General features: G+C 42.3%; 1 protein-coding gene and 1 long non-coding RNA gene across 3 annotated transcripts; one reads left to right on the forward strand and one right to left on the reverse strand.

Moving 5' to 3' along the window:
- Nucleotides 1-26118: 26118 nt before the first annotated feature.
- Nucleotides 26119-36018, reverse strand: LOC115100377. The gene is made up of 3 exons (XR_003859045.1): nucleotides 35907-36018; nucleotides 28074-28272; nucleotides 26119-26840 (listed from the first exon to the last, which is right to left on the reverse strand). It is a non-coding gene; the product is annotated as an uncharacterized LOC115100377 (long non-coding RNA).
- Nucleotides 36019-36129: 111 nt separating this feature from the next.
- Nucleotides 36130-113153, forward strand: SYDE2 (synapse defective Rho GTPase homolog 2). 2 transcript variants are annotated; one of them, XM_029618813.1, is made up of 8 exons: nucleotides 36130-36278; nucleotides 36642-38710; nucleotides 55786-56484; nucleotides 78397-79496; nucleotides 91434-91560; nucleotides 99121-99302; nucleotides 100055-100286; nucleotides 110726-113153. In XM_029618813.1, the coding sequence occupies exons 2-8, from the start codon at nucleotides 36799-36801 to the stop codon at nucleotides 111226-111228; spliced, it is 4755 nt and encodes a 1584-aa protein (XP_029474673.1). In that variant the 5' UTR covers nucleotides 36130-36278; nucleotides 36642-36798; the 3' UTR covers nucleotides 111229-113153. The 2 variants fall into 2 exon arrangements, with proteins under 2 accessions (XP_029474673.1, XP_029474672.1); XM_029618812.1 differs by lacking the exon at nucleotides 36130-36278 and adding an exon at nucleotides 36318-36434 and having other exon boundaries at nucleotides 110726-111228.
- The last annotated feature ends 25809 nt before the right edge of the window (nucleotides 113154-138962 follow it).

Consider the following 138962-nt stretch of genomic DNA (forward strand, 5'->3'; position numbering starts at 1 on the left):
TCAGCAGGGCTTAAAAATTGTCCTCCGCTGGGCACCCTGGAAACAGAAGGTGGGCTTACCTTGTTCCTGCTCCAGTAGCAAGATCCAAATGTTGCAGGTATATTCGAGCTTTGCCACTTTACACATTATTCCCCTTTCCCAGGTCCTTCATGAGTACATTGAACATCACTGGTGCCTGCACAGATCCTTGTGGGATGACAACATTGTAAAGATTTACTGAAAGCACCGTAGCCAAGCTTTGCCCCATACCCCATCTTCTGTGGTACAGTGACCAGGAATTTGGGCATTGTGGAGAACCTCACTTTCAATTAGTAGAAAAGAAAAGTATGTACATTTGGATGTGCCTCCTTCTGACTCTGTGGTTAACAAACACTGAACATCACGTTCCCATATGTAGCTTAATCACTATTTGCCAGGAAACAGCACAGTACGGAAAACGTATTCCGACGGCAACAAATGTATTTTGTATAATACCATATTTCTCATCAAAACGGCGATTGTGGGGGCCCCTTTAGATGAACGGAATTATAAAAATTAAAAAAAAAAAGTGTTTAATCACGTTTGCAATCTTGAATTCTCTCCTCTCGTTTTCTGCAGTGTGGGCCTGCGTATTGATCTCTAATGCGGCCTTTATCTACCTACTGCGGCACTCCCAGAGACAGCCGCCAAACGGCTTCAATGGAGTTGTAGCGGGGCCTAAGGGCTGAAAGCCATCTCCTGGCAAGACCTGCAGGCTGTGACCTGTGAGCAGACGCCCAGGCAGGGCCTATGTCACGCAAGCATGCAGGGGTGTCATGTCAGGTACAGCTGCAAAGTAATAACAGCCCTCTTATCTCTTGCCTTCTGACAGCTGATAATCCATACCATGCAAAGGCTGCTGGAATTCACTAGTGATGCTGTTTTGTCATGTTTGTGGCGGGGGACAGAGCCGCAGGAAAGGCGGGAAGCTGCCGGCAGCAGGACTACTCTCCGGGCTGTCCACGGAGAAACAGGCAGTCATTAGAAACAGAGATTAGGATAAGCCCCTACTTCTACTTACTAAGAAACGTAAATATTTTGAATACCTTGGGCAGCTAGCACTTTGCAGCACCACCACATCTTATCAGAAGGGCACTTAAGTTTGTGGATTTCGCAAGCAGAATGAAGGAACCTTAGGAATAATTTGTTTTATAAAAACCTCGCCCTAGCAGGCAGGAGACCCCCATGCAGGTACATTTTCCTTTTCTGTGTCTTTCCCAAAGAGAAGTCTGCAGCCTCTGTTTCAGGTATTTTACTTAGATGGAAAGGGAGGTATCCATGTCATAAGAATGCCGGAGGTCTGCATTCCGTCCCTGCAGTCCCTGGGATGCTGCATCCCTTCCATGCCGTTGGTTTTCTCGTTTTCAAGCGCCTTCTCACGTTTTTTGGTTAAACAAACGCATCTGGAGTTGTCCAGTGGATACTGCATCGCAAAACTTATGATGTTTAATATGCCTCCTGTCTTTTCTTGCCCTCTTTCATCGGCTCGCCCGCCCCTGCGTGCACCCTCCGTGCAGCTCATTGGTCAGCAGGGGCTGGCAGAGTGGCAGCAGTTGCTCGCGCTCTCTCCCCCCGTTCGGAGGGCACCATTTTAATGGTGGTGCCCAGTCCTAATGGGCAGGGGTTCCAAACGTGGATCGTCCATGTCACAGCTCCAACGCTTTTTCCCCGAATCATGGGGACAGCCCAACATGTGCAGCTTTTTTTAAAATAATTTTTTTTTTTTTTTTTGCTTCTCCACTAGAGATTGGACATTGAAAACGTAAGACCAGGTGATGGAACAAATAAAAGTGAAAGCACTAAAGCCCACAAATTTTCTTTTCTAAGATAAATTTTCCAAGTCTATCTACCCCTTGGGATCCTGCCAGGTACTTGTGCCCTGGATTGGCCACTGTTGGAAACAGGATACTGGGCTTAATGAACCCTTAAGAATATAAGAGCTTGCCATACTGGGTCACACCAAGGGTCCATCAAGCCCAGCATCCTGTCTCCAACAGTGGCCAATCCAGGCCATAAGAACCTGGCAAGTACCCAAAAACTAAGTCTCTTCCATGTTACTGCTGCTAGTAATAGCAGTGACTATTTTCTAAGTTAACTTAATTAATAGCAGGTAATGGACTTCTCCTCCAAGAACTTATCCAATCCTTTTTTAAACACAGCTATACTAACTGCACTAACCACATCCTCTGGCAACAAATTCCAGAGTTTAATTGTGCGTTGAGTAAAAAAGAACTTTCTCCGATTAGTTTTAAATGTGCCATATGCTAACTTCATGGAGTGCCCCCTAGTCTTTCTATTATCCGAAAGAGGAAATAACCGATTCACATCTACCTGTTCTAGACCTCTCAAGATTTTAAACATCTCTATCGTATCCCTCCTCAGCTGTCTCTTCTCCAAGCTGAACAGCCCTAACCTCTTCAGCCTTTCCTCATAGGGGAGCTGTTCCATCCCCTTTATCATTTTGGTTGCCCTTCTCTGTACCTTCTCCATTGCAATTATATATTTTTTGAGATGCGGCGACCAGAATTGTACACAGTATTCAAGGTGCGGTCTCACCATGGAGCGATACAGAGCCATTATGACATTTTCCATTTTATTCACCATTCCCTTTCTAATAATTCCCAACTTTCTGTTTGCTTTTTTGACTGCCGCAGCACACTGAACCGACGATTTCAATGTGTTATCCACTATGACACCTAGATCTCTTTCTTGGGTTGTAGCACCTAATATGGAACCCAACATTGTGTAATTATAGCATGGGTTATTTTTCCCTATATGCATCACCTTGCACTTATCCACATTAAATTTCATCTGCCATTTTGATGCCCAATTTTCCAGTCCCACAAGGTCTTCCTGCAATTTATCACAATCTGCTTGTGATTTAACTACTTGAACAATTTTGTATTATCTGCAAATTTGATTATCTCACTCATCGTATTTCTTTCCAGATCATTTATAAATATATTGAAAAATAAGGGTCCTAATACAGATCCCTGAGGCACTCCACTGCCCACTCCCTTCCACTGAGAAAATTGTCCATTTAATCCTACTCTGTTTCCTGTCTTTTAGCCAGTTTGCAATCCACAAAAGGACATCGCCACCTATCCCATGACTTTTTACTTTTCCTAGAAGCCTCTTATGAGGAACTTTGTCAAATGTCTTCTGAAAATCCAAGTACACTACATCTATTGGTTCACCTTTATCCACATGTTTATTAACTCCTTCAAAAAAGTGAAGCAGATTTATGAGGCAAGACTTGCCTTGGGTAAAGCCATGCTGACTTTGTTCCATTAAACCATGTCTTTCTATATGTTCTGTGATTTTGATGTTTAGAACACTTTCCACTATTTTTCCTGGCACTGAAGTCAGGCTAACCGGTCTGTAGTTTCCCGGATCGCCCCTGGAGCCCTTTTTAAATATTGGGGTTATATTAGCTATCCTCCAGTCTTCAGGTACACTGGATGATTTTATTGATCAATTTGATGCCAAGGCTCTCTTCTCTTACGTTTCCACAAATCACAAAATCAGCCCCCCCGACGATACCAGATGAACAGGCACAAAGCAAGGCTAGCGAGCTCACACTATTCTTTCAGAAGAAGATTTCGAACACCCTGGCACTCCTCCCAACTAACACAACCCCCCCCCCCCCCCTCTACATTCTCCAATATCCCCAACCATTCCGGAGCCAATCTCGACACTTTCGAATTAATCTCTCCCAGTGAGATTGAGTCCCTACTTAAGAGACACAAACCATCCAGCCACCCGGCAGACAACATCCCAACTAAACTTCTGCGACTTGTCCCTGACACCATCTCCGGACCGTTGGCAAACATTATAAACTGCACGCTAACACAAGGTATCTACCCTGACAGATTAAAAACCGCTTCTCTCAAAACCCTCCTCAAGAAACCTAATTTAGATCCTACAGAACTTTCCAATTTCCATCCCATCTCTAATCTCCCATTTTTAGCCAAACTCACAGAGAAACTGGTCAATACCTAGCTCTCAGAATATTTGGAAGAACACAAAATCCTATATCCTTCCCAATATGGCTTTCGCAAATCACGCAACACGGAAACCCTCCTCATCTCCCTAACAGACCATATCGTCATGGGACTTGACAAAGGCCACTCTTCTCTTCTAGCCCTTCTAGATATCTCGGCAGCATTCGACACCGTCAACCACTCCATCCTTCTTAATCGCCTTTCAGACATAGGTCTATCAGGAGCAGTTCACAGATGGTTCAACTCCTTCCTCAGCAACAGAAGCTTTAAAGTCAAAATTAACAATAAAGAATCACCTACTACAATATCTTCGCTAGGTGTACCTCAAGGATCATCCTCATCACCTACCCTTTTCAATATTTACCTCCTCCCCCTTTGCCAGCTGTTTTAACAGATCTAAATCTAATACACTACCTCTACGCAGATGACGTGCAGATTCTGATTCCTATAACAGAATCCATCTCAAAATCGCTCACTTTCTGGAACAACTGCCTCCAATCTGTCACCAACCTTCTCAACAGTTTGAACCTGGTCCTTAATGCCGCCAAGACCGAACTCCTTATTATCTCCGCCAACCAAGATACCCCCCCCCCCCCCACAGACCCACCCCAACACCCAGATCACACATGTAAGAGACCTCTGTGTTATCCTCGACAACCACCTAAACCTAAAGAAAACTATCAACAACACAACTAAAGACTGTTTCTATAAACTCCAGGTCTTAAAAAGACTCAAACCTCTCCTGTATTTCCACGACTTCAGGACAGTCCTGCTCCTTGCCAAAATAGACTATTGCAACGCTCTCCTCCTCGGACTCCCGAGCTCTACCACCAAACCTCTTCAGATGCTACAGAATGCCGCGGCCAGAATTTTGATTAACACCAACCGCGGAGAACACATCTCACCCATCCTCCGGCACTTACACTGGTTGCCAGTTAACTACAGAATTCTACACAAATCTCTCACCATAATTCACAAAACCATCCACAATTAACTTCAACTTGACCTCGAAATCCCCTTCAGACTCCACTCCTCCACCCGACCAATATTAGAGAAGCATACAAAGGAACCCTGCAAGCACCCCCATCCAAAGTCACACGTCTTACGATGACGAAAGACCGGGCTTTCTCGACAGCAGGCCCAACCATCTGGAATAACATCCCCACAGATCTCAGACTGGAGCCCTGCCATCTAACATTTAGGAAAAAACTCAAGATTTGGCTTTTCCGTCACGCCTTCCCGTATGCCTCTGAAACATATTAATGGCCCTTAGCCATACTTCACGAGCCATGGAACTAGGAACCTAGTCTAAGTACCCAACAAGTACTATCGCATAATTCCTAATCTTACTATGTTCTTAGTTAACTATCTCCTCCAACTCTATTTCCAGCTACTTAAGCCTCCAAGTTTATCCACCTTGTTGATTGTAACTGTGCTCCTTTTTGTTAAATGTTTGTTTATTGTTAAAGTTTAACCCCCGTTCTGTGTAAACCAATTTGATATGGTTTCCACCATGAAGGTTGGTATAGAAAAGAGTTAAATAAAAATAAATAAAAATGACAGGTTACAAATTTTTACTAATAGGTCTGAAATTTCATTTTGAGTTCCTTCAGAACTCTGGGGTGTATACCATCCAGTCCAGGTGATTTACTACTCTTCAGTTTGTCAATCATGCCTACCACATCTTCTAGGTTCATCGTGATTTGGTTCAGTCCACCTGAATCATTACCCATGAAAATCTTCTCCAGTATGGGTACTTCCTCATCATCCGCTTCAGTAAACACCGAAGCAAAGAAATCATTTAATCTTTCCGCAATGGCCTTATCTTCTCTAAGTGCCCTTTAACCCCTTCATCATCTAACGATCCAACTGCCTCCCTCACTGGCTTTCTGTTTCGGATATATTTAAAAACGTTTTTTCTGTGAGTTTTTGCCTCTACGGCCAACTTCTTTTCAAATTCTCTCTTAGCCTGTCTTATCAATGTCTTTCATTTAACTTGCCAATGCTTATGCATTATCCTATTTTCTTCTGTTGGATCCTTCTTCCAATTTTTGAATGAAGATCTTTTGGCTAAAATAGCCTCTTTCACCTCCCCTTTTAACCATGCTGGTAATAGTTTTGCCTTCTTTCCACCTTTTTTAATGGGTGGAATACATCTGGACTGTTTGGAGAGCTGGGACTCAGACACTGATCAGGGATTTGGGGGAGGGGCAGGGCAGTTTTTAACCCATCAGTAGGAGCAATCTCCAGTTGATCCAGCCTCACACTGGCCACTGGTCAACTCAAGACTAGTGCCATTATGTTGTATGGCAAAATCTGCCACAGAACATGACAACAGCCTTGGGTTGACTGGTGGCCATTTAAAAAACCTGGAGTTGGGGGGCAGACATAAGTGGCAAACACCTCTGCTCCTAGAAAACCCACAGATAGAGTGAGAAGTGGACTGGAGGAGTAGAGAGGTTAGAAGGATCATGGAAGCCTTTGATGTAAGCATGTCTGGTGAGTAGGAGGGGGGACTCTGAGGCTCTATTTTTTTTTATATGGCAGCAGTGGGCTGAAAACAAACATCCCTCCCTCCAAGCCTATCCCTACAGCAGAACCACTTGCATGAGCACAGCTGTGGTGGAGGGGGAGCCATGTCTTGCGTGGAGTCCTATCCAGTAAATGGGCAGAGGTGGAGCCTTCTCTCTCTGTTCACTTCAAATCATGCAAGAATTTTAAGTGGCAATTCTATACGTGAATACATTACTCCCTTGCTTAGCTCTTGTCACTGGCTGCCAGTCCAGTGGTGAATTAAATATAAGATTGGAATAGCAATTCATAAACTGTTGAACCAGGATTCTTCCCCATGGGTTAATTCTATATTATCTATCTTTACACCTACTCAATCTCTTAGGTCCTCGCACCATGGTTTACTTGATGTTCCATCTATACGACCTGCCCTTCTTCAAGAGACCCTTGAAAAGGCCTTCTCTATTGCTAGCCCTATTTTTTGGAATAGCCTCCCAGTGGCTATACAACAATCTGAGGGTAGGCAGTCTTTCAAGAAAGCCCTAAAGACTTTTATTTCAAGAGGTTTTTTTGTTCTTAATTATCAGATATTAGAGGCTGCATAATTTCCTAAGGTATTAATTGAAGGTTATGATTTATCTATCCTTAGATGAGTTTGTTTTTGTGTTTATTATTGTGTGTGTTTTATTGTTCCTCACTTTCAACATTGGAATGTGTGGGCTACAACCATCACAAATAAATAAATACATGTGCGATTTAAGAGGCTCTATTTTCCTACCACGCCCTACTCTTGTTGGCCTGTGTTGATGTATTTAATTCTGTTGTGAGATCTCAGGCAATGAACGCATTGTAGACATTGACTATTAAATGTTGTAAATAAATTAAATATTTATTTTATTTATTTAGATTTATATTCTGCTTTTTGCACTTTTTTCAGCACGTCAAAATTAAAGGTGGACTTTACCATCTGAAGAATCAGTGTTATACCTTTTTGAGCAGGAAAGATGTTCAACTACGGAGAAAGCAGAATGCAGGCCTGGAAACAATATGGGAAGATATGGATTACATTTGGGCCTTTAGGGTTGCAGTTTTTCTTGCTTTGCCCCTTCCAAAGCCTTTTTTTTTTTTTTTTTTTTAATATTCCACCTTTTTTGATACTTTAAAGCAGGTAAGAGATTTTCTTTGTATTTATGCTGCTTTTTCCCTCATTGTTTCCGTGGAGCCAGGCTGTGTAGGTGTTTCACAGCATGCTTAAATGAGGCAGCAATTTTCGCTTTTGGTGCTTACAATGCACTTTCACACCACGAGCATGCTCTGTGTGCTTTCTCTACCTTATTCCAGATGTTGCTGACTTCAGCAGAGTGACTTTGATTATAAGGAAAGGAATGAGCCTCATAGGTGTTGCACCGATACTGATAATTTATTATATGCTGAAGAATAGGGGCATACTTAAAAACCTGTCTAAAATGGAGTTATTCATGGTTATCAAGATGCATGTGGCAGTCTTGGATGCATTTTTAAGCTCAGGCTATGCTTACATTTATTTAATCAAGATGGCAAAATACATTTTTTACAGAACCAGTTCTAATTCCTGAGTGTAGGAATCTGACTCCACCTGTCTCTATTCCAGGTTGTTTTAGTTTGACTTACAATTGTCACAGTGCCTTTGTGATCTCATCAACTTCCCTGAAAGAATGAGCTGAGCCATCATGCATATGGCTTGGTGGGGAGCATTTAATGAATATATCAGTTATTGCAAAACTGTAGCTATAATAATTTTCAGGATGCATTCACCCTTCAGAAGCTCCATATTAGGTCATGTTCAAGACAGCTCAGGTCACAATAGTGCCTATTTATTTCATTATGCAACTGCAGGATGCTGTTTCTAAACATCCAAATAACCCAATCAAATACAGATAATACAAGGATTTGCAACCACCACTTGGAAACAATTTTCTTAGATTACAGCTCAAACTGTTTACAGACATGATTATGAGCAGCTCTATGCTTATTTCCTGTTGGTGTATTTCTTGGGGATTTATTCTGAGTGCATAAACTACTCATTATAGGGAGCGGAACCCATAATGAAAACACTATGGGATACAGGCATCCAAGCAAAATTACAAGCTGGAGGTTCTTTCATGGTCAGCCATATGAACGAGCTGGAGTCCCAGTGGTCATTTTCCTGGTTAATTAAAATTTGAACACTTTTGTATAAATTTGGACTGCTTTTCAAAAAGCTGTGCTTTGTTCTTTGTTTGCTGCAGTAAGGATATTTGTGTCCTACATCACAACAGAATGATTGTTTTTGTTAAAATGAAAACATTTTAATTATGGATGTTCCATTTGTAAGCCGCCTAGATCATTGGATAGGGTGGTAAATAAATCATTTAAAATAAATAAATTAATACATTCTGAGATAAGAAAACAGCAATGTTCCTTCAAAACGGCCCTCTAAGGGGCTGATGCAATATTAACTGCGGAAAGCAGGTGCAGACTTTTCAGTGCCCGCTTTCTTAACGCATGCATGGCGCCCGCAAGGGGGGGTGCCATGCAATAAACAACTTAGGGAGTCGCACTAGCAAGGAGGCGCTAGGGTCGCTTGCGCATCCTTAACGCCTCCTTGCTAACGCGACCCCGCGGTTACTGGCAGTCTGCCGGTTATGAACACCGACACCAAGCATATCGGCGTCAGTCTTCAATGCAGCTGGCTGAGGTTATTATTTTTTTTTACTTTTAAAGAAGTACAGGAAAGCAGTTTTTTCTGCTTTTCTGTACTTTTTTTCAACGCGCATTTATTTTTGTGCATTTGGAGTGAATGAGTAATAGCCTCATTCACATGCATCTGCATGTGATGAGCGCTATCTCATTCACTCCGTGTCGGACGCGCGTTAAATAGGCGCTAATCCCCCTATTGCATTAGGGATGGATTAGCGCCTATTTAACCCGCATCCGACTGCGGCTGAGCGCACTGCATTGCATCAGCCCCTAAAAGAAGCTTGCAGACCGAACAAGGAATAGCTGACATCCCTGGTCTGTGTATGGTCTCATTCCTACTTGGGCAGGGCTTGTTCCTCTAGTCTCAGTAACTCCAGCTCTGTATCAACTATTTTCAGAGATTTGTCTCTGGCAGCATCTTAAAGCATTAACGAGTGCAACATTTGTGCACTTGAGTTTTTTGTATCTAAATGCCCTAAAAAGGCAGGGAACACATAGATGTATCAAGTAGAATTTGTATTGTTCTTGCCCAATCCAGAATCAGATGCAATGTTTCAGAAAAACAGATGTATGTCTATTTAAAAAAACTTTCCTTCAGCTAACCCTTTCCCGCCCCCTTCCCCCATCCTATTCTGCCTTCTAAGATGATGCAAAAGAAAGTCTGCACAGTTATTTTGCTCCTTTGCGTCTGGAAAGCAATCTTAGAAAGTCTGTTTTAGTTTGATTTTCCAATAACATGCTCATCGGCGGATGGGGGGGAAGGAGGATTTACAAATAAATAACCCCATCAGTTTATTTATATTGTACTCTTAAAAGTATCGGAAAAAATTCTTGGTGTGAAAACCTTAAAGGTGAATTTCAAAAGCCAGGCGGGTGCCAAAATCAGGAGATGCGTGTGCAGGTGGGGCTTACGCGCACCTGCCCTAGTTAAAAAGCTGCCTAGATGTGCGGGCATCTCCCGCAGTGTAGACATTTCACTTAGTTTCAATAAACACATGTGGTTTGAGTGTGGTCTGGGCAGGGCGAGGCATCCAGGGCAGAGCCAAGAGATGAGTGTGTAAATACTTAAGTGCCTGGGTGAATGCCTAGGTCCAGTGCCGCCTAAGTTTACTTCTGCTTTGGAGAAGGTGTAATTTAACCTCCCCCCCCCCCCCCCCAGCCATTTCAGAAGGGCTTAAGGGTCTGGATTAACTAGGGGGAGTGCAGGCTATTAAACCAGGGGGGGTTTCAAGGATCTAACTTTAGACGGGGGCATCTTGGTGGATGAACTGGTGAAACTGGTCATGGTGTGGATGCGTAGACACCCGGGCATGCATGCACTTAAAATTGTGCACACGTGCATAAGACCAGGCTCTTTTAGAACATGCGTGCAAATTATAAAATGGCTGCGTCCCTGTGAGTGCACATGAGGAGCCGTATGCTGGCTTGAAGGTTGCTGACCCTGGGTGGAAGGCATGTCCAAGAAGCACGGTAGCACTGTGCAGCAGTATCATGGCATGATAATATTTATGGAACCAGTCAAAGTCCAGGAACAGGACAAAGCGAATCACCAAAAAAAGGGTGTATATTTGTAATAAATGACCTTTTCTGTTGCTATAGGGCAGTATACACATACTTTACTGTCTGCAATAAAGTGTGCCTCACTTACATCTCATTACAATTGTCCATTATTAAAGTGCGATAGACACAGTTACAAATGCTAACAGCTGCTGTTAATGTTGTTTCGTAAAGCAGCCCCTTGAAGCATTAAAAGTCACTTTGAGTGTTTGGAGCGCTTAAGGGTGGTCTGACAATACTCCCCAGAGAAAGTGCCTAGGATTGTGCTCACCTGCTGCATTCAGGTGCACCGAGATCACAGGTAGGAATTTCCTGTTCTAGCCAAGGAAAGTGCTTTCGGGGTGAAAACAAAGGGGGCCTTGCAGCCCTTTAGCACAGGCCTGTATAGGAAAACAGCTCAGAGAATGCCAGGGAACCCTTTCCATGGGCTTTTGGATCCCGATCTCCACACCTGTTCTTCTGCTAGAACTCCATTTTCTTGGCTTCTTTTCGGAAAAGGGACACCAACACAGCATCTAAGCTAGCAAAAAAACCCAAAAAAACCCCCCAAACCCACTTATTTACAAAACAGGCAACCTCCCCCCCCCCCCAAATCCACATTTACACTACTAAAACATACTTTCCAAACAAATGTTCACATATTACATTTATTTATAAACAATAAGGGTCATACTCAAAGCCATTTCAACAGGAAAAACAGAGTTTTACCATAAAAATGGAGTGTTTGAAAGTTAGCCAACCTCACTGCGGGTAAAAGTCCCCACACTGGCTAGACACGGATACTTTTACCTGTGGCAAAAAAAGGGGCAGGGTTAGTTAAGGGGTTTAACATAGAATCTAAAGTACCTGCAGGTAATCCACCTGCACTGTCTGAAAAGCGGAATATAAATAAATAATTAGTACATGATGGCAAATAAAAGCCCCACCTGATCCATCCAGACTGCCCAGCAAGTCGTTTAGGGTAGTAACTGCCACTCAGAGCAAGTTACCCCCCTGCAGAAATGTTACTCCTAAAGTTACAAAATCCAAAGATAGAAAATTCACTCATACGGTTACGGCTATTTTGTGTAGCAACCACACGCTATCCAGTGTGCACATGCGTGTGAACATGAAAGGGCAATTTTCAACACCTTTTACCCAAGTAAATGGCAATTTACCCAGGTAAAATGACTTGTCTGAAAATTGCCCTCCTGTGTCAGCTAAAAAGTGGGACAGTAACTTTTAAACCAGTGCACACATCATTGTCCCATACCCAGGCACACATACATTTTATAACATGCACACGTGTGCGCAATTTTAAGTGGACGTGCACCTATGGCCTTCTTCCATGTAAAGTGGTGGGATTTTAAAAGCCCCCCGCCCCACCATTACCAGGTTTCCAATAGTCTCCCTTCTCCCCTGACCTTTAAATCTCCCTAGAATCTTTTGCTTTACAACTTACACGGCATCCATAGCAGAAGTAAAGTTACGGTGGCAGGGACCCCGGCACGCGCCAGTGCATGTGAACAGGTAGATTTTAAAAGCCCCACCTGCACCAATGCTGGCAAGGACACAAATATCTCGGGCCAGTGCACGCCCTGTGGGTTTTAAGAGGCGCCCGAGTACGCGCTTATCTTTCAGTATGCGCACAAGTTGGGAAGTCAAAAAAAAAGGGGTGGACATGGGCATTCCGGGAGCACAATGCACGCCGGGGTTCCCTACTGCATAACTTTACTTCTGCTATGAATGGCTTTTAAGTCAGAAAACTAACTAACTAAATAAATAAAGAGGTGAGTGGGGTTTAAAAGGATGGGGTGAAAAGGATACAAGGGAGGCTACTTAACTAGGGGGGTTAGGAAGTCCTCGCTCTTACCTGGGTGAACTGGGAAGCGAACAGGTAAAACTGATACTTCCGTTGCTGCACGTGTCTGCTAAAATCCTCCCACTTAGGCAGTAGAAGCAGCATTTGCACACATAGGAGCGCACCCTACTTAAAATTGTGCGCACACGTATGTGCGTACAGCCTATTTTATACCATGCGGGAATATTATAAAATGGTCCCATCCCTTGGTGCGAACTGGCAAACGTGCGCCCACGTGCCTGTTTAAAAGTTACCTTCCCTGGGAGGGGTGCAGTATTGGAGGTGAAATTCTTCTAAGCACAAAGGAAGGCGGAGTCTGGGGGCAATTGCATGTGATGATCTTAAGGTGGCCAAACAGGTGGATAAAGCCATTGCAATCACCAGAAAGCTGCTTGGCTGCATAGGCAGAGGAATGGTCTGCAGAAAAAGGGAGGTGATATTGCCCCTGTATAGGTCCCTGGTGAGACCTCACCTTAGAATACAGTGTACAGCTCTGGAGACTGCACCTTCAAAAGGATATAAACAGGATGGAGTCTGTCCAGAGGGTGGCTACTAAAATGGTCTTCGTTCTAAAGCATATAGGGATAGATTAAAAGATCTAAACATGTATACCCTAGAGGAAAGGTGAAATATCTGAATGTCTCATATTTCCCCTATCTCAAAGGTTTCCCTGCCCAGGTGGTTAGCCTCTTTCAATGGAAAGGGGGTAGACAAGAGTAATCTTAGGAAATATTTCTTTACAGACGGTCATGGATGCATGGAACAGCCTCCCAGTAGAGGTGGAGGAAACAGAAAAAAACAGTATCTGAATTCAAGAAAGCATACGATAAATTAAATACAAGGGATTGCTGTAGAAGTGATGGGAATTATAAAGCTAAATTAATTGGGTGGATGGTCAGACTAGATGGGCCATACGGCCTTTTCCTGTTGTCATGTTTGTGTTTCTACTATTGATCACCAGAGGAAGAATGAATCACATTGAGTAATGGGTTGGTGCTGGGAGACGAAAAGGAAGAACACTTGAACTGTGGTGGTAGGAGTTACACACTTTGTATATTTGATAAACGTTTACACAAATAAAATAGAAGAGAAAGGAAAAAAAAAGCAAAACCAAGGCAATGTATGCAGACCTGTATCAAGTCAAAGAGAGAGAACATCTTTCATTTATCAGCTTTTGATATTCCTCTGGTAGAGCTTTCAAGGAAGATTTGAGAGAACGTATAATCCTTAAAAAGATTTCAAGAGGGCTGAACGATATTCCATGAAGATAAAATCAGCAATATAATTCAGCCATTCCCATAAAGTAGGAGCAGCGTTTTTAACCAACTGAAAAGAGTTCATCTGCAATTAAATGGCCAAAAATAGTCCATGATATTTACCCACCACAATATGGGACTCCACATAGTTCAATATACAGAATTCAGGTGATAATAGCTTTCCCCTGAATGATGATGCAAGCCCATAAACAATGACATAAGGTACCTTGGGCACCACATTTTAAGCAGGCATCCGATTCAGTCATAGCCATTTGTTTAAGCTCTCAGTGTTGCAACTGTTATTCTCTGAAATATGCAAAACTGTAATGCATGAAGAGTCACACTATGAGATATCTTTGCATAAAAACAAACAAACCACATTTAGACATAACTGTAGGCTGAAAATTAGTTACAATCCCTACTCCCTACATCCATCAAAGCTAGTATTAGGAGATTTCATATTAATCAAAAATATAATATATACAAAATGGATAGAAATAGTACCGTGATCAAAAAGACAAAAAAGGAAGGCAGCTGGGAAGAGATGAAGTTTCCATTTCTTTGCTGAAAGAACTTTACCCGTGTAAGTGGGCTTTTGAATATTGCTACAATATAGGTCATTGAATTATCAATAGGGTTTACCCAGTAAGTGCACTTTAAGGGCGTAAATGGCTTAAAAAATTGCTATGATAGTGCGATACATTTACATAGTAACACCTTTGAAAAGGACTTCCTTAGGGCACAGCTGGTTTAGAAATATTACATCTTTTATCTTTAAGAGAACAGGCAACATGTAAAGTACCTATAACAGCTTAGAAAAAAAGCATCATTTTAATTAAGGCTATTCTATCTGTAATGGATAAGGGAGAAAAATCTAATAGGGGAACAGTTAAAGGCACATATTTTAGCAACATATTTTGTAATCCAACCACCTAGATACTTAATTGCACCATCAACTTACTTCAATGGAAAATCACCCAAGCTCTGCATTAAAATGACCTCTCAGGCTCGGCACGACCGGGTATCCATCCCGTGCAGTTGCATGAGGTGGCACACCCGGGGGGGGGGGGGGGGGGGGGGGGGGGGGAGGGCAGCAGGCTGGTGGTAGCAAGAGAGGCGGCACAAGGAGAGAGGCTGCTGGCTGCTGGCGCTCAACCCTCCTGCAGCCGAATAGTGAGAAACACTGCAGGCGACTGGCACTCAACTCGCCAGTGGCTGAAAGTGAGAGGCCCAGGTCTTCTGTTGTGTGCGCACTCCCCACGAATCAGGAAGGTCAGTAGGCTGTGGGGGAGCTCACCCCACCACAGCACGATGACAACAGGAGGCCATGTATGTATGTCAGCTTGTATATGTGAGTGAGAGCCAGTGTGTGTCTGAGAGCTCCTGTGTCACATATAGGCTCTCATATGCACGCACATTGTATCTGTGAGGGAGAGGGAGTGTGTGAGAGAATGAGAGTGTTATTGTGGGTGTGTGTGAAGATAAAATATGAGCAGCCCTACCTCCCCCAATCCACGACAATCTCAGGGTGATTAGAAATCAGAAGATCACAGTTAGGGAGAGCAGAAGATGTTTTAATCCTTATTAGTTGTAATTTGATGATTCTACTCTTTCAAAATATTTTTTTTTTGGGGGGGGGGAATAGAACAGTTTTTAATTATTGGATTTTTTATTCATCAGATGTTTTGAAATATTTTATTGGTGTTTGGAAAATTTTGGATATTCTATTCATTAACTGGTTTGCAATATTTATTCTTTTTATTAATATGATTTTACTATTATGATTGATGTTTTATATTTCTTGATTGTATTTAATGTTTTTTTTATGAAGAATAGTAATGTTTCTATGTTTCCCATTGTTACTCTGCATGTAGAGGCTGGCTTGTTGTTGTGGGTTCCAGTTCAGTTCTTCTCAGCACGTTTTTGTTTATACATTCTGATCTCTTTATTCTGTATTTGGCGAGTGTCTGTTTTCTGCATTTGTGACAGAGATGAGGTATTTTGCTAGCATGTAATTTCTGTGTAGGGATCCTGGTTTCCTAATATGGGTTTTATTAGATTTAGGGCCTGCTGTAATATGTGAGGTGTTGCCTTTTCATAGATAAGATTCTTATGTTAATGGTAATTCTGTTTATTCATGACTTTCTGAAAGCCAAGCTCACACTCATAGAAACATAGAAATGACGGCAGAAGAAAACCAACGGTCCCTCTAGTCTGCCCAGCAAGCTTTTGCACTCTCTTTTTTTTTTTTTCTCATACATATCCGTTACTCTTGGCCCTTAGTAACCTTTTGGTTCTGTTTCTCTCCCCCCCCCCCCATTAATGTAGAGAGCATGTTGGAACTGCATCTAAGTGAAATATCTAGCTTAATTAGTTAGGGATAGTAACCGCCTCAATAAGCAAGCTACACCCATGCTTGTTTACCCTGACTATGTAATTCAGTCCTTGTTGGTTGTTGTCTGTATATAGATCCACTTTTCTTCATTCCCCCTGCCATTGAAGCAGATAGTTATGCTGGATATGCATTGAAAGTGAAGTATCAGACTTTCTCCCCTGCCATTGAAGCAGAGAGCCATTGAAGCAGAGAGTAGTATCCGCTGTAACAAGCAAGCTACGCCCTGCTTTTTTGTGAATGGAAATTGGTTTTTTTTTTGTCCCCACATTACCTCTGCATTACAAAAATACTAATTCCGTAGTAGTTCCAAGTGTCTTTTTTTGCAGTTTTCTGGTTTGCACCACAGGAGTGCATGTAAATATAATATGAATGTTGTGTTATCATTGCCTCAGAAGACTTTACTTTTGAATGTTCTTTTTCATGTAAAATATGTTATAAATGCATAATTTGTGTGTGTCTGCAAAGGATGTGTGTGGGGAGGTGGTATGTGTGCAAGGCTGTAAGGTTTGCCTAGGGTACCTCATACCCTTCCCTATCCATAGGCTCTGGGGTGAGGGGGGGGAGCATGTCAGTTTTTAAAAATAGAGATTGCAGGATGGAGCTGGGCTTTGATTTCTGCAAGCTGATTGGCCCAAGACAGGTACTGAATTGGGGGAGGGGCAGAAAAAAGCTAGCACTGGCCCTGTTACCTCTAACACCTAAAACCTCAGAATTGTCCAAGTTAAATTTTAAAACCTAAGAATTAGCCACAAGTATTCAAAAGTTGTAAGGCCACAGGATAAGAATAGAATGTTTTGCATCTGAAGCAATACAAAAATTATCAGCAAATAACACAATTTTAAATGAGTTAGTTCCCAAAAGAAATCCCATGAATTTGTCTTTCACTTTCTAACTTATGACTATGGGTTCCAAAGAGAACATCCCGGCCTCATACCCACTGTGCAAGGAAAATCCTGAAAATAAACATCCATTTATTGAGACTCTAGCAGTTGGGTTGGAATATAAACAGGTTCTTATGGCCTGGATTGGCCACTGTTGGAAACAGGATGCTGGGCTTGACGGACCCTTGGTCTGACCCAGTATGGCAGTTTCTTATATCTATAATCCACTCTCTCTCCCTGAAAGTCCATTTTACATAAAGTAAAAGCAAAAAAGGCCAGGAAAAGCCTTTTCAACATCAAGACTAGCAATCAAAGGATTAACTACTCTTGCAACTTTCTGCAAGCTGATCTCCGGGCTGCTAGCAATTGACACCCATTGACAGCAGAAAACCTGCCCATCATGAACCCCCACCTGAGATTCTGTGACTAAGGATGGTTTCAACCTATTGGCTAAAATTTTAAATATTTTAGTATCTTGATTCAACAATGAAGTAGGCCTGTATAACATTGCATCCTGGTTTCAGTATCGGAGTGATTACTGCTTGTCGAAGTGAATTTGGCATTTTTTTTTTTGTCATATCTAAGTAGGGGCAGCGCAAGAGCTCCGAAACATGCAAGGATAGAATTTTATACAAATCTTAATTCAAACCATCTGGACCTGAAAGTTTTAAAGGAGGAAGTGATCGAATCACTTGTGTAATTTCTGAGATGTAACAGGGGCATTTAAAAGTTTGCAATTGAGAGGGAGATAAGTGCAGCAATTGTAATCCTTCCATGAAAGCATCTCACAAATGTATCCTCTGGAGCAACTGAATACAAAATGCCTATAGATGGTTTGAAAAGCCTCCCAAATGTGTTTAGGGGCAGGGCTGAAAACTCCTCGCTGGTCTTTAATAGTTGGAATAAATCATGAACCACTTTGCATTTTATCAAAAATCAGTGCTTTAAGGTTTGTAAAGAAAACTCTCTCTGTTGAATTAAATTATCCAATAAGCATTGTGCCTCGATAAAGCATTTCCTTATGGGACCTGAATTATCTTTAAGCAGATCTTCTTTACCTACTTTCAATTGAGTCTTCAATTGTATGCAGAGTCCGTGCAAGGGGATTAGGTGCCCTGGCCACCACCTGCCCCCCTCCCCCCTTATCGCACCGTCCTCACCCGGTCACGCTGCCACCCCCCATTAGGGGGCGCGAGCCATGTGGGGAGGCAAAGGGGTGTGGAGATCACCTGCCAAACCCCTGCGCTCCTGGACAGCAGCAGCAAGACCAGAGGGAGGGCAGGGACCACGCGGCAGCCCGAGACCGTCACAATTCGGCAGCTTCTCCTCTACCTATGCCCGGAGCCCCTCTCACCTTGGCTGCGCTTTATGCAAGCAACGGTGGCTCCAAGGCCTCCCGCACCCCCTTCCCAGGGCGCAAACCTTTCGCAGCAAATCACCAGGCAGCCCCGGCTGCAGGGAAAAGTTTGGCTGGCACCCCCTGGAGGAGAGACAGAGAGAAAGAGACACACCATGCCCTCTGCGCAGGGAGGGAGATGAGCGGTGGATGGCATCAGGCAAGGGCGTGCAGCAGCGCGGAGCTCCACACCAAGCCCATGACACATCCCCGGATCCAGGGGGTGCAGCTACCCCTGGGGTGGCTCCAGCCAGGTACATGCTTAGTGCTGAGGGCGGGCCGGCACCGCATGCTCACGGCACCCAGGCAGCCTTTTGCATTCCTCTTTGGCGCTGCCACTCGCGCCCCCTCATGGTCAGTGCCCTAGGCCCAGGCCGGCCCTGATTGCATGATAAGATAATGTTTTTTCTTTTTCACAACAAAACCAAATGATGATTTTTCCCTCCAAGGGCTGCCTTCGCTGTTTCCCAGTATAGAATGGGGCTCTTCACATATTGAGAATTATAGCACACATACAATTCCCTCTTTGTTTATAAACTTTTTCAAATCTTCACTATGTTAACCAGGGAGGCATTCTCTATAATTGAGGACCTTCACCAGAGAGGCCCGTCTCCGGATTTCATGTTGCAGAGGTACGATCCGGAATGACAAGAGCCTCAGTTTTCCCTTGGCTGACTTTAGGAAACAGACAGGCCTGGATCTGTCAGCAGGCGCACTAGGCCTGGCCCATCAATAATCTGGGGGACAGCAGGCTGGCTGAAGATTTGCTGCCTTTCAGCGGTGCTGAATCCCATTTAGCAGAAAACAGCCCTCTGCTTCCTGCTCCAGCCCCTCCTCTCCCAGGCAGCTGCAGGGAACAGGAAGTAGAGGCGCGAGCATGGAGCAGAGCAAAGGAGCATCTTTTGGGGGAGATTAGAAGAGACTGGGTGGAGGATTGTTGGGGGATGAGAGGGGATCAGTTGGGGGCCATTTGTCTGTGAGAGAGAGAGGGGAATGGGGATGCTGGTGGTGTTTTTGTGTGTAAGAGAGAAGGGATTGGTGCTGGGTGTATGTCTATGCCAGATTAGGTAAGAGGTTAGAGAAGGGATGCAAAGGAGAGCAGGTCCAGAGCACGACAGACTCCTACCCCCATCCCCCCACTATAATTCACATCCTCTCACCTTTGATCTTGGATGCTGTCCCTCAGATGCAGGAACCTGTGATCCTTCCTAAGACTCCCTTCTCCCCACACTCAACCCCTCCCTCTTCCTTCTCGTCTCCCATCCCGGATTCTGGCTCCCTCCACCACCTTCCCATCCCTGGTCCTCTCACCCCATCTCTCCAACCTTGCGATCTCCTTTCTGTATTGATACTGAGATCCAAATAAAAGGAAAATAAATAAATACAAACAGAACCAAGAACATAAAAGACAGAAATGTCTGTCCATGTTCTTCAGAATTTTCATATTTTTGGCACATGAACTATCCTGAGCTGAAAATCTGAGCCTGGGTTAGAACTACTCCTTATTGCGTGACCTTATTGCGGGGAGGGGGGTGGTAACAGACCCTCCAAAACCAAAATATAATCAAATTGTGATCCATGCGCTCTAGCAATGTGTAAAATCTTTGGCTGTGGGGTTTTGCAGTCTCCAACCATCAATGACTTTCAGCTATGTGCACAAAAATGGCAGCCCCCTGTCTGCTCTTACGACCTTGGGAGGGGGTAGGAAGCCTGTCCAGCTGGGGCTAAGTACACAAGTAAAATTGCCTCCAATCACCATGGGTGTTTGACTAAGAAGGTGCAAGGACAGAAAGAAAATCAGCAGGAAAGGAATGAGAATAATTAGCAGGAGCATAAACAGAGGCTAGAATGATTTGTTTGCCGTGTACATTCCCAAGAATTACAACAAACCTGCCTGCTGGGTCAGAAATAAATAGTTTTCTCCAATTGAAAAGCCAGGTTTCTGTGAAATAAAATTGCAACCCCATTAGTTTTGGTAGAGGCAGAAGAACAGCTGAAAAACCACTTTTGTTGGAATTTGGAATTTTCTAAATCATTAACCGCATTTCTTGAAGAAAAGCAATTTTACTTTTGCCAAAAGGGATAATACCTTTTCTCGCTTAATTGGTGAATTCAGGCCTGCCTCGTTGCACGTAACATTTAAGATGGGTCACCATTTTTAACAAGCCCATGTAAAAATATGACTACATGGGTGCTTTTGTTGTGCAAAGTTTGAAAATTGTCCTAAAGAGAAGCAACATGGGTAGTTTTTCTTTGAAAATTTACATAAAGTACAGGCATTAAAAGCACTCACATACTATTCAAAAATTGCTCTTGGTTTTTTTTCAGTATTACTGTGTACACATGGGGGTAATTTTCTAAAGGATTTACACATGTAAATGTAACTACTGTTGTAGTAATTTTCAAAAGTCATTTACCTGCATAAAGTGCACTTACACTAGTAAATCCTATGGACAATTCAATAGCATCTATTGTAACAATTTTCAAAAGCCCACTTACATGGATAAAGTGCATTTACATGTGTAAAACCCATTTTAAGCATATAAATGCTTTTGAAAATCAGGCCCTAATAGCGTGCACATGCTAGTGTGATCATTCTTCAACACATGCATGAAAAAAAATTGTGCATTGCATATTGAGTAGCATTTTAGCATGTGCACTAAAATTTGTCACATGCATACATTAAAATCTTTTTGCATAGATTTTAGTGCATAGACCAATATGCTGGAAGATGTCTCTGTTTTGCAACTCTACCCTGGAAATGAATGTTTTATCTAGACATTACAATTAGTTTTATAACAATTGCAGCAAGCAGGATGAATTTTTCAGTCTGGCCCATCTCCACTAATTAGCAAAAATGACTGCCGTTTTGATAGTTTTGAATGACCTGCAAGTGAGCGTCATACAGACCTGCAATGAGCGTCATACAGAAATATGTGGATAAATTACAGTACTAGGTTCTATGGCATGAGACAGAATGAATATACTACAATTTTAAAATACAGCTGTGATGGAGGAGGCTCTGAGGAGCCCCTTGTTTAATTATCTTTATAAGAAAGTGTCTCTCACCTTAGTGGAGCAGAGCTGGCAAGAGCTTCTTGATTAAAAAAAAAAAAATGCTACAAGTGCCTTGATAAAAAAAACTGGCAGCACTTCACTGAAGTAGTCTACCCAGAATGACTTTTCTTCTTGGTGATATATCAGAACATAAACACTATTCAAGCTGCTTGAAATGGTCCTAAAGTCACTGCAGCACCCTTGCAAACTGAACAGCTACAGCAAGCACATGCGGGAGCCAGATGGTCATAAAGGATCTGGGGTCACTAAATCTGGAAGGCTCTGCATGTTTACTGGGTGCTGACAGCTGTATTTCTTGCAGGACAAGGGGATGCAAGACTTTCAAGGAACAAAGATCATCAATCATTTCAGCTTGCTGGAAAGATAGTAAATATTGAGTATGAATTGCCTGCAGATGCAAATTTAAGATTTAGTTCTACCTCCTCTTGTCAGATTAGCAGTGCATTCCCAGCTGCTCCCAAATAAAAAAGCTTGATGCAGGATAAGGAAAGAAGTCAGAGAATGTAGTTTTGGACAATAGTCTGAACCATATTGCAAACTAAGGGTCAGGTTTAAAATTCATGCAGCAGGGCAAAAAGCCTGCAGGTTGATTTTTCTTGCACAATACTGAAATGATGTACCTTCCACTCAAGGAACTGCCTTCTGGGGGGAAAATCACACCAAGAATTTGGGCAAGCAAGACGTTCCGCAGAAAGCTCTGCGAGACATTTTGCTTGAATGTGCTACATTAAGAACTGACCAAGTCTCACAGCACTTTCTACAAATATTATGGTTTACATGGTTTTTTTTCCCTGTCATTTTCCCCTTTGCAGAAGTAGCAGGAAATTAATTCCTGGGGCAAAAGATTCACTAGTTCATGATTGGGATACAGCCATCCCGGGCTATAACTTGTTAAGGAAGGACAGAAAAAGGGGGAGGAGTAGCTCTTTATATCAAAAGTAATATCCAAGCAACTGAATTGCAAGGGACATGCGGTAAGGAAGCAACATTATGGACCGTCCTAAAAAGAGAAGATGGTGCTTCCATTTTTGTTGGTGTCATCTACAGGCCTCCAACCCAAACTGATGAACTGGATGGAGACCTGATCGAGGATATCCAAAAGTTGGGAATTTCTCGTTGGATGTTTTAATCTTCTGGGTGTTCATTGGAGCATCCCTTCTGCGGAATCTACAAGAAGTAGAGAGATAGTGGATGCCCTTCAAGGGACTCTGCTCAAACAAATGGTAATGGAGCCCACGAGGGAGGGTGTGATCCTCAATCTAGTGCTCACTAATGGGGATAATGTCTCTGATGGGCGGGTAGGGGCTCACTGGAGCAGTAGTGATCAGACGGTATGGTTCAGTATTGCAAATAGGATACAGAGAAGTCACACCAAGACCCAAAGTTTTGAATTTCACAAATACAGACTTTGTCAAAATGGGGATGTACCTGGAGGAAGAACATGGGTGAGGTGGAACACTAGTGGGCCAAAATGAAAAAGGAGCTACTACAAAGGCAAGAATTCTAGGTTAGGAAATAAAGGAGCTGGCTGAAAGAATTAAAGCAAAAAGAACAACATTTGAGAAATATAAAGGATCTCAAAAAAAAAGGGAACACAAGAAGAATATCTGTTAAAAAATGAGGGAGTTGAAGAAAGAAATCAGGAAAGCAAAAAAATCAAGTGGAGGAAAGAATTGCCAAAGAAGTAAAGAAAGGAGACAAAACATTTTTCAGATATGTCAGAAAAAGAAGGGAGGCCAGACGTGGTACAGTGAAATTGAAAGGTGACGAGGTGCACTGTGTGGCGAGAGCTGAAAAATGGCAGAAATATTAAACAAATACTTCAGTTTGGTGTTCACCAATGAAGACCCTGGAGGACCGTTGCTGGTTGGCAAGACCATAGATGGAGATGGGGTAAGTGAAACTCCATTTACAGAAAAGAATGTATGGGAAAAACTAGAAAAACTGAAAGTGGACAAAGCTATGGGGCTGGAAGTTGAGGGAGCTCAGAGATGTGCTGGAGTGTCCACTACATGACCTGTTGAATAGATCCCTGGAAACGGGATCTATTCACAAGAGTGGAAACAGAGAGGAGGCTGGAAACTACAGGCCGGTTAGCCTAACCTCTGCTGAAGGAAAGGATAAATCCTCAGTCAGCATTGCTGGACCCGAGGTAGCATGGATTCACCAGAGGAAAGTCCTGTCAGACAAATCTGATTGAATTTTTTTATTGGGTGACTAAAGAATTGGGTCGAGGAACAGACCTCAATATGATCTACTTGGATTTCAGCAAAGCTTTTGATACAGGCAAACATAGGAGGCTTGTGAATAAAATGAGAAGCTTGGGAGCAAGCGCCAAGGTGGTGGCGTGGATTACAAACCGGCTGACGGATAGAAGACAGATAGGAGGATTAGCCTAGTGGTTAGAGCAGTGGGCTACGAACCAGCAGACCAGGGATCAAGTCCTGCTGTTGCTCCTTGTGACCTTGGGCAAGTCACTTTACCCTCCATTGCCTCAGGTACAAAAGCTTAGATTGTAAGCCCTCTGGGGACAGGGAAATACCTACAGTACCTGAATGTAAACCGATGTGATATCTCAGATCGAATGTCAGTATATAAAAATAACAAATAAAAGACAGAATGTAGTGGTAAATGGAACCTACTCTGAAGAGAGAACAGTGTTAAGCGGAGTGTCACAAGGATTGATGTTGGGACCGGTTCTGTTCAATATCATTTGTGAGCGACGTTGCGGAAGGGTTAGAAGGTAGTTTGTCTGTTTGCGGATGATACCAAGATCTGCAACAGAGTGGACATGCCTGAAGGAGTAGAGAGAATGAGATGTGATTTAAGGAAGCTTGAACAGTGGTCAAAGACTTGGCAGCTGGGATTCGATGCCAAGAAGTGGAGTCAGAATGCTTCACTGCATAGAGAGGAATAACCAGTAAGAAAAAGGTGACAATTCCCTTTGGAGAGGCCTCACCTGGAGTACTGAGTTCATTTCTGGAGACCGTATCTCAAAAGGAACAGAGACAGGATGGAGGCGGTCCAGAGAAGGGCGACAGAGATGGTGGGGGGTTTCCATCAAATGACTTATGAGAGGTTGAAGGACCTAAATATGTATACCCTGGAGGAGAGGAGGTACAGGGGAGATATGATACAAGCCTTCAGATACCGGAAAGATTTTAATGCTGCACAATTGACCAGACTTTTCAGTTGGAAAGAAATCAGTAGAACTAGGGGTCACGTAATAAAACAGCAAGGAGGATGACTCAGAACCAACATCAGGAAATATTTCTTCACGGAAAGGGAGGTGGATGCTTGGCATGCCCTTCCGGAAGAGGTAGTGAAGGCTCATCCCAGCCAGATGGAGGAGCTCTCCCTATTGCCTGCAACGGCAGGAACCCCCCTGGGTTTGGTACAGGGTGAGGTGATGCCTAGGCCTAGCAACGGAGAAAGACCCTGGAGAACAACACGGGACTTCGGAGAGAACCACAATTGCCTTTTACTATAGCCTCTAAAACAGGAATGGCTTCTATGAAAGAGTAACAACAACTGGTGACATTTATTTCAGCACAAGGTATGGGACTGAGTCCAGGAATGAAGGTGGAAGCAGGAGGTGCACAAACAGAGGTTGGGACTTTGAAGCAAACAGTTAATTCTGATAAAATCTCTCTAGAGGGGATTTGGTCAGTGTTAAAATCTATAGAGTCTTCTATAATTTCCTTAACACAAACAACTATGGAAACAAAAAAATCAGACTGTCATAAATGTAAATCTGATATCTACTTTCAAAGAGAAGGTGGAAAAGTTGGAAAAAAAGGTTTCTGATATGGATAAAGTACACTTGAAGTTGTTTCAGTCGGATTTAACAAGCAATAGGAGAATAGAGAATATCTTGAGGACCCATAACCTCAGAGTTTTAACTTTTCCGGTTATTAATATGATTTTCCCTCTGGAGTTAAATATATTCAGCAAATCTTAAATTCCTCTGCAAGCAATGCCAGTAATTACTAAGGCCTATTACCTTCAACAGGCAGAACGGGTGGAAGGAGAAATGAATAGTCAGACGTCAACGTTGGATATTTCTCAGATTTTAGAGATGTCGCAAGAAATGGAAATTACCCACAGAAGAACACTTCTGATATCATTCGCATTTTTGTCTGACCATAGTAACGTATTGAAATTTTTCTTCAGAAATCGGCAAATTCCTTTTTACAGCCAGCAGATTTGGATGTATCCAGATGTGATTAAAATAACACAAATGTGTAGAAAACGTTTTTCTTGCTATGCATGCTGAAATACTCCAATTAGGCGCTAGATTTGTTATTAGATATCCATGCAAATGGTGTATAAGATACTTAAATACTATGTATTCTTTGAACCCGAACAGCTCAAAGCCTTCCTCACTGCGCATCCCCGTACAGATTCCACCGGGGCATCAGCATAGATATAAGTTCGGTAACTCGGCATAACCATTACCATATATTATGTGATTTCTTCTGTATACGCTTTTATTTTTTGCCCCCACTACTTTTCTTATAATTTTGGTGCAATATGTATAGTTTGCATGGAATGATTTCTTTATATGATATGTTTTGATATGCACAACTTTTCCAATACAAGTGTATTCTTGTGTAAAAATATTGAAAATTAAAAATAAAAAAACCCAAACCAAAAAACAGGTGAGGGTACAGAGGGGGCCACCCCTCTTTGGCCCTGCTGGGAAGAACTTTTGCCACAGCTTGCATCTCCCTCCTTCTGTCATCAGAAGGTGCAGGGACTCCTTTCAATGCCACAGTCTGGAGCGCAGCCCTGCTGATGCACCAAAGGGTCGCACCTCTTGGGCCGATTTTGTGAGTGTGGCCTCCTTCACAGATCCGAGACCTGAGGGTGTCATGGGTAAGAAAAAGAAAAGGTTCAGTGCACGCTTTCAGACCCGAGTCGTGACTTCTCTTTCCTCCCAGGCTAATCTTTGAGACCTTTTTTCAATGTCAAGCAACTACAGGACAAGCTGAACTTGGAGCTTCTAGCTCTGCTCTTAATGAGGCTGGGGTCTCATTGAGTCTTCACGTTGCCATTACGCTGCAGGCAGGTTTGGTGTCTCAAAATTAAGCTGTGACTGGTTCAGGTTTGACCCACTCCTGTTGTGGTGCTCCTGTTAACTGGGGGTTAGCCACTTGTGTTGAACATTTTCAGTCAATTAGAGACTGGGGAAGAAAGATAAAAAAAATTAGTGATGTATGCTAGTTTCAATGTCTCTCTGATTAAAGATAATCATTTCTTATAATCCGAACTTGGAGAACTTTGGGGAATCATGCAAGAAGGCTAAATCAGATTCCTTAAATTTTCCCCGCTGTCCATTCACTTCCCCTACAGAGATGTTAATGAAGTTTTATTTGGACACCCTTAAACTTTCTAAAGAGGCTCTACTAGCAATTTCCAAGATATCTTATTTACCTGTTATCAAGATTGCCTCTCAGAATAAGTCTGATATCTGTTCTGGTAAATTTGATCTTACTGATTTCTTGGAGCAGTCTTCTTGAAAATATGGGAAGAGCCACTTTAACTTTTGTTCAGGAATCCGACTTACAGTTGGCAATGAGATTCCTTTAGCCTCAAAAGATGGATTTTTTTGGAGCAAAGGCTTTCAATTTTCTCCGATCTAGTCAAAGAAACCCAATATAGGGGTTTTTATTTATTTATTTATTTATTTTTAGAAAGAAAAAGCAAGCCGTCTAGGAAGTAATTTTGTCTTTAAATTTGCTTGGAAAAATGTGTGGGTTTTTTTTTTTACCTTTCTCAATTAGATGACTTTCTTCAAAATCAGACTTTTTCAGTTTATTCTGTCCCTCAGCTTAGGGTGGATGTATAGATAATTGCTTGTATTTCTAATTTTCTTTTTGCTTTGTATATTCTATTTCCTCTTTTGTGGTCTAATTGTGGGGTATGTTTGCTTGGTTTTGTTTTTTTTTATTACTTTGGTTTTTGCCTACTCTTAAGACATTCTCGATTATATATTATTTGAAAATTTAATCTTTTTTAATTTAACAGTTATCAGCTGAATAAATACAATTAAGAATAATTGTGAGTGTAGGTCTTTAAAACATACAAACCCTTATTATATAAAAGCTAAATTTTAGCAGCACCATACTTCTGAAAAACTATTAATCAGTATTTTAATTTATTTGCAGCAATTTGTACACATCCATTACCAGAATCCTGTTCTGGGCAGCTTACACAAAAGACACAGTATTACAAATAAACAGCAGCACCGATTAGTTAAAATTAGTTATGGTTATTTATTGTTTACCTGAATTGTTCCTTCAGTTATACCCTATGTTAAATGTAAACTGATCCGATATGGTTATTTACTATGAAGGTCGGTATAAAAATCTGTTAAATAAATAAATAAATAAATAAATAAAATAAGTTCAAGCAACCTCAGGCAAATTCAAAAGCTTCATGAAAAAGGAAAGAGTTAACTTGCTTCCTAAAAAGTAGCAGAATCTTGCAAACAGCAGAAAGCCGCTGGCAGACTATTCCACAGGAGTGGAGCAGCCCAGAAGGCGACCCGATTCCTGGTTTCCTGCAGATCTCATTTTTTCTCTTTTCTTTAGGAGTTGCTTCTGGATCCAGACCCTAAAGAAAAAGAACAGATTATTCCTATTACATTCCCTAACTTCTATTGTTAATATCCTCAATATTATGAAAATTGATTCTTTATGGTTTTCTTTTTTTTATTTGTTACAACATTGCAAACAGAAACTTGTTCAGATAAGTATGAATTGTTCCAATTGCTTCGGTTTATTCCTGGGGGGCAGTTTCTTTGAGTTTTTGGTCGGTTGGTCAGGAGATAGTGGCGACACGCACACTTCTCTCTCCTGAAGTCTTTATTGCAGTGGGCACCAATTTCCAGCTATTTTTCCTGTGTTCTTGGATCTCTAGCAGTTCTCTTCTTTACGTCTATTTCCTAGTACTTTATATTGTGCCCTTCTTCTGAGTTATTCATTGAGAATAACTTTTAAAACGTGTATACGCAGAACACAGATCTAGGTTAGTATTTTAGAACCCGTACACTGTATGATACCCATAGTATACACATGTACGTATGCTTATGGGCAAATACATGCAATGCGTTGAGTGTATTTCAAATGCATTAAATACATATACTTTTCCTATTTAAATATATGCATGTATAAATAGGACCTTACTCACATAAAACCCAATTTGTGTACGAGAAAGCATATTTTAAAACATGTACACATAATTGAAATTAATCAGTTTACCAATTATGCCAACAGTTTGGCTAGACCTTTGCCAAGTCACAGAGATCCTCCTGGTTCTTCAGCCTGAACTCTCTCCCAGCTCAAACAGACCTTCCACCCAGCCAAGATTTTACATAAAAAAAAAAAGAGGAAATTCAAGCATAAGGGGTCATGCTTTGACACTGCAGGGAGGAAACTTCTTTACTAAGAGGGTGACAAATTCTTGGACTAGGTTGGCTAATAGGGGTAGTGGCACCCAAATCCATGACAGAATTCTAAGATACAGAAGACAGTGTTAAGAACAAGCAGGTCGCGTAAGAAAAAGTGCGGCAGTGCCAGGCGCACCCTCGTTTGCCGCACGCACAGTCCGGATCACATACCGCTCGATACAGTATTTAAATGGCATGCAAATGCAAGCCGCGTCCAAGAAACTTCCATGAAGTGCAATCCATTTTACTGTATAGGCGTCAAATGACGTTTGAAATGACAGGTACCAGGAAGTGTATGGTTCTCCTACAGACCCTGCTGCCTTGAGCGCCTGGTGCCAGCAAGCCCCAGCAGCCGGTGATTGGAGGCAGGAAGCGCAACAAAGCACCCTCCTTCGGACGGGCAAGAGAGACGAAATTTCACAGTCCCAAACCAAACCAACCCAATCCAAGCCCCAGCAGAGAGAGACGAAATTTCACAGTCCCGGGCAAACTTTCCCCCAGCCCCCGCTCACCTGCCCTGGCTGCGGCCACACAAGCCCCCAGCAGCAGTAGTAGAAGGGCGGCGAGAGAGAGCGGCTTCAGCAGCCCGGGGCGGATCGGGCGCTCCCCATGCGAGGCGGCTTCCAGCAGCCCCGCCGGCGAAGGTGAATACGTGCACGCCTGTACGTCCAATATGGGCGCTCAAGGCAGCAGGCGCATAAACGCACGCCGTGACCTGAGCGCCCGGCTGGACGTCGGAGGTCACGGCGTGCACGTATTCACCTTCGCCGGCGGGGCTGCTGGAAGCCGCCTCGCATGGGGAGCGCCCGATCCGCTGAAGCCGCTCTCTCTCGCCGCCCTTTTACTGCTGCTGCTGGGGGCTTGCGTGGCCGTGGCCAGGGCAGGTGAGCGGGGGCTGGGGGAAAGTTTGCCCGGGACTGTGAAATTTCGCCTCTCTCTGCTGGGGCTTGGATTGGGTTGGTTTGGGACTGTGAATTTGTGTGAAATTTCGTAATTTACCGCCTACCCTGACCCTGGCGTTAGTGCACACTAACGCCAGGGTCAGCATAGGCGGTAAATTAGCAGGTAAAAGACGCGGCAAGATAGCAGGTTAAAAAGGCGATAGTTGGGGCACACTTTACTGTATGGGAGGGAATAGCTAATCGGATCGTTTACTTACATATACATGCCGCGGGCGGAAAGGGATACGCGTCGAGTTAAAGAAGTGGTAAGGATCGGTAAAAACAGATAGTGAATCGCGGGTTAGACTTATGCGGCGAAATTGTGAGTACACAGCGGGTTAAAAACGGGGTAAATATGGCCGCGCTTTACTGTGCTGCAGTATTGCAAACCACCAATCCTTCACACCCTCAAGAGCAGAAGCTAAGGGAGAAATGAGAGGGAGAAAACAAGGTGCTGATAAAGGAAGAATGAGCTAGCAAATCTGCAGAGCACATAGTAGCTTGGTGAGAACCAGCCCGCTAGAACTCCCCAGAAACCAACTAGGTTGATGTCAGCAGGGGGCTTAGATACCATCTAATAATGCCAAAAGGGGCATAGGTAGCCAAGTGTTAGCACAACCTTGCTAACCTGTGTTTACATTAGAATGTTTTGTGGGAAAAAAAGCATAAGGGATGGGAGGAGCTGGGGGTTAGTTTGGGAACCCATATGCTTCCTTGCCCAGAATGTTAGACAACAAAAACCAACTTAGGCAAATAATATCTTACAAGCAATGAAGCTTCTAAGGCTTGCAGTTAGAATCTCTCTTTAGCAGTGTAGAACAGAAAACAGGGCAGACTGGATGGGTCCATTAGTCTCTCTGCTATCACCTTCTATGTTTTGTTTCTAAAGAGACAGTACTGCCATATCCACCACAGCTATGCCAGTATGAGTCTTGGAAGACCAGCTGAAGGCATTGAAGGGGGCTTGGTTACGTGGCATAGCTGAAAGGCACCCTGTTCCCATTATTAACAGCATGCTATGTAAGACGGGATATACAAACACTGCTGCTTTCCTTTAATCCTGGTTTTTTGTTTTTTTTTTTTGGCACAGCCTCAAATTGGGTGAATTGATTCCTTTGATTTTATTTGATGCATTTTACATTCCTATTGAATTTTTTTTTCTAATGTATGTGTTTTGAGTTAATCTGACCATGGTTATGCCTGTCTGCATTCCAATGATATCTTGGCACAATCAGAGCCTGTGCTCTTCACTGTATACACCCCCATGGACTTGGCCCAGGCACATTTAACTGTTTTCAGCACATTGTAAAGAGCAAATAGCAACACCCACTTACCTTCAGTTTCTAAGCTGGTGGTTTTAGTAAAAGCAACGAGCAAAAACCCAGTACACCGTGATATGGCAGGCAAGCATTACTACTGGGTAACTAATACAGATTCAACAAGACAGGGCTTTTTTCCTCTTTGTGGCTACAGCGGAAATCTTTTAGGGAGCAGGTCATTTATCCTTCACATCATTTTTCCAATTAGACATAAATAGAAGAAACACTACACATCAGCCTTGATTTACTTGTCAGATTTTATTCTTGTGTATGTATCTGAGCAGTGATACATTCTGAAAAATCACAATAAGTTTTCAATCATTAAAGGACATTACACATACATCATACTGGATAAAGTCACTCTGTGTGACAGTATGAAACCTGGCAGAGCTGTGATAATTGCAGCACCAATAAGCAAACCTGGAGTCCTTATTTGGTTTCCGAAGGTAAGGAGGTCATGTACATTCCCTGTGCTCTGAGAGCCTGTGAATGAGCTTGCACTATATGATACACTAGTAATCTATTATGTGGCAGGATAGATCATATGGAGAAGCTGGTATTTCAAGACATTGAATTAAAATATATGTATTGCTGTGCTGGGACAAGGAAAGATATGATATTTTGCAGAATAATATTTTTTCTTGGACCAGCAAAAAGAAAAAGTTATACTTGGAGTGTTTACTTACTCTTAGGGCCTCATAAGTCCTTTCTGATCCATGAACAAGTGTAAAAAACCATCCATCTTGTCCAACATTTTGCATACTCTATTTGCTTACAGTGAAAAAATGTAATTTTTCTATTAGCACAAATCAGGTGTCTTTCAACTGCTATGATTATCTACAGAAGCAAGGAAAGTTCTTTGATTGTGAATTCTGTAATTTCAGTACTTAGATTTACATTATAGGTAGTTAAGCAACACTGCTAGCCTGAGGATGTGTTCCTGATCAAGAAATGTAAAACCTAGTCAGAGTAGTTGGTGGGAAATTCATATGTAGATGAGTATGGTTATGAACACTCCTATCCAACATACCTTTGCATTTTTAGTGGTAAACCAGCACCATTTGTGGAAATGAATTGCTGACTACAGCAGCAAATGCTTTCAGAGGAGTAGGGACCTTTCAGTTTTCATTTTTTCTGGGAATTTATCAGTGTTTATTATAATAAAAATGGTTGAAAAACCAGTGGAAGAAAAACAGCATGTTCCACTGATTTTCTCCCACTTTTGATCAGAATACTAAAAAACTAGAAAAGTTAAAATTGAAATTGAAAGTCCCTAAAGGGCAGTTAGTTATGAGGGTCGGCTTTTCTCCCTAGATTTACAGATGTTAACAAGACTTATGAAGTGCAGATATATATGATCAAGTGCAGAAGCATTGCACAAGGTCAATGCTTCTGCACTCTCTCTTGCAGCTTTGGCCAAACAGGTAAATAGGCAATGGAAAAAGAATGCTTTGGTGCAGGAGTGGAACAACAAGCAGGAAAGGAGAGGGGATATTACCTCATTTAGAATGCTATGTCCAATGCTGCAGACCACACTCCTCAAAAAGATATAAACCAATTAGATGCAGTCTGAAGGGCCACTACTAAAATGGCCAATCATAAAGCTTATGAGACAAACTTCAAGACCTAAACACTTATATCCTGGAGGACAGAAGAGATATGAAATATTTAACTACCTAAAAGTACTAAATGCACAGAAGGCAGGTCTCTCAACAGAAAGGAGGCATCATTGTAGGATTGTGAAATGGGGTTTAAAAAAAATAAAGTAGTCAGACAGGCCTAATCTAAAGGAACTATTTCTTTGTGGTGGATGCATGGCCTCCGAATGGGGTGCTGGAGATAGGGCCAGTGTCAGCATTCAAGAGGGCATGGGATAGGTACAGAGAATCTAAGGGAGAGGAAAAGATTGTAAAACTAAGTGGGATATGTGGATGGGTCATATGGTCTTTATCTGCCATCCTGGTGTAGGTGAGCTGCTGCTGCCACTTTTCTTCCGTGTAGCTTCAAATGTGGCTCTAGTGGCAAGGAGGCAGTAGCAGTTGAGGTAATGGCAGTGAGAAGTTGGATAGATAGAGGAGGAGCAGAGTAAAACTGGAAGAGGAGAGAAGAAACTGAGGAGGAGGGAAAAGGCAGAACAATACAGAGCAGGAAGGAAAATGAGATTTGTTCAGGAGAGTTGGGGATGCAGGAGAAAGAGGAAATTTACAAGATTAAATTTTTCTAAATCCTCTAGACCAAAACAAGTGGGTTTACTCCACCTTACAGTTAATGGAGAGGACATACCTTCTTCCTGTGACATTAGTCACAAGGGAGATGCAGTCCAAGCACTTGCAGCTAAACTCTCTCTCAAACCATGAAGAGAAACTCCCACCCCAATAATACTTAAACTAAAAGAAAAGGGAGGAGGAGTTCTGTTGTAAGCTCCCAGTATTTTGTTCTCCCTCTTGCATCCCTCCTTCTGAACAAATCTCATTTTTTCTTCCCTCCCTGTATTGTTCTGCCTTTTCCCTCCTAACAGATATCCTCTCTGGAGCCATTGCAAAAGATTCTGGCCGATTCTATTACTCCTTCTGCTAGGCCCTCTCTCTTCCTCATATCGTTTTGGGAAGGAGGAATAGCCTAGTGGTTAGAGCAGTGGACTACGAACCCTGTCCCACAGTTGCTCCTTGTGATCTTGGGCAAGTCACTTTACTCTCCATTGCCTCAGTTATAAAAACTTAGATTGTAAGCTCTCTGTGGATAGAGAAATGCCTACAGTACCTGAATGTAAACAGATGTGATATTTTAGATTAATGTCAGTATATAAAAATAAATATCACAAGAAGACAGTCTTTGTAGAATTAGTGGGGTTTTTTTTTTTTTTTTTTATTAGGAACTTATCAGTTACAGCACACATTTACAGAAATAAAGGCTAGGTGCACAAGCAGAGATACAGAAAAGCATGGTAAACAAACTTTCTCATAGCTGTTCTGCCACACATATTTTTGAGTTGCAGGCTCTGTGTTGCAAGGACCCTTACATGCTTTTTTCTGCTGAACTGGTTACCTTTCTTCCAGTTCCATCCTTTTTTCCAAAGGTAATGTTGCCTTTTTATTTGAATGGGTTTAGCTCACTTCAAACTTTCCAGGTGAGCAAATGCTACAGTAAGGATAGTAGATGCCATCTTTTAGAAGCAGTCACATTCTTATTATGTATTTCAGAAAATGGATAGGTTGTTCATGCCTTTTGATGGCCATTGTAACGGCAAAGCAACTTCTAAGGCTAACCTGGCTAAATGGATTAAACCTAATTTAGACTTCCATGTTGTGTTTTTAATTGCTGATCTTAGCTCAAGCAGGCCACTTTGAATCAATGATTAAATACCCTTTTCAGCATAAAGAAGTTTCTCCCTGCATCAATAGCTACCCTTCAAGAACTTTTTCCCTTCAAAGCTGCAGCACCATTATAAGTCTACCTGCCAAACTTGGAGGCCTTTATACCTTTCATAATCCTTAAAATACTAAATTATTGAAGTCCAGCATGCACCTGCTTATTTTAAGTTAGGGTCAGCAAATAAAATCAGCTTTACTGAAACTCTGATTCTGTGACTATCATGCAAGCTTCAGCACATAGGTGTAGTTTGCCTACTTAACTGGGGGGGGGGGAGGCGGCAGCAACACACAGAAGGGCAATTCAGTTCTAGCATGTATAGCATTTGGGGGTCACCACCCCTCCAACTAGCCCTATGCTTCAGTGCCTCTGGACTCTCAGAGCCACAGTGGCATGCTCAGGCTTCACATTCCCATGGCAACCGCAGGCCAGTTTATAGAGATGTGTTCGTTCCATCATTATAAGCACAAAAACTGAACATGGGCTCATCCCAAGGCCTGCTGCTCTCGCATCTTCTACCCCTGCCCTAGTCCTTTGCCAGCACTTCGGGCCTGCCATTTCTGAACGACTGTGAGTCAACTGGCCCAAGGCCCCCCTTCCCAGCAGCGTCCCGGCAGCGCAGTGCACATATTCACACCATGACACAATATATAACCATGAAATAAAAAAAAATACTATCTGCAACAAAAATAGTTAAACATTTCTTACCACCCTCAAGTTATTTTATCTGAACCAAATGCTGCTTCTAAACACAAACTTTGCTTCCTCATTACAGTCAGGAAAGGCTGCAATGCACTACATCTACATAGGAACATCAGCAGCCAGAAACTAGCACGCACAGTATTTGCCACCTCAGGGCCGGAAACGGCAGCAACAACAGACGACCGGGCGCATGCGCAGTAGTACTAATCACTGCGAGCCCGGAAGTGGCCATTACATTCCAAAAGGCTCTCACAGTCGGGCAGCTTGTGACGTCTGCCTGTTGATACGCATGCACTGATCACCTTCACCGCCCCCCCCACTCGACGGTGTCGACCAAAGCTAAATGTGGACTCAAGGAGAGAAAGAATCATTGCTCGATGCACGGTGAAAATCCTTCTGCAGAAAAACAAACATACTTTTATAAAGCAGCCCAATTTGGCGTGAAAGGCGCTACTTGGCAACACTGACCTGTCGTCCCCCTGGCTGTCTTCCTGTTCCACTTTCTGGTTTGCCTGCAACCAATCTGGGGCGCCTGAGTCAGTCCACTGGCCCGCCTCCTGCAGTCCTGCTGTGCCAGCATGGGTGCGAAGGAGCAGAGGCGGAGCTTACTGTCCTTGGCCCGTCTCCTTCTGGTGCCTGTTACTGCTTTCAACCAATCAGCTGAATCGTAATGCCTATGGTCTGCCTCGGGGGTGCTGGGGGAGTGAGGAGTGAGCTTTGCTCTGTTTGCCTGTCCTGCTTGTGGTGTCCGGGCTGCCTTTTAGTTTCTTCCTGCTTCTGCTTGCAGTGCAGCTGATCAGCTGAGTCCTTCCTCTGCTGCGGCCACCTGCCTGCCCGGAGGTACTGAGGAGGGTGATGTGGATCTGTGCTGTTTGAATTTGATCAACGTGCCTACCTTTGCTGCTGCCGGAGACCCCTGCCTTAAAGTACAGGGGAGGGGGAGCGGAGCAGATCTTATTGCTTGAATTTAATCTGAATGCCTCTAGGAACGGGAAGGTGGGCACTGCGAGGTGGTGTGCGTGCTAATCTGCTGTTTAACTGCTGCTAACTAAAATCGAACTCAGTTTCAGACTTGTTTACGAAACATTGGATTTTTTAGCATACTGTGTTTTGCCAATGTACATTTTTCCAGTTTAGCGACATATACTTTTTATGAAAAATATGTTCATTGTAAGGTTTACATGTAATCATTTTGTATTTCAGAGCTGGTAACACACTGGTGAGAGGTACCTGGAGGAGACATGGAGCCCCATTGTAAGATGGGCATAGGCTCTGCACATAGGACACTGGGCCAGGATAGCTCTTGCCCTCATCCTCTGGAGAGCTCCTGCTGAAGCCGCAACGGCACTAGGGGAAAGGCATGGCCGATCCTCTGCGGAGGACTTTATCAAAACTTCGGGACAAGAGGTCCAAACGTGTGGCAGCAGCAGGAGCTGGGGGGCTTGCAGTCCACGTTGCGTCTGGCCGCAGCTGCCAGGAAGGTAAAGAGCCTGTGGAAGATCAGAGGTTGCAAGCAGAAGCCATTGGCCCAGAGGAGACTGCTACTGCAGCTGTGTGGGCTCAGAGCACCAAGAGTCTGGTTCATCACATGAAAAGTCCCCTTGGGGAGGATGCAGGTGTCCTGCCTGGCCCTCACACTGGGGTGTGCACCGAGGAAGAGGCAATGGGGGGCTGCAGCAGAAACAGAGGCTTACTGAGTGAGGGGCCTGGGAAGGGTGGTGCATCACCAGGCTCCTACAAGCAGCAGCAGGAGACTGTGGGAGGCTGGGCTGGCAGTGAACCCTGGAACTCCAGAGTCCCAAAGGCAGATGAATATCACTTTTCCTCTGATAGGGTGCCACTTTCCCCCAGGTTGAGAACTCCTGGTTTTTCTAGAGGGATGGCATCTGCTCAGGACCCACAGAGCACCAGGCACATACCCCTGGCTGACCCTGAGCTGACCCCGAGCCAGACCTGGGTGCAGCGGTCCAAGGGGGAAGTGCTACCTGCATCACGCTGCTCAGGCTCATACCCAAATGGCCTGACCTTCTTGCAGCATTGTCCTGTGGGGAAGTGGGAGAGTGCCAAGGCTTTGGTGTCTGAGTTGGCCACAGTTCATCCTGACCATGCCCGCCACATCTGTGCCACGCTGAAGCAAACATTCAGGGAAAGCCTCCACAGCCATCATTCTGTGGAGAGTGAGGAGGATGATTACTACGATAATGAAAACCTTCACTGCAATGAGCACAAGTTTTCTGCCTTCCAGCTTCAGCAACTGAGGGGAAGCCAGGAACCGGCAGGTATCCACTCAGTACCCTTGGGTGGCAGCACAAGGAAATCTGAGTGTGAGAGCAATAGGAAGGGCATTAATGATAGTTATCAGGACACTGACCGGTTGAGGACTCAGTTACAGGAGGCCTATTATTTGCTTATTCATGCCATGCATGATATGCCCATTGATAATGAACCAACAAACAAGAGCAGTGGCTTTGTACAAATCAGCCCTTCCAGCTGCCAGTCGCAGGATAGTGTTTGTACCCAGTCATCTGTTAGAGCTATAGAAAGCGATGTTTGGTCAACTGGTGAAGCCAGTCCACAGCAGATGTCCGATACAGATTCAGTGGCTGTGAAGAGATTGAAAGGCACCAACAGTTTGCCTGGGATGAAGATTCATAGCAAAAGCCTGGACATCCTCTCTAGCAGATCTGCAAATGCGTCTCTGCGTAGGTCGCTTAGTGATAGCCTGATAAAGTATTATAGGCTGCAAAGCCAAGACCTCTCAGAGCCGGAGCTGCAGCCCAGCTGGGGTTTTGCATGTCAGCCTTGTGAGGGTGGTTTGGACAGTCAGCAGGAAGGCAGTGCTCAAGCTGCCGAGCAGTTAGTCAGCTGGCAACATTCAGACTGCAGTAATGTGAATCAATCATATGGGAACAATGAAGTGTTAAGTGACTTTGGCTCCACAGTCAACAGTTTTCAGGATTCAGCAGACATTGTCATAGTAATGTGCAACAAAGCAGATGACTTTAGCAAGGATCAGGGAGGTTTATTGAAGCCACCAGGAGTGACAGTCAAGAAGATGCAGAAATGGATGTACAAAGGACGCATGCTGTCTTTGGAAATGAAGGAACGCATTATTGGATCTTCGCAGAAAGACAATGGGACCTACTGTTCACTGGCATCTCAGGCTCATAGCGGAGAAGAGGATTTAGCAACAACTTCAGCTGCTTCTGAGAAGGTACAAGGAGGGAACAAAGCTTTGTGGTCTGGATCCAGCGACAGAGTTTTGCTGACAGGTAGGCTGCTTGGGAGGGCAGACAGCAGTCCTTGAATCCTGTTATTTTCCATCAAAGTAATCCAGTGCCTGGTGATCTCTTATTGTCAAAAGTTTGGAGGCACAATAACACCATCTTTTTTCTTTGTTTTACTAATGGGTGACTTCATGGTGGAGGGTATTCTCATCTTTTTCAAATAAGGACATGTAAAGAATTCAAGGTTGGCATGTGTGTGACAACCAGAATGTTATTGATCCACTTGTAGGCTGTGTGATGTCTTCTTTATTTTATATGCTTTAAGATAGCGATTTGATCTAACTTTAATTTAAAAACATTGTTACTGCTTTTTGCGAAGGGGGTGTTGCCTAGATTATTATTATAGAGAAGAAACCTGAAACGTTTGCAAAGCATTGCTTTTAAGGAGTAGCATGGAAAAAAACCCCTTTGCTAATATTAAAAGTGCTTTCTTGATATTGGTATATTCAATAACCTGTTTGAAATGTTAGCCCTTTTTTAAAACCTATTTGAAAAACTGGAGAAAAACATAATGTTTTAAACTGAATCCTCCCCCACCTCTAGTTAGCAATAAACTAGAAAAAAAATTTCTGGAATAAACAGATCAATCCATGAGACTGCTGATCAGATGTTTAACAATTTTGAAACAGTCATAGGTTTACTTAATGTTTGATTTACCACTGGCACATCACATCACTAGAACAGAAGATTTGCCGTCCTGTTAGCAAGTGCCTAAATGTTCTGTATTTACAAAGGACAGAAAATACCTGCTTGCTATCATGCTATATGCTTATTTGATTGCCAAATGGAAGCTATTTATTTACTTTATAGCTTCAGTACCCAATGGGTATTAGAGCAAACTAGAAAAGCAGAAGACCGACACCATTTGTCAGTCTCTTTGAGCTGCACAATTCTGAGCAGCAGTTTGATTGTTGAAAACACCATGTGTGGTAACAAAACATACAATTTAAGTTAAGCCTGCATATTAATTGCTTGAGTATTCAGTCTCAAAAGCATACATCAGAAGATGAAAACGTTCTCTGCATTTGGCTCACTAACTGTTCATTTACGATCATAGTTGAGTTTAATGCGTTGTTTCCTCTGTTGACTGCTAAACCTGATTTGGTTCACTTACACTTCTGCCGTCAGTGTAGTGATCTTTGAAAGATTGTACAAAACATCAACAAATTTGTTTTCACCCTAGTTGCTTTTATTGGTCTGTTAAAAGTTCATTTAGACTCTCCATCTTGGTACGTTTTGAGTTTTGTGCAGAGAGACGGTGTTCCTTAGTAGCTCTTGAGATTGTAGTTACAGCAGCAGAACTGCAGATTTTGAGCAGAGTGTATGCTTTGTTTTTTTATTCTTATTGATTTGAAAGAAATTTTTAGCAGATATACTTGTTAATGGTTTCCTAAATCTGCAATGATCTGCTGCATATAAGTAGTTGATTTTAATTGCATGAAGACTTGGGGATATAGTATTTTTTATCAAGAAACACACATGGTTTCACCTATAAAACATGCCAAGGTATGTGCGTTTTGTTACTACCGTATGCACAGAATAAGTTCAGATGAACTTGTCTGGTTTTTTCTGTTTTTGACTTGTCGTACAGATCATATCATATGTGTGTTCCTATGCTTGATTTAAATCATTGGTATTACATTTTAAAATAAAAAGTGAATTACTGCTGGTTGAGAAGCTATGTATGAAAATTGTAAATGCTTAATCAGGTACACAAGCTCCAAGACTGGCTTTTCCTGGTGTTTCAATTGTTGCCTAGACAAATAACATAAGATATGCCATACTGGGTCAGACCAAGGGTCCATCAAGCCCAGTATCCTGTTTCCAACAGTGGACAATCCAAGTCACTGGCAAGTACTCAAACATTAGATAAATGACAAGTTACTATTGCTTATTAATTACAGTAATAGCAGTTTATGGATTTTTCCTCTAGGAACTTATCCAAACTTTTTTTAAACACAGTTATACTAGCTGCTATAACCACATCCTCTGGCAATGAATTCCAGAGCTTAACTATGCACTGAGTGAAAAAGAATTTTCTTCAATTTGTTTTAAATGAGCTACTTGCTAACTTCATGGAGTGCCTCCTGGTTCTTCTGTTATCTGACAGAGTAAATAACCAATTTACATTAACTTGTTCAAGTCCTTTCATGATTTTGTAGACTTCTATCATATTCTCCCTCAGTCGTCTCTTCTCCAAGCTGAACAACCCTAACTTCTTTAGCCTTTCCTTATAGGGCAGCTGTTCCAGGCTCCTTATCATTTTGGTCACCCTTCTCTGCACTTTCTCCAGTGCAGCTATATCCTTTTTGAAATGCGGGGACCAGAATTGCACTCAGTATTCAAGGTGCAGTCTCACCATGGAGTGATACAGAGGCATTAGGACATCCTCCGTTTTATTTGCCATTCCCTTCCTAATGAAAAAGAATGTCATATATTAGCTTTGATTACATTTTAAGAACCAAATGTATCATATTGAATATGGAAATTTACATACTTTGGATGAAACCTTGCATTATTTTGCTGCACAGTTCAAAACTGTTTCAATAGTTCAAGTTGCTCAATTACTTACATTGCATAAATATTTTATGTGATTTACATTTAATCCTGGCTGATGCAACCTATATTCTTGATAGTGTAATCTAGAAGTGGTTAACTCCAGTCCTCAAGAGCCACAAATAGGCCTGGTTTTCAGGATATCCACAGTGAATATGCATGAGAGAGATTTGCATATGTTGCCTCCACTGCATATTCTTTGTGGATATCCTGAAAACCAGGTCTTTGTGTGGCTCTTGAGAACCAGAGATGGCCACCCCTGGTGTAACAATAAACTAATTTTTAGAAAGCCAAAAGTACTGATTCTATGTCCGATTTGTGTGGGGATGGCTAGAGACCCTTTTAGAAGGAACTCAGTAGCTTGACAGCCCTTGGTAAATTGTCATTGTAAGGGAGTATTGCTAATCTGTTTTCATTGTTTGGTTTTTTTTAACCCGACAGTTTCCTGCTGCTTCTTTGGGCTTCCACTTTCAGTCAGAACTAGAGCTGGGATCTGGCACCATGAGCCCTTTATTCACAGCTATCCCAAGATTTCCCCCCTGTTTTATATCCGCACCCAGCTTACTTTAGTCCAGTCATTGTAGTGACCGTCCTTAACCGGAGGGGCGCACCTTGCACCAGGGCTCCTTCCAGACCCCCGCAGTCATGGATCCTAAATCCAGCCACTAAGAGTGGAGGGGTAGCTTAGTGGTTAGAGCAGCGCACTGCGAACCAGAGAATCCAGGGTTCAAATTCTGCTGCCACTCCGTGTGACCTTGGGCAAGTCATTTCACTCCATTGCCTCCGATATAAACTGAGCCCTCTGGGGACAAGAAAATGCTTACAGTAGCTGACTGTGATCTGCTTTGAACTACCTGAAAGGTGGAATTTAAGTTAAATGAATAATAATTAAAATTAATAATAACCATTGCATGCTGACTGACTCCCCACCCCACAGGATGTCAATGCTACATTCACAGCCTAGATTGACTGGGGGATTGGAAGAACTGAGCCAGGACCCTCTGCATGGCAGTGCCCAGCATTGCCACCCAACCACCAGGCCAATCATAAATCAGTATTTTTAGTATCGCTAATAATAAGCAATAGCTAAAAAGCTTTGCAAAAAAGGAGGCCTAGACCATAATGGCAATCCAAGAACCTATTGCACTTTTTGATGAGTATTGATTAGGTCTAGAGGTTCTGCCGCAGTGTGCACGCTTTGTGTAAGACATGGGTTTAATTTCCGGCCTCAGCTTGTGCTGTCTGTGCTGATTGTGGCTGGAAATGGTGTTTCAGCCATTCTTCAACTGTCTGGACTTAGGGAGCACGTGGACAAGCTCCTGGAGGGAGCCACACTTTCCAAGATGCTTTCTATAATGGTTTGGGGGGGGAGGGGTTTGCCCTATAATAAAATAGGGTTAAACCACCTCCAATTGCAATTGAAGGCTCATGAAACCTCAGTCCAAAACAAACCGGCTCTGGTTGAGCTGGAAGGCTGAGTGGAAGAAAACTGCCAGGACCACCAAAACAACTCAAAATCTGTTGATGAGACTTTTAAGCTGTGCTATAATTCTCCCACCAGTTGTTATGATTCAGAGCAGTATTGAGGTGCCTTTTTCTTTAACGTTGATAGATAGGTTATTTTTGTCCCGTAGCCTGCTGAAATATCATTGTGGAATACCGGCGCTCTCATTTGCCGTGCTTCTTGTATCAGTATAAGATGAGAAGGTGCGCATTTCTGCAGTCTGAAGTTGTTTCACATTGTGAGAGCGGCAGTAAATATTGTCAGGTTTCTGCAAAGCCCCAAGGTTATTTTAGAAACTAGAGGAGATTTATCAGCTGGGTTGCGTACTAAGCCTTTTTCAAATAAGTTGTAATTGGTGTCCTCTGAGGAATGCTGTAGTGGTATGTGTTGTCACGTTTACCTTGTGATTTTAAGCTGTTGTCTCAAGAGCAAGAAGCTGCCTGGGGCCTAGATTCCAGACGTAGGCATGGTCTGCGGGCTGGGGGCACGGGGATCATTTCTGCAAGCCTGCTTCAAAGAGCTGCAAACTCTCCCACTGTAGCGCTTCAGGCTCTTGTCTTTGCTTTCAGTCTGACCCCATTAGATTCCTTTCTGTAATTTGTACTTGCACCTTGTTTTGCTGAATTCTTACAAGCGGTGGTAATCAGTTTTATGCCATCAGATGGACGGCTGTGCATGCTGGACTACGTTTGGTTTCTGTGATTGTGTGTTCGGGTGGGTTCTTTTTAGTTTATGAAGTCGTTCCGTTACGTGAAACAGTAACAAAACCCTAAAAAGTCTAAAAATGCAACTGCTACTGTAATAATAAATGTAAAAAAAAAAAAAGTGCAGCTGTGCGGTGGTTGGTTGTGAATGAGATTTATTTGACAAGGCACAGCAAAATAATTGCCCCTGGGCCATTTTGAGCCCTTGAGTCTTTGCTGGCTACTTCAGAATTCATATGCAGTGCAGACGGCACTGATGTTCATGACAGTCCGCTAATGATGAGCGCCCAAAGGGTTTGTTATGGCTGGTTTTAACTGTTGCATATAGAAAAAGGAAAGATAAGTTTGCATCCAGATAACCAACTTTTCTTGTCCCTGAGATATTTTTGAATCCACATAATATGTTGTAAATGTTTTTGGTTTTTTTTTTAGCACTTGGATTTAGAGCAGGAACAAAAGAAGGGGTTTTTGGTTGGGTGTTTGTTTTTTTTTGGTGTTTTTTTTTGCAGTTGTGATTATTCAGGTTTTGTGGTGACAGATTTATTTTTAAAATGTGCAAAGGTGCAGCTGCAAGAGAGCCTTCGGTGTTCTGGTAAAACCCAGTATTTTCCCTGCAAACATGACTGTTCTAGTAGCTCTTAAACCAATATTTAGAATTGTTGCTGCTTGTATACATTTGATAATAGAAATTCAAAGAATTTATTTTAATGGCAGGGATTACGTTAATCATACCATAGCAAACTGAATGCGCTGCTGTGCATGGAGAAAAGGAAAAGGCAATTGTGTTTCGAGGTCCTGTTTTTTTGTTTTATATTGGCACACAGATTGCTCTTCAGTTGAGCAGAACCTTTACTGCGCTGAACTCTGAGTGAGCAGTGTTTTTTGTTATTTTATTCCTTTATTTATAATTTTCAACATACAAAAACAAAAGAAATTCTTTTGTTTAGAAAACACATGGATTACAGTATTGAAACAAAAAAAAATTAAAGAATAAAAATACAAGGAAACCAATTATATATGCTGTCATCCAAAATATAATAATGCAAAATGGGAAGGGGGAAGGAAGAGGACCTAGGAAAACTAAAGAAAAAAAAATGATATAGCAAAAATGGCACCTAGCATAGATCAAAACTAGCAGAAAAATAAATCATATAACTCCATTAAGAACTGGTAGACCTTGAAAGGGAAGTGGAGGGATTTCGGGAATCAAGAGCAGCCTTCAATTATTCAGGAAGAAAAAAAAAATAAAACATTCACTACTACTTTTAATAATGTACTTACAGGGGTATCTCAAAATGAAAGAAAAGCCTAAAGAAACGGTTTCCTGTCTAAACGCAAGGACATCTTTCCTTCTCAATTGAGAACATGTGCCAAATCAGGAAATATTTTCACAGCTTGACCGTGAAACAAGGCAGAAGAATGTCTAAAGTAACTTCGCATCACATTACTTACATCAAAAGAAGAAATGAAAGATACCCACAAGAGTACATCGATCAATTATTTCCATGGAGGAAGTTTCCAAAAAATTAGTCAGATTCAAAACGAGTATCAATACTCAAAGGCAGAGTAGTAGGCTTCTTGGGAAGAAAATAGCAGGTATTCACAGAAGGCAACTAACTGGTCAGGTGGAAAACCCAGAATTTCTTGAAAATACCTCTTTAAGGTGGAATAAGGAATTTCCCCCAACATTTTGGGAAAATTCAATAAACGAAGATTAAGATGCCTTGCATTATTTTCTAGATATTCAAGACGTCTGGAAAGCATATTGCAATCTTTCACAGTTGCCACATTTAACTCTTGGAACTCCTTCACAGAGATGCCAAGACCAGAAATCTTGGTATCAAGCCCTAATATCTGGTCCTGGAGTTCCTGAACTTTTTGTTGAGTGGATTGAGAAGAAAAGTCAATCTTCACATGGACCATATTAAGAGTTTTCCTGAATCCTACCACCAAATCCCAGATGGACTCAAGGGTTACAGACTCCAGGCGAGATGGAATCGGAAAGAGCTCACCAGCGGTACTAATGCTAGCTCCCTTTAGGCCCTCAGTCAGTGGGGAAGATCCTCAGATACCTCGATACTTCCCCTGTTATCCACCGAAGAGGAAGGAGAAGTAACCACAGACCCAACTCCGGTCACATCTGAGGGGATCAGGGGAGTTCTGCCAGAAAGGCGCTGAACTAATTGGAGGCCTCTCCAACACCGAGCTGAGGCTCCCATCATCTTTTCACGCAGTCAAGCAGTCTGAGACACCTCCCCCGCAGGCAGCCGTAGACTCTCCCATGCTGTTCTGCACGTCGGGCTCCTCGGCTGTCTGTTCTTCCACTACGGAGGTCAGGTACGAGGTGATAATTTGCTGTCCCATGGAAGCAGAGAGGGTTCAGGAGGGAAATCTTTGACTTTCCACTTCCGTTTAGAAGGCATCCTAAAGTAAATTTTTAATGTCGAAACAAGAATGCAGGGAGAGCAAGCGAACAAGACCTCAGCTATGCCGCCATCTTGGCCCTGACCCATCCGAGTGAGCAGTTTTATAGTTTCATCTTTATTGAACTGATTTTGCTTGGATGGTGAGTGGGATCATCTCCCACCTGGGGCAAAATCAGCCATAATACTTTAGCATTTTTATAGTGCTATGGGGCATAGGGAGTGGTGTACAGTGGGTGGGAACTGAGACAGCTGGAGATAAAGTGTCAGTGGGATTTGAACCCTGATCTCCCATCCCAATGTTCTAACCACAAGGCCACTCCTCAAATAGGAATTATGCTCATAGCTGGGTATTTTGTTTGCCAAGCATCCTTTCTCCATTTTTTTTCCAGCTCAATTTGATCCAGGGCTGGAATTCTGGCACCAGGAGCCTTCATTCATAACTTTTGGTGATTTTCTCCTCATTTTAATAGACCCTGTCTCCCACTGTTCCTAGTCTGGTCATTGCAACAAAGGTACTGAGGTTGAGTTAGGGTTACATTAACCAGTTTGCAATCCACAGTAGGATATTGTCTCTTATCCCATAACTTTTTAGTTTTCTGAAAAGCCTTTTATCAGGGACTTTCTGAAACATCTTCTGAAAATGCAAATACACTACATCCACTGGTTCACCTTTATCCACATGTTTATAAACCCTTGCAAAAAACCGTAGCAAATTTATGAGGCAAGACATCCTTGGGTAAATCCAAGCTGGCTGTGTCCCATTAAACCATGTCTATCTATATATTCTGTGATTTTGATCTTTAAAATAGTTTCCATGATTTTTCCCAGCACCAAAGACAGGCACACTGGTCTATAGTTTCCTGGATCACATCTGGAGCCCTTTTTAAATATCTGAGTTACACTGGCCACCTTCCAGTCCTCAGGTACAATGGATAACGTTAATGACAGGTTAAAGATAATTAGTAATAGGTCTAAAATTTCATTTTTTAGTTCTTTCAGACCCTGGGATGTATACCATCTGGTCCAGGTGATTTGCTATTTTTCAGTTTATCAATCATGGGGGTGTTGTCCATAAACTGCTATTAATCATGTTGACTGCTTATTACTTGCATCAGTAGCATGGGATCTATTGTTATACTCACTGGCAGCAGGGCTCTGACCACGCCTCCCGGCTCCTTTCCATGCGGCCGGCGGGCTCTTCATGCTGCCAGTGCGGGCCCAGGCAGTCCCCTTCTGGTCTTCCTGTTAGGCGTGCGTGCCACCAGAGGAAATTTAAAGGGCCCACAGCAGGAAAATGCCGCCGGCCCCTTTTGATAACATCAGGCCCTTTATAACCCGGCAGCAGACATCCTCCCAACAACATGGCAACCAGTTCTTGATAGCGTGCCTCTTCAAGCGTTCCTGTTCTGCGTTTTTGGACCTCCCTGTTCCAGCCTTCCTGCTCCTGTTCCAGCCTGCCTGTCCCTTCCTCTGTACCTTCTTGCCCTCGGATGGATCTCCTGGCTTCTTGACCCCGGACTGGACCTCTTCTCGCTCCTCGCTGCCAGCCCCTGACCTTGGAACGGATTCTCTCTGCTTCTCCCCACATTTTTTGGAACTGGACTGTGGTATACTCTGGACTCCTTCCTTTGGTCTTGGCCAGACTCTACAAGACTCTGCCTCCACTCGTCATCACAGGGGTCCACCTAAGACCAGCCAGCCCTGGCACCCAAGGGCTCAACCCGCGGGGAATGTGGGTTGGTAGTGGTAAAGCTCCTGTTGGCCCCTGCGTCACTCCGGCCTCACCTCCTGACGGTGGAGACCTGCAGGGGTTTGTCCCTTCAGGTAGCGCCAACACTGCTTCAGGCGAAGGGTTCACAATCCTATCTGGATTCACAACATCTATGTTTATTATTACTTGATTATTTGCAGTTAATTACATTTGTAAAGCAAAGCGATGTACAAACAAAATCAAATAAGGCTAACAAGTTATAGCTAAGTCAGAAAAGCATAAAAAAGATCAAAGCAAATAAAATTACAGTATAATATACAACAAACAAATTAGGATAATTAAAATAGGGAAATACAGCAATTGACAATATGAGGTAAAAATAAAATAATAAAAACCATAAAATAACAAAAACGGTACATTATGTAATCAATTGAGAAAAAGCCAGTAAAAACAGGTGTGACTTGAGTGCTAATGTTTGGGCACTTGCCAGGAACTTGTAACCTGGATTGGTCACTGTTGGAAACAGGTTGCTGGGCTTGATGGACTCTTGGTCTGACTCAGTAAGGCAACTTCTTATGTTCTTATTTCAAATGAAAGCACATCTCTATTTCTAATTGGCTCCTGCTGCCATAGGCTTCTCTTCCTTCAGTACCAGTCATACAGCTGATCTGATGTGTATGGGAGAGAGAGGAGCCAGTGGGCAGGAAGAATGGCTGGAGGCTGCTGGTCCCAGCTCTTCTGCAGACCAGGTTATTGGGGGGAGGGAGAGAGGTCCCTGGGAGACTGGAAGAGCAGCTTTCTAGTTGGGGACTCAGGTGATGGGGGGAGAGGGGAAGTAAAAACTCAGGGATGAGGTGGGACCTGAGAATGGGGGGAAGAGAGAGTGGGGACTGAGGCATGAAGTTGAGACAGATCCAACCTTGGTGTGGTGGGGGGCAGTTTGGGGACAGGGGGCATAGCCACCACAATGCCTAGGGCAGTGGTTCTCAACCATGTTATGCAAATTTTCTCTCATGCATATTCATTGTGGATATCCTGAAAGCCCGACTGGCTGGGGGGGGTCCCCAGGACAGGGTTGAGAACCACTGACCTAGGGGATGACAAAACCCTAAATCTGTCCCTGTGGTAGGCAAAACAGTTGTGCTGCTGTGAAAGTAATTTCTTCCTACCTTAAACTCTATTAGTGCCTAATAGTTTTTTGTATTTTTTTTTACAAACTAGTTGTTGAAATTGTTCTGCATTTTACCCATGAGTCTCTTTATTGGAAAATTATTCCACAACTTCACCATGCTTTACTTAAAATATCCCTTCCTATGAAAGTGTTTTGATTCCCTGCCCCTTTCTGTTTCCTGCTCTTTGAATGAAAAATCTCCCGCAAGATCCCTTTAGGGTTCATTGGTAGGGCTGATGTGAGGGAATGGCTCATCAAATGTTTTCTGGAACTTGAGTAGTCTGAGTTTGGAAATCTTCCAGCATACCTAAGCCCATGTGTCCCTCTTTGTTAACTTATTGTATGAATATTAAGCCGGTATAGCTGAGTAACACTTTTTTTTTTTTTAAACCTTTTGGGTTTTGATAAGATAATACATTTTTCCTTTAAAATAAAATTGAGCGGAGTAGTGGCAAAAATTTGGCATTTCAGTTGACTTTAGGAACAAACAGAAATACCGTCTTTTAATGTTTCTTGGAAGATATTCATGTTTAATGCTTTTGTAAGCCTTGGTTTAGGCGGCATTTGCTTCACTTCTCCATATTAGAACAATCATATGCTGGGAAATTCAAAAAACATTTGGCCAGGTTCTCACAAACATCTCCTTGTATCAGCCAATACATATTCTTATGAGGCTGTTGATGAAATCAGGTTATTCCATTCTCTAGAGCAGTGGTTCTCAATCTTTTTTGGCCGGGACACACCTGACAGATGGTTCTCACATGCATGACACACTGAACATGTGACCATCACGGGGCTAAATGTAAACATGCACTCTGCATCCACAGGAATCCCATCAACCCCAGCAATGAGTGCAGAGCAGATCTAGGGCATTACCCTGTACAACTCTGGTTCTGATGACATCCCTGTAAAAGCAAAAAAAACTCCTTTTACTACCAGGCAAAATAGCCTTCCTTATGAAAAGACAGTAATTTACCACTAATGCATATCCTGTTGAGAAAACACAACAAATAAGATTGATACAAATGCCTACATGCTAGTAAAATACCTCACCTCGGTCACACACTCTTCACCAAGTACAGAAAAACCACAAATTATAAATATGGAGACAGAAACTGGAATGGAAAACCAAAAAAGCCACTCTGCATGCAGTGCGAACCTGGAGAAATGGAAAGAGAAATATAGCACCTAACAAACTCTCAGGATTTGCAATAATGCACACAAACTAACCCGCACAAAGTTACACCTGTTTTATGGAACACACTAAAACAGTAACAACCCTATCTAAGAAACACAACTATTAAACCAGGCCCTAAACACTAATACATTTCCTATTGGGAAAACAGAATAAGCCAACCTCATGAATAAATGAAATTCATCACGTCTATATTTTCATAAATAAGAAATGAAACAAAAAACTGAACTAAATCCTTACATATGTTATCCCCTATGCTTAATAACAGTTTGTACTTTGCAACCCTTGTTTAACCCCCCTTATCCCTGTAACCTTACTTTGTAAACCGTTATGATGGTGTTATTTTGACATTTCCGAATGACGGTATATAAAACTCATTAAATAAATAAATAAAATAAAAAGCCAAGTTGCTATAGAGCCCCACACAGAAATAATTGTAAAGCTATACTAAAAATGTTACAAAACAGCTGCTGAACAGAATAATATCCAACAATTAAAAATTATTAAAACATGTCCAAATATGAATAAAATATTTCAAAACAGCAGACATCACATAATGCCCAATAATTAAAATGGCAGTCAATCAAGAAAATAAATTTTAGAAGCCACCTTTACTTACCCTATCCAGCAACTCTCCTACTCCTTTCCCTTCCAGGCCAATAGCACTCACCAGAAGCAGCAAGGGCTGCTGAAGCTCTGTCCTCACAGTCCTCTTCCTTAGCGCCCACAACCAATCACTCACACACACCCCCAATTAGACCCCACGACCAGTCTCTCTCTCTCTCTCACACAAATGCTCTCGCACCCATTCACACCAGCTCTTACCCAGGCTTCCATTCACACCCACACACACAAGCTCTCACCCAAGCACCCATTCACACCAACTCTCACCCAGGCTTCCATTCACACCCACAAGCTCTCATCCAAGCACCCATTCACACCAGCTCTCACCCAGGCACTCATTCACACGCAGACACACAAGCTCTTACCCATGCATTCATTCACACCCACAGACACAAGCTCTCACCCAGGCTTCCATTCACACCCACAGACACAAGCTGTCACCCAGGCATCCATTCACATCTACAGACACAAGCTCTCACCCAGGCTTCCATTCACACCCACAAGCTCTCACCCAGGCTTCCATTCACACCCACACCCACAAGCTCTCACCCAAGCACCCATTCACACCAGCTCTCACTCAGGCTTCCATTCACACCCACAAGCTCTCATCCAAGCACCCATTCACACCAGCTCTCACCCAGGCACTCATTCACACGCAGACACACAAGCTCTCACCCTGGCACTCATTCACACGCAGACACACAAGCTCTCATCCTGGCACTCATTCACACGCAAACACACAAGCTCTCAACCAGGCACTCATTCACACGCAGACACACCAGCTCTCACCAAAAACTTATTCTTCTTTCACTGCAAGGATGGGCTACAGTTCCGCTGTGGCTTTACTCCGGTAGGCCTTCTTTTTTCACCACCATGGGAATGGGCTCCCGTGGTGGCCTCGGTCGGGGTCGGGTTTCCTCTTCACCGCCACGGGCTGAGGCAGCCTTGCTTGGTCGGGTAACCTCTTCGCCACCACGGGCTGTGGCGGCCTTGCTTGGTCGGGGTTTGGTTTCCTCTTCGCCGCCGCCATGGGCTGTGGCGGCCTTGCTTGATTGGGGTCGGGTTTTCCTCTTCGCCGCCATGATTCCCATGGAGGCCTTGCTTGGTCGGGGTCGGGTTTCCTCTTCGCTGCCACGGTCCCATGGCAGCCTTGCTTCATCAGAGTTTAACACTTCTATTCCTCCCACCCCACCCCCGGGCATTCTGATGCCTGCCTCACCGGCCAATCAAAGGCTTCCTCCCTTTTTGCTACTCCCACTGGCAGGTAGAAGGAAGGAGGCTTCCGATTGGCCTGCGCAGGGGCAGGCAGAATGAAGGAGGCTTCCCATTGGGCAATGGGGGTAGGAAGAAAGAAGGCTTCCAATTGGCCCGCGGGGGCTGGAAAAAGGGAGAAGGAAAGTACAACGGGGCAGTGGGACACCGGGAGACGGGACACACCGGTTGAGAAGCGCTGCTCTAGAAAGATCGACTTCTGCAGTTTTCCATTGTCGTAAAATAATTCTTTGGGCCACCCTATAGAGAGAGAAACCCTGTAACCTCAAAGGTGCATTTTTAGAGGCAGGCCCAATAAAGTTAACCATAACTGGTGAAATAAAGTTACATTTTTTTTCCCCAAATCTTTCAGCCAATGAACAATGCCAGAGCAAATGGATATAGTTACTCTCCACCTGGAATTCCCCCAACACTTACTGGGTAATACTTGCCAAACAGATAGATCAGCATAGGATCTCAAGGCCCTGGGTATAATTTTAAAAAGGATCCCCCCCAAGTCGCTATCTGTCACTGAACTCCTCCATAACTTCAGAGTCTCTTGCCACTGTTTACTCCCAAACCGCTCTCCCATTCCATAGTCTTTCTGCTCCTATTCTTAGAACTCCTTTGATACAGTTCATGGCTTTAATTTTACATGTATTTGAATTTAAAAAAAAAGTGTGCCTTTTAGTGCGACTTTACTCCAATTCAAAGTTGCATGGTAGAATTATTTATGTATTTATTTTTGCTTATTAAAAAACGGAGTTGGGTAATTTGGTAATGATTATAAGAGGTAGGGACTAGGAAATACTTTTGAAGAGTTAATCTAAAAAATGAGAAATGTTTAACTTGTATGATCTTAGTGGGAACCTTCATTTTCAATTTTTATTTTATTTTGCCTGGGAATTTCAATGCTATAACAAACAAAAAAAATCAGTGGAAAAATGACGTTGTTATAACAAAGAGGAGAATATTCGGTGGAAAAGTACTTTTTCCTCTGATTTTTTTGTTGTTGAAACATTGAAATTCCCAGGATAAATAGAATGAAAAACTGAAAATGAAGGTCCCTATTAGTTAACAACTTTATATATGAACCTCTTTTTTTTTCTCTTACTCTCCTCATTGTTCTTGTTTATTTTGATCTCAATAAAAATTGTAAATATCAGCTGGAAGAGTAGAGGAGAAGAAGGAAACGTCTGGGTCAAAAAGAAGCGTGAAAGATTCCAGAAACCTAAGAGTTTGCAGTTTGTTTGTTTTTTTGGCGCCACTGTAAGTAGTTGCGTCGTCCCATCCAGGTATCCGTCTGTTAGCGCCGAACAGGAAGGCAGTCTCGTTCTCCTTGCGAGCGAAGAGGCGGGAAAAGACCCCGTGTTGCTGCACTCTTCTCGGAATGTGGTGCAAGTGTAAACGTGCCCGCGGTAGCGCTTCCAGCGCCGCCTCAAAAGGCCCTTTCACCGAGGACTTCAAATAGCTGCTCTGGCCAGAAGAGGTTTTGGCACTGCTTCGACTTCCTGGAAAAAAAAAATGTAAGGCGAGCCAGAGATGCTGTGAGCGGGCCGGGCTCCTTTCTCCTCCCCCCCCACAGCACACTGCACTTCTTTTTGACCGCACCGACTCAGCTGCGCGAGACAAAGAAGCCTCAGAAGACCCCGGCAGCGCTCGCGCGCCTTTGCATCACAGGCTGCTCGTTGTAAAACGGTTTGGGGAGGCTCGGCGTGCTCTTTCTGTTAACGGCGCTGTCAGAAACCCGTTACTAACGTTAGCAGAACTAACGCGCTCTCTCGATGCAGTTTTACAACGAGGAAGCTACAGTGCGTCAGCATCCATCCTTTTGATTAGCTTTGGAGAGGGAAGCCGAAACCTGCCCACTCCAAGTATGATTTTCTTTTGCATCAGAAGAGAAAGGTGGTGTTGGCGGCAATAGAAAAGCCAGAGCAAAACCCTTACTCCTGTGGGCTGATTTAAAGAATAAAACAGTGTTTTGATACTCAAACAAATGCTCTGTGCTTAGCACGTGCTGCTTTTGGTGAGATCGGCAGGGTCGAAAACTAAATCTATGTAACAGTCTAAGGAGAATTATGTTGATTACCTACGTAATATAAGCTGAATATTGAATATCCATCTCAAAACGTTTCAGAAAAATCCTTTGGAGCCATGCATTTGAGTGCTGAAACATGGTATCGAAGTGGGGTTTAGGACAGTTTTATGAAGTTATCGGAGGACTTTGAGGAAAAACAAAAACCCTCACTAAAGTAACTTTGATCTTTGCCCTTAATTTGATACAGGATATAAAGTTGAATGCTCACTGAGGTGTAGTTCATGGTTTTGTTTTGTTTTTTTTGCAAAAGATAGTTTTCAAAGATGTCTTGGTGTGGCCAGCCTTGGCAGAGTCCTGAGATAATGAGCCGCTCTGCCTGATACTGCATCGCAGCAGCTCATTATCTCAGAACGGTAGTAAACCTTCCCGCCTGAGGGGACCATTTTGCAGTTTTGTTTTGCAAATGGTCCCTTCGTGCATTACAATGTGCAAAAGCCTGAAACTGCAGGCTTTCTTCACATTTGAACATGGTAGAGAACCCTCTGAATGAAATTGCGCTTTAGCACCAGAGACATGAAATGACTTGTTGAAAGGGGAAGGGGGAGGAGGAGAAGGAGGTTGAGTCTTGCCCTCCAAGTTGCCCATCTGTGTTGTTGCAGCTGGCTGTATTGGTCATCCAGGAAGAGAAAGTGTGGCATATTTTGATTTTTTTTTGTTAATCCTTAGCATCAGTAACAAGTTCTTGGCCCATCTGTTCTGTAATGTTTGTTGTGGGTGACTTTTGGTTTTACTTTTTTATTTTTTTTTGGGGGGGGGAGTCAATTTTCCAAAGAAATAATTTGTGCGCTGGAGAGCACAGGAAGTCTGTGCTGAGGCTGGGAGGCATTTGTGCATTGAATTGCTGCATGAAGAAGATTTGGGTCTTATTAAAGTACAAGGAATTTGGCGTAACTAGTTTTCGGTACAGGGGCATTTTAAGATGGTGCTCCAGGTGGAATGGAGAACTGTTTGGTTTGTTTCAGGAGCTGACAGTGACGACGGGATGGTGCTTGTGGTCTTGGAAGATTTTGCAAGTGCGCAGTCACCCGAACACTCGAAGAAAAAATCCTGACCTGGGAGGCGAGTAGAAAGGAGTTGGAATTCCTAGAAAAGTGTTCTGAAGGGCAGGGCTGCGGTCACCTGGGTCTCTGGAGGCTGCTGTGAAAAAGGAAACCTGGTGCCTCACGAATGCTTAACCACCCATGATTTATGCAGCTTTAATTTCAAAACAGTCTTGTCGAAAATAGACCGTGGTGTTAGCCGGAGCAGCTTTCTGAATGCGGTGATTGTGGCCTGCATGTTGATGACAGAGCTGTGCTCCTAGCTTTCTTGAAATCCTTTAAGCAGTCTTTGCGTAAACCTGCCTCTGTTTTTTTTTAAAGTTTAGAAGTGCACACACGCTTTTCAAGCAAATGCTTAGAGCTGGAATGTTTCCTTCTCCCGTCAAGAAGAGAACTATTTTTTTTTCTTACTGCTGGTGCTCTTAAAAGGTGTGATTGTCCTGCATAAGTGATGTGAGAAAAATGTGATATAGTTATACCAGGTATATAGGATCAGTGTAGGTAATGCACACATGGCACTTTGGACGCCAAAAATTCAGTGTTCACTCTATTTTAGAATGTATTTGTGTTTATTACCTGCCTTTTTGAAAAAGGAATTTTCCCATGGTGAAATCATCATCAGCCGTCACTGGAGTGGTGGGATTAACAACAATATTTAACACAAAAAAAATTATAAATACACAAGATTCAACAACTTTATAAAGGGTTTTGTACAGTTATTTGCATTTTTACTGTCAGCGTTGTCTTTGGTATTAATAACTTTTTTTTTTCTTGCAACAGATTTCATTGAAAATGTTTATGCCTCCTCTGTGATTAGACGAGAGCTTAAAGTTTCTGAGGCTAATGAAGTTAATGAGAAGAGGCTGCAGAATAACAGCATCACGGTGTCAAAAAAGCGCAACTGGCTTCAGCAGAGTACCCAGAAATCCCCCTTTCGGGAAGAAAACCGGGTTTGCATGAAGAATCCAGGAGAGGTTTCCTGGGTGCCCAAGTCATCCTGCCCAGGGCTCAGAAAGCTGCCAGTCCCCAGGAGGCTGCCTGTTGGACCCCAGAACCCCGTCGGAGCACCGCACAGCACTAAGAACATTCATTCTGCTCCTGCAAGCTTTGCCCCCTTAGGCAAAACGTGTGCGTTAGGTGAAGAAAATGATGCAGATGATGAAGGAGAAATCTGGTACAATCCTATTCCTGAAGATGATGAACCTGTTCATCCCATGAGTTCTGACTCCCAAGCCATCACTTTGCAGAAGAAGCTGTCCGACAGTGATCTGACTAAAGTGCTAGGGCCTACTGGAGGCCTTCCATGTTCTTCAGAATGTGTGGGGGGCGTGCAGACGGCTCCTTCCAGCGAGATTAATTGTGCAGATTCCTTACATTCCACAGAGAGCTCCGTGCAGCTGCACAAGCAGAGGTTTGCGTGCAAGACTCAAACAGGGAAGACTGTGGAGGAGAAGTCTTTGTATAAATCTTTTGAAGCAGGTAAGCAGCATGTAGTTTTCTTAAGAGTATCTTGCTGTTTAACAGTTGAAACAGGTCAACCTTACCCAGACTATTTTCTTGGTGGGTTTTTTTTTTTCCCCTCCCTTTTCACCAAATGAATTCATGGGCATATATTTTTAGTAGCTGAAGGGATGCAGTGGAGATACAGTCTATTTTTTGGAGCAAACTAATTTTCAGTAGTAGAGTGCAAGGAAAGAAAACAGGGCATCCAAAAAGATGTTACACAAAGAGGCTCCTAGTGTAAGCTGAATGGAAAGCAAAAGAATGAGCGAAGTTTTAAGTACAATTTTAAGTTTTGGTTTTTTTTTTGAAAGTTGTAAGAGATAATGACTTTCGGATACCAGGAGTAGACGGGTTCCCTATAAAGGCACTAATAGCACAAAAAAATGAGATCTGAGAATCCTGAGAAGTATTTAGCATGACCCTGCACGCTGAAAGTAACTGGACTGAACTCGTGAATAGAGATGTGAATCGGAACCAGAATCGGTTCGGATTTCAGTTCCGATTCACATCTCTACTCGTGAACGGCTTTATATATAAGGACCACAGCTGGAAAACCGATTCTTGTAGAAATAGGAGGCCAGTAAAATCTTAATTAGGAGGCTAAGATTAATGTTGCATGGATCTAGATTGATTGATACCTGGTTTAATCATGCATGCTTTAAATACTGCCAGAACTGAATTTAAAAATAACTTCTATTACTTGGATTTGGATTGAAAATTTGCATATTTTGAAAAATAAACCTGCTCCTTTCCCTTAAGAAGCAGTTTTTTTTTCCTGAAAGGAAATGCTTTGAAGGACCTATTCATCCCAGGCAGTAGATCTCAAGGCCTCATTTTCATGACCAAAGAAGCTCCAAGTCCCATACTGCCACCCAATCAAAGGCAGGGTTAGGATTTTGACTGGATCTAGAGGAGACAGACAAAATCCCAGTATCTATTCTAGTGGACCTCCCTGTTGGAGGTGGATTGAAATGTACTGTAAACCATTGTCAATTGCAACTCATTGTAATCTTTAACAGTTGGGTCCTCCAGATCAAGAAAGGAGGCTATAGATTACATCAATAGGGAATCGCTCACCCTAAAGATCACTAAAGTTCACTCAACATCAGGACTTGCTCCAATTGGAAGTCTCTTTCTTCTTGCAGACCAGAAAGGTCAAATCTGTCCCACTAGAAAAAAGAAAGTGGGGATTTTACTCTAGATCTTCCTGGGTCCCAAATGATAGGAGGAGTCTGGCTCATCTTAGATTTAAGGGCCTTGAACAAATCCAGAAGAGGGAAAAAAGTCAAGATGATTACCCAGGGCTCTGTATTTCTCTCCTAATAAAAGGAGACTGGATACATTCGCTGGATCTGAAAACGCCATGTGCTGTTGTAGAGATACATCCCAGCCGGAGGAAATATCACAGGCTTACTACATCCCCTATACTTACTTTGTGCCCAACTTTAGCACTGCAGGTATTCACAAAATGTCTTGTACTTGTGTCATTTCTACACAAATTGGAGGGTCATGTGCTTCTATACTTTTACTCTTGACCAGTCAGTCATCCATCTTGGGCAGGAGTGGATGGATCCATGCAGAACACCGTCTGCAGTCACTACAGTTTGTCATTGGCTACTCCAAATCCAATCTGAACCTGACACATCAATTGGAGTTTATAAGGGCTGTTCTAGACAATAACTTGTGACTTAACCTCCTCACCAACAGGACCAGTGATTATAGTGACCACCAATGGAAGGAGTAATGCCAGATTCAGCAGGCATCTGTTGGATCCACGTTGAGTATGCTTTATGGTTTACACAGTTCATGTAACTTACATGGTATGAATATTTCCATGAGGCTAGGCTACTGGGTCCTAAAGTCGCAATGTTGTCGCTTCGGGATTTCAGGGAAGCATCTGTTATGGTACAGCTCAGAGACTCCGTTTTGATGACTTTCCCATTCCAATCTGATAGGGTTTTTTTTTCCATTCCAAATCTCTCCTTACTAACTTGTTTCAACCATAGATGCGTCCAGTCTTGGTTGCGGGACTCATCTAAAAGGGCTTGGTACCCAAAGCCCCGATCCTCCAAGAGAAGAGGTTGCATATCACTTCTGGAGTGACAGGCAATTAATTCTGAATGCTCTAAAGGCTTTCATGAATCGGGTGGCCAATAGAATTGTCTTTGGTTTAAACAGACAGTTGAGTGGTCATATTCTGAACAAATAGTGTAGAATGGGCTTCATCCTTCTGTGTCAGAAAACTGTCAAGGTATGGCACGGGCTCATTTCTCATGTGACTACGCTAAGAGACGACAAAGTATTCTAGCAGGCACCTGGTATGGTCCCTGAATCAGGATTTAACAAACGGCATCTTTCTCAAGTGGGGCATACTCGGCACCTCCTGTGGCTGTGGTAATGACCACAGGTTCAGCCCTTGATGCAGCATTGGCCGGTCCTGGCCAGATTGCCTCAGGAGACCCGAGTCTGAAGAAGAAATCGCATTGTTGGCATTGGGATAGTGCATTGTTCCTCTTCCAGCCCCTATCCTGGCCCCGGAAGAGAAATGCATTGGTGGCGTATGGAACAACGCATCGCCGAATCTGGCACTTCCAGCCCTTGCCAAATTGCCACAGGATACCGGGGTCCGAATCAAAATGCATTGGTGACAGTGAGATGGTGCACTGCTTGCCTGCCACCCCCTCCCCAATCCCCTCACCTTCCTTATCTGGAAATAGAAGGTCGGTGGTCTTGCAGTGCTGTGTCCTCCTTTTTCTCTGCCAGCCCTGAGTCATGCTTTGAACCATGTGGGATCATCTCCAGCTCTGATCAGGCAGAACCAGGGATCACTGTTCCACCTCTACTTCTATGGTCCTCACAGTCTGGATGTTTAAGGGGATATAATATGCTATGTCATTATCTCTAATAAGCTGTCTTATATCATTCTGGCTTTCAGAAACAAAAACCACCAGGAGTTCTTATTGTTTTAAATGGGTGCAATTTGCTGTCTGCTGTTAAAAAAAGAAATGAAACAGAACTGTAGGCAATGAGTTTCAGAAAGCAGTTTTTTGCTCTTTTGCAATTTCCCTCTCATGGCATGTGATAGAGTAAGATAACATGGGGGTTTTTATTAGATAAGTTTTCTGCTCTTGCCTGGAGAGGGGGAAAAACCTGTCAAAATTGCTCCCAAACTCCATAAGAGGCACTATGGGGTAGATTTTCAAAGGGTTGCGCGCGTAAGATACGCGCACAACCCCCAAAAACCTCCCCCTGCATGCGCCGAGCCTAACTTGCATAGGCTCGGCGGCGAGCGCAAGCCCCGGGACGCGCGTATGTCCCGGGGCTTGCAAAAAGGGGCGGGGCGTGGCCTGAGCCTCCAAGCACAGTGGCCATTTGCAGCTGTGCCCGGGATCGCGGGCCGGCCGTCAGCTGGCAGGCGTAACTTCTTCAACAAAGGTAAGGGGGGGTTCTAGGTAGGGCTGGGGGCGGGTTAGGTAGGGGGGGGCAGAGGGAACGGAGGCAGACTGCGAGGCTCGGTGCGTGCAAGTTGCACAATTGTGCATCCCCTTGCGCTCGCCGACCCTGGATTTTATAACATGCGCGCGGCTGCGCGCGCATGTTATAAAATCGGGCATAGATTTGTTTGCGCTGGGTTGCGCGAACAAATCTGCGCCCGCGCGCAGGTTTTAAAATCTGCCCCTATGTGTTTGGCTGTACTCCAGCCTAGAGATATTTGTCTTCCTATCTGAAGCATAGTTTGGTCTGAGGGCTCCAGCAAGCGAATAAAAGCTGACCCTTGGTGTGGGCCGTGAGTGGGGTGGAGGACGTTAATGGACTGTCTCTAGTGATTCTGATTATCTTTTTTTGTTTTTTCCCTCCCCTTTAAGCTGTGACAAATGCCTTTCTGACTACTCCTGCTTTTATTCAACAAACTCCAAATATCACAAGTTATTTGACTTCCAGAGTCAGAGAAGCAAGGGGGGTGAATCAGGCCAATAGCGCTGCTGTGCTCTAGACTCATTGCTTCTCATGTTCACAGTAGGGAGCTAGTTCCACATTAACGGCAGAAATAAATCTTTACTCCTAGATTAGCTATTCTGGAGAAACTAATAGCAACGTGAATGACGTTTTGCATTCCTGTCCAGTGTGAGCACACAAGGAAATCTAAACTGCAATTAAACCAGGGGTAGTTCACCAGCATTTCTTGAGCAGGTAGTGAAGGCATAGGGAACCTGTGCACTAATGGGAGTTAATGCAGGTGGTATCTGACACCCATGTACTGAGGCCATTAATGCGCAGTATTTGCATGCATGTTAATACTGGTCCTCCACTGGTAATGCTAATACACATGGAAATTAGCAAACTCATCTGCAAAATTAAATGGCTTCATTAGGTATTAACACCTGATGTCTTATCCAGGAGTTGTAGCTGAGTCTTAACAAGGCTTGTCATACTGCAAAGACAAGGGATAAGGTGGTATTACCTGGAATGCAGTATCTTGGACCTTCTGGAAGCCTCCCCCAGCCACTTGGATTACTCCCTTTTTTTTTACTCACTTGTCCAGTCACTGTTTCTTTTAGGAGGCGTTGCAGAAGGACACCATAGTTTTTATGTTCTTATTAATGCAAAATATATTCTAATGTTCTCGGTCTATTCTATACTTCTTAGGAGCTCCACACACATTTTATGACAGTTAACTAGGTATGATAGAGAGAGGGAGACCAATAACCTCTTGCCTTATGGCACTTGATTTGATTTACAAAATTATTTTATTTAGGATGTCATTCTTATATTCTGTTGTTTCTAAAGCTTGCAACAATAAACCTCAATTATACTCAGGTGGGCGGGATGTTTTTTTCTTTTTCTTAGAGGTTTGGAATGACAAAATTAGAAACTCTGTGAGGTTTCTTTTTTGTGATTTTACATCAATAGGAATGCCTATGTGATGAAATTCTAATTTATAATTGCTTTCCTGTTCGCTAATTTGAATGTAATCAGAGGGTAGGGTAAAAAAAAAAAAAAAGAGTGGTTTGTTTCTCTGAATTCCCCCTTTTTTTTTTTTTTTTCTGTGACTTAAAATAAGGAGGTTTATCTTGTGAGGATCCTTTTCCTACTTCTTGCATTTGTTGAACTGATAGAATTAATAAATGAACTCATTTCTGGTATACCCAGTGGTGTAGCATTGGGGTTCGTTGGATTGCCGTAGATGAAAAAGTTTCTTGCCCCGCCTCCCGCCCCCATCCCCCAGCTTGAAGAAACATTTGCCCTTACTACAGCGAACCTCTCTGTACTAGGAGTCTGTAATCTTATATAGCAACCCTGCAAAGAGCGTCAGAATGTGAACTCTTGACCACGGCCTGAGAAGGATCATTAAAAACTGTGCCTTGGCACCTTAAGTCTGTTAAGAGGAGCCTGCATCTCATTTTGTTCCTTTTTGTTTGTCCCCGGGCCTGTCATCTCTGCAGGTAGTGTGAGGACTGGCAGTAGTATGTGCTGCAGAGCGCTAGGAGCCATGTGCATTGCAAAGAAATTGATTTTTGCCTGCTGTGATTAACCAAAGATACTGCACATGATGAGTTTTCCAGGCCACACAAGCCCCTTCCTCAGATGTGAGAAGGTTTATATTACAATTCAGTATATATAGTATGTGTATGGGTACTTACTAGATCTTGGTTATTTTTAGCTCATTCAGCATGGTTCTCCTTTTTTTTTTTTTTTTTCCTACACCATATGAATTTCTCAAAGTCTTTGTAAATGTGCAAACGTAAATCAAAATAAGATACATATGGGTAAACTCCTAAACCAATGTTTCCTGACCCTCTCCTGGAGACACACCTAGCCAGTCAGGTTTTCAGGATTGCCCAGTGAATATGCATAAGATGGAGATCCAGGGTATGCACATCTATCTCATGCATGTTCATTATGGATATCCTGAAAACCTGCCTGGTTTGGTCTGCCTCCAGGGAGAAGGTTGAGAAACACTACCCTAGGCTTTTGTGTTTCTGGGCCTCCTGGGAGAAACCGCATAATTAGCCTGTTGGCTGTGTAATTTACAACCTACTGCACAATCAACAAATGTAAAACTCCCCCCACCTCCTAATTCAGTCATTTATTTATGTATTTTATTTATTTATCGAGATTTATGTACCGTCATTCGGTTTCGCCATCATAACGGTTTACAAAAATACAAAGGTTACAAGGTTAAGGGGGAATAACAAGGGTTCAAACTGTTGATAACATAGGGGTATCCTATGCAAGTTAGTTACTGTTCAGTTGTACATTTCACTTCTTAGTTTTAGTACATAGTTGTGATGAGTTTCATTTTTCTTCAGGTTAGAATGGAGAGGGTTGGCGTTGTGTTGTTCATTGGGTGAGTTGGTATGCTTTGTTGAACACCCATGTTTTTAGATCTTTTTTTGAAGGTTTTTAGGTTTTCTTGAGTTTTGAGTTCAGTTGGGAGGGAGTTCCAGAGTTTTGGGCTACCTAGGGAGATAGCTCTCTTTTGGGTTGAGGTGAGTTGATTGGAACGCATAGGTGGTATTTTTAGAAGTTCCTTATTTGCTGATCTGAGGTTTCTGTTTAGGGTATGTAGTTTTATAGAGGAGCCAGTTTTCTTGTTTTTCATATATAATTTTATGTAGGATGGATAGTACTTTGTATTCAATCCTGAATCTTATTGGTAGCCAGTGTAGTGAAATAAAAAGTCATCTTAAAAAAAAGATACAGGGTATCTGACTTGCTCACTCTCTGCTACTTGCTCCAGCCCCTCCCCAGTAGGCAGCCTGCAGGGAACAGGACTGGAGGGGGTGAGGTTGAGGCTGCAGCATAGGTGAAAAGAAGCAATCTGTTCTCTGATCCAGCCCTTTCCCTCCTGTTGTTGCCTGCCTCCTCCTTTTTCATCCTGTTCTGAAGGGAACAGGCAGGGAGGGTTGAGGTTGGAGTGGACTGAGAAAGCAGTCAAAATGTTTGATCCCTCCTAGATCTCTTAAATCAACCCAAAGATGATTTTTTATATAATTTCTGGATGGAGGGATGACCCTCTAGAAGAATTTAATCTTTATACAAAGGCTCTTGCACTTTATATGTGGTCAACCATACAACATCTACAAAAACCTGGATGTATTTAGGAAGTCTGCAGCTGCTAGTGACCAGCAACGGGCAGAGAGGGCATTCATTTTAATGCAGCCCCTTTTGAATGTCTGTTACCATGTGTCCTAATATGTGCGCACGTATATTTCTTTGTAATTTACAGTGTGACAAACTGTTAAGGCTGGGAGCATTTTCAGCATGTAGAAGCTTATTTTCTTGGAAAGACGACAAGGACTTTCTTAAGAAAATATAAAAAGGATGTTTGCACTATATTTCAATTCAAAACAAAAGTCACATTTCACAGATTTGTAACTTATGCTCTGACAGATAGTTGATCTTTATACTTAGAATCTTGAAAACTCTTCTGCAGGAAACCAAGGCCTGTGGTTTTTCACATGCCTGCATCTAGGTTTAAGCATTAGGAGATTACATTTCTCTAAAACAAAACAACTTTCACTGGTACCATACATTTTTTCCAGTAATTATCTTTGTCCTATGTGAGTGGGGGTGGGGCGGGATCTGGCCTGGCAGCTGTGAGAGCCCTTGATCTGCTGTGAAGCTGCCTTTGGGGGTCCTGGTTCTCTTGACTCGTTGCCTTACATGTCTGATTCCATTTCTTGTATTCTCTTAAACTTTTGGGTTTCTTTGCCTTCCCACTGTTAATATTCCCACTTGGTGATACAACTTGTTTAAAAACTAGTATAGCGGGCAGTGTCTGAAAGATTAGGTGGGTTCAGTCATTAGCTGGTGCTGTCCAGACTTTCTTAGATGTAAATCTTTTGGAATTTTTATGCACGTGTGCTGCATCTTTTACTTTTTGTTTTCTTATCCTTCTTAGTTCTTCCATCTACAGTAGCCCTGGAATAGAAAGACCATTGGCTGCTTGCCAGATGAATGTTTAGATGTAAACCAAGGATGGATGAGTTTATTTTAATAGAGGGTAAATCCCACAGGTCAGTCATGATCAAGCCTGTCAGACTTTTCCAGCACTAGGGAGGAAATTTTGGTTCAGCACTTGTTGAGCCAGAATAACGTATTAATGCAAATAGCTTAAATCAACATTTGCAAAACTTAGACCTATATGAGTTCTAATATTTCTGCTATGTTCCATCCAAAATTCATGGGTGTTTGTTTGTTTTTTTTTGGCTCAGCAGTTTCCTCCTACTCCTTGGCTATTTAGAACCGGTCTCTATTTCACTTCATTGCAATGAACCTTCAGTTCACAAATACTTACCCCTACCTCTTCCCAGCCACCCCACACCTAAATCTAATAGTGGTCCTTGACCAGGAACCACAGACCCTATTTTTGCCTGCGAAACCTGGTACATATACTATCCATCACTTTGACTTGCCTTAGTAAGAAATAGCCATTCATTAAGTCGGTAACTTTCAAACTGACGGCGTGCACAAATGTGTGCGCATTTGTCAGCGCGTGCACATGGACACGCCAATTTTATAACATGCACACGTTTATTCGTGTATGTTATAAAACTGGCTACCCGCATGCACAATTTTATATTGACGCATACGTGTGCGTGAATCTCGTCTCGAACGCATAAGGGGGGGGGGTTTAGTAGGTACATGCGGCAACACAATAGGCCTATTTCCCAGTTTGTCCCAGTAAAGGAGCGGATTTCCTAAACGCCCTACCTAACTTGCCTCCCTTTACCCTACTATCCTCTACCCCTAAAACCCACTGACTGCCCTTTTTTTTTTTTAATTTAACTACTTACACGCTGTCCATAGCAGTAGCAAGTTACACGTTTGTGGGATCCTGGCGTACACTAGTGCGTGTAACTGACTTCATGGGTGCAGTCCCAGCCCTTTTTCACCAAACCTTTTGTATCTGCATACCGGGAGATGCGCGTGTGACTCCTTGCCTCTTAAAATCCGCGCAGCCTGCATGCGTCCCAGTCACGCGTGTATGTCCTGGATTTGTCGTGTCTAGGGCTTTTAAAATTCGCTCTTATGTAACTAAACTAAAATCAAGACTGGCCACTAGATGTTGCTGTTGTGTAATGGCTGAGATTCCCTCCCCAGGAGATAAAAATGCTGAATCCACTGCATTCCTAGCACTGAATGGCTTGGGAACTGTATTCTCTTATTTCAACTAGCCCAAATTTTTTTTTTTGTTTTGTTTAAACTTAATAATTAACTTTGTTAAATCCTTAATTTCCTTCAGTTATTTGAGCTGCAGAGCTTTTAATTAAATTTTAGATATGGAGAAGTAATAACAGTAATGTGTAATTACTGTTGGGAGGGGTATAGGAGTGATGTATAATGTGCTGCTGGGGGGAGGGTTGAAGGTGCGATGTGTGTGTGTGATTGCTGGTGGGAGAAGGGGTTGTATGAGAGATGTGCTTGATTACCACTGCTGCTGGGGGTGGTATGCAAGTGGTGTGTATGATTGTATCTCTTTGGCAGGGAGGAAGGGGGCACCGGGGTGGTGTCAGGTTTGTATAGAAACATAGAACTCGATGGCAGATAAAGACTGTATGGTTCATCCATTCTGCCAGTCCACATCTTCTGCGTGGCTTTATATTCCCTTACTCGCTCTCAGAGATGATCTGTGCTTGTCCCATTGTCTCCACTTCCTCCACAGAGTGGGTCCACTCTGTCTGTAAGAAAGATTTCCTTGGATTATTCCTAAGTCTGTCCCGTTTCACCCTCAGCCAATGACCCCTTGTTCCAGAGCTTTCTTTTCTGCTTGAAAGAGGCTTGCTCTTGAACATTTATTCCTTGGAGGTATTTAAATGTCTCTATTCATATCTCCCCTTTTTCCTCCTTTACTCCACGGTTATACCTGTCTAGATCTTTACACCTGTCCTCATGTGCTTTATGATGAAGACTGTTGACCATTTTAACAGCTCCCCTCTGGACTGACTGTTTTGATTTATATCCCTTTAAAGGGTACGGTCTCCAGAATTGTACACAAGTCTCATCAGAGACTTATACAGGGACAGTATCATCTCCTTTTTCCTGCTGGCTATCCTCGCCCTGTGCACCCAAGCATCCTTCTGACTTTTGCTATCACCTTATCTACCTGTTTGGCCACCTTAAGAACATTAGATAAGATCACTCCCAGATCCCACGCCTGTTTTGTGCACAGAACTTTATCCCCTATACTGCGCTGCACCCTTGGGTTTTTGCAACCCAGATGTATAACCCTGCATTTTTTAGCGTTAGATCTGAGCTGCCAGACTCTATAGACTGTTCCTAAAGCTTCATTAGGTCCTTCCTTATGTTTTCCACAACCTTGTGTCTACCCTGTTGCCGATTTTGGTACCACTGGCAGAAAGGCAATCCTTTCCCGATAGCCCTTCTACAATATCGCTGAGAAAAATGTTGAAGAGAACCGGACCTGGGACCGATCCCCGAGGCGCGCACACCCCCTTTCCTCACCACAATTTAACCAAAACCCCTAAGCAGAAAAAAAAATATATAAAATTCAACGCACGGTCTCCCCCTCAGCAAACACTATTGTAGTTAGCGAGCTAGACCTCCTGCTCAGAATCTCTCGCTTCAGCAGCGGCTCCTGTGTGTAGTTACTGCTGAGGGGAGCGGGTGTGCTCATGACATGCCAGGGCTGCAGGAGCTTGCAAGGCCCTAGCATGTTGAATGATACGTTTTGTCTTTGCGGGGTTGTTTTGGCATGTTCACTTTTTACATGCATGATAATTGCCCTCTAATTCCTTCATTGTGCCCACTGAGATATTTTGTTCAATAGGGATTTGTGAGGAAAGCTTGCTGACAGCGAGCTGCTCCTTTTCTTTGGCTTTTCAGCAGTGCTTTATTGACATATTTGCACAGAATGATTTGTAAGTATCCTGCTGTGTTTAGTTAGATGTGTAGTATAAACAAGGAAGAATACATTTAACCTTAACCACTGCTTCATTTTAGAGATACTAAAGTATATTTGGTGAACTGGTAAATTTATATAGATATATAATTTTCAGGAAAAAACCTAATTTTGCTTAAGCAATTTAATTGGTTAGCAGCTTGGTTTGATTTAAAATCTTTCAGCAAGATAAAAGTCAGCAAACAAGTTGTAGTTAAATTTATTTATTTAGTCTATACTGTTTCCCACTCAAACAGTCTGTCCAAAGTGATGTACAACAATTGGAAACAATAATAATTAATACTTTTCTGTTTTACTAATTTAATATATTTGTGATTAGTTTTCAAGAGTTATCCTCCAGGGGATGGGGGAGATCAAAACGGACACTACTGCCAGAGACTGAGATGGAAGCTCCTGCTGTTACCTTTTTTTTTTTTTTTCCTTTTATGATCCTTGTTTTGATATTCCTCAGTCCTGATAGGGAAGAAGAGGAAAGGAAAGCAGACTATATCATCTTCTGGTTTCCGAACAGTTCAGGGTCCCATGGATGAGCATAGTATAGCTCAGAGTCATAAGAACATAATTGCCATACTGGGTCAGACCAAGGGTCCATCAAGCCCAGTATTTTGTTTCCAACAGTGGTCAATCCAAGTCACAAGTACCTGGCAAGTACTCAAATATTAAATAAATCTCAAGCTACTATTGCTTATTAATTAATAGCAGTTTATGAATTTTTCCTCTAGGAACTTATCCAAACATTTTTTAAACCCAGTTACACTAACTTCTGTAACCACGTCTTCTGGCAATGAATGCCAGAGCTTAACTATGAAAAATAATTTTCTTCGATTTTTTTTAAATGAGCTACTTGCTAACTTCATTGAGTGCCCCCTAGTCCTTCTATTATCTGAGAGAGTAAATAATCGATTTACATTAACTTGTTCAAGTCCTTTCTTGATTATGTAGACCTCTATCATATCCCCCCCTCCAAACTGAACAGCCCTAACTTCCTTAGCCTTATCTCATAAGGCAGCCATTGCATGCTACTTATCATTTTGGTCGCACTTCTCTGCACTTTCTCCAGTGCAACTATATCTTTGAGATACAGTGACCAGAATTGCACACAGTATTCAAAATACGTTCTCACCATGGAGCAATACAGAGGCACTATGATATCCCTTCTTAATAATTCCACAGCACACTGAGCCAATGATTTCAATGTATTATCCACTATGACTACCTAGATATCTTTCCTGGGTGGTTACTCCTAAGATAGAACCTAACATTGTGTAACTACAGCAAGGGTTATTTGTGGCTATATGCATCAATTTGCACTTGTCCACGCTAAATTTCATCTGCCATTTGGAAGCCAAGTCTTCTGAATCGCAAATTCCTCCTGCAATTTATCACAGTCTGCTTGAGATTTAACTACTCTGCATAATTTTGTGTCATCCACAAATTTGATCACCTCGCTCATCGTACCCCTTTCCAGATCATTTATAAATATATTAAAAAGCACTGATCCAGGTACAGGTCCCCGAGGCACTCCACTGTTTACCTTTTTCTACTGTTAAGAGACCATTTAATCCTACTCTCTGTTTCCTGTCTCTTAACCAAATTGCAATCCACAAAAGGATATCGCCTCCTATCCCATGGCTTTTTAGTTTTCTTAGAAGCCTCTCATACGGGATTTTGTCAAACGCCTTCTGAAAATCCAAATACACCACATCTACCGGTTCACCTTTGTCCACATGTTTATTCACCCCTTCAAAAAAATGTAGATTTGTGAGGCAAACTTCCCTTGGGTAAATCCATGCTGGCTGTGTCCCATTAAACCATGTCTTTCTAAATGTTTTTGTAATTTTATTCTTTGACAGTTTCCACGATTTTTCCCAGCACTGAAGTCAGAGAGATGAAGCCTATGGGGATTCAAGTGTCAAGGCCTTGTTTGTATCTGGTGCCTTTGTGAGTCCAGGCACAAGTGTTCTGCCATTGTCGCCTAAGAGCCAATTGTATGATGGAGTTGAAATGCTCCATACTGCCCCAGTTGAGATCGGTAGTGGTGCTCCTGCTGTTTCTGTGGAGGGTGCCTTGTTGATTCATTAGGGATCCCAGATGATTCTCCTGCCTTGGATTGGCTGGGGTTGTTGAGCCCAAGGAGGGAGCTGGAGGAGGTTGAAGCCCTAGATTGAAGCCAAGCGGAGCAAGGGGCGCTGCTTCGTGTGCAGACATTGAATTCTTGTGATAGTGTCCTGGTGCCCAATTATGTCCAAGCGTCTACAGTTAGTGGTGGGCCCTTGAATTCTGGGAAGGTCCCATTTCCATTGGCCATTTCTCCCCCAGGGAGGTTGTGTGGGAATCTGACAGTTTTTATCCTGCAGTCCTGATGTGTGGAGGGGTGGTCACAGAAATAGAAAGGACACTGACCAACTCAATTTCACATTGTTACATTTACCGAAAACACAACATCTACGTTAGGAGGCTATGAGAAATCTATTTATTTTTAAAAATTTATAGAGAATGCCCTCTAGCAGTTCAGAGCGTGGTAGAAGATGAACATACATAATTATAGACGGACAAACAAGAAAAATAGTTATAAAATTAACATGGGGTTAGTCACAATGGACGAACTTCAAAAGGAGCCTTGCATGTGAGCGAAAGAAGAGAGGATTAGTGTTCAATGTTAGCACTCAAATGTTCCCTTAAAGATAAATATATATATATATATATATATTTATTTTTTTTTTCTTTTTTCTTTTTAAAGCCCTCACATCTGAGATTTTGCATATCTCAAATGGTAGGGAATTCATAGACTGGGGCCAGCAGAGAAAAATACCCTCTCTCGAGTCTCTGCCAAGTGTGCTAATAGGAGAGAAGGAATGTCCAGGTGGTTTTGATTAGCAGTCCAGAGTGTATGTGAGGGGTGAAAACTTCCCAAGGAGAATTAATATTATGAAATAGGTTGTGAATTTTGATCGCTAAGTTATATGAAATAAATGTTTGAACTGGAAGCCAGTGTCGGCCGTGGAGAATAGGTATGATATGGGCTCCTGTAAGAGCCCGAGCCGCTGCGTTCTAAATCATTTGTAAGAGTCTCCATGTTGTTTGAGGAAGCCCGGTGTGTAGCGCATTACAATAATCTAGCCCTGAAAATATAAGGGGTTACAAAACTGTACGGAAGTTATTTGGATTAAGGAGAGGCCAAAGATGACGTAGCATGTGGAGTTTGGCAAACGATGAGTGAACTACTGTTGTAATATGTGGTCTTGGTGAGTAAACTGGCTCAGTTATGACTCCTAAATTCTGCACCGCCTCAGATATGGGTATGGAATGTTCTTGAAATGTTAGAGAAGTGGGGATGTTGTCCCGTGGGAAACGAAAGAGAATATGATGATCTCGGTTTTGGAATAATTAAGGGACAGCCTATTATGCTGAAGCCAGCTTTGGATGGTAGAGAGGCAAAGAGAAGTGAATGGAGAAGTAAGGACCCAAGTGGAATTTGGTAGAATTGTACACCGAGGTTGTCTAATAGGCAGCGTGGCGGCATGAGATATACATTAAACAGGACAGCTGAAAGGGCTAAACTCTGGGGCACATTGGTCTTATCGTTAATTCTGATCTGTTGTGAATGATAAGAAAGGTATGATCTAAACCAAGCCAACACAGAGCCTGTTATACCAAGGGCAGCAAGCTGAACAGTAAGATATCGCAGCTTACAGATGACTAGCAGGATAAGCATATACTATTTTCCAGAGTCAGTACCTCGTCTTACAGTATCAGAGCTTGAAAGAAGTAGAATGTCAGTATTATGAAATTTACGGAAGCTGCATTGGTATTGCTTAAGTATAGAATGTTCTTAAAAAAAAAAATATTGCCTGAGTGAAGTGGAGGGAGGGTATAGTATCCACTTTAGGAACACAGGTGGCAACTTTACAAGCCTCTGGAGTGGCTTACATAAGACAGTTTAGCTTAGGGTGGCCAACTTTTCCACAGTCCTGGTCTGGATGCTTGAGGGTGAGAGGCCCCCTCATTTGCATAAATTTGCTCTCAATGCCCTTGAACCTCCATTTATACTAAGTATGGTACCCTCCAGTTCCTGTTATTCCTGCTCCTACTCACATACACACATTCTCTCTTTCTCTCTCATACACACGGACAAGTACATGCGCACTCTCTCACTCTCTCTCTCTCTAGTCTTCCTCCTTTGGCCACTTTCATGGCGTGGGTTGGAGTCTTCCAATCATCCCCTGTCCTTTTGAATGCTGGGTTAGGTGCAAATCTGTGTAGCAGACCGTAAATTACAGTGTCCGGTTACCTTTGTAACCGGACACTGTAAAATTAGTTTAAAAACTGGTCACCCTAGTTTAGCTGTGCATAATTAGTTGGAGTCTATGGAAAACATTATGCACAAGAACTGTTTAAGAAGTATCTCTGGGATGTCTTGAAATTTTCCAATGAGAAGGAATTTGCCCTCTCTAAGGATTTACGCGCGCGGCCTTTTAAAATCCGCCCCTTAGTGAGCACATATTTTCTTAAGATTCCCTACAAATGTATTATTATGCACCAGAGGAATGTTTGCATTTTTTGAGCCATTGAATCTGGAACTTTTCTTATTGATAAGAATGTGTTGAATTTTGTTTTACTGTCTGTGAATATCGGGTATTTGCCTTTGATGTTATCGGGCAGACTTATGATTTGGCTTGCCTTGTTTTGGGTCTAACCTTCTTTTTTATCCTCTTTCTACCCCCTCCCTCTTTTGATGTGCATTTATGATGTGTTGAACACTTGTTACAGATGCACAAATGTAAATTATTTAAATCTATATTAGCTTTGTTTTCATTCGTGTAATAAGATTATTCATGTGTTTGTATTCAATTTTTTTTTAAAGTTTAGATAACCTGGTCAAAATGATTTTTCAGATTTAATTAATGAAACAGATTTATTCCTTTATTTGGATGGGATTGCTTCTGACCTATACATTTATAGAATTCATTCCAGACTAATAAATCTTAATATTTTCTCTGCTAAGCTTTTATGTTTCATGGACATAGCTATTTCCTTCTCCCTCCTCCAAGATAAATTCTTGTGGTGAACACACTAATTGGATTAACTAATGGTAAAAAACAAGGCTCCTGCTGTTAAGTAATTGACTTTCTGGTGCAATAGCTACTTCAATACCGGTAGTGCTTCTTTTAATACACTTAAGCAAGGCTCTCCACCCCGCCCTCTGTTTTCTGCAGCTAAAGTTATCAAATTCTGTGGCAGATCTTTTCAAGATTTTGAGCAATTATTTGGAAAATCTGTGTGAGTTATTTATCTAAAAGGTTTTGACTATTGATCTTATTGTAAATAATTAAAATAAATGAAATGCATATTATGAATTCAATACATTTTAAATAGCATGAATAAACAACAGTAAATAGAAAAAATCAGTTTGTGCAAAAAATACAACACTACAGAGATGTTTCACAAAATGTAGTAAACCTCGGAATAATTTCTAATTCTAATAAATATATAAAATACCATGCATAAGGGGGCCACCCCTGTAACGCAGGGCAACATGCTTTGCACTGCAGTGCTGTGATCCTATCAATGGTGTGCTCAGACCCAGGCAAGGAAGGAAAAGGCCACCCCTGTCAACCAGTGAGAACGCTGAGGATGCAACTCAGAGAAGATAGATGTCCTTCTGCCGGGGAAAGTCCCCTAAGGTACCCGCATGTGCCACTTGGGGTGGCAGAGACCCCTGAGGGTAGGAAAACTGGAGAAAAGCAAGAAACATTACAATAAATAAATATTTATATATAGAAATAAAAAATCATTAAAAACTGGTAGCAAAGATGTAAGGACCCAGAATAAAAGCTTAAAAAATGTAGACCTCGAAAGGATCGCTTTAAATCCAAGATTGCCAGCAGGCAATTGAGCTAACGTATGCTGTCTACATTCTGGCGGTCACCTCGGTTTGTTAGCCTAGCAAAAAAGAAAAAAAAAAATTCTCAAGACTTAAAAGAATATTTTAGCAATCAGGCAGACTAGGGAGTTTGGCGGTGCTGTGCTCAGTTTCCACTGCTAGCATGGTGCCCGTGGAGTCAGAAGGAGAGCAGCTAGGAAATGGCGAGGTCCATGAGGCTGGCAGTGTTACCACAAAATATCAGTGGACAGTGGGGCCAGGAAATTAAATCTGAATTAAACACCCTAAAGTCTGATAGTCTAGCTAACATAGATCATAGGGGGAAAAAAGTGAACTTGGAAACAGAACTGAGGAAGAGACAGAAATATTAGTAAAGCTACAGAAGAAAGTAGATACTGCTGAAAAAGAAAAGGACCCTAAGAATAGATTACGGTGTAAGAATATTAGAGTAAGAGGTGCACCAAAATCTAGTGAATTTGCTTTAACTGAGGAACTTATCCAAGAGGTTTTACAGATGCTATTGCATATGGATTCTATTAAGGGGAGATAAAAACTGAAAGAGCTGATCACTTTTTGGGAGCCCCTCCCAATAATCTTCCAGTGAATCTTCCAGTGAGTGTGATGAAGTGGGTACCTCACACAGAAACAGTTCAAAGTAGCCAGCCAGAGATACAGAAGGCGCCGTCAAGACAGTCTTAGTGGCAATGAGAAACAGGAGCACCCCAGTGGCTCAGTGACAGCAGGGACCTGGGTTTGATTTCTGGCTCAGGTTGGCCAGAGCTGGGGATGCTGCAGAGGTAACGTTCGTCTCTCGCGGGTGGGGAGGAACTCATGGTCAATGTTCCAGAAGGAGCCCAGCTGTGTGGTGCCCGGGCAAGGACTGTCACTGCAGTGCCTGGACTAAAGTAAGTTGAGAAGGGATTTAAAACAGGGGAAAAATCCCTTTAGGTAGTCATGAATGAGGACTCGTGGTACCAGATCCCAGCCTTGGTTCTGACTGAGCTGGAAGTACAAAGGAGCAGGAGGAAACTATTGGATTAAAAAATAAAACCCAAAAAAAACAGAAAAGGAGAGAGAAAACTGGAGGCTGCTGGGAGTTTGTGTTCCCGGGGAGTCTTAGCCTAAAGTCAATCAGGAGGAAGACCCTGACTGCAGAAGAATGAGATGATAATTGGGGAATACAGGTGAGGGTTATTAAGGCGCCACCTTGGGCAGGAATCCACCAGGGAGGCTGCCAGAGACATGGAGGTTTGTCAGAGGAGACTGTAGAGGAAGAGTTGGCACTCCTAGCAAGGGGTCTGGAGAAGTTTCTGGTAAAGGCTAGCCTCATGACATAAGAGGAAGGGTATTTGCTCACTATATACATTTTATGCCAGCTTGTGCCACAGGGGTGTGGAATTGTGATGTTGTCTGTGAAAGAAAAAATGTTAAAAGGGCAGTAAAGACTTGTTTTACTGCATGTCCTTTGCTCGGCTTTTGTTTTTGGGCAAGCTGGCAGGCATTTGGAGACAATACTATACTGATCGAACCTCCAAGAGTGATAAAATACAATCCAGACAAAATATGAAATCGCTCTGTGATGTTTGATAATCGGTTTAAAAACACACAGGCAAGACCATCGTACTGTGCTGACTGCACATATAAAGTTCCTATGAACCTCGCCAAAGCCTGTAATCATCGATCTGCCCTGTGTGTATACAGTTTTTATCAATTTTTTTAATGCAAATAAAACTTATCTTGGAAGTCATAAGGATCTTGAAGATGTGCTTGTCTTGACTTCATTTTAAAATTTGTGAGACAATTGTGACACATTTACAGACATAAAAACAAAATCCTGCAAAAACTGTAACGTGCTACAAGTAATATTTGAGAGAAAGCTTATTCAGATATGCATTGACCTTTCTTTGATTAATTTGCTATAAAAGAAATAACTCAGACTAGTAACAGAAATTTTGATTCGTAAGCACATTACACATAGCTGGGCCTTCCCATTTAAACTATGTTTTACCATCAATGGCATAGCTACACCAGGTGTTCAAGACTGAAGCTTGTCAAGCTCTGTGGGTGGCAGGATTTGTTGACTGCATTCATTGCAAGCACAGCTGCTACACCCCAGAGAAGCACTTCCAAATGGCTGCGAGCCAAAAGTAAGAATTTACTTCAGATCACTGTGGATAGATTCTAAATATATAGCCTGAGCTATTTCATATGAACCTGGATACTTTCTCTTCGACAAATAATCAAAATTGGATGTTCCTCCTACCACGCAACTCAGAACTCATACCCCAACGTAACAGAACAGCGTGTGAATTTTCAAAGTAGACATATATGCCTAACTGCACTTTGAATGTTTGGGCTATTTGAAAATTACCCTCTATAAGAGTAGTAATGGATGTAGGGTCAAAGTTAAGAAGAGAACACTGAAGAGGGTTAAGAAAGGCAAAAGAAGAGCTCTAAAGAGAGCGAATGAAGAACCAGATCCAGTGTCAATATGTTTAAATGTGGTGACGTTTGATAGCTGACTTTGATATGGAGTGTACTGGTCTTCTCTCTAAAAGCCATATTAAGGTGATGATACTGAGGATACTGTAAAGACAGAGGTCTATAATGAGTCTGTGGATGATAAGCTATGGGGGAAGAAGGCAAGGAAACCAACAAAGAGATTATTTACCCTGAGGAGCTGAAAAATAACCAGCTTTCGACTTATTGCTCGATCATCAGAAAATTGATAGTTCCACAGTTCTGACTGAGGGAAGTGGATACTGATATTGAAATATGCGGAGGATTGTGAATTGTGGGGAAAAAAGCAAGGTGTGGGGAGGAAGGGTTAAGAATAGGAAGGTTTGTGGAAAATTTAAAGGTGAATTTTAAAAGCCCTACGCGCACCAAAGTCAAAAGAGATGTGCGTGACTCAGGCCGATGTGTGCCACGCAGATTTTAAAAAGCATCCGAGTACGTGCACATCGCCCAATAGGCGCACAAATCAAAAAGGTAAAAATGGAGCATGGGTGGGACATGGGCGTTCTGGGAAGGTCACTTGAAATGTGTGGCTAAGTTTTTATGCTCATAAGTGTGCGCCAGGGCCCTCTACTGCATAAAGTACTTCTGCTGTGGATGGCTTGTAAGTTTTAAAATAAAACAAAATCAGGGCTAGTCGAGGTTTGAAGGGTTGGGGCTAATAGGGTAAAAGGGAGGAAGGTTAATTAGAGGGGTTAGGAAGTAGGGAGCCTTTACCTGGGCAAACTGGGAATGGACTGGGGAAACTGGTAATTGTGTTGGCGCACGTATCTAATAAAATACCCCCACTTACATGATAGAGCCGGCATTTGTGCCCACAAGTGCATGTTCGTACAAAAATGCACGCACATTTACATGCCTCTGCTCAATCCAGGACAGCTTTTCTCGCGCATTGGGATAGGGGAGGGGGGGTGACAGTTTAGTATAAGGCCACGTCTGTATATAAAACACTATTTTGGAAAATGACCTCCTAAGTGAATACAAGTGAAACTTAGTGCGCTAACTGGGTCTCCGAAGGCTTTACAAGAGGCCTCTGACAGAAAAGGAAGATTAATGTTTGCCAGGCTAAAGCAAGGCCTTCGGGCCAGCCCACTACTGGGATTGTGCTGAGGTTTGCAGTACAAGGGAAAGCTTTGTCCATTTTTATCAAACATCACATTTCTGACTTAACTGCTTGCCAGAAAAGCACAGCAGCATACCAGACACAGCCTGCACTTAAAAAGTCAACTGTGCTGTAGAACACAGAACCAAAGATTCAATTTTATTTCCTATCCTGGGAAAATAGTTCCCACAGGCACTTTCATCCGGTTCTCTGTGGTTGTACTGAGACAGACTCCATGGATTGCAAGGAAAATGGTCATTAGTTTTGTTGTACTGGTTCTAAAATGAAAAATAGTTTTATTGTTATGAGGAGTTTTGTACATAGTTCCATATTCACATCTCCCTATCAGAGATTTTTAATTGCTTGGGGTTTTTTTTCCATCCTTTTGATGTTGAGGTCCCCAGGGTCAGGGTATGTTTCTTTTCTGTCTTTTGGCTAAAGCAGTAGGTATGGCAGGGGTGGTGGGGGTCTAAGAGTACGGAGCCAGTTGTCAAGACTTGATGCAGCAATATGTTTTTGCATTTTTAATTTACTTAGAGAATACCATAATAAAAATTAGATGTTTATGGTAGAATGGTGGATTCTTTGCAGTGCTGTAACCTTTTTTTGAACCTCAGTACAGACACAGTCAAAAGAGAGTAGAACTCAAGACAAATTACAAATAAACACTCTCAAAAAGAGGTTGTATTTCCTTGTTGATATAGCCCAATAGAGCAAATAAAGGCCCATCAGAAACAAGCCTACTGCTGTTTGTATGCTACTGCAGGCTTAATGTTTCAGTTATCAGTCCATGTAATTCATAGTCCCAGATTGCTATTGAGAATTTTGTAGGAATCATGTGATTTGAAGGAAAGAGACAAGATGGTTGTCCACATCAGACACTATGGACAGTTTCTCCCCAAAGCAGATACTGAAACACGGCCAATATTGGGAGGGTCTCCTGGTGCTGTGAGAAGTAGTTTTTAATTGCATGAATTATCTCTCTACAAAATTCTCAATAGTAGTCTGGGACTATATATTACATGGATTGATAACTGAAACATTAAGCCTGCAGTAGCATACAAACAGCGGGAGGCTCGTTTCTGATGGGCCTTTATTTGCTCTATTGGGCTATATCAATGAGGAAATACAGCCTAATTTTGAGAGTGGTTATTTATTTGTAATTTGCTTTTTATTGAACTGACATAAGAATGCATACGGCAGTTGCTGTGGTGGTATGACAAACTAGATCCCTAAATATCATCTTTGGATGATTTTGTTGCTCCATACAAAGGTATTGCCTGCAGATTCTATAACCCCTGCCAGAAATCAGTCTGGTTTCTGAGGTGTATTGTTTCTTTCTTTCTTTCTTTCTTTTTTTTTTCCTGGTACAGGTTTTATAAGCAAATATAAAAATTTGGGGGAAAATGTGCACTTTTTACATTTTGTCATATCTTCCTGTTTTATTTTCCTTTCTAGGTCCTGGAGGGCCGACTGCAAACAAGGTGGAATTGGCATCTGAGTTTTCTCCTCCTTCAAGTCCAAGCCCTTTGAAAAAGGGGGGGCCGATTAATTGGTCCTTTCCTGATAAAATCAAATCTCCCCGAACTGTCAGAAAACTTTCCATGAAAATGAAAAAACTACCGGAACTCAGCAGAAAGTTGAACGTCAAAGGAGCTACAAGCCATAACAGCTCAGATCAGCCTTCTTCCTTGCTGAAGGGTAACTGTCAGGATACAACCCATGTGCCCACCTTGCCTTCTGTTGGAAGTAGAAGTGCTGCTGCAAGCAGGAATGTGATAAGTCGTTACCATCTTGACAGCAGTGTATCATCCCAGCACAACTGCAAGAAGAAAAGCGCAGGGAATTCCAAATCATCCAGCAAAGGTGGTTACCTCAGTGACGGTGACTCCCCTGAGCTCATAACTAAATCGGGTAAACATGGCTCTGAAAGCAGATGCATGAAGGGAAAGGAAGCATTTCCTAGCAACAACATTAAAACCGAAATCGACATTGATGCCTTCCGACACTATAGCTTTTTGGATCAAGCTAAGTGTTCACAGTATGTGTCAGGGCTCATGAGTGTCCACTTCTACGGGGCTGAGGATTTAAAACCACCAAGAATGGATGCTAAAGAGGTCTTTTGCGCTATTCAGGTAGATTCGGTAAATAAAGCCAGAACAGCCTTGCTGACTTGCAGGACAAGCTTCCTGGACATGGACCATGCTTTTAATATAGAACTTGAGAATGCACAGCACTTGAAGTTGGTGGTGTTTAGCTGGGAGGCCACGCCGCGTAGAAACCGTGTTTGTTGTCATGGTACAGTCGTACTCCCAACCCTTTTCAGAGTGACCAGGACACATCGACTGGCCGTGAAGCTGGAGCCCCGGGGCATTATTTATGTGAAACTGACTCTCATGGAGCAATGGGAAAACTCTCATGATACTCTAGATCTACATCGGGAACCAGTGATATTTGGGGTGGAAGCTCGAAAAGTGGTTGAGAAGGAAAATGTAGGGTTAATGGTGCCGCTACTCTTGCAGAAATGCATTGTGGAAATTGAAAAGAGAGGCTGTCAGGTAATGATTCATCAGTTTGTGTTTTGTAACATCTTGGTTTCCTTATGTAGCACTTCTCTGTAGAAAACTAGGCTAATAATGAAGCAAACGGATCAGGCCCAGGTTCCGAGTGTCTCCAGTAATTTTAAGGGGTCATTTTATAACTGCTCAGTCCATCTTTGTTAGACTTTCTGGGTAGGATGTCTTTTTTTTTTTATTTACATATAAACATTTTATAGTCTGCTGTTTTCTAAAGGTAGGTACAAAGTGGATTTCACAGCATTTAAGGAGAACATTGAGCACATAATAAATCATATAGAGATATGACACAAGTAGATTGTAATTAATCTACATTTGATGTAAGTCATACATAAGAGGTACAAGTGGGGTACAATGGGTAGCAATAAAAATGTGGCATTTGCCAGGTACTTCCAGGTGGCCCAGATTGGCCACTGTCGGAGACAAGATGCTGGGCTCGATGGACCACTGCTCTGACCCAGCAAAGCATTTATGTTCTCATTGATTGATTTATTACTCTTTCCCTATTGGAGTATTCAGAGCAGTGTATATGATTACAAAGTAGATTACATCCAAACCGTAGTCAAAGTTATAGAATAAGTTACATTAATTGGAGGTAGCTATTTTGTAGACAATGCAGTACATTTCCTACAAGGCCATGTGTATATCACACAATACTGTACATATCAAACTAAAAGACAATGCAGTACATATCGAACAATATTGTATCCTGTATGAAAGGGGATAATTGGGTGTCATAAATTAGCAGCTCTAGTGGGGAAGAGTTCTGAGGGAAGGGCTGAAGTTTAGAAGAATGTGAGGCAAGCTAACAGGAGTAGGCCTGGTGAAAAAGCCAGGTTTTAACCGAGCGGTAGAATGACAGAATATTAGTGAATAGTCTGGCCTCTATTGGAAGAATGTCAGAGCTTAGGAACGAAATGTGAGAAGGCACATTTACAGGTACGGGCCAGTCTAGAGTCTTTGGGAGCTGGGCAGTGGGGCATAGAAGGACCCCTGTCTTGGAACTAAACTGACAATGAAGTTTGCGTGGATATAAGCAGTCTCTCGGCTAAGTTGGTTCTTATCCTTTCAGAGATCTGAAGGCAGTGCAGAAAGCTTAGAATTAAGCCCGGTAGAGGGTTAGAAGCTAGTGTAGGTCTATAACAACTGGAATGATGTGATTTCTGTAGCTGCAGCCAGACAATATTCATGCACAGCATTCTGAACTACCTGTAGGCGGTATAGTAGCTTCTGTAGGAGACCCACATGCATGGTATTACATTAGTCCAGCTGGAATAGAACAAATGCATAGGTCAAGATGGCTAGATTGTCTTTCTCCAGACATGGTTTTATTTGCTTCAGTTGTCTGAAGTAGTGGAAGGCAACTATAGAGATTTGCGATTCCAGGTATAGACTGGTGTCCAGAGAGAGCATAGTCTGCAAATTTCTAATTTTATTACAAGAGCCAGGGTGTGTGGCATTGAGCAAAAGTTTAAAGTTATCAGATGGAGGAGAGGAAGCGTCTAGGGTTAGTACCTTTGCTGGGGTTTAGTTAAGTTTGTTGGCAGAGGCCCAAGTCTGTATTTTTTTTGAGGTAGCTGTTTGTTTTTTGATGGCAATGTCCTTACAAGGGCCCAGTAATTGGAAGACCTGGATGTCATCTGCATAGATGAAACATACCATCATAAAGCTGAGCTGTATAATTTTAACAGCAACCAACTCACAGCTGTAATATAATCATTGGTCTCTAAGGAATGTTCTTCCACATTTTTTTTTTTTTTTAGAATTTTTCAGTGCAGTGCAAAATTGAGAGTGCAGAATGTCGAAAAAGTCTCTAAACATCTCAGACTGGGATTATATATTAAAATGCCGGTCTCATATTGCAGAAATAATCTTGAACTATCCCAACATCAACGTAGTGTTTCGAATGAAACTTCATCAGGGGCATTTAGTCCAATTGTTGGCATTATATTAGCACTACCTGCACAAAAGATACCACACGTTTTATAATCGTGCAAGAGCTTCCATGAGAATGTTGACAGCATAAATTTCTGAGCTGAAATTGATATTGGGTTATGAAAATGCTAGTCATAGCATGTTAAAAAGCAGGCAAATCAATGGTAGCTGTTTTAAATATTAAATTAATGTATATCATTCCACTTGTTTATATAATCTCTTCTGCTAAGTTAAATGAAGTGTAAATCCAAAACTGTTCTTATCTGTTTAATAATGAATCATGTTCACCTCCTCTACTGTGAGGTTGGATGACATCAATAATAGTCCATCTTAAGTAACTAAATTCATGACCAAATTGTATACAATGTTGTACTATAGAAGCCTGAATTTTGCCCATGTTAAGACAACTATTATGTTCAATAAGGTGAGTTTTTATCTTTCGCTTTCAGTGACATCTGCACTGGATGATGTAGATAACATAACTCTTAGTGTGATTGGTACAATTTTTATGGATGATTTTATATCCTGTATTAAAGATCACAAGCCTCACATGCAAAATGCCCTGTTGTTTGTAAAATATCTGATGGTAATTCTGCTTGTGCTATATAATTTCTAAAGTTCCATCCACTTTTATTATAAAAAATTTGAATTTATGAAAAAATTGAAAATATGGAAAGGACATGCCAATGCTTTCTAATAATCATTGTTACTGAATGAGACAAATTGAAATGTTGCAAAACACACACTGGTCAAAAATCTTACAAAAGTTGTAATCAAAAAAATCCTGTGCATATGTGAAACAAACCCTCATATACTCAGACTTCACCACATGTTGTGGATATCCCTTTGAGAGGAATCCATGTGGCAGAATATTAACTTGATACTTGAAATCTTGTAGTTGGTTATTGTTAAAATTATACAGCTTAGCTTTCTGACAGATCTCTTTATCGCTAATTGTTGTGCATGTTCACATATAGGAGGAATTTTTGGTTTGTAGTTTGGTTTTTGTACACCTTTTTTTTTTTTTTCTGGTTTTTGAATGTCTGCATAGATTAGGGGTAATCCAATTTCGGTCCTTGAGAACCACAAACAGACCAGGTTTTCAGGATATCCACAATGAACATGCATGGGATAAATTTGCAAGCACTGCCTTCATCATATACAAATATATCTCATGTGAATATCCTGAAAACCAGGCCTGTTTGTGACTCTCGAGGACTGGAGTTGGCCACCCCTGGCATAGTTAAAGCATTGAAGTTTGGACGGTCTTACTTCATTGATGAGGGGTCTGAGGTGAATGTTGAAAGGGATGGAGAGAGGATGGATTTGTGTGGGACACCACGTGATAGGGTTTTGAGCAATGAAGAGGAGTTGTATTTATTTTGTTACATTTGATATTCTACAATGTAATAGCAGAAGACTAATTTCTTTTAAAAACAATTAAACATAACAAACTACATTTATTAGAAAGTCAGGGTGTATCGTTAATAAGAAAAGATTTTTCACCATGGCCACCTTTTAAGATAACTGAGTTGATGGTCTTCCTTTAAAAAAAAAAAAAAAAGAATAATTCTGATTGTACTGTCGATGAGCAAACCTCATATCTTCTAAATTCCATTAGCAGGCCAGTCTGAGCTCTCATTGAACTATTTTCTGCAAAAACCAGTTATGTGGTTGCTGTTTGGCTACTTGAATACACTGTAGGTGGTCAATTTTTACTGGCCTAACTCGACACCACATGTATTCAGCATTTTCCCCCATAGTCATAAAATGGAAAAAAGCCCTATAGTACATTGGCCCTTAATACATTTTCGACTAGTATTTGGGAGTCATGCTCCCTTCAGTGGGTCAGTGCACAGTAATGCAGCCGCTAAGAAGGGAGTGTAGCTCTCGAAAGTTCATCTGCAGCTGGCAAGGTCTGAGCGTGCTGTGGAGGGCCAGGGAGGGTGGCTGACCAGTGGTATTGAAGGGGGTACCTCAAAGGAGGTGCTTTTCCAGGGTCACTGGCACTTCTTGAGCGGCTTGCCTTGGGAGGGCTAGAGGTAGCAAAGGCTGCCAAGGAGAGACAAAGCAAGGATAAGTATGAGAAAAAAAAAAACAAAGTGCGAAGCTTGCTGGGCAGACTGGATGGGCCGTTTGGTCTTCTTCTGCCGTCATTTCTATGTTTCTATGATAAAATACTAAAATTAAAAAAAAAAAATGTAATGCAGTAAAAAAGTATCACTTTCTTTGTTGACCTTTTTCTACAATAGCAAAAGCAACACAAATAATTGTGATACTCATCCTGAATAAAACTCAAGTTATCTACTATTCAATAACAACTTCAGTTTAGTTTTTCAGTGATCAAATCTTGCACAAAAACCTTTTTTTGGGAACGCTTTGGTCACTAAAAAGAGAAATTGGAACTGTAATAATGCAGTTGTTTATTCAGGGTAAGGTGAGGTCCCGTGGTTCTTTGTGGTTTTGTGCTTTTAAATAATGGCGTGGATCGATCAAAGCCAAGACTTCTGGAATAAATACAGAAAATGACTAGGGAAAACCCTTGCTTTCTGTAAGTAATAAAGTATATATTTTCTTGCTTTTTATACTGCTTTTATACTTGATACCAATGTCTTCAATCCAAAAACAAAGCACCTTAATAATTTAAAATACCGTACATCAATAAGAACACTTTAAAACAAATTTAAACTCCCCCACCTAGAATATGTCTCCAGTCCTCTTGATCTTGATTTGTTTTTGAAAAGTTAAATAATTAACTTCATTCTACCTTCCTGTGGTGCACTATTCCACAGGAAAGGGGCAAAACAGCTAAAAGCTCATCAGTAGCTTGTCCCAAGCCTTGCTGGCATAACTAACAGTGCCTGCTAGGTTGATCTCAAATCTCTGTTTGGTACATAGGAGACCAACTGCTCAGTGAGATGCAATGAGGTTTTTTGAGCATAGGCAGCAAACCATAATAAGATATTAAATTATACCTGCTATTTCACAAGTAACCTGTGTAATGCTTTTAAAATTAAAGAAATGTGATCTTTAATCTTTGTTCGAGTCAACAACCTAGCTGCTGTATTTTACTGGTATTGCAAATGCGGTAGCCTGAAATCTGGTATGCCTGGACATAACAAATTGTAATAATCCAGCTGACTGGTCACTAGGACATGAATCACCATAGCCAAATTCTGTTTATCAAGAAAAGGTTGAATTTGGCGAATCTGGCATAATTGACAAAATACACTTTTTATTAATGCCGAAATGTGTCCCTGTAATGACACTTTTGCCTCCAGAATAACTCCCAAACTTAAGTGCATCTGTTAGGGTCAGTGTAGCCTCCGCATCAAGCACTTTCCCCTCATCTCCTCAACCACATCTGATTTTGCAGGATTAAGCTGCAATTTGGCTTTCGACAACCACTCAGCAACTGCCACTAGCCATTTGTTCAGATTACATATTTCTGATTTGATTTAACATAAGCTATCAACTGAACGTTGTCTGTATATACAGCACAATCTAACCCATAGCCTTCTATTTCAGATGCCAAAAATGGCAAATACAAGTTGAATGCAGCAGGGAACGGACTGAGCCCTATGGTTCCCCACATGTCATCAGCTTCTTACAAGAATGTTATTTATTCCATAAGACCCTCTGATATTGCTCCTGTAAGAATGAAATCAAGCACTTCAATGATGTCCCCTGAAAACCCACCTCAGTTAATCACTTCTCCAATAACCTATGATCAACAGTGTCAAGTACTGCTGATCAGTCACCCAAGTGTCCACCCCCTCATCAACCTACTTCCGAACATCAGTCAGGGCCAGCACTGCTTCAACACTGTGTCATTTTTGAAACCCCAGCTGGCAGCTATGAAGACCACCTGCTTTCCCTATAAAGTCTTGCATCTGTTGTAACACCATCCCCTCCAGGATCTTCACCGGAAATGACATTGCGCAATAATTCTGTACCAATAAAGGATTCAAATTTGGTTCCTTTAACAGAGGGCACAACACAGCTTCTTTAAGGAGTAGTGGCACCACCCTTTGATTTAAAGCTGGCTATAAAAGGAAACAAACCTAACTCCTGATTTTTCAGCAAAAACAAGGGCAATGGATCAAGTAGACATGTAGTTGCCTTCTTATTAGATACTACTTCATTCTCTTCATAAGCTGAAACTGTCCTAAACTTCTCCTCCATCCTCACAAGCTCTCCCCAAAGAATTTCTCTGCTCCTTCTGGGGTAGTTCATTCTCCTTCACTGAAGCTTTCATAGATTATGATATCTCATTATCTCCTAAAGGCTTCTTCCCTCTCCTCCCGCCCCCAACACATTATTCAGCTCTCCTTGGAAAACCTGTTTCTCCCCTATATCATTTCTTAATTATCATATCCACTGCGTCCCTCCCCCTCATTCTGTCTTTTGGATCTACAGATACCTCCTAGTATAGGACTTCTCACGAAGAGCAAATCACTGATCTTCCCTGAAAAATAATCTACAAACTTTCCACTAGATAACTCAGGTGAAAACCCATAGTCTGCTTCTAATGGGGTTGCTAGCCTCCACACCATCTGCAAAATCTTCTTAAGTTGATTTTCTGGTCAGCACAGTAGGCAGTCTTTGCCTCTGTAACTGCTTGTTTATACTTCCATTTCCATAAACCGCTATGAAAGCATGGACATTTCAAAACAGTAACTGTGTATCCTCGGGGACAACAAAACCTAACCCTTCCTGCAAACATCCCAGCCATGACTCTCTCTCTGAACTTCCAGTGAAAAATCCTAAAAAACCGATTGGTCCTTAGACTCTCTTAGTTTTTCCACATCTAGACCCTTAAGATTCCTAACGGAAACGCTTTAGAATCCTCAACCAAATCTCGTAGACGCCAGGGCAAAGGGTGAACAGTCAGCATCTCTGGAATGCCTTCTTCTCCCTCAGGGTAAAGAACTAAGTCCAATGCATGCCCTGCCCTATAGAATGCAAACCTGTATTAGTTGCTGGAAAGTCCAATCTTCCATCATATAGAAAATTATTCTTTCTCGTGACCTCCCTTTGGATTTTCAGCATGTATATTAAAGTCACCCATGGTGGTTTAGGAAAACAGAACCAGGATGAGGTGAAAGAGGATATAAATTTATCAGAACTCTTGGAGAAGTCTCCAGATACTGAAATAAAATCAAGAGCTACATTAGTTGTCCAATTTGCAGACATTTCACAAAGAGATATAATTCTTAGATTATATTTTAAACATCAGACTTTAAATTTTCATGGTTATCCTATTAGGATTTTTCCTGATGTGTCCTTAAATACTCAATTAAGAAGAAAAGAATTTCTAGTATTGAGGGAACAAGTTACACAGCGGGGAGCTAAGTTTATCTTACGTTTCCCTTGTAGATGTATTGTTCTCTATCAAAACAATAGATATATTTTAATCAGGTTGACCAGCTACGAGCTTTCCTGGACTCCTAGTCCTATAGTATGTCCTAGTATAATATGGGGGATTAAGAAAGATATGGATCAGACACATTATCTTTGAGATTTTTCTTTGGTATAATCTGCTCAAATTTCTGTCCACCAATTTCTGCAATTACTAGTGAATTATTTTTTCTAGAATGCACAGAATGTAAACTATGTTTTTGTTTAAATTTAAATGCAAGTTTCTATATACAAGTTAAGTATACAAAACTGTGTATTTCTTTTGTAAAATGGAAAGATTAATAAAAATTATATAAAAAAAAAAAACAAAAAACCACCCATGGTAAAAACTGTTACACCTTCCCATCATCACGTCTACAATTAGTTCAAGTAACTCTCCAGAGGATGCTACATCATCTGAGGGGGGACGGTATGCCAGGAGTAATTGTCCTTATTACCAGGGAACATAATGCTAAATTAGTTTACATATTTCAGCTACTTGAGCATCCTTTGTTGTAATTTTAGGGTAGTGCGGAAAATCACTGCAATTCCCCCACCTTGATTTCTGGAAAAAAAAAACCCAAGTACTCTTTTGGGGCACAGCTGGGCTAAAGTTACACTATCACCCTTCCGAACCCAAGTCTCTATAATACAAAGGATGTGCAATTGATGATATACTATAGCATCCTGCACCTGAGGCAGCTTGTTCTTAACCGATCGAGCATTCAGCAGCCCAGAGTTCACCATTTCCGTCTCCCGTCTTATAACTGGTTCAGCTCTCGTTATTTATATAGGAATCAAATGTCTTTTCCTTTCCTGACTACCCTGTTCCTCTCTCATGTTCTACCCCATGATACTTCAATAGGAAGATGCCCATCTCCATATTGTATATCAAAGTAAAAAAACATAATACAGCCACAAAAGCCAGTCACCATAAAGGAAGGGGGAGAAAAGGCAACATTCAAAACACAAAACAAATTTAAGTCTCCCTACCGCTCCCTCAAATTTATTTATTTATTTATTTATTTATTTATTTATTTATTTAAAAACTTTTATATACCGGTATTAGTATGCATACATCATACCGGTTTACAATGTAACTTTAAAGGTAGAAATTACAATGAACAGGGAGGGCGAACAAGGAGAAGTATACAAAGAGCAGGAGGTGGAGGAATTAAAGCAATAAATAAAAATAAATAAATAAAAAAAATCATCGATGATACAAATTATAATGATATCCAGAGAAGCAGTCCAGTTAACCACCAAATGTGCTTGAAGGAGCATGTCCTGTGGCATGGACAACACCTTTCAGTGCATGCCCGCCGGTGGAGGCACACCTGCACAGCCCTGCCTACGCAGGGTACTCCTTCCTGAATGACATCACCTTAGAGGGGGTGGAGCCACGGGGTTAGCATCAGGCTGGCAGCTCCACGGTCCAGTTCAATCTAGGCCTCCTTGAGGGAAAGTAGAATTTAATGGTTAGGCAGTTAAGTACTTCCACGATGTCAGTACGGTAAAATGCAGTTTACAAACAGTTAATTTAAAAACACGTACAAAAAATATTTTTACATAGTTGGCAATAAAATACAACATGCTCCCGACATCATGATCGACTGTCCCCCTTCCCCCGTTACCACCAAAAGCAAGATGGAACATCCAGGTTTTAACCTTCTCCCAAAATTTGAAGAAAAGTTGTAATGTGCTTTTAAAGTTTAGTACTAGAGAAAGCTGGGGAACACCTGGCAGCAGGTTTCAAAGGAATTGCCAAACACCTGCTTTGTGTAAAAGTGTTTGCGCACTGTGAAATCGTATCCGTCTGTGCATAATGTATCAGCCCGTCTCAGGTCAGTTATTAAGTTTAACCTGCTGTCGCACCGCGTACAGTAACGCGAGGTCGAAAGGTTGTCCCTTTCATGATCCTCCACTTAACTCAAGATGAAAGAGTCTCTGATAAAGCATTAATTTTCAGTGACCCAAATTAAAATGTCAGGCGTAGACAGGAAGTGAACTTGTGCACCCCGGGGGTCAAAGCAAGGGCAAATAATGGAGGCCAAGAGGTAAACCCGATGTACAGTTTATCCATCTGTAATGTAACAACGGCGGCATTGTTCCCCCTTTCCCTCGCTCCTGGAGCTCCCACCCGTACATGAAATGCTGGCCAGACCTTCCACCTGAAGGATCTCTGGTCTGATTCAGTTGTAACCTGTGTGCAAATCTACTTTAGAAGAGAGGTGTTAGATGAATGCAATTCTACCTGATGGCGTAAAATTGGTAGGACGTTCTTCTGTATGGTGTGAATTAAAGGGACAAGCCATCAAGAAGCGCCCTTTTAGCTAAGACAGAAGTTGGAAAGTGCGTTTTTTGTTTTCTGGATTATTGTTCTGGCTAGCATGAAGTAGAAAATATGTTAAAATTTAGAATTTTTGAGGCAGGCGTTTGGTAGCTAAAGCTTCCAAGGATCTTGACTGGCCAGTGAATCAATTGCAGCAGAGCCAAAATTCAAAGCCTTGTCTTCTGCTGCCGGCCCGGTAGCACAGGAGGGAGCCAGAGTCCTGACACTTCAAGCTGAGAGCAGCCATGGCTGTCCCTAGTGCCCCTGCTCCCTTCTCCTCTGCTTTAAACTGTCTGGTAGCAGCTTAGTATACAGGACTACAGCATTTTAAAAGAAATCCTGTCCGTTTAATCAGACTGCACTGTCAGTAATATAGAAAAGTCTCAGGTAGGCAGGTAAAGAGCTTAGGCTCACAAACAGACTTACCAGTGGAAGTTCACTTAAGGAGCAATTTTGGGTACCCAGGAAAGTAGGCTAGGCTGAAATGATCCATGAAGATGTAGTGACATCCTGAGATCTGGAGCACATACTCTCAAGGAGGAAATACAATTTTGTTTTTACAGTCCTCTTCTTCCATGCCTCTGTTACCTCCCCGACAGCAATCAAGCTCCTGCTGAGTCTGCCCAGGAGTTATGAAGTCCTGTAGTAACAGCCTTCTAGGCACTCAGAGAGTCAAAGGGCAGTGCCTGGCATCTCCTAATCACCCCGAAAATAGCTTAATACAAAGTCAGTGTTGCTTTTCATATACTTTCACAGAGCATTTCAACATTTGCTAGCTGTTTGGGGATGATGTAATAAGGCCCCCCCCCCCCCCCCCACTGGAGTGTAAAATTCAGTGGTGCGGGGTTGTCTATTGAGATCTCTTCTCCCACCAACAACATAGACTATTTTTTTGTTGTTAATTTTAGATGCCTAACTTCACCCTCCCCCTTAGTCAGAAAAATACATACCCCCCACCCACCCCGTTCCCCCTAGTGCACTTATGGTTATCCCTGGTGGTTTAATGTTGAAGGCCAGAGCGCCCCCTATTTTCCAGGGCTGACGCCATATTCAAAATGGTGCCTGCCAGCCTCAAGCGCCCCTTTGCCCTTGACATGTGACAGAGGCAATGGAGTGGTTGAGGCTGACCACCAATTGAATATGGTGTCAGCCCAGAGCAATAGGGGCTGCTCGGATGTCACCCATACACTGGAAGCTAATGTTACTTTTACAGAAATGCCAGTTCCCCAACAACGTGAAACTAGTTGTGGTAATAATCACAAGCCAGTCTGAAATTTCAGTTACCGGTAATCTATCTGATCAGCAAAATCATTGTCATGGCATGCTCTATTTAATGGTGCACTGTCTGTACCAGATGAGTTTCTTAAAAACATCAGTCTTATTCAAGTTTTACATGCAAGGAAGAACAGTGAAAACTGGCTGTGAGCAAACCCTGCCTTTAGAAAAACATGCAAATCTCTTTGGGCCTGATTCACTGGTATGCTCAGCGAGCGTGGGTGTCCCCAGTTTGGATGGGTAATGCAAGCCCTTTAAGGACTGTCGATTTCTTCACCTTAACCTCAAAAGCTGTGCTTTAGGGCCACTTCATAGGATCTCTGTATATGCCAGGAAGCTGAAAGATAATGTTTGAGAGGGAGTAAATTTATATTTCACTATAAAACCTTACACCTATAGTGACATAGATAAGAGCAGAAAATTCTTTTACTGATTTCTTCCTTGATAAAGTGCTAGTCGTCTCCTCTTAACTGGAACGCTCAGCTTACTCCATTTTATTTCCTATTTCTGATAATTTGACTGTATAACGTTTACAAAGCAGGCTGCACCCAGTTTTGACACGTGTGGAAGGACTGAACGGGAGGACATTTTGACCCAACGCTCTGCCGATGGCGTGTAAGAGCTGTGAGCTGCTAGAAGTTGATTTCTGGCAAATGTCATGTCGGCTCTGCATTGGTGGGGGGGGGGACAAGACAGGAATTGCATCCATGGAAACAGCCGATAAGAGGCAGTTAGCCATTATCAAAGATTATTTACAGCTGTGTGCTTGTTTAAAGAACATGGAGTGACTACGGCAAAAACACGCTTGTGCTGCTAATTGGTGCAGGCGAGGCCTCCTGCACTGAAACCAGAGTTGCTTTCTTATCAGATGGAGTCTGTAACAGTTTTGACTTGACGTTGTAATGAATGCCTTTGTTGAGGGGCTGGCATTCTACCCTGCTTCCATCTCACAGCTTTGCTCTGATTTGATTTTCCAGGTGGTAGGCCTGTACCGATTATGTGGCTCGGCCGCAGTGAAGAAAGAGCTCCGTGAGGCATTTGAAAGAGATAGCAAGGCGGTCAGCCTGTGTGAGAGCCTGTACCCAGATATAAACGTGATTACAGGTAAATAAGCTGCACGCCTCAGGCCAGAGAGAGGCAAAGTGCATTAAAATGTCTCCTCTTGGCTGACAGTGGCACTGCGGATGAAAGGACCTTGACCAGAATTTTTCAGAGGGTGGGGCATATCAAGCCAATAACATCAAAGCCGTTGTGCATGTGTGAGAATCTTGCGTTTTGTAAAATTTCATTATCCAGTTTGCAAGTGTTAGAGGAGAAATCCTGTGTCCAACATATTCCCTTTTCTTCAGGGAACTGGAGGACATTTTGACCAAACGTTCTTCCTCAGCCCATTCTGGTGATGGATTCCCCACGTTCAGCTCCCCAGGGGTAAAATGCTCCGTGTTTGTCCATAAGCCATCACGGTGCATTTAATTACTAATACAGCTGTGATGGTTTGTTTTTTTTCTGTAACCATCCCCCCTCCCCCTTCCCAGGTTCTGTTGATCAGTATTTTGCTTTGTAAATAATATAAACCTGGTCATTACTTATTAACCAAATCACTGGAAGAGCAGCACGCAGTACAATTCCAAGAGCTTACACCGTGTCTCCATAATTTCCAGGAGCAGCTTTTGTAGCACTTGGTTTTCTTTCTTTCGCTTGCATGTGAAGGACTGCCCTGAAATATGGAATCTGAGGAATGGTGCTAAATTGGTTTACGCCTTATCTGGACGTCAACCACAGGCCATGATAGGACTTGGTAGATCTGCTTGGTGTCCACATGTTACCGATGTCCCCCAGGGATCAGCACATTCAGCTTCATTATTTAACATCTACATTTCGCTGATACACAAGCTGTTGGCTGGCCTCTGGGGCATCATCTGTATGCTGATGACATACAATTTCATGTGGAAATGGATCTTCCTGGGAAGAAACATCTTCTGTTGTGTCTTGTTGTGTTTCCTATTTGAGACAATAGTTGACACATAATAAGCTGGCTTTAAACCTTGCAAAAACTGAAATGTTCATACTTCAACATGGAAGTTCTCTAGAGAATATTCCAGAGTGAAAAATATGTCAATACAGTCATCTTCACACGTCAAGAGCTTGGGTGTGATTGATTCTTCTCTGTCTTTTAAGAATCAAATCAGTGCTATTACTTGCTTAGGCTTTTAGAAGCTACACGTCCTGCCTGGTTTAAAGCCCTTATCGAGTGCTGTTGATTTTCAGGAAGTGGTGCAGGCAAGTTTTATGCCAGTTCTGGATTACTTTAATTCATTATACATCGGCATGCCTGCCTCGACATCTAGAGCCCTACAATTGTTACAGAATGCAGCTGCAAGGCTCATTTCTGGGAGGTCACTGAGTGAGCATATTTCGCCAGTTCTGCAGGAGCTTCGTTGGCTACTGATTCAGTTCAGAATTATGTTAAAGATGGTTGCGCTTGTGCATAAATTGCTGGCATCTGATTCCTGCCCTTGGGTCAGTGTGCGTCTTCGTATTTACAATCTAAGTCATGAAGTACGTTCATCCCAAAGGGGCCTGCTAGAGGTTCCGACAGAGCGTCAAGCTCAGCTAGCAAAAATAAGAGAATGAGCATTCTCTGTCGCTGCTCTGATCCTATAGAACTCACTTCCTTATGAACTGCACATGATTAACTGTACAAAGTTGTTTAAAGTGGTTAAAAACCTATTTTTTTTTCACTTAGGTTATGAGTTATGACATGACTGGGTTAGGCTAATGTAACCTGAGAAATGTTTCTGATTTTGAGCAATTATTTCATTGCATCGCGAGGCTATCTCTGTCTGAAGGAATGTATGTTTGTTGTTGTTTTTGTTCACCGCCCAGAGCGTCAGTAAGGACACTTCATAAATACCAATAAATGCTAAGCTAATACTTTGACTAGCAGAAGATTCTTCACAGTCCTCCTATTTATTTCAAGGGCTCAGTTCAAACGTTTTTACTCACTGTAAGCTTTGGTGAATGGTAAATGTTACATGAGGCAGTTTTGACGCCTAACGTTTGTGGCTCACCGAGTGGCAGAGGTTAAGTAAGCCTAAAGGATATTGCACAGTGTGGTTTTGGCAGCAGGCTCATAGTGACGGTGTTGCATCATGTCTGCTTTCATCCATGTGAATTCACATCTCAGGGTGAAACATGTAATACACTTAACAGGCCAGTTGATCTGAAAAATGAGAAATTAATGAGGTGGATGGCAGGTTTTGCTTGCTCTCTGACCTTGTTCGTGGCGGTGTGGAGGGGACAGTATTGCAGCAGTGAGCTAGCAGCCCAGACAGCAAACTTTAGATTCCTAAAAATAAGTGCTCTCTCTCACGGGACTAATTCAGCGAAAGGCTTAACCAAGGTCAAAGAGTACTCCACGGCTCCTAAACTATTTCTTTCTCTGGGGATTAACCAGAAGAAAGTCCTTTAGGGGGAAATGAAAATAATGTCCCTGACCTTTTCTGTTTGTTATTATCTGGCTGTTAATGGAGAGCTGTTTTCTGCAGTATCTGTGAATAACTTATGTGGGGATGGGTGGGATGGGTCTTGCTTATTTTTCTTGGGTTTGGGTTTGTCAGGTTGTCTATTTGTTAATTTGTTATTTATTGGATTGGGAGACTCGTGTTATCCTGGGGATGGTTGGGGAAGTTTGGGACAGGGGGGATGTTTTGAGGATTATTATCTTGTATTTATCTTTGTATGTATATGCTGTTAATGCTTTTTATTATTTATGAATTGTATTTTGAAATGTTTTGACTGTAAGCTGCTTTGGGTAGCCTTGCCAGACTGAAAGGGTGTGGTGTTAAGTGTACATAAAAATAGATGAACTTGGCCATCCCGGCTAAAATGTGAAAGCAGTCGGATAAGATGCCTCATTTTGTTTTCCCGCTGCAGATGAAAGGTTGTCCTTGGAGATACTTACATTGCTTCCACAAATGTTACAGAGCCCTCCTATAAGTAATGATTTGATCTCATATTGGGCAAATGGGAAAAAAATGTTTGCCTAGGGGAACCATATCTACAACTGGGTCATAAAATCATCTACCTTTTTTTTTTTTTTTTGTCTGTAAAGCAGAGTTTCAGCCAAAATGGTCTACCATAGAAATGTAATGCTGACTTGTAGTTCTTCACCAGTGAGGCGTTTTTCATTTGTTAGTGCTTCAGGCTCCGTAACAGCATCAGTAGTGTATGCAAGTGCCCGGCCGCTGAAAGAGTTCTGCTAACATGTGACAATTTGCCCATCTGCTATACAAACCAAGGCCCCCAGTTCCCTGAGGTAGATTCGGTGATAAGGGTTAGAAAATTTCTATAGTACAATTCTTTTTAGATTTGCTATAAATTAGCCGAAGTTTTTAGATTGTTCGATATTCCTGCTTCGTCCAAAAAAAAAATAAAAAAGCCAGTTTTTATAGAAAAACTTTCCTGCTAGCACTGCAAGCATTTTCAAAACCTGCAAATTAGCACTTCCTGGCCTCTGATCTTGCAGTGCATAAGATCAGCAGCCAGGAAGTGCCAGCCTGAAAAGTTCTGAAAATTTCTTGGTGCCTGCATTAACAATGTAGAGCAATTGGCAGCGGAGAGACAGGTTTCGCCTGCTTGAAGCCTGGAGAAAGCATTGGTAGGGAGAGTGGACCAGGATGTCTTTTGTTCCAGCTCTGAAAAGGGCTCAGTTAGGCAGGTTTGCTGATGGCGGAAAAGGCTGGTTGGCAGTTTTTGCGCTGTGTCCTGCAGTTGGAGGGATGTTGCACACTGTGCACCTTATAGGGAGCATTGCTTAGGAAGAAAGGAGAGTGCGGTGGTTATGTGACGGGGGATGTTTTCTAGGAATTTTCTCAATTTACCAGTTATGTATGCCGTGTAATTTTCTCAATTTACCAGTTTTGCCGTGTAATAAGACCCACGGCAAAACAGGCGCTAGTTATGAGCACGGGTTTTGATCACCATGCACGGCTGAAGCTGCTGCTTCCACGGGATATATAAAAAAAAAAATTATGCAAATGATTTGCACGCAGAAATCCACGGACGTACAGAAAAAATGCACGTACCTAAGCGTGGTAAGGACCTAGGTAATAAGCATCCGCGCTCAAAACCCGAGTCGATAATTTGCGCATAAAAGCGAGCGAACGGGTCTCCATGTTAAGTGAAAGTATGACCCTGGAAAGTATTTTTAATATTTGAAATAACTGTGCTGCAGAAAACAGGGCAAATATTTTCATGGATGCTAATTCACAATGGCATAGCAGCGAGATTGGTGCCCAACTGAGCACCAATCTGGATGCTCGGGTGACAATATAGGCACTCAGCCAGGAGCGAATATGGACGCTCTGGTGCCCAGAAAGGTGCCAAGCTAAGCTGGCCACTCGGACGCTGTGATAGGCGCTCAGCTGGGTGATTTTCAGGATGCTCAGATGCTGACATAGGCTCCCCCAACACTTAACTCGTGCCTTGACCATAGCGGTAGAAAACCCACGTTAAAAAACCCGCGCTAGCATTGGCAGGGCTCCCTGCACTGCCTATGATTAACTAATTGCCTCTTTTGCATGCCATTAGCATGCATTTGCGCAGGGTAAACCGTGGGTCTGTAAGCGTGTTCATTCGTGCTTTTTTTCCCCCGCACACAAAACTATTATTACAGTCCTCGTAGAGGGCTTTGCACTGGAAAACGCGTGTACAAATGCGCGAACGAGCACAAACCCGCGGCAGCTTCAAAACACCTTACTACATGGGCCCCATACTGTTTATGTTTTAGGATTTGGCTCACAGGGGAGGGGTTCAGCGTAGCCATGCTGAAATACAACTTTAAAGGAAACCCATCGATAGTGAGCTGCTGCCAGCACTTGCTTTAGGAATCCGATTATACGTATCTTGTTGTTTCTTCTCTCGCTGTGGTCCCACGGAAGAAAAATCTGTCCTAAGTGCTTGATCACAGCAAGCTAAATATTTTGTTTCATAGCAGAATTGTTTTGAGCTCTTCCTTCTAAGAGTTTTCAGAGACGGTATTTGGGGAAAAAACCCAAAACATTTCTCCTGAAGTATTTGCCTTTTCACAATCCTTAGTGATGGAGTTCATTTTATGGCCGGGTCCAGGGCAGATTTCTCAGTAGGCATATTGACTTTGCAACAAGTCTTGCTTCATTGAGGTCCGAGCGCAGATGGTATTTCTGTCGTGCTTTGGGGATTAGCCATGTATTTATTTGGCAGAGGCATACTTGTTTCTAACATTCTAAGACTTTCCTGTAACTTCTTGCTTGTAATCACTTTGCCACCTTTTTTACCCGTGTGGCTAGAGGGCAACCCGTGTTCCCAAGGTCTCATTGACAAATGCCAGTCTGAGGAACTTGAAAATCCTAAACGGGCTTGTGGTCTGAAGGATGTCTTTGGGATGCCTGCTCCTCGGTTTTGAAGTTGAAAATGTGCACTTTGGAATTTATTTTACAAGTAAAAGCACATTTTATAAGATATAAAAGTGAAAACTAGATGCAGAGAAATTCAAGAAGGGCACCAGATCATTTGTGAAGGGGTAGCAGTGGTTTGTGGGTTACTTGTCGCCCGGTTCTGTTATGAATTTCTCTTTTCTCTTTGGTGCCTGGCAAGTGTCTGCATCATTTCCAAGAAGATCTCTGGAGCAGTTTGTTTTTCATAAACAGGTCTAAACAGTGCTGACCTTGTTTTGGGCATGTGGGGAAAAACCTGTAAGCATTCAGGTTAAGCAGTTTCTGGTTAATAAATGACTTCCTATACTAAGAGTATTTTGAAGTGTGTTTATTCTCGTCCTTCTGCAGGTGTGGGTTGCTCACACATTTATTAACCAGAATAGCTAGGATTCTTGTTGGAGTTTGAGGGAGGTAATTCTGAAAAATCATTTTGGCCGAAAGAATTTTGATGTTGGGTAGAATTTGACTTTTTGTCAGATCAGTGATCTTTGTAAAGTGTTAATATTTATACAGTGCTGACCATGTGACAGTGGGGTCTGTGCATTTTTCTGTGCAGGTCTGTTTTCAGAGCAGGAGTTTGGAGGCACTGTACAATAGACTATATTCATAGAAACATTCTATTCTTACAGAATTTTATTTTATATTTTTGCAGAAGTGTCATTCCTTCTGCAATGAGTATTGTATTCCCAGTGGGGTTACCTAGCATATTGCACTGCTTCTCAATCTCAGCCAAAAGAACAAAAAAAAAAGACCACCCTTCCCTCATAGCTCAGGCCTTCCACTGTGATCTGAGCCACAATGAAGCACAGAATCAGAAATAAAGATCACCTTTGTTTAGGCCAAGATCCTTAGGAAAAGAAGCTCATAAACACCTCCAGTATACAGAAAACATCCTCTGACTCCTTCATTTTGATTTTCAATGGCAACTATGTTCAGCTATCTCAGCCTGGACTCTACATTAAAGCCTCACTTTTTTGGGTTTTTTTGCAGTAAGCTGGCCATGCCTTCTGTTTTATCTTTTGTGTTGTGTCCTGAATCTGCAATTAAGTTGAGGCTTGGCTACTGAAATCTGTAAGTCAGCATACCAAACAGCATGACAGGGTGATTAGTTGACCTGCTTGTATCTACTTAGGAGATATCTAATAAAGGGATCTGTAAAGCCATAATTATGAAACCACTTTCTCCCAGTGATCAGTCAGGAGAAAATCCTAATCCCCCTGCTATTATGTTTTGTTTATACTGTTGAGGTTACCGTAGGGCAGCCTGAGTTTTCCCTTTCTGTTCTCTAATGTAATATAAGGTTTTTGGAGGCGATCAGAATATGGTAGAAGGTTGGGAGAGATATGAACGAGACAGCATTAAACTAGCACAGGCAAGCAACAGAGAGATTTCAAAAGGCCAGCTAGCCAACATGGACTTGAAGTAGATGTTGTGATAAGTTGTTGTCTTGGGCTGTGTATTTGCACATTTGCTGCATATGTAGTCGTCATACTCCATGTACTTTTGTTTTGGGTTCTTAGATATTTATATAGTTTCACAATGCACAAAATTTAAGCCAGTAGATGCCTCTCTTTTTTATTTTTTTATTTCTTGCATCAGGATGGGGACTCTAATGGGGTCTGAGCTTTCAGCTTCTCTCTAAGACCTCAATCAAGAATCATGGAGCAGCCAGAGGTCTAGAGCCTAAAGGAAGACTGAGATCTTCCGTAGAGGAGACCATTTTTTCAAAACGTGTTCCCTTCAAATAAGGTTCGGATGTACATCTAGATTTGAAAATAGGTATTGGAAATGGGGTAAAAGCTTCCAGTATATCTGGGTCCAAAACAGGTTTCTGCTCCCTTACTCTAAAATTGTTCCAACTCCCCTATTTTGAAATATTGCTGTTAACAAGCCCGAGGAGAGAGCAGAGGAGGTGAGGAGGAAGGAGGAAAGCTACTCTACCGATAATCAGCTAAGAGACCCGGGACTTGCAGCGCCAGCTTGCAATTTCGACGGCCGACTCACAGCTGATCTGCTGACGTCAGGGGGCGGACCCAGCCGAGAGGAAGCAGGAAGCCCCATGTTTTAATAATTATGATCTACTTCAATACGTTCTTATTTTTCTTGCAGCATTTGAAAACATTTCTATTGCTCATTTTCTAGGCGATGAAATATTAGCTAACTCTCCATTTTTTTTTCCATCTTGAAGGTGTTCTCAAGGATTATTTAAGAGAATTACCCTCTCCTTTGATTACAAAACAGTTGTATGACGCAGTGTTAAATGCCATGATTAAAAAGCCTTTGAAAATGACTGCAAATGGCTGTGAGAATGACGTTCGTGCCGTAGAGTTCACCGTTGGACTTCTGGACTGCCTGCCAGAGGTGGAGAAGGTAAGCATCTCCTTTTGAGTCGGATTCTTCCCACAAGCCCACGGGAAGCGCATTCACTAAGAGAGCTTTAAATGGCTGTTGCTTCCTTGTGGTAACATTTTGGTTACCCCTGCAGAGAGCGTCTCTGTTCAGTTTGCAAACATGAGCCCACCTTGGTTCATTTAAGGAAACATGTTTACAGTCTCAGGCAAGTAGTATTGTTTCGCCTAAATTATAAAAAAAAAAAAAAAGAAAGTGAAGTACTGTTCTACTTTAGTTATACTTGCCTCATTTTATTTTTTGAGGACATTTCTTTCTTCCAAGCAAATAACTTTCAAAACCTGTTCACGTCTTTCTTAAAAATTAAAGTGGTAGTCATTCACTTCCAGAACAATCCACAAGAATGCTTCGAAACTTGTGCTAGTGGAATTGGTTTGCAGGGGTTGTGGCTTCCTACAGATGGCCTCTGCTAAGCACTGGGAAGATTTGCTGTTGATCTGAAAGAGTAAATGGAAAATGTTTTTGTAAATATTTTCCTTTAGTTTGTGGCTGGCTCCCCAGGAGAAAAATAAGAGCCTTAACTGTTTAATGCTGTTTATTTGGAAAGAGTTTGTACTTAACAATGCTTTTATTTCATGCTCCAGCTCCATTTTTCAATTGTCCATCAGTTCTCTTTTCTTTGATAGTATTACCAAATAATACTAGCTGCTTTTACTATTTACATCTGGCTAAAGGAATGCATGGTGTTAAATGAACCTGCTTTTTCTTTGCAGGCCACCCTGAAGATGCTACTGGATCATCTGAAGCTGGTAGCGTCTTACCATGCAGTAAATAAGATGACCTGCCAGAATTTAGCTGTATGCTTTGGGCCTGTGCTGTTGAGCCAGAGGCAGGAGACCTCCAGTCATAACAAGAGAGTCTTTACAGATTCGGAAGAGCTTGCTAGTGCCCTGGATTTCAAAAAACATATAGAGGTGCTCCATTATTTGCTGCAACTGTGGCCAGGTAATAAAGCAGCTAAAAAGCTCCCCCTTCCCCGTCTTCAGTCACACTTAGACAAAGCCGCATACAAGTTCAGGGACTCATGGTATAACCCTGCTGAAACGTTACAGGAGGGCCCCCAGAGAGCGCTGTACGAGTTGGCGCACATGGGATCTCCCCATTTGAAAATTGTTACTTATGAAATCCCCCAACTTACAAGTAAAACCAAATCAGAACATGTCGCAGATTATTAAATCTTCTGCTGTTTTCAAGTGCTAAATCTTTGGTTTTAAGAAGAAGCCAGCAGAGAGTGAGTCAAAACCACCCATCTAAAAAGTCACACTGTGTGTGTAACTCTGTAGTGCGCATTCCTTCAGGCATGTGGCTGTGAAGGTCGAATCTATCAGTGCACGTAAGCATGCTTAAGCAAATGACTGTATTCAGGTCAGTACCAAACCAAGTTTTGTGTCCATGGAAATCGTGTTTGATTTTCTTTGGGAGTTTTTTTTAATATAGATTGCCTGAAATCAGCTACACTAGCACAAATGGGCCAAGAGTGCTGTTTTTCTGAGGGTGGTCTTACACATTACTTGATTACATTTCAACTTCAGTTGTTTGAAATCCACCCCCCCCCCCCAAAAAAAAAAGAACAGAGGCAGATCTGCTGCCAAGTATCTTTTGATGCCAGTTAGTTTCCAACATGAATATCAGACCCCCCGCTGGAAGGTTTGTTTTAGATTCCCCTCTCCCTCTTGCTTCACTGTGGAGCATCTGGCTGGTGCTTGAACTGGGGCCTGGCCATTGTTGTCAGGGCTAATTCCAGCCTCCACAAAAAAAAAAAAATGCACCCTGCAGTTTTGCATTGACTGGGATAGTCAAGTAAACATCAACCCCCCCACTTATCAGTAGAAGCAGATACACCCAAAACCTGCAGACTATTCTATATTATTGAATTACTTTTTTTAAAGGCTGCTTTGCTCCAAACTCCTGTGTTCTGCCACTGTCCAGAGCAAAGCAACTTCATATATTTTATTTATTTATTTATTTAACAGTTTTTTATACCGACCTTCATAGTAAATAACCATATCGGATCGGTTTACAATATAACAAGGGAATAACTGGAGTAGCAATTCAAGTAAAATGACAGATAACAATGGTAGGAATAAGTCAAAGTTACAATCAACAGGGAGAGAGAACTTGGAAGCTTACAACAAGCTGGAAGGAAGAAAGGCCGGTAATAAATAAGTAGTGTTACCATAGAACGTACGAGTTAACAGCTTAAACGGTGCTTTGTCCTTACTTAAAGTGGTGCATTGCCTTAGTTGATAGAAAAATCAGTTTAAGTTGAATGTCTTGACAATAATTTCCCTAATTCTGGCCCTGATGTAATAAGGTATGCTAGGCTGTCTACATGTCAGTGTGTGGTTCTGCGCACATTTTTGTACACGGAACTTCTGATGTAGCAAGGAATTTTATGCATAAAATATGCACAGAGCTTGGCGCTCCTCCATGCAGAGCCCATGTTAATCAAAGCATTAACTATTATTCCCCAGCGCAGAGAAGTGCAGAGGCTTAGCCATGGTTTCTGCACATAAAAGTTGTACATACAAAACATGAGGTGGGAGCATAAGTTGTGCTTCTAAACACTGTGTGCATAAAGCATACGAGTTAAAATCTGTGCTTATGGTTTTGTGCACAGAAAACATGCTTTCTGCACATAAATCCCCTGAATATCTTTCCCAACTTCTACCCTCCTACATCCAAACAAGGGAACTTTTAACCTCCGAACAGGCCTTTCTATCCTCCCCTCTACTGGCTTCAGCCAGCTTAACATGCACAAGACTACGCTAAAATATGAAACAAGTTACCTTTAATGCTGCAAAGAGAAATTTACTACCTCACCCTTCAGAAAAAAAAGTCAAAGTTTGGTTGTTTAACCAAGCCTTGTCTTAGACTCCACAGCAGGGACTCATCCTTGTCCACCGGAGATCGTCCTGACCGTGAATCTCACAAAGTTCACGCACTTCTGGGCTACTTCTGTCCAAATGATACTTAATATCTGTCACACCACTGATGTTTGACTTCTTAACTATCTGTATGCAATTTATACCCACTGTACCCGCTTCCTTACTCCTACCCAGTGTATCCACTTCTTGCATATATTTACTAGAAATCTCTCTCATAACGGTATACTACCTGTATATATTCATTACTTGCATATGTACTCAATGTAATGAACTTGGGCCTACCTTTAAGAAACAAACAGAATATCAAATACTTATAAATAAATAAAATCTGAGTACCAGCTAGAGCATTAACCATGGTTTGGGCAAATATCAGGCAGGTCAGGCCATATCGCCTCCAGTTTCCTCTTAATAAATGGTCAGATGCTTTCAGCTTGAGACTTGACCTCCAATTATTCATTGAGGAAGAACTGAGGCCATAGGAAGGATTGTCATAGGTTGCCCAGGGTTTTCTCAGTGTGCATCTATTTCTGGAAACAAAGCTCTGAAACAGAGAAACGTGACAGCAGCAAACGACTGTATGGCCCATCTACTCTGCCCATTCACCCAGCTAATTTAGATTTATAAAGAAGTATTTCTTCCTGGATCTACGATTCCTTGTTCCAGAGCCTCCTCTCCATTGAAAGAGACCCACCTCCTGAGTATGGAAATCTTGGAGATATTTACATTTCTCTATCGTATCTCTTCTATCTTGCCTTTCTTCCTGGTTATACATGTCCAGATTTGTTAAGTCTGTCCCCATATGCTTTCGATCATATGACCAGTGACCAATTTAGTAGCCATCCTCTGGACCAACTCTGCAGTCTCCAGAATTGTACAAAATATTCCAAATGAAGTCTTATCAGGACCTACACAGGGGCAATATCACTTCCCTTTTCTTGCTAACTATTCCTCTCCCTTTGCAGCCGAGCATCTTTCTGGCTTTTACTGTCACTTTATCCACCTGTTTGCCACTTTAAGGTCATCTGATACAATCACTCCCAGATCCTGCTCTTCTTTTGTGCTTAAAAGAATTGAATGCCAATGCTGTACCTCTGCCTTGGGTTTTTGCAGCTTAAATGCTTACATCTGCATTTTTAAGCATTAAATCTTAGCTGCCAGATCATAGACCATTTCTCAAGCTTTGTTGTATCTCTTTTCATATTTTCCATATCTCTCTTTTGCAGATTTTGGTATCATCAGCAAAAAGACAAATCTTTCCCAACAATCCTTCTGCGATATCGCTGGTCCAAGGTCCAATATTTAAGGCACACTGGTAGTATTGCCTCCTTCCTGGAGTGAACTCCTTTTACTCCTTTGTCACATCTCGCTCACCAGATTCTAACCGAGTCAGACATTCTAAAGTCCATACTAAGAGTGCTCAATTTATTTATAGGTCTTCTACGCGGAATCATTTAAAAGTCCTTGCTGAAATCCAAGTACAGTACATCTAGCTCTGTCCCTTGATCCAACTCCAGTCATCCAATCAAAGAAATTAATCAGGGTCGTCTGATAAGATTTACCTCTGGTAAAACCATGCTGCCTTGGATCTTGCAGTCCATTGGATTCCAAAAATTGCACTACCCACAGTTTTAGCAGCGATTCCATTAATTTGCTTACCACAGAGGTCAGACTAATCATTCTGTAGTTCCCAGCCTCTTCCTTACTTTCACTTTTATAAATAGGAACCCCATCTGCCCATCTCCAGAACTATTCCTGATTCTAAAAAAGCCAGCGGAGCTGCCAGAGTTTATCTTAGTACCCTTGAATGCATCCCATCTGGCCCCATTGCCTTATCTAGTTTAAATTTAGTTAGTTCATCACAAACATCTTTTTCTGAAAATCAAATGAGGTTTGTGTTTTGTTTTATAAGGTCCTGCTCCTGGCCTTATCTCAGTGAACATGAACAGAAATATTTGTTAAGCAATTTTGCTTTTTCCTCATCAGCCTCTACATATTCCTCCCCACCTCTGAGTCTCACAGTGCCATTTTTCCACTTCCTTCTGTCATTAACATATCTAAACAAAAAAGCTGTCCCGTTTTACCATATTTGGTATGTTTTTTCTTCCATAAGGATTTTTGAATTCATGACTCATTTTCCAGCTTTTCCAGATATGTCACCTGTCTTCCTCTTTCTGCGATCTCTTGAAGTTTATGACTGTTAACCATAGTGGCCTCTTTTTCCCCTTTCATTTATTTACTTAACTAACAAAAAGGTTAGTTGTCCTTATTATACCTCCTTTTAGTTTTGCCCACTGCTCTTCTGCTTGCCCTAGATTTTCCCATCCAGTTAATGATTCCATCATATACACTCCCATTTTAACCAAATTAGTTTTCCTGAAGTCTAGGGCCCTCACCCTCATGTCCTATGCTCTAATACTGAACCACACCATCTAGTAATCACTGGATCTCAGATGATCATCCACTACATTAGAGATACTGTCTCCATTGGTAAGAACCAGGCCCAGTGATGCCTCCTCCCCATGTGTTTCATTACTAATTGATAAAACAGTTCTCTCTGCAAAGAATCCAGGATCTCCCTGCTTCTAGAAGACACTACAACTGGGATGTCCCAATCAACTATCCCCTAGCAATATCGCCTCCCCTTTCATAGCAATATTGCCTCCCTTTTCATAGCAATATTACCTCCCTTTTCATAGCAATTTTGTGAATATTCTCCAAAAAAATCTCTGTCCATTTCTTCTGTCTGTAAAGGAGGACTGTATTATACCAATATAAACTGATGTTCCATCCCCTTTTTCCAGATTAACCCATAGTGCCTCCTTATCTTGTAAACCTAGCAATTTTTTTGCTTTAATATTTTTTTTATATACAATACAATGCTTCCTCCCTTCCTTCCTGAATAGATTGTGGCCCAATATAACTATATCCTAGTCATAAGAACATAAGAAATTGCCATGCTAGGTCAGACCAAGGGTCCATCAAGCCCAGCATCCCGTTTCCAACAGAGGCCAAACCAGGCCACAAGAACCTGGCAATTACCCAAACACTAAGAAGATCCCATGCCACTGATGCAATTAATAGCCGTGGCTATTCCCTAAGTAAATTTGATTAATAGCCGTTAATGGACTTCTCCTCCAAGAACTTATCCAAACCTTTTTTGAACCCAGCTACACTAACCACATCATCTGGCAACAAATTCCAGAGCTTTATTGTGTGTTGAGTGAAAAATAATTTTCTCCGATTAGTCTTAAATGTGCTATTTATTTATTTATTTTGTTTTTTTATATACCGACATTCTTGTAGAAATTACAAATCACACCAGTTTCCAGAGAACATGGTTTTTCATGTACCATATCTCCATAACAGCCACTACATCCAAGTCGGTTTCTTCTATGACTGCCTCTAGATCCAGGACTTTATTTCCCACACTATGAGCATTAGTGTACATAGCTTTCCAGATGTTGTTCTCTTTTTCTCATTCCTATACATATGTTTAATGTTTTACTTATCCGAGGACTTGCACTTATCTCACTCATCCCCAACCATCCTAGTTTAAAGCCCTCCTCAGCAGGTTTGCCAATCTGGGTTGAAAGACATTGCACCCCTTCCTCATTTGGTGGTCCCCATCTCTGCACAGCAGTCCTTGAAACATCATTCCATGGTCCAGGAAGCTGAAATACTCTTGTTGCCACTATCTGTTAAGAAGGTGGACCCTTGGACCGAGACAAGGTTGACGCTATCTGCAGGGAGGAGCCCTGCAGGTCCTCATTGTCGGCGAGCAGTATTGGTCGGCACGGAGACCCACAGGACCTTCACCAATACCAGCCCACGTTCCACGCAGGTTGAGCCCTTGGGTGTCAAGGCCGGCTGGACTTAGGTGCAGGTCTCCGGTGACAAGGATTCCCACGACAGACAGTAGGCGAAAGAAGAATCAAGGCGCTCCAAGGGTCTGGGCAGGCAGCTAGCAATAGAGTCCAGCAGACGAGGCAAAGGTCGCTGTAGGTGGCAATCAAGCAAGTCCAGGAAACATACCAAAGGTCAAGACAGGCGGTGAACAGGCAGAGTCCAGAGGAGATCTGAGGTCAAAGCCAAGAATCAATCCAGGGGAAGACGAGACATAGGGCAGGAATACAGAGTCAGGTAACCAACTACTCACACAGAGTTTGACCTATTGCAGAGGCCAGGTCCAAGGGCAGGGACTGGCCTTAAATAGTCCCAGAGTGCTGATGTCATTGACTAGGGCTGCAGAGATTTTCCCGCCGTGGGCTCTTTAAATGATGAAGAGAGGCACACGTGCCTAAGGAGGTGCCAACAGGTGCAGGAAGTCAGCAGCGGTGGCTTCGGGTCATGAAGAGGAAGTGTGGTAGCGGGTGAAAGAGGCCGACCACAAGTGCTGAAGGTCAGTGGCATGAGCAGTGACTTCGGGCTGCGAGGAGGGAGTTCGGTGTCAGCAGGAGGTGAATGAGACCGGCTGTGGAGCTCCACAGCCAGTGAGCAGCCATTGATTCATCTCCAGAATTTGAGCTTCCTTGAGTATTGTGTGCAGTTCTGGTCGCCTCATCTCAAAAAAGACATAGAGGACATAGAACTGGTACAGAGAAGGGCAGCAAAAATGATAAAGGAGATGGAAAAGCTCCCTTATGGAGAGAGACTAAACAGAGTAGGGTTCTTTAGCATGGAAAAAAGATGACTGAGGGGGATATGATTTAAGATTTATAAAATCATGGGTGGAGTGCAACATTTAAATCAGAAATGGTTATTTACCTTTTCAAACAACACTAGGACTAAGGGTCACTCAATGAAACTAGCAACCGGCAGTTTTAAAACATATCAAAGGAAGTATTTTTTCACTGAGCGTACAATCAAGCTATGAAATCTCTTGGGAAAGAATGTGGTCAAGGCAACTAACAGCGGGTTTCAAAAGAGGATTGGACAAGTTCCTGAAGGAAAAGTCCATAAACAGTTATTAGCCAGGTAGAGTTGGGAAAAGCCAGTGCTTATCCCTGGGAGTGAGATACAAGAAATAGATCAGCACTTGGGGATCTGATGAGTACTTGTGACCTGGACTGGCCTCTGTCGGAGACAGAATACTGGGCTTGATGGTCCCTGTTCTGCCCAGCATGGGTGCTGCTTAAGTTCTTATGTGGTTGTGAGATATGTTTCCTTGCAGAGACCGAGGGTGATACTGTTCTAGTTACCTTTCAAGCTCTCGGGCATGTCTTGTGGCAGAGCAAGGATGTAGACCTTGTGTTTCATCTCCAAGAGGATGTATGAAAATGGTGACAAGGCAGGGCAATACAGAGATGAGAACAAAAGGATTAAGGCTGCTAGCATGGAAAGTTCATGTGCTTATTTCTTTCCTTTCTCTTTCTTCCACAACTGGCCTGAATTGAGGAAACTGGGTGACTTGCTTGCTACCATTTATTTTCTTAAGAAAACCATGTGGGTCTATAATGATTTGGTTTGGATAAGGTCCCGAGCTTTGGTCTATGTGAGTGAGGTGTGGACATGGACGTGCCCTGCTCCCTGAGTAATATGATTAGCTCTGAGGCCTAATTTATTGGTTGTATTTATATGTGCGCTCTTATAACCCACAAATGGAAGCACACGTTTTATCTAGTGTCTCTGTATGCTCTTATACGTTTTCCTGCTAGGCTGGCATTTAAGGCTCAGAGATTGACTTCTGCTGCCAAGGGAAAGGGATTAATGTTAATGAGTGTGCTCTCTGTCGGACAGGTGCGGCTTACAGTGATCCTCTTTATTAATCACTGGATTATGCAGCCAAGCACTCAGAACAAAGCACCTTGAGCTAAAGTAATCTGCGTGCACAAATCAAGGGGAAAGAGATTTGTGGGCTTCTCAGGAAATTTCTCTCTCCAGTTAAAATTTTTTTTTTTTTTTTTTTACTACACATTGTACAGTTCAGCTTTAAATATTAACGACCACTACAAAATACGTTTTTGTTTTTTTTAATTAGTTCAGTTTATGGTCAATGATAAATAAACATGGATATCTCAAGCAGTTTTCCCTTGCTTCTGTACACCATGGCTCTGCAGGCCCTTGTTACCGAAGAGAAAGTACATTCATTCCTACCTCATCAAAGCTGTACCTCAGTTAATTGGTTTTCACTAGTACTGGCTGCAAAAATTAATTAATGCTTACAGTGCTTCTTTTTTCAAAAAAAGTTGAAGGATGATGAAGCATTTCAAGCACCAAGTCTGACTAAAATAAAAACAAAAGCATTTCACCTTGATTAATTCTGAGGGTCCTTCTCCAGTTTAATCCTTGCACACTAATGTAGCTCTGAAATATTTGATGGCAAACATGCATTTGTGCTAATTATTGATCTTATTGTTTAATTTATTTGTATTTTATTTTATATGAAGGAAAACAGTCATTGCTCTGTGGCAGAAAGCAAAACTGCCGTGTTATCTTTAGCCCCCGGACCCCTTTCATCCCAGTCTGACGCTGCCGAAACAAAAACGCTTTTGTGGTGATAAAATGAAACAAGGAGAGGCTTTGAGGACAACAACTGGGATGTCATTCCCTTGTGAGAGAAAAGGTTAAAACTGTTCCAAGCTTGTCTCCTACTGAATGCCAAAGCACACTCCTTTTAATGTTCAGGGTGTGCGTCTGCCCGTGTAGAGTTTGGGTTTTTTTTTTTTATTGAGTGCAGTTGGAATAACCAGGCTATCGCTTTTAAGGGAAAAATGCTTTCAGTCTTATTTTTATTTTTGGAACGTTATGTTCTCAGAAGAAACAGCCTCTAAAATAGACGTTTATGGCAGACTTGTTAACTAGCAATAAATGGGATAAAATCAAGACATCGGGAGGTCCAGATTCAAAAGCATTTAGCCAGCTAACTCAGAGGTTAGCTGGCTAATTGAATATTTGGGCAGCTAATTCCAGCCAGCTCATAAGTTAGGGAACTAGAATTTAGCTGGATAAGTTAGGGGCATTCCAGGGGGATAACCGGGATGCATTGAGTTAGCCAGCTAAGTTAATCAGTTAGCTCCGATAGTTAGCTAGATGAATTAGCTGGCTAAGTCTGGTCAGCCCGAAAAGCTGTCCTAAAGTTAACCGGCTATAGTTATCTCGCTATCAAACACCCGCGATAACGCCATAACGCATGCGGTAAATATCGCATTGCAAAATGCATGTGCAAATTTGAAGAATTTATTCAAGTGGGAGGAGTTTGAGCAGAATAAATGGAAATGAGGGCTGTTTAACATTGTCCTTGATAATGTAACGCAAGCTATCGTGGGAATTAACGCCGGAAATAACTACACCCTTTTCCTGAGCGTTATGCCTGTGATAGCTGTGTGTTACGGCCGAAACGGGATTTATCGCATATCTCGTTTCGGGAGGGAAGAGGGGAGAGAGAGAGCGTTTGTGGAGGCCCGCTGATTTTTTAACTCTTTATACCACTGTAAGAGGGGGCATTATGAACTCTGGGTGAGGTTTGTGGGGTGAGTTAGGGTTTAGGGGGCAGTTTTACATGCACAGTCATACGTACGAACAGCACAGTTACCATCGGTGAAGATTTAATGTGATTTGGAGTGATGAAAGGTGAAAGAAGAGGAGATTTGTACCATGTTCTCTCTACCTAGCTTGATTGCACTGCACTTTTTACCTTTCATCCCTCCAAATCACATTAAATCTTCACCGATGGTAACTGTACTGTTCGTACACATGACTGCGCATGTTAAACTGCCCCCTAAATCCAAGCTACTAGTGGCCCCTCTTACAGTGGTATAATAGTTAACTTTTTGGTGAGTCTCTACAGAGGCTTTCTCTCTCTATCGCAAAAGCGGCTGCACTACTGAGTGTGGACCTCAAGATTTTCCATATAGCGGTTAATTGTTTAGATTAAATGCAATATTTGTGCTATTTATCATAGGAAGAGGATTACAAAGGAGGACGTTAATAGCTTGCACTGTAATCATGGGTTGAGGTAAAAGAAAACCTGAGTGTGTCTTCTTTCTGAAGTGGAGTCCTGGCTGCTTAGAAAACTTTACTATGAGCTTCTGTTAACAGTGCAAAGCACTTGCAAACACTGAATCCTTTCTTGTGTGTTCCCAGCTTCTTTAGGCGTGCCTATTTAAGGTCATGATTATCTACATGCTATGCTTGCTTTCCCCTTCAGCATTTTCTTTTTAGGGATCCATGAGCTAATGTGTTGGCTTTTATTTTGACAATAGGCTACTGATTAGCTCAGAGAGTTAATGAACAATTTGGACTTATTTTTTTATTTTGTATAAAGCAATTCAGACGTGGCATGACGCAATGGCAATGAACTGTTAAGCTTGTGTTTATAATTTTGGGGATGTTCAGCAATGACCCAGTGGAATGCTAGTATCTTGGCAAGCTGCATGTTTGGACTGCTTGTAACGTAGCATTTAATAGCTAACGATCTAGCGCTATACAACATAGGTGTCTGCTTCAGCAATATGTAATGTAAACAGATTTTTAGAGCTGTTTTTTGTTTTCTTTTAGTGCAAAATTCAGCCTCCAAAGAATCGATACATCGTCATGTTTCCTCAGAGCTACAGTCGTCTTTGAATTATCTGAGGCGGAAGAAGCAGCGACCTCAGATTTTGAACCTGAGCAACGCTGAACTTTCTGGGGTTCTTAGGCCAAGGCAGGCTAGATTGGATAGTCCCTCAAGCAACCGATATGCAGGAGATTGGAGCAGCTGTGGGGGAAACTATTTTCTACACACGGAAGAGAGCATGAATGAAGCAGACTATGATGATGTTCCTTCAGAAGACACAGAAAGTGGAGAAGACTGCAACAAAGTGGATGGACCAGATAATTCAATTGAAAACTCAAAACCTATAGCCAAAGACCATTCCTTTAAGGCCTACATGAAAATGCAAGCAATAGATTCAACAGTGGAGCACAGAGTAAACCTCAAAGATCTACAAGAAAGTATTGATACTCTGATTGGAAACTTGGAGCGAGAACTCAACAAAAACAAATTAAATATCAGTTATTAATGTTTCCATATAACTAGAGCTCTGATATTTGGTTTTGCCTTATTCTGTCCCACCACTTCTCCTCAAACCCTTCTACTCCCACAAATTTGTGTTGAAGTTTTTATTTTATTTTTTTAGTATTGTTTGATTATCGAAGTAATCCTGGATCATTGTGAATTATCTGGTCCGTTTTAAGCATTCCATGACTTTTTAACTAAAACTTTTTTCTTCTTATTAGAAGATTTCATTGGTCTAACCCTCTGGGGTATAATATGCCTTAAAAAAAACTTTATGAAACGTTAGGAAATTGCTTTGCTTCCAGGTACTATAGATGAGGCATAAAATGCACTTAGAAATGTTGAAGAACCTCCAAATGGCGCTATTTTGTTTTGCAGCTTGGTTAGGAGCTGTCCACCTTACTCCTGGAGATTGGCTACCACCGCTGGGCCCTGTGAACCTGCTGCATTTCTGTCTGGCAGATGTTCTGCCCAGTTTAACCACCACCTAATTTTCAAAGCTTTGTACAAAACGAAAAATAACCTTCTCTACACCAGAAAGTCGAATTCTATAGATGTTAATATGTTCCATTATTAACAGTTTTCAATGAGTATTTAAATCCAAAATAACCCAAACAAATGGATATCCTTTTTTTTCCCTGCCATGTGTATTTGTCTAGTGCATACAGCTAGTGTAACGAGGTGGGTAAAAAGACGAGGACAGCAGCATTTAAAAGGACATCCACCATCAGAAGGCCAGAGAGAGACTTCTCGTTCACGCAGTTATTTCACCCCCCCCCCCCCCCCAGAAAATATGCCCAGTGGGAGAGAATTCCTGCTGCGGTTGTAACCACACCTACCCTACAGTGCACAGGCTGAGCTCCATCTCCGACGAGTTAATAATTAACAGCAGAGGGAAAAGTCTGCTTTGCCCAGCTGCTCCAAAACCTTTAGAACCTTTTGCAGCAAGCTCCCTGACAATTTTTTTTTTCCTGCAACGGGTTTTCTGTTTATTCATTTCATTGCATAGGGACCTAATTACCCCATCTGGGGATGGGATGTTCTGGGCTGATGTTCCATGAACTGCCTACCTTTCTAACGGTTTCTGTATATTGCAGTGGCCAGAAAACTCCTCTACGGGTGTATTTTCATAAGAAATATGTTTATAATGCCTCACGTACTCAGTTACATGTCTGTAATATAGTCTATCATACAAAGAGTGTGCAAATACCCAAACAGTAATTCATCACAATACTGTGTATTTGTATTGGTACATCTAAATGTTATTTTTCAAGCATATCTTCTATACCTACAGAACGTGTAAAAATATATATATATATAATTACTAAGTAATAAATTGTGAGGGCATAGTTAAAAATGAATAGTAACTCTTAAGAATTGCCTGAGGCATCTTAGACTGTGCGTGTATATATAGATCTGTGGATCTACAAGTGCATTGCTGAAGTCTTTTACTTTCTTCAGATCCTGCTCCAAAAACATTTTATTTTACATAAAATCTTGTGTTCTAACATTTCACAGACGTTCTCAGTTTTGTTTTTGGAGTCAAGGTGGGATTTAAAAAGAAACGTGCTTAAAAATCAATTGGGAATGTCTATTTTTGTATGCAATTTTAAACCATATTTTTTGCAAGGAGTTTTTGACATATGTGAAAAATATTGAAGTTTAGATTTGTATTTTGAAGTAGCATTAAAAGGTACTGCATTCTACATTCTGTGGTTAAGAAAAGGTACAGTTTTTGAAAGAATATATTTGTTTACGATTTATAATGTGAATGAGTTTATTCATGCTAATTTTGACATGTGAATCTTCCTTGCAGTTACTTGGAAACCTCTGTCTTGCAAAGTGTATTTTCTATATTGTAATTTATATCTTAACTGTTTCGTTGATATATGCAGCCTTTGTTACATTAAAACACAGTAAACCGGTGAACTCACAAGTCACTTCCTTGAGTCCTTCCCCCACCCCTCACATGCTTGTCTCTTTAGAGCTGGGGAACATATTTGGGCTCTGCAGGGTTCATCCTATCTTATCGGAGAGACTAGAGTGAGCCATATTATTTCTCTGTTAGTTTTCTCAGCCTCGTTCTTGTGATCAGAGGCCTTTCGTTGTGCTGCTCTCTCTTCTGTGCACATTGTTTTCTAGTTTTTAATGGTGAATACCTGGGTAGGATGAAAGCAGGTCCCCTGCTATGTTAGATTGCTGAATGTAGGAACATTGCCCCACAGCATGTTTTTCTCCACTTGCCTGTAGAGTTTCTGCTAGATGCATGTACGTTGTTGTGCACACTTTTGAGTGTGCTCATGTCTAATAATAGTGAGGTGCAGCAGGTAATGCTGTTGTATAGTAACTGATGCAGCTGAAAACCTCTGGACAGCTAAGCTGCTTTTCTGCCAGGAGTAACTGTCCTTAGAATTAGGCAGCAGCATCAATGTACAGTTAACTTTGTTTAATGGTGATGGTAAATTGCAGAGACTGCAATTGTAAATGCTTAAAAAAATGCTTAAAAAATATATCAGAGAGCAACGTAACTTAAAGGTGCCAATAATGTAATTTTGTATTTATTTGTAGATTCCTCTGTACTTAATGTAAAATTCTGTACCTTCTGATTTTTGAGAGGTCGTGTGAAAGGGTCATGGATAGAAGTGATGGGAAGAAAGTGTGTGTGCTGGGTAGGAGAAATGAGGGAGGGAGAAATATTGGCTGCAGAAGGCAATAGACCCTAAGATAAGAACATAAGAAGTGCCATGTTGGTTCAGACCAAAGTCCATTGAACCCTGCATCCTGTTTCTGACAATGACAAGTACCTGGTAGATCCCCCTATAGTTGATTTATTTCTTGTATCTTACTCCCAGGGATCAGCGATGGTTTTCCCAAGTCTACCTGGGTAGAAACCATTTATGGATATTTTCTTCAGGAACTTGTTCAACCCTCTTTTGAATTCCACTATGTTAGTTGCCTTGATCACGTCCTCTGGCAACAGACTCCATAGCTTGATTGCCTGCTGAGTGAAAGAATATATTTCCTACGATTTGTAGGAAGGGCAGCTTTTTTTGCCCTCCAAAAGTCCTACTGGGAGGGACTGAGACAGAAGACGGAGCAGTAGGCCAGACTTGATCATGTTCAGTTGCTTGTAACTAAGAAAAGCCTTTTTCTCTCTTTGATGCGACTGGGAGGGGATTGCCTGCTTTTTTGGAGTTCACAGCTGACTTGAAACCAGCCTTTGTTGGCTATGTTGCTTGAGCTTTCCTTTGAAACTGCCTGGGATTTTTCTCTCCGCCATCAACTCATCCCAGCCATTGCAGTGACAGTCCTTGGCCAGGGACCTCAAACCATGGCTAATAGTGAACCCCTAAGTCTGGACAAAAGGTGTTGACCTTATGTGATGCCTGTGACTCTCCACCAGGGGCCGTGAATACTGTCTCTGCAACAGCCCCAGCCAGCCTGAGATCTTCTACATAGCAATTACACAGCACTGCCACCTGGCTGGCCCGCTTTCCTGCTTTTTGATGAAGTCCAGTCCTTTCCTCTTTTTTTTTTTTTTTTCACCTTACAGTTTCCTGCTGCTACTGGGGTTATAGCACCATTTGCCCTCACTTGCAGCTACTCGTGATTTTCACCATTTTTAAACCTTGCTCCTCCCTCACTTAGTCCAACCATTTCAGCAACAATCCTTGGCTGGGGACCATTGACTGCGACACCCTGTGCATCCTGCTACACAGGCACCTTGAGTCTGGCCAGTGGGTGTCGCCGTTATTCAATGGCTTTCACTCCCACTTTGCCTATCCCCAGCACTACCCCAGGTCTAGGTACAGACCTCCGCAGTATCCCAATTCCTGGCCAACCTGAGGAGCCCAGGAATCAAGTTCAGGTCTCTCACACGAGCATGTGCAGCCACCAGATCAGTCCCTGAGTGTGCTCTGACCCTTTGCTATGCTTCTCATGTACTGCTACTTTCCTGTTCTAGACTTCCATCCTAACCACTGCTTCAGTCTTTTACCTTGTCTGTTCTCCAGCCTCCTACCCTCTGCCGAACTCCAGTCGCTTTTCATATGTACAGTATTTTCCGGTGTATAAGTCGCACCCCTGTATAAACAGCCATTTTTTACGAAAAAGTTTGTACGTAAGTCGCACCTTTTTTTATAAGATGCACCTGTTCATACAGAAACTGATGCGTTTATACTGTGTCTTATGCAATGCCTGGATATCACCGCCTAATCAGATTCAGAAAGGCTTAATCTTTCATGTCACTCAGAAAAAGGCAGCGGCTGTGTAGGGTGAGTATCCTAATCACGGTTATGGCGCGCAGGAGGATCAGGTATACTAGGCGAGTGCTGAAAGTAAGTCCACATTCAAGAGGCAGCATGGAGGGTTGCAGTCATAGGTGTCACAGACGCTCTTATGGTAGAGAAACCCTGGAGGCCGCACACAGAAGAGAGAGAGAGTTCAGGCAATATTTAGAAAAAAAAAACAGCATATAAGTTGCACCATTCTATTAGGCGCGCTGACAAAAATTAGAAAAAAAACCCAGCGACTTGCACACCGGAAAAAATGGTAAATTCTCATTTTCTGGCTGAACTTCCCTGTGCTTCAAAAAACTGGAACTTCAGCATAATAAAGGGAGAAAGGGAAGCAATCTACATTGCCAAGCAACTATACACATCAAAAGGCACCCAGTGCATCACTCAGCTTATGCTGAAAACCTCTTGAAATTTCACCAGTTCAAAGAGATCATTCCACTCCCATGACATAAGGTGATGAAAATATGGAGCTTTGGTGCCTAAAATTTGAAGGCTTGGCACATATCCACATGAAAGTTGTGCTGGGGTTTTTTTGGTATTAGGATGGTAACATTTCTACACCAATTAAATGTTTAATAGTGTTTAATGCATTAAAATACTTTGGTGACTGCCCCCTGAGCTTGCATAAGCTATTAGTTTTGATTTGCTGGGACTAGGATAACTTGTTTATGATAAATTGCAATTGATTAATACATATTTAAGCCTACTGAAGTAAATTATCTCAATTCTTTGCCTCTGTTTATTGAAAAATTTCAGTAGATTTTTTGGGTTTTTTGGGTCCATGGAGGAAGTGCATATGGGAATTTGATCTGTTTTTGGACTGTCTGCATTTCTAAATGGAATGCTCTGAATGGAAATCAAATTCTAGATTCATGTTGGTCCTGGAGAAAATTTGAATCTTTGCTGGTTGGGATGCCTTGTAGTGGAACAACATGGAAATGATGCAGAGGGAGATGTAGATGAGCTTTCAGGAGCACCTGAGTCCCTTCAGATATGACCTGCAGAAATCAGTGACCTGAAACAAATGTAAAATGGGCTTAGTCGAGGGAGCCAAGCTATTGAAATTACCTGACCTTCCTTTTCTGTGCTTTTTTTATTCTGCAGAATCTTTTCTTTGAATCTAAGTGTAATTGCAGAATAAGATTTTCTTTGCATTGTAGTGTAGAGTTATTGTAAATTTTACTGACCCTTTCATCTCACCATCCCATCATAGGAATCATACAGAGATGGTGTTCCACGGGATCTTCTACCAGAGAGGTTCTTTTAGATATATTTGCATTACTAACTTTGAAAGTCTGGATTTTTTTGTTCTGTTTTATAGTAAAAATCTCTGCAGAGGAAAACAAAGTTGCTTACCTGTAACAGGGGTTCTCTGTGGACAGCAGGATAATTAGTCACATGAGTGGTTATGTCATTTAACAGTGCTTGTCAGCGCTGTTGGATGGCATCACCTACTTGTGTGACTGATTCATCCTGTTTGTTTATGGAGAATATATATGTGCATTCTTGTATCATGAATATGAAGTCATTTATCATCTTTGTCCTGCTGGACCACATATGCTTTGGCTAAGTGATGTCTCAGGTATCACCAGTAAGGGGGTATCAGAGCAAACAAGTTGTAGATGGAGATTACAGACTTCTGAGTTTTGTTTTATGTGTTGCCACTAATGCTATAAGCATAGGTAAGTTAGATGTAAAACATTGATAAGGCAAGTGAAAAGAAGCTGGCCGTAGAGGCAAAATCTCATAATAAAAACATTTTAAAATATATCCGAAGCAGGAAGCCTGTCGGGGAGTCAGTAAGACTATTAAATGATTGTGTGTGGGGGGGGGGGGGGGGGCACTTAGGGAACATAAGACCATAGCGGAAAGACTAAATTCTTTGGTGTTTACTGAAGAGAGTATTGGGAGATATTCCTGCCAGAAATGGTTTAATTTATTAGAATTTTTTTAAAATTGCCTGTCTAAATAAAGCGATTTACATTCAAAATTTAAAATACAATGTAAAAGTCAGAATGGTGGTTATTCAGAGGAAATGAAACAAATCACGGTGACCCTGGAAGATATAATAGAGCAGATTGACAAACTAAAGAGTAGCAAATAGTCTGGACTAGATGGTTTATACCTCAGAGTTCTGAAAAAACTCAAAAATGAAATTGCAGATCTATTACTAGTAATTTGTCACCTATCATTAAACTGCTCTCTACATTAATAGTGGGGGTGAAAGGGAAATAGAACCTAAGGTTACTAAGAGCCAAGAGAAACAGATAAGTATGAGAAAAAAGAAGTGTGAAGCTTGCTGGGCAGACTGGATGGACCGATTGGTCTTCTGCCGTCATTTCTATGTTTCTATGTTAGGAGGGTGGCCAATGTAATGCCAGTCTTTAAAAAGGGGTGATTTTGGAAACTATAGACGGGTGAGTGTCATAGATGTGAGCCCTTGGACTGTGGCATAGTTGATGTAGCCTAGTAGGTGAACCCACTAGGCCCAAACTGACAGCTAGCAGCCACCAACCTTACTAGGACTGGAGTTGGAGCTTGAACTTCACATATACCGGTCCTGTTCCACACAGATTGCGCTCTTGGGTTCCAGGGCCCAACAGGGCCTTGGCGAGTGTCCCTTAAGGAGAGGTCAGAAAGAGTCTAGGTATGGGCAGTGGTCAGGGCTTGCAGTGAGAAGATGGTCATCTAGGTACAAGCCAAGGTCGAAACAGGCAGTAGGTAAGGAGTCAGTGGTCATAGCAGAAGTCAGTTGCAGGCGGCAGGCAAAAGAGTGGTCAGGATCCGTAGCAGAAGTCAATACTAGATGGCAGGCAAGAGAGAACAAGGAAGGATGAACACTGAGGACTACGATAATACTGGATGGACAGGGCAAGGCAACACAGAAGCAGACAAAGCAGGAGCAACGCAGGGAGAGACAACGGGGAAACAAGGCTAGGCACGAGCATGGCAAGGAAACGCGGCAGGACACCAAAGCATGAAGGATAGCAACACGCACTGCAGGCTAGTCAGGAGGACCTGTTGCTGAGGCATTGGGAAGAAGGCCAGCTGGCGCCTTTATAGTGGTGCATGGATGATGTCATTGGGATGGTTGACAGTGTAGCAGTGAGTGCGATTGGTCACAGGATCTTCCCCTGGCTGGCCAAATGTTACAGTGAGTGATTTCAGTGCTGGGAAAATTATAGAAATTATTCTAAGGAACAAAATTGTAGAACATATAGAAAGACATAGTTTAATGGGAACAGCCAGCATGGATTTACACAAGGGAAGTCTTTCCTCCCTAATTTGCTATATTTTGTTGATGGGGTTAATATACGTGGATAATGGTTAGCCAGTGGAAATAATGTATTTGGATTTTCAGAAAGCATTTGACAAAGTCCGCCATGAGAGACTCCTGAGAAAATTAAAAAGTCACAGGATAGGAAACAATGTCCTGTTGTGGATTGCAAACTGGTTAAAAGATAGGAAACTGAGAGTAGGACTAAATGATCAATGGAGAAAGGAAAACAGTGGAGTGCCTCAGGAAGCTGTACTGGGACCAGTGCTTTTTAATATATTTATAAATGATCTGGAAAAGGGAATGACGAGTCAGGTGATCAGATTTGCAGATGACTCAAATTCATTTTGAATAAATCACAAGCAGATTGTGAGAAATTGCAGGAGGACCTTGGGAGATTGGGTCCAAATGGCAGATGAAATTTAATGTGGACAAGTGCAAAGTGCTGCACATGGCGATAAGAAATCCATGTTGCAGTTATTGATATTAGGTTCCATATTAGGAGTCACCACCCAGGAATAGGATCTGGGCATCATCATGGACAATAGTTTGAAATCCTGAGCTCAGTGTGCGGCAGCAGTTAAAAAAAAAAAAAAAAAAGCAAACAATGTTAGAAATTATTAAGAAAGTAATAAAGAATAAAACAGAGAATGTCATAATACCTCTGTATCTCTCCGTGGTGAGATTGCACCTAGAGTACTGTGTGCAATTCTGGTCGCCACATCTCAAAATAAATATAGTTGAACTGGAAAAGGGATAGAAAAGGGCAACCAAAATGATAAAGGGGATGGAACTGTTCCCTTGTGGCAAAAGTCTAAAGAGGGTAGGGATGTTCAGCTTGGAGAGAGACAGCAAAGGGGGGATATGATAGAGGTCTATAAAGTCATGAGAGGAATAGAATGGGTAAGTGTGAATTGGTTATTTACTCTTTCAAAAAATATAGACTGGGGACACTCCATGAAGAGTTAGTAAGCAGCACATTTAGAACACTAAAAAAAATATATATTTTACTCAATGCACAATTAAGCTCTGGAATTCATTGCTGGAGGATGTGGTAAAGGCAGCATAGTTAAGTTTTAAAAGGGCTTGGACAAGTTCCTGGAGGAACTGTTATTAACCAGATAGACTTAAGGATTAGCCACTACTTATCCCTGGTTCTTAGCAGCATGGGCTCTATCTACTATTTGGGATCCTGCCAGGTACTTGGTCTGGATTGGCCACTGTTGGAAACAGGATACTGGGCTTGATGAACCCTCAGTCTGACCCAGTGTGACAATTCTTATGTTCTTATCCCTTTCACCACCTCTTTAACAATGCACAGCTGCCTTCAGCACCCCAGCCTGCATTGTACTGCACACGTTCCATTGCTGCCAGTTGTATCATGACAGATAGCATATGTCTCCCTCCGATCTCTGTGGACATATGCTGTACATACAAAAGCAATAACTAGCCTAATTAAATTCTATGACCTTTTGAAAGATTTCATGGCTTTCAAAGCATGAATAGCCAGGCCACTGCTGTTGTGCCAATGATGGCAGATTGTCTGCATTCAGGTTTGCAGATGGCAGCAAGTGATCAATGATGAGGAATTTATACTAATTTGTCTCGGATTTGTGTTCTCATCTCTTACATTGAAATTTGGCAAAATGCAATTTAGCAATTGGTATGTCTAGATGAATGCCTTTGTACAGAGTATGGGAGTATTTTTCTACTTCTGTCCCTTTTAACCTGTAGTTGTTGCACTGTCTTTTTATTTTTTGACTTTACAGTTTCCTGCTGCTTTTTTGTACTTCCAGCTCAAGCTGAACCAGAGTTGGGATCAGGCACCATGAGCCTTCCTTTGCAGCTATCCAGGGATTTTCCCCCTATGTTATATCCCTTCTAACATACCTAGTCTGGTTATTGCAGAGACAATTCTGGTCCGGGGACCATGCTCCTTCTGAAACCCTACAATCACGGGCTCTGAATTCAGCCATTAGTCGTCACCCTTAAGCAATCACCATGATGCTGGTCCACCCACCCCAGGTTCTGTGAGCACGGTCTCTGCTGCAGCACAGCCCAAATTGTCTGTCTTTTAAATGTTGTACTGTACATTTAGAATCGCCTTGCTGACTTGGAAATGGCTGATTGGTGTAGCACTTGAAATCCCAGCGGCACATTATTTTTATGTATTTATTTATGCAATTTTTATATACCATTACACAGAACACTAGATTTTATCTTTACAGTTTACATAGGTAAAAATCATAAAAAGTTAGAAACAGAATAAAAAACAATAAAATTCAATATAAAATAAAAAACAAGTAACTAAAATCTACTTATTAAAAATAAATAAATATAGTTGAGAGAATAGAAATGAGAGTCCCTCTGTCAATCTCCTGTTCCTCAGGTACCCTCATTGGCACATAGTAATGATGGTAGAAAAAGTGCCCATCCATTCTGCCCTGCAAAGTTTGCTGCTCTGTGCAGGCTACCCCCACACCTTTTGTTTAGGGTTGCAACTCCCAGTGCTTCGTTGCCATCCTAAGAATCCTTGGTGTTTATCCCATGTCATTGTTTTCATTCCCACCAACTCCACTGGAAGGCATTCCACCTATCCACCATCCTTTCTTTGAAAAAGATATTTTGTGATGTTGGTCCTAAGTACCCCCTTGGAGCTTCATATCATGCTCCCTAATTCTAGACTTTACTTTCCATTGAAAAGTGTTTGTCTCTTGTACATTACTAATACCTTTCAGATATTTAAAATCTGTATTATATCCCCTCTGTCTCACCTCATCTCTAGGATATACATTTCTAGATCCCCAAGCTTCATCTCCTATGGCTTCTGAGGCAAACCTCGCACCATTTTAGTTGCCTTTCTTTAGAATGCCTCTAGCCCAGAGGGAGACAACTCTGGTCCTTGAGTGCTGCAGGATAGCTATAGTGAATATGCATGACATATATTTACATACAATGGAGGCCGTGCATACAAATATACCTCATGCATATTCATTATGGATATCCTGTAAACCAGACCTGTTTGTGGCACTTGAGGACCGGAGCTGCCTCTCCTGCTCTAGCATTTCTCTATCTTTTTGAGATGCAGTCTCCAGAATTGAACACACTCTTCCAAGTGCGATCTCACCAATGACCTGTACAGTGGCATGATCATCAATTCCTTTTCTGCTGGTTACGCCTCTCTCTATGCAGCCCTATATTATACTGGCTGTAGCACTATACTGTATGAACAGGGCTAGGCAACTCCAGTCCCCAAGTGTCACAAACAAGTCTGGTTTTCAGGACATCCACGATGAGTATGCAAGTATACCTCTTGCATGTTCATTGTGGATGTCCTGAAAACCAGACCCATCTGTGGCGCTCCAGGACCAGAGATGCCTATCCACTGTAAAAAGGCTTCATCCAATTTAATAACATATCTTGCAAAATGTATTTATTTATTTATTTATTTATAAATAAATAACTTTTATATACCGAGGTTCAATTAACAGAATTAATTATCACTTCGGTTTACATTACAACCAACAAACGACAACAATGACATAGTCTTGTCTTACATTGAACAAGGTGGAGAAACCTGGATAAACATAACTTGGGATAAAACAGTGAAAGTGTTTTGAATTACATTGAACAGAGTGGAGATAAAACTTGTAAAAACAACATATGGGAGAAGGTGAAGTGAAAGCCTGGTGAGATGTACTCGAAGGGTGAAAAAACCGGTATGGCAGGGTTGGTTAAAGGGGTGAGAAGGGGATGACAATGGCGGCTTTGTTACAAATACTTAGGATACTTGAGGGAACGCTTAGGTCAGGACAGACAGGTGGGGCTGAGGAGGAAAAGAGTAGTTATGGGAAAGCTTGGCCAAACAGCAGTATCTTAAGTCTTTTCTTGAAGGTGATTGGATTCATCAATGTCTTGCATGCATTAGGGTTCTAGAATAAAAAGATGATTTTACCCCATGGCTGCTAGTTATGCTCAGAATGCTCAAACTGAATCCCATTGCCAACAAGCCATTTACATTCATTATATGCAAAGAAGGACTCCTAAATGAGTCATTCTGTTCTCTTAGAGCAATGCAATTAGTCTAAGGTAGATAGGAGCACTGCCAGCTCAACTAATACATTAAACAAAAGTGTAGTTTTTGAAAATCTTTTGATGCCAAAGTAAATCTAAACTATCAAGGGCATCAATGTTTAACCAGTTTGAAAGAGTATGGGTGGGGTTTAATCTGTATTATTCTTGATACAGTCGCAAGATTCAATTGCTTAGAGTTATTTGTGCACATTTTAGCTAGGTTTGTCTCTTTCCAGATGCTTGCATGTCCTTTATGCAAAATGTGGACCACATTCTCAGCTATCAGCATTAGGCTAGTGACCAGAAAGATGCATGCTTTGATTTAATGAGCGAGAATGTCCTCAAGAAAGGTCCAATATTTCACCAATGCAGATGTCTGTTCCTTACATCAGCACTAAGATTATGCATTTCAACTCAACATCGGTTATTGACCGATGTTGAGTTGAATTCAGAACCGTCCTACAATCCTTTATCTTCACCAGCCTCGACTACTGCAACTCACTCTTGATAGGTCTCCCAAAAACTGCCTTAAAACCACTACAATTACTACAGAATGCCACAGCTAGAGTACTAACCGGTAAGAAAAAATCAGACCATATCACCCCCGTTCTGAGAAGTCTTCACTGGCTACCGGTCGAAAAAAGAATCGAATTCAAATCTTTAACAATCTTACACAATGCAATATACAAAGCAGACAACACCGCTCTCAATAAGATGATCCAGAAACACAAAGCACAACATACGACAAGATCCGCCAGTAAACTGCATCTAGTCATACCATCTCTTCCTTTGGCAAAGCTTTCCAACCCTAGGAACAGAGCCTTCTCCATTGCGGGACCGAAATTATGGAACTCCTTACCAGATTACCTAAGCTCACTCAGCGACATCAAATCCTTCAAAAAGGAACTCAAGACATGGATATTCAATCAAACATTCAAAGACAGCGTTGGTTAATTTACCCACAACTGCTCATACACATAAACACTCTCCGTTATGCACATACTAAACCTCTAGAGAGAACTCTTCTCGCGACACTACATGCTTATCCACAGACCCCTAAATTAGTTACTCTTATTTAATCAATTGTTTTGCACCTCACTGCTTTCTGTGATAAGTTTCTTTCCCTTCAGTTCCAACTTTACCCAAGTATGAGAAATTTAAACTCTCCCAGTGTTTGATGAAGTACCCACGTAAGAAAATTTTTAAACTCTCCCAGCGATTGATGAAGTTCACAAGTTTTTATACGACATGTTAATCACTACCTGATTGTCCACTGTAATACCTCGTTCAGTACTATTGTTTAACAATCTGTTTTAAGATGATCAGTTCTAATATGTTACATGGTTCTACTGTTATTAAATGTAATAAGTTGTTATCCTGTAAACCGGAGTGAAGGCAGCGAGCTATACTTTGGTATATAAAAGCTAATAAATAAATAAATAAACAATGGTGCTTGTGGTTTATGCAAGCAATGAAAACTCCGCCCACTTTAAAAATGCTCTAAAACTTGTGATGTGGTCTAAACTTTCGTAATCCCCTTTGGACAGTGATTTCGCTTTTGTCTTTTGTTGTCTTTTACCCCAAGAGAAGAAAGGGGACCAAACAATGCCCAAGTGCTCTATGAATAATGAACTGTGATTTACACCTCTGCAGCTCAGCACCTGCTTTCTTTATTTTGAAGCCCAGTCTAAAGGATACTTAAGGGGTTTTATTGTTCACTTCTTTTTTTTTTTTTTTGGTTTTCTACGCTTGGGTGACTAGTTTCTTCCAACTTGTGACCCGACCGAAACCTGCCATGTTGCTGAGGGTCTAAGGACAGGAATTGGTGGGGATGGCAGAAGTCTGTGCATTCATATGCGTTTGTATTGGTACTGCCCAGATGTTTATCCTTCTCAGTTCCTCAGCTCTTTGAAGTCCAGAGCTGGGCAGGCATAATCCTCTGGCCTGGTGCCATTAGCTCAGCTCCTCTCCATCTGGTACAAGGACTCTGCCCCAGTCAGTGGGTGAAACTCCTGAACCGTGCCAGGGTTGCTGGAGGCTGCGGGCTGCAGCTGTAACATATCCTCAGGTTTTCTACCATCAGGTCAGCCCCCTAATTCACATTTCAGTGCAACAGCCCTTTGCCCTATGTTTTTACTCCTTCCATTCATCCAATTAATGTCTTTACCCCTTCACTTTAACCACCACCAAAAGAAAGCTTCCTAAGGCAGAAGACCCTGTACTCATTTCAGTTCTAAAAGCAAATGAATTAAATGACTCTCTTCAGCTAGATTCATGGAGACAGGCTAACAGCAGCTGTTCACATGTTTCAGGCCAATACAGTAAGGCGTGCTCGGCCAAGCGCACCCTTTAACCTGCAATTGGCCGCTCGTTTTAGACTTGCGTCTATTACCCCCTTATACAGCAAGGGGTTTATCGCATTGAAAATGCGCAACCATAAAACTAATACTGTTTTTTTCTGTACACCCTCCGACTTAATATCCTAGCGATTATTAAGTCGGAGGAACCAAAACTTAAAAAAAAAAAAAAAGATCTGCCCTCCGGTCAGCAGTTAGCAAAACGGAAGCTCAGTTTTACCGGCGTCCGTTTTCCTAACCCGTGGCTCTCGGCGGGTTCGAAAACTGATGCTGGTAAAATAGAGCATCGGTTGTCAGACCCGCTGACAGCCAGCTCTACCAGTAATAAGGAGGCGCTAGAGACCTGCTATTGTCCCTAGCACCTCCTTATCAGCGCACCACTTCATTTAAATATGGAATCGCTTGCCCGGGAGAGCGGGCGCTCAATACGGAGCGCCCGCTCTCCCGCATTTTTTACTGCATGGGCCTGTTTGTTAGCTCATGTTAACAGCCTATATTAATGGCGTGTCATTAAGGGTTTTTATTTTTAACATGCTAACACAGACATTATGACAAAACTACAATCTCCCAGAAGTTGTAGCTAGTTTTTTTGAGTAAGGAGGTCTGTGTTCATTTCTGCATGTTTTAATGTGCATTGTGTTACGTCAGTCATTGAAAAAGCTTGGAAATACATTAACTGTGAACAATAAATTCAACAACTGGCTGCAGGGCTGAAGAAATTAATAAATAATCTGCTGTGATTAATCTGAATCTGCAACCAGCGGCAGAAAATGGAAGAACTAAAGGGAAAAATGTATATAAGAACTTGAACTGCTCTATAAGCCAATGCAATAAAAACTGCGGGAGAGCTGGCACTCCAAGGCGAGCGGCCGCTCTCCCAACGCTCGCCCAGGCACCTCTCCTGGGCGCGCAATTTTGTATTTAAATTAGGGCCCGCGCTAATAAGGAGCGGCAGCTGTCAATGGGTCCGATAACCGATGCTTAATTTTACCGGCGTCGGTTTTCGAACCCCCTGACGGCCATGGGTTCGGAAAACGGATGCCAGCAAAATTGAGCGTCTGTTTTCGAACCCACCGACCGGCGTGCAGATTTTTAAATTTTTGGCGCTATGATATTAAGTCAGAGGGTATACAGTAAAGCAGTTTTTTTTTTTCTGCTTTTCTGTATTTCTGAGAGTAAAAATGTGCGGCTTGGCCACACATTTTACTTTCAGTATTCCGGAGTAATAACTAACAGGCTCATCAACATGCATTTGCATGTGATGAGCGCAATAAGTTTCAGGGTGGTTGGCCGCGCATTTTCCACGCACTATTACCCCTTACAATATAAGGGGTAACAATAGTGCGTCTAAAATGCGTGGCCAAACGGGGGCTAAATGGTGTGCTCAGCCGAGCGCACCCGTTCTGTATCAGCCTGTATGTGCTTTCATTATCCAAATAATAAAAGTGAACAAGCATGCATTTCACAAGACCGTGAAAGGCCATTCCCGGAAGAAAAAGGAAGGGCTTGATTTCTGAATTGTTTTCAGTTTCTCCTTTGCACTCGTTAGCACTACTGTTAACTTTTTCTGTGTATATGAGGCTGGAACCATTTGGAGCAGGGAAGCAGAACTAAATATACAGGGAGGAGTCAATATATATGGTGAATTTAAGCTGTTTGGATACTATAACAAAAAAATTCACCTTTTGTATTTACTGATGAAACATAAGCAAATTATCCTGCTGGTATGATAATTGTTTTATATAAAACACAGAATTGCCCATTCTTCAGAAAATACATTGTATAATAATAAAAAAAATGTCATCTTGATTATACATTATTAGCTGCTTTTACACTTGATTGGGTACATACCGAAAACGTGGACTTGTTAGCAAAATGCCTATGAGGATAGAAACAAAAATGACGGCAGAAAAGGACTAAATGGTCCATCCGGTCTGCCCCGCAAGCTTATGGTAGCATCTGCTGCACTGTGTAGGTTACCCCTATACTTGGTTTCCCAGCCCATAAAAGTCAGGACCCTCGGTTGCTGTTTGAATCTAATTCCCCGTTACCCCAGTGCTTATCGGTTTCCAACATCGTAAAAGTCAGGGCCCTCGCTGGCTGCTGTTTCAGTCCAATTCCCTGTTACCTCCTGCCGTTGAAGCAGAGAGCAGTGTTGGAGTTGCATCGAAGTATCAGGCTTATGCCCAAATTTTAAGAGGCCCACGCGCTTGGCCAGGCAGTGCGCCTTTTAGAAATGGCCCGGCCACGTGCGTAATACGCAGAAGTGCCGGGCTACGGTAAAGGGGCGGGGTCTGAGTGGGGAGGGAGGGGCTGGCCGGCACAGTGGCCAGTAGGCCCTATCCCGGGGAAGCGCGCAGAACTTACTTCATCTATTCGGAAGAAGTAAGTTCTGAAATAAAAAAAAAATAAAGGTAGGGAAAGGGGTTTATGGGGTTGGGGAGGAGAGAGGAAAAGGAAGGGGGTTAGGAAACTGGGAGGGAAATGGGGAAGGCTTTACTTGCTTCGCCACGAGTTGGTTTTTAAAATTGCCCCCCCAGTCCCGACCCAGCCGCACATGCAAGCGCGGATATTAAAATCCGGCACGCACGTGCACGGGGGAACCCTATCTTATAACATGCGTGTGCCAACTTGTGTGTGTTATAAAATCATCCGTACATGTGCACGCGCCAGGAGCCGTGTGCACATAGACGCACGCGCGGGTGTTTGAAAATCGACTCTTTATTGGTTAAGGATGTCCTCATTTGGGGGGGGGGGGGGGGGAAGGTCCGCGCTGCGGACCTTCCCCCCCCCCCCCCCAAATGAGGACATCCCAGAGAAACGGGTGCAACTGAATGTTAATGAGCTTGAATGTTAATGAGCTGGCAGGATACCGAGTTAGGGGTCTTCTCCGCTCTCAGGCCCCCGCCTCCCTTATAGAAACCACAGGGTCTGAGAGTAGAGCTTATGCTGACTCAGCCTCGGGCCATTTCATTAACGTTCAGCTGCATTTCCTCCCCCTCCCAAAGACTGGGCCTCAGGACCAGCCCCCAACTAGAAAAAAAAATGTCCACAGAGCGAGGGTACTAATTATAGTATTGATACTGCTGGCAGGGAGGAGGCAGAGAGACGGAGCTGAGGACCTGCTGGCTTGCGTGAGGCAGCTACGGAACCAGAGAGGGATGTTTTGGTTTTTTTAAATGACCCAACTGGTGGATGACTGGATGGAGGAGGGAAACAAAGGGAGGAATTTTTTTATTTTCAGTAATCGACTGGTGGCTGGTTAGGAGGGAGCAGAAAGCATTTTTTTCTTTTCTGAGTTCTATACTGTTGGCTGGCTGAGAGAGGGGAGGGGGGGTGGAGAGAGAGATTGTCACATTTTTTTTTTTTTTTTTAAAGAAAACAGTTTTCTTAAAACTCTCTATTACCCTCTTGAAACCATGCAGACCAGCTGCAGGGCTGATGCATGAGATTAAGAAGTGGGTGGGAGGATAAATATTATCCTCTCCCTCCCCCCTCTCCAGTTTATCAGCACAGCAACTGGGCCCATGTAATTTAAAAAGCTGGTTAATGATCACGTGATGTGGTGAGCGAAGGTGGACGTGTGCAGGAGAGCTCCGGGTGCCTCGATCCATTTTTTTTTGATAATCTGCAAGTAATCCGGCACGAAAGCCCTCCCCAAAGAGCTCAATCTACATTGCTGACCTTTTACATGTCGATCACCAATTACATGAGCCGCTCGCCAACAGCCATGCCGATCAGATCCGTGCGAAGAGATAAGGACAAGGCAAGTGCTGGGGATCCTAAGATGGCGGCGACCCCAGGATCTGCGGGGCAGAAAGGCCAGGATCCTGATCTGACCGAAAATTTCAGGGTCATCCTCATGGAAGCTTTGGACTCTAAGTTGGGGGTCATATCTACACAAATCGCGGATGTGAAATCGGTCCTAGATGAGTTAAGTCCGCGTTTGGACAGACTTGAGGGTCGGGTAAGCCTTGTGGAGGATGATACGTTAGCATTGACGGGTAAAATCATGGCCCTGGAGAAACTGGTCGATGCGCACGCTTCTAAATTAGACGATCTTGAGAACCGAGCACGGAGATCTAACATACGGGTGATGGGCTTACCGGAATCCTTAGTGGAAGGAAACTTGGGAACCTTTTTGGAGAGCTGGATCCCGGAGGCCCTTCACGTGCCGGAGCTAAATAATGTCTTCCGAGTGGAAAGAGCACACCGGCTGGGCCAGCGTAAGGAGGGAGAAACCAGGCCGAGGATGGTTATCTTTAAAGTTCTAAACTTTGCCCATAAGCAAGTCCTTCTCCAGGCTTATCGCAAAGTCCCGGATTTGGCCTATGACGGAAAGAAGATTCGTTTGTTCCAGGATTATTCGGCGAAGGTTTCCGGGTTGAGACGGGGCTTCTCCCCCATCTGCACAACTCTCTTTGAAAAGCAAGTTCGGTTCGCCTTGCAATTTCCCGCCCGCCTGAAAGTTTGGCACGACAATCAAATTTCTTTTTTTGAATCACCGGAGGAAGCGCAGAAGTTTATGAAGATGACCCTACATATTTGAATGGAACGGTACGGCAGCCATTTTGGTTTCACAGAGACATGCTCGACGAGGATCCGTGGGGACCCTGCAGCTAAGTTGCTTTTTTCACTTGACTTTGGGACTCTTTTCCTCTGCCCTGCTCCCCTGGGTTAACTTTTCGATGGTTTTTCTATGCCCTGCCTGGTACGATATTTCGTTGCGCAGAGACTGCTCCCTTCAGGGGGCTATGGACCTTCTCGGCGTGGCTGGCGCAAGATCACGCTGACTATCGGGTGGTGCTATCAACCGGGGGACTTATCCCTGGCTGACCATTAGAGAGGAGAAGTTCAGGGCGCTTCATTGGTACTGCTGAGATGTCCGCACATGTGTACTTTTGATCATAATACGGCGGGGTCACCACAGTCCTTCTGTTGAAAGAGCTATGTTTGTTCTTTTTACTTGCCTCTCTTGGGGGAGGGGGGCAGGAAAGAGGCACCTGAACACATGTCGACGTGATCTCTTCCCCTATATACGGGGAGTTCATTGAGAGACTGGTTTCGACCCTACAGGAGAGGGTCGAGGCAGATTCTGTTGCGTTTGGAACTGTTTGGTTTTGGTTTCTAATGGGGTGGGGGGGGGAGGGGTACTATAATTGGGGTAGTGGGGAGGGTAAGAGGGGTGGGGAAGGGAAGAGAACTTGTGTGTGTGGAATATTTGGGATGCGTGTGGGTTGCTAAGGAGTGTGAGTGTTCCCGATGGGGCGTTAGACACAGAGTGAGTGCGTACGGGGGATTTGGATTTGGGTTGGTGTCTTTCAACTGGAAGAGGGCACGTGGGGAATTCACATTGTCCTTTTATTCGGTGGAGGGTAGAGTCATAGCATTAATCACTGTGGTACGATTCTTACCTTATCTTACAATGGGTCCTTATTTTTCTCATGGCTGATAACACCCGAATAATATCTTGGAATGTCAATGGTCTGGGATCACCGGTTAAACGCTATAAAATCCTCAAACAACTTAAATCCCATAAACCGACGGTCGCTTGTTTGCAGGAAACCCATCTCTCTGCACTAGAAAGCAGTAAACTCAAAAGGGATTGGGTGGGTGATTGCTATTACACTCAGGCTAACGGGAAGAAAGGGGGAGTAGCTATTTTAGTAAATAAAGCTGCTTCTTTTACTGTCTCTAACACGGTGCGAGATGAGGAAGGTAGATTTCTCTTGGTGTCAGGCCATCTTAATGGTCAAGAAGTGACTATCTGCACTCTCTACGCTCCTAATGCCTACTCTCACCCCTTTTTCATTTTTGTATTGGAACAGCTGGTAGAACACGCCAAGGGTTATTTAATTGTGACGGGGGATTTCAACCTACCAGCGGATCCTTGCATAGACAAGACGCCTTCGAGTGCCTTGCTCCCTAACAGGGAGGGTAAGGGGGTCCCATTCTTATGTTCTGAGTTCTCTTTACTGGACATATGGCGGACGTTACATCCCACAGAAAAAGATTTTACCCACATTTCTAGGGTGCATGCCTCCCTATCACGTATAGATTATATCCTGATACCGAAAGAAGGGCTACATTTTGTTTCTGATGCTGTGATTGGCTTACAGGGGGTGTCTGACCACGCAATAATTTGGGTAGATATACATTTTCACGCTCGGGACAGTGGAGAAAGGCTGTGGAGATTTCCTGGATTTCTTCGCTCTGACTTGCACTTCAAAACTTTTTTGCAAAACAAATGGGAAGAGTTTGTCAATCACAATAGCCAACATACCTCGAATCCGCAACTGTTTTGGGAAACAGCTAAAGCCGTCATACGGGGTGAAATTATTTCCTTTGTAGCGGCTAGAACGAAAAATCTTAACAAAACTATTCTGGAATTGGAAGGTAAATTGGGTAAGCTAAAACAGGAGTTTGCCTCCCACCCGTCTCCTACTTCTCAGAGGGCGTATTTCGCTGTCTTGAGGGATCTGAACTGTGTTCTACATCAGAGGGCACAAAGGGCCTTTCAAGTAGCGGAAAGGAACTTTTTTAAGTTTGGTAACAAAGCGGGGAAACATCTTGCCAATTTGGTTAGAGCTCATAGAGGGAAGACCTTTATTCCTGCCATGCGTACTGAGGGGGGCACTAGGGTCTCCTCCCGAGCTGAAATCTGTGAGGTTTTTCGTAAGTTCTATGAACAATTATACACAGATGACGTAGAAGGAGGCAGAGAAGAAGAAGAAGCATTCTTTGTGAATCTTAAGTTACCGAATCTAACTAAATCTCAGATATCGTTCCTTAACCGACCTATAATACCCCTGGAGGTTTTAGCTGCCATCTCAACTAGTAAACTGGGGAAGGCGCCAGGTCCTGACGGCTTTTCTTTTGATTTTTACAAGCTCCTACAACATCATGTTGCCAACCATTTGACTGATTTTTTTAATGATGCAGTCCATAAGGGGGCATTCCCCTCATTTTTCAATACGGCATATATAACGGTTCTCCCCAAATCCGGTAAAGATCCGCTACTTCCGGCGTCTTACCGCCCTATCTCACTGCTGAACTGTGATTTAAAGTTACTTGCCAAGCTCTTAGCCAACAGACTTAACGTGATACTCCCGCAATTAATCTCAGAATATCAGGTGGGATTTGTTAAAAACAGACCAGCCTGTAAGCACATTCTTAAATTGCTTTCAGCTATGAGCTCCTCCCTCTCGCAGTGTTCCCCAGCCTTAGTGATTGGTCTAGACTCGGAAAAAGCATTCGATCGAGTGTCTTGGCCATATTTATTCTCTGTATTACGGAGATACGGATTCGAGGGACACTTTCTGACCTATCTTCATATGTTGTATGCTCAGCCCAAATCGCACATAACGGCTAACGGTGGTAAGTCAGGAGAGGTACTTATACAACGAGGGGTGCGACAGGGCTGCCCCCTATCACCCCTTTTGTACATTTTGGCTATTGATCCCTTACTTAGGAAAATAGCGGGTTCTCCCTCCATACCGGGTTATGGCACAGTCCATCAAACATTCTCTATCGCTGCTTTTGCGGACGATATATTAATATACCTTACGGAACCACAGCGGTCCATAACTCCTTTGTTGGGTATCCTGGAGCAGTATGGGGAATTTGCTGGCCTCCGTATTAACAAGGATAAATCGGAGGCTCTGGATGTTGGGGGTAGAGTGAAGCCTATGTGGCGAGGCCCTTTTCCTCTTAAATGGGTAACTACACATATGAAATATCTTGGTATTCAGATACCGTCCGATGTGCGGGATTTCCATAGATTGAATGTGGAACCACTTTTAGAGGCTACATCGTTTTTATTGAGGAAATGGCAAGGTTTACCCTTGTCTATCTCTGGAAGAATACAATTACTCAAAATGATGATTCTCCCCAGATGGCTTTACGTCCTACAAATGACCCCGATCTGGCTGACGGGGAGGGATTGTAGGGGGGTAAATGCTCTATTTCGGAAATTCATTTGGAATGGACGTAAAGCTCGTTTATCCTTAACGATTCTATTTCAGTCCCCCAAAAAAGGAGGTATGGGATGTCCCAATTTACGTAGATATAATCTAGCGTGCCTTCTCAGATATGTGAAAGATATTCTGGGTAATACGTCACAATACACTCCCCTTGCACTCCTTTGTTCTTGGTGGCAACAGCAGTCCTTAAACCCCCTACTCCAACTCTCTAGAGCCCAAATGCCTGCGGGGTTACTAACGCAACCGCTGATTTGGGCAAGTCGGAAGGCCTGGGCGTATCTATGCGTTCAGGCGAAATTTTCCCCGTCACTTACACCTTTCCTAACGATCTGTGGTAACCCACTTTTTCCTCCAGCGATGTCTACTTCCGTCTTTCACAGATGGAGGGAGAAGGGATTAACCTGGTTGTATCAGTGTTTTTCTTCTGAGGGGGATCAGTTTCATCCCTTCTCGGACTTGCAACAATTATTCGACCTGGCGCCTTCAGACCATTTTGCCTATAGGCAATTGCGTGATTTTTGTAATACGCATAAGATGACCTCGCTGATTACGCCTCATTTCTGGGTGGTTCACAAAGTAGTCTCTATTCACAAACCGCAAAAGTTCACGATTGCGACTTTCAATCAGGCCCTACTGTTACATCTTCAGAGTGATGTAGTCACCAAAATCTGGCAACAATGGGTGCAGTGGCCTGAATTCACTCTTACCAGTCAGGAGTTTTTATCATGCTTTGAGAAGATCCCGGAATGGTCAGCGAATGTGCTGTATCGGGAGATCCAATTTAAATTTTTGAGACGGTATTATATGGCGTCTGACAGGGCTTTCTTGGCCCACATTACGTCCTCTGCCAAGTGCCCCAAGTGTAATGTAATGACGGGCACCTTTACCCATCAATTTTGGTCGTGTAATGCTATTTCTTTGTTTTGGACGGAACTTATTGGTACCTGCAGTTCTTTGCTCTCCATGGAGCTCCCTGCAGACCCTACTCTCTGGCTCTTTGGGCTGATGCAGACTTCCACTGTGGGGCTAGGAAAGTATGAGCTGCAATTTTTACGTAGAGTAAGCCTGACTGGGAAAAAGGCCATTTTAGCTTGTTGGATTTCCGCAGATCCTCCTCAACATGACTTATGGTTCAGGTTGTTGATCAAGCTATTCACTCTGGAGTATACCTGTGCCCAAACAGCTACTGAACATAGACAGAAAATTATGGGTAATATTTGGAAGCCGTTGGAGCTATATCTTAAGCCTAACATAATACCCTGATTAGGTACTAGATGGGGAACGGTCTTTGTGGGCACTTGGAATCATTCAGTGGAGTAATTCGCACTCATAGCTAGACTCACACCCATGGGCATTTTCGTACCTCATCCAGGTATTTGCTGTGTTAGTCCAGTACTATGGCTTATCCCTCACACAAGTTCCAGGGGTGGGGGGGGGGATGGGAAGGGGAAGGGGAGGGGGGATTGGGGATTAGTTGGAACTGTTAATCTGTTTATAACTGTTTATCTTGAATGCCAAAGTGTGTGCTACTGATTCTTCCCCATTATGTCTGCCTTGTTCTTTTATGATATCGGTTGATTTAGTATTTGAGATTGGAACCCGCACACCTAGAACCTTTTGCTTTATTGATATGCTGGCGCTTCTTGACTACATGTGGTTTACAGAATCCTATGTCATTGCTACAAGTGTCATTGCGTTGTCTGTCGTTATTGTAACAGACCTGTTATTATGGGTTGCTTGTACATTTTACATTTTGGATTTCTATGTTCAAAACTCAATAAAAATAAGTTACAAAAAAAAAAAAAAAAAGCTGGTTAATCAGTCCCCAGAGCATAAAAGTCTGAGAAATACTGCTAGATGTAACTAGGGACCTTCGTTTTAATTTTATTTTTTCCTGGAAAGTTCAGTGTTATAACAACAACAACAAAAATCAGTGGAAAAATGACAGTTCCATTGATTTTTCTCCTGTTTGTTATAACAAAGTAATTTTTCCACTGACTGTGTTATAACATTTTTATTTGCAGGCACAATAAAATTAAAACTTAAAACGAAGGTCCCTAAGCATAATTTATCTAAGCAGAAGCTGGGAATGCTATATTTTCAAACACTAAGCTGGAGAATTGAATTACTCCTAGGGAGACCTATTTCAAAATCCTCATTTAATAACAAAATACGTGGAGTATAAAAAAGGGAGCCTGTGTTTCTGGTGCTGTCATATTTCTCACATCTGTTGATTGTTTAATAATCAAAACTTCAAAATCTTGGTAAACCCAGTATTTTTATATAGACTATATGGGAATAGCTATGCACTATGTTTGTAGGACCATACCTCACGGGGTCTAGGTATTATAACCTGACTCTTTCTTATGGGTTTAGGTCCGTGTTACTTTGAATTTTTTTCACATTTTTTTCTTTTTCCTTTTTGCAATTATCACGCTCACTTTTAGCACATTTTTTTAAACCTTTCATTGGATTACTATCAAGCTAATAGAAACACCAAACATAATCGCTTATCAAAGTACTTCAAACGTCACTTTTTTTCTTAGCCAGACAGTGCTTCATTAAACAACAGTACTTATCCTGTGTAACTTATCCTGTGTACTTTGATAAGCGATTATGTTTGGAGTTTCTATTAGCTTGATAGTAATCCAATGAAAGGTTTAAAAAAATGTGCTAAAAGTGAGCGTGATAATTGCAAAAAGGAAAAAGAAAAAAATGTGAAAAAAATTCAAAGTAACACGGACCTAAACCCATAAGAAAGAGTCAGGTTATAATACCTAGACCCCGTGAGGTATGGTCCTACAAACATAGTGCATAGCTATTCCCATATAGTCTATATAAAAATACTGGGTTTACCAAGATTTTGAAGTTTTGATTACAATTGTGGTACCTGAAATATATATTATATATAAGGGCCTATAGTGTGTAATTGTTTAATAATGCCACACTAAACTTGCAGTTTGTGGTGCTGGTGCTGTCTTTTGAAAATAGCCTAATGCTATTCGCCATGCTAAAAAATTTGCTGTTGGCAGAATTCCCCTATGTGTCAATCCTCATTTCCATTGGCTTCTCAGGTGAGCAGGCGGATATTCATTCTGCTGTGAAACATGGAAAGAGTGAATTCACCCATATAGAGTTTAATCTGCCCTTCTCAGATACTTTTCATTTCCGCTTGAGAAGCTCTGCTCAGACACACAGGGCACCTGACCTTGCCATCAAAACCTAGCAACAGGCAGAGCACGAATATCAGGTAGAGTCTTCCTGCTTTAATATTAATGAGGTGTTACTCACATTGGTTAATATTACAGTGGTGCAGCACAGTGGCTTCCAGTAGCCGATGGGTGGAGCATTTATTTATTGGCAGTTGATAATTATTCTGGAGCAGCTGAAGGTCTGCACCAAAGTTAAAAACCTTTAACTTAGCCTGGGCACAAACTAGCAGCAAGTACCCTGTTTGTTTCATTCCACTGCTAAGTTTCTCCATCCAGGTCGCGTTCTCTGGGACTCTCCATTGACTGGCTGAGGTGTTTCACGGATAATAGCATGGGTTGTCTTTCTTTCCATTAGTTGGAGACAGATCAAAACTTAGGTAGTGGCAGAACTAGATTTATCAATAGGCACACTAGGCCTACACCTACAGCGGCAAAAATCTGGGAGGAGCAGCAGGCTGTTTGAAGACTTGAGGCCTTTCAATTGTGCTGACTTTCACTCAGCAGCCCTCTGCTTCCTACAAACGCATGCTTTTTACCCACATACAAGGAGGGCATCTTTCAAAGTCCTTGTACCTGGATCAATGGCGTTTGAAAATTGCCCTCTTAATGTGATAGGAATGGCTGAGAAAGCCAGGAAAGATTCAGAGGTCCATATTCAGCTGCTGGACGGCTGGCAAAGTTAGCCAGATAAACTTATGTGGCTAACTTAGGATTTTAAGCAGAGGGACGGTAAATTTCATAACTGGCGTGCGGGCACACATGTGCACATGTTCGTTGGCCTGTGCCCGGGGATGCGGCTGTTTTATAACATACGTGCGCATATGCACGCATGTTATAAAATAGCCTGGCCGCACACAAATGTGCACTGAATTTGAAGTGGACGCACGCTTGTGTGCGCAAATCCTGTTTCTACCGCATAAGCGGGGAATTTGAAAAGGGATGCGTGCCGATGCCGTTGCCAGTTTTCCCAGTTCGCCCAGTTAAGTAATAGGTCTTCCAAACCGACCCTTAAACCCCACTGATCTGCTTGGAATTTTTGGTTTTATCACTTACACGTCATCCATAGCAGAAGAAGGTTACGTGGCAGGGGAGCCCGGCGCGCGCCACTGCAAGAAAGTATTTATGTGCATAGTTCAGGTTAAAATTCCAGAACACCCACGCTCCGCTCCACCCAGACCATGGCCATTCCCTGCCCCTTTTCAGAAGTTCCAAGATGTGCACACAGTGGCATTTCTGCACGTATTCGGGTGGCTTTTAAAATCCACTCAGCGCTTGTCGGCCCAACATAGTCACACATCCCCTGATTACATGCATCGGGCTTAAAAAAAATTCCCTTTTATGGGTGCACCACTGAATATAGCCAGTTATCTAAAAATTAGCTGGATAAGTGTTGTCAGTTAACTTTAGCACTGTTCTTCAGATGCCCTAAAGTTATCCAGCTACGTTAGCTGGATAATGCTGCTTTGTGCCAGACTGTGTTACATAGCTGGTTAAGTATGTGCACAGATGGCATTTTATTTATTTATTTTTTATGTATAATCTTTTTTTATTGGCAAGTCATAACGTACAACAATATGCAAGAAAGAAGTAAACAACAAATTGCCACCATTATACAGCACATTGAAGAATCGACAATCACAGAGGCAACCATGTCGGAGAAATTTTTTTTATTTATTTGAGGTTTTTCTTTACCGATATTTGTCAGGGACATCATGCCGGTTTTTAAATCTATGTGCATTTATCTTTTATGAAAAAGTACCCACTGGAATGGTACAGCAGGCTGCGAACCATGGAAGTCGGGGTTCAAATCATGCCGATGCTCCTTATGACCTTGGGCAAGTCCATTCTCCCTCCATTGATTAACTGATTGATTGACTGAATGATTGATTTAAAAGAACTTGCTACCCACGCTCTCCAATGGGTGGCAATATCTTGAACAAAAATCCAACCCCTATTGAAATTATCCAATTATCTACTTTGCATGCATTTACATGCATAAAATTTACAAATGCATGCAAAGCAGCTAACCGATAAGTAATGCTATGCAAAATAAAATAACACAACTGGCCGAAGCTGAACTATTTTCCAGCAGTTAGCTGTAACTGAGGAGTTGTAGCTAACTATTCCCCAGTGCATTGGGATGTTAATGCACATCCCGATGCTCTGGGGCTGCTATTTAAAGTGCTTGAAACCTACCCTTCCAATAAGCAAAAATCCCCCCCCCCCCCCCCCCGGGTTCTGAACAGCCCCCATTCCTGCTCCTGCCACCACCTGTAGAGGTGGCACTAAAGTAAAAATTAAAAACAATATTTGCATCACACTGGGACAGGGCATCGTCGTGCAAATGAAACATTTTTTTCTGTTTTAATTTTTACTTTAGTGTCGCTTCTACAGGTGGCAAGGGGGTGGGTGGGAGTCTCCTCAGACTCCCTGGGGTGATTTTTGCACACTTTGAAAGGGTGGTTTTTTTTTTGGGCTGAGTGGCCCTTTTAGAAGATGGTGGCTTCATGCGAAGTGGGCCACCAGCAGGCGTTTTTG

This window comes from Rhinatrema bivittatum, chromosome 10, assembly GCF_901001135.1.
Source record: "Rhinatrema bivittatum chromosome 10, aRhiBiv1.1, whole genome shotgun sequence".
Classification (NCBI taxonomy): domain Eukaryota; kingdom Metazoa; phylum Chordata; class Amphibia; order Gymnophiona; family Rhinatrematidae; genus Rhinatrema; species Rhinatrema bivittatum.

Bases quoted from the DNA above. Each gene is read 5' to 3' on its own strand.
- SYDE2 (XM_029618813.1), top strand. From the start codon at position 36,799: ATGGCCGATCCTCTGCGGAGGACTTTATCAAAACTTCGGGACAAGAGG. The intron at 56,485-78,396 runs GTAAGCAGCATG...TTTCCTTTCTAG, and splicing joins GTATAAATCTTTTGAAGCAG to GTCCTGGAGGGCCGACTGCA. The intron at 79,497-91,433 runs GTAATGATTCAT...TTGATTTTCCAG, and splicing joins TTGAAAAGAGAGGCTGTCAG to GTGGTAGGCCTGTACCGATT.